The sequence below is a fragment of the Rattus rattus genome, chromosome 8 (genome assembly GCF_011064425.1).
Source record: "Rattus rattus isolate New Zealand chromosome 8, Rrattus_CSIRO_v1, whole genome shotgun sequence".
In the NCBI taxonomy this organism is placed as follows: domain Eukaryota; kingdom Metazoa; phylum Chordata; class Mammalia; order Rodentia; family Muridae; genus Rattus; species Rattus rattus.
In genome coordinates, this window is record NC_046161.1 from 81014968 (window position 1) to 81159146 (window position 144179).

At 42.5% G+C, this 144179-nt stretch overlaps 3 protein-coding genes and 1 pseudogene across 4 annotated transcripts in view; 3 read left to right on the forward strand and 1 right to left on the reverse strand.

The window, feature by feature from the left end:
* Positions 1–34131: 34131 nt before the first annotated feature.
* Ripply2 (ripply transcriptional repressor 2) lies at positions 34132–38635 on the forward strand. Its single transcript, XM_032909722.1, has 4 exons — positions 34132–34527; positions 34765–34843; positions 35162–35226; positions 38360–38635. The coding sequence occupies exons 1-4, from the start codon at positions 34442–34444 to the stop codon at positions 38514–38516; spliced, it is 387 nt and encodes a 128-aa protein (XP_032765613.1). The 5' UTR covers positions 34132–34441; the 3' UTR covers positions 38517–38635.
* A 2096-nt stretch (positions 38636–40731) lies between these two features.
* LOC116906836 (cytochrome b5 reductase 4) lies at positions 40732–92615 on the forward strand. Of its 2 annotated transcripts, XM_032909723.1 has the most exons (16): positions 40732–40956; positions 45235–45388; positions 53818–53918; positions 56633–56714; positions 64106–64135; positions 65814–65874; positions 67401–67458; positions 68736–68829; positions 69906–69938; positions 70999–71121; positions 76821–76961; positions 78125–78277; positions 79871–80021; positions 80325–80411; positions 88639–88803; positions 92033–92615. In XM_032909723.1, the coding sequence occupies exons 1-16, from the start codon at positions 40882–40884 to the stop codon at positions 92085–92087; spliced, it is 1563 nt and encodes a 520-aa protein (XP_032765614.1). In that variant the 5' UTR covers positions 40732–40881; the 3' UTR covers positions 92088–92615. The 2 variants fall into 2 exon arrangements, with proteins under 2 accessions (XP_032765614.1, XP_032765615.1); XM_032909724.1 differs by lacking the exon at positions 64106–64135.
* A 25484-nt stretch (positions 92616–118099) lies between these two features.
* On the reverse strand, positions 118100–118906 carry LOC116907247 (annotated as a pseudogene).
* Positions 118907–130990: 12084 nt separating this feature from the next.
* The window catches only part of Mrap2 (melanocortin 2 receptor accessory protein 2), a 56830-nt gene continuing 43641 nt past the window's right edge, over positions 130991–144179 (forward strand). The window contains exon 1 of the mRNA XM_032910083.1: positions 130991–131054. The gene's annotated coding sequence lies outside the window, so the exon portion shown is untranslated. The remainder of the gene's footprint in view (positions 131055–144179) is intronic.

The following is a 144179-nucleotide window of genomic DNA, read 5'->3' on the forward strand; positions in this document are numbered from 1 at the left end:
TATTTACACTTCAAGGAGTATTTACGCTTCAAGGAGTACTCTTGGTTCTGTGCTTCTGTGCCATGGGTTTCAGTCCTTGGCAACATCTGTGATCCAAGGCAGAGAGGGGTGGGGGGAAAAGATGAAGCCTGAGGAGCTCTGAAGTCCTGTAGGAATAAGCTCTGCCCTTCCAGGCCCTTCTGATCCATGGCTGACCCAGCTCTGGACACTGATGTAATTGACCAGAGTTTCTTCCCACAGAAAGAACCCACGAACTAGAAACAGTTATGCGATGACCGACTTCACAGCTGAGACACCAAGGCCCACGGAGGCTAAATAATTTACCCAAGGTTTAAACAATTTGAAAAACTAAGGCCCAGGGTCTGAAGCCAGGCAGTCTGCTTTCAGACTTCCTGCTGTAGAGAAACCATCTTCATCCTCGTTCTGTAATGTAGTGTGGTCTGTTGTACGCTTTAGTCCATTTAGTTAGCTAAGAGGCATAACGTGAGCCAGTTTTACTGTTAAATATCCAGAAAACCGAAGGTTTGGAGAAAGTGGACGCAGCTGTCACATAGTTGCCCCCCCTCTCCGTGAGTGTGTGTGTGTATGTATGTGTGTGTGTGTGTGTGTGTGTGTGTGTGTGCATGCGTGTGAGCGATTCCTGTGTGTCATATATCTGACTGTTTACCTCCGCAGGTGCTAGAACAGGCCAGAGGACCAGAATGTCTTCCTCAGTTCCCTCTTTATACCGTTTTTGAGACAGAATCTCTCATCGAATTCAGCAATGGCTGTTTTGGTTAGACTGGCTGGCTGGCCAGTGAGTCCCCCTGACTCACCTCTCTCTGGCCCCCCACCCCAGCTTTTATGTGGGTGCTGGGGATCTGAACTCAAGTCCCCATGTTTGCAAAGCAAACTCTTTACCACTGAGCTATTTCCCCACCCATACCCCCCACTTCGGGGGTTACAAAATATTAACTATAGCTGAAGGTTTGTGTAAAATATTAGCAGACTTAAATATTAATCATTTTAATCTCCCAAGTCATCTCAAATTTCATGGAATTTTACAGTTAATTTGAAAATCTTAGCACGTACTTACAGGTTTTTTGTTGTTGTTGTTGTTTTTTTTTTATTTTAATGCTTTGTTGAAGGCGAAAACGATACTCTGCTCCTGAAGAGAATTAAAATAGGCAAATTTCATTTAGCCCTGACCTCAGAGGGTTTGGAAAGGATTTTTGAGATGTACGTGGTTGAGAGTACCTGGCACCAACCACATTTAAAAGATTTCTTTTCAAATGGAATGTAATAAGCCAAATTTCTAATAAAGCCTGATCTCGTGGGACCACCCACAGACAACCCGCCTTCCACGATGATTCAAGTCCAGAAGTGGGAGACGATCATGAACAGAAGAAAGGAGAAAGCGGGGAGGGGAGAACATCCAAGAGGGATGCTATGGAACCACAGCCCCAAGTCCTGTGAGCCAGGACGACCAGCCAGGCGGGAAGGAGGGGCGGCTTCCACATCTACCGTTCCCTCCTCTAGGTCATCTGTCCCATGGCTGTTCTGTGAGGGATAACGAGCCTGCCCCCTGTCATACCTGTCATGATGGGGTTGGAAGAGCTCGACAACCAAAGAGTAGGCACTGTTACCAGAAGCCCAACCACATCAGGGAGCGAGCCAGCAAGGCCTTCCCCCATCCCTTTCAAGCCAGGTTCTGTTTGCCTAAATGTTTCCATACGAACAGCATGTATTCTCGGAAAAGGAAAAAAAAATCAAGGTATGCAGTGATTAGAACCCCTCAGCTAATGGCTTCGATGCCTTTTCACCTCTATATGGACTCCGACCCTCTAAAGCTGTCAGCTAGGTTGAATGCTTGCTTTAATAAGTTGCCTTGGCTGTGGTGTTTGGTCACAGAGACAGAAAAGCAGCTAATATATCACCTACGTTTAATTCCAGAGCCCATGGCGAAAGGAGAGAACAAATTGTCAAACACTGTTCTATGTCATGCGACACACGTGCACCCTGCCCCCACATCATATATACAGCAATAATAAAATAAAAATTAAAAGTCAAAGAGAAAGTGGAGAACAATAAAGGAAGATATCTGATGCTAATCCCTGCCTCCACATTGTCTATGCATGTGCATAAACATGGAACCCTCTCCATACACATATGTGCAAACATACAAACATATGTAACACCACACACATAAAGAATTTATTTTTTATTTGTCCTAAAATGTTCCCAACTCCTTGTTGGGAGCAAATATTCTCCCCATATTGGGAGCAAAAGCATCATTCAAGAAAGTAATGCCATGATTTCTACTCTTCTCCTCCTCAAAAAGGACTAAAGGTAGGAAATCATTTTTCAACTGAATGTGACTTTTTAACCCTTCTTCGGTGCTGACGAGATCTCTTGGAAGAAGGGGTCAGTTAAGCATTTGATTTATATCTCTGTACTTTGAAATTGTTCCCTAGCCTGAAATTAGATCTCTGTGTTCATGCAGACAGGAGAAAGGGTCATAGTACTCACAGGAGACACTGGATATTCTTAAAAAATAAACAATAAGTATGGTGTCCACCTTCTGGGTATCCTGAAACACTGGGTGCTAAGGGGAAGGTGCAAAATGCCTTCCTTATGTTCCTCTTGAAGGCAGAAATGCTGACCAAACACTGAAAGGTTGAAAGGAGGGTGTTACCGCTTTCCATGAGCCTCACCTTCAGGTTGGTTGTGCCTGTGCGCATGCGTGGATCTTCGAGAGAGAAGACCACCACAACGGTATTAGAGAGTTGTAAATAGATTCGTGTTTATTTCTCTTTTATATCTTTAGAGAGGGAACCCACAAAGGTATGACGAATATGAACAGAAATGACGTGGAACAGAAGAGCAAAACACAGTAACCCAAGGATTCCGTTAAACCATCCCTTTTTCAGATAGCGTACAAACTTTCCCGGGGCACCATTGATGTGTACTGCTGTGTTTTACATGACGAGAGCATGGGTGTCAGTGAGCACTGATTTAGGATTGCCGAGAGCATCCTGCTAGTCTTGGGCTTGTTTACTTTTGCTTGGTTGAAAAAGTATTTCGTTTATTTATTTAACGGTCTTTGAAATTTGCACTGCAACACATGTCTGTGTTTATTCTCGAGTGCCAACACTGCCTTGGAGGCATGTATTTAGGACAGAAACTTTATTCATATCTATGCAACATGCTGTCTGCATAATAGACATAAATGCTTAAGGTAAGCAAACAAAACAAATGCCAAGGCTCGCTTTCCCCAGAACTACGCCTGGCTTTCTTTCGTATCATAAGCAGGCACTTGGGATTTGAGGGATCTAGATCCTTAAATATGAATAAAATATTATGAAAAGATAATAGCACATTTATAGACATTTATAATTGTCAGAAACATCTGAGAATAGTGGTGAATTACCATAGCTATTTCCAGCAATAATTAACGGAGGTGAAAATTTGAACAGGAACAAAAGAATCAAGGTGTAAGATTATTTAGGCATTCCAGAGAGTCACTACAATCAGCAGGCAGAAGACTTCTGCACACAGTTTCTGTTCTGTGAAAACATACCCCAAATCTGCAGAGCTGAAGGCTCCATTTGCTGTGACCTTCACACACAGTAGCCTTTGGCCTCATGCGGCCTGTGGAATGCAGGCAGTGCAAAAGAGAAACAAATCTTTAAACTTTGACTCATCCTAGGAAACTTAAAACATCCTCATGCAGTTACCATGGCTACCATATTGGGCACTATAATTCTCCGCCCCCTCAAAAAGCTACAATGGTGTGGTAGAAGGGATATAAAAATCAGAGAGTTGAAAACCAATGAGTATGGTCTGGAAATATATATTAAATTTAAGTCAGGAGCAAATGTCAAAAGTTCGGAGATTCTATTGTTGAGAAAATACGAGGGTGTTTTTTTGTTTGTTCGTTGGTTTGTTTTGTTTTGTTTGAGCTTCTGTTTTTAGGAAAATAAACATTCTCACACCCCCTTGTCTCTTCCACAAACTTGGAAAACATTCTCTTAGGATTTCTTGCCGTCTGGCTTTTACTCGGGTTCAGGTGGTTCAAACTCAGACCCTAATGCTTGCACAGCAAGTGATCTTACCCACTGAAGCATCTCTTCAGTGCCAAGGAAGGACTCTTGAGTAGGGATCTCAGGTAGTGTCTGCCCATCTTCTGTGTTCTTTCTCTGAAACTGTGGCTTCCTTGAAGAGAAAAACCACATCGGGGTACAGCAGAGCTCGCAGTAGTCTGAAGGACAGCAGCCATTCAGTGAGAACTCATTTGATGCGTGCACCTGATGCGTGCATCCTTACCCCTGGCGTGGGCATTCCCATAACCTCCTCTGCGTCTTTATTGCGGGTCCGTTTCAGAGTCAGAACAAGCTACTGTTTTGTACGTGAGAAAGCTCAGAGCACACTGTGAAGTAGAAAGATACGATTGTAACAGACTTTGCTTGGATTCCCACAAAAGCCTGGATACAAATTTTTGAGAAGTGGATTTGTTTTTCGTGACTTTCCTGCCCAATGTAAACATTGTGCGCTAAAGGGAGAGTTCCTTAATTATCTTTTCAGGAATCCTTGATGAATGGGTAGATTCTAAAGTTACCAACCCGAGCAGCCCCCTGACAGCCCATGCATCTTCTAAACACAAGTTAACTGCAAATCACAGGTCTCCTCCCTATACATAATACTTTTCTCAACACAAAGTAATTAATGTCTCCATCAAGTAAAATCTCCAGTTGTATCATATGGTCCACCTTACTCTCAGGCCACTCACCCATCTGGCTCCATTATTCCTGCCATTTGCCAGCATGTGGGTCTGTATGTGCCTGAGGGGTGAGGGGCGACAGAGGCAGCTGGGTGTCTGGAGTGACACGTTGCCACATGTGCATGGTCAGGTTTTAACTTGTAGCCAGTCACGCTGTCCTTCTAATGAAGCAGGGCAGCTAGCCTTGATCACAGTACTCTGGGATTTCCACTCTGATCCACGCCCTGCTCAGTGTCTCTGGAGGACATCACAGTGTGGAAGAAATAAATGTTTGTGATTAACTAGGTGGCAAGTTAGAGCCTGGAATTTTCTCAACTGTGAACGTAAATTCTACAGATCAAGGAACTCTTGGTGATTCTGGACGAAAGACAGAAGTTTTTAAGCCATTGAAGAAAAACATATATAGAAAACTAAATGTGAAATAGTCTTAATTTATGTGTCTTCCAAATACATATGAGGTTAACTTGTACATAGTCAATATAGTTAGGTCAATGTACTACTCAATATAATTAGGTCAATGTAGTACTCAATATAGTTAGGTCAATGTACTACTCAATATACTTAGGCCAAAGGTTGAACTCTACCCTGACCTCTCAAGGTGATTTAGTCCTATGGCATTCTACATATAGGTATTTCTACCTAACTTTTCATTTTTCTTTAAATTGCTTTGGAAGTGCATAAATATAATGAAGAGAAAAGAAAAGCTGTAAGGAGAAAGAGTTGAATTTATGCACCACTTGGCACTGTATCTAGGGAATATTAAACCTAGAGTCCTGATTATCTATAGTTACTATTTATCAAGATGTCCATAGAAGTCACTGGAGAATGCCAGGAGCATAGCACAGTTACTGTGATTTGTGAACAACCATTATTATGTACTGAAAGAAAGAAAGGAGGAAGAAAGAAAGAGAGAGAGAGAAAGAAAGAAAGAAAGAAAGAAAGAAAAAGATAGGTAGCCATTCTAATGCATGCTAATTATAACACTTTTGATGGATATCAGTCAGCCCCAGCAAGGGCCTTCCTGGTTACACATTCTACATGTTCTTGTTTCAATGTACCACTTACATTATTTTTCATTAAGGGAAAAATAAGAACCCAAACTGAAGTAAACATTGGATATAGTCTCCTCATGGAGTCCAGTGACCTTGTGAACTGTCAGTTATGGCTGCTGAGTTGGGGTGGGAGGTGCTGTGACGAGAGGCCTAAAGGAGAATGGTCAGTGGGCCCTAACACAACATGGAGCTCAGCTCACCATGTGCTGCTGTTGGCTCTGACTCATTTGGTCCCATCTAACCAGACATCTGTTCACTGAGAGAGATGTGGGACATTAGAACAGGCTGTGAAGGCAATATGGTGACTCCACTAATGGAATCCGGTCCATCAGTCTGGGTAGCTTGACCACATCATTTAATCCCTTGTTTTTTCTTATCTTTTATTTGCAAATTGTGAACAATAATTGAAAGTGTCTGACAGGCTCGTGGGCACATTGAACACAATCATCATAGGACATACTGGGCCCGTAAGTGTGTTGGCAGGAGATAGAGGAATGGGAACGGAATTGCTGAGCCTACAGAGGACACCAGCAACCATTCATCTCTTCACTGATTGCCACACCCCTGAGTGCCTGTTCCCTTAGATGCACATAACTGCTTTGGGCAATTGTAAAATTCTCAGGCAGGTGAAACTGGCCTTGGTTTTTTTCACTTCCTGTTCAGCTGGCCTTGTCTAGTTTATTTCTCTTCTGCTGCTCTCGTGGGTCAGGGCCACTTAAGTCCACAGATACAGCCTAAGCTGTTACTTCAACTAATTCATCAAAAATCTGCTGTGGGAGGTCCTATCCACTGAGAAAGAATGACAGGAGTGGTAGGGGGAGACAGAGAGAGACAGAGAGAGAGAGAGAGAGACAGAGACAGAGGGAGACAGAGACAGAGGGAGACAGAGGGAGACAGAGAGACAGAGGGAGACAGAGAGACAGAGAGACAGAGAGAGACAGAGGGAGACAGAGAGAGACAGAGGGAGACAGAGGGAGACAGAGAGACAGAGACAGAGGGAGACAGAGAGACAGAGGGAGACAGAGAGAGACAGAGGAGAGGGAGAGAGAGACAGAGGGAGACAGAGGGAGAGAGACAGAGACAGAGGGAGACAGAGAGACAGAGAGACAGAGAGAGACAGAGGGAGACAGAGAGAGACAGAGGGAGACAGAGAGACAGAGACAGAGAGACAGAGAGACAGAGGGAGACAGAGAGACAGAAGGAGACAGAGAGAGACAGAGAGACAGAGAGAGACAGAGAGAGAGAGAGACAGAGGGAGACAGAGACAGAGGGAGACAAAAGCAGAGAGAGACAGAGGGAGACAGAGGGAGACAGAGGCAGACAGAGACAGAAGGAGACAGAGGCAGAGATAATGAGCAACAGCTAGAGAGAGAGAGAGACCGAGAGAGACAGAGGGAGACAGAGGGAGACAGAGAGAGACAGAGAGACAGAGAGACAGAGAGACAGAAGCAGAGAGAATGCATGGTATTACTGAATGAATTCAAATTGCTCTGGTAGCACACCGCATTAATACCATAAGCCTGAAGTTCTAAAGAGCTCCTTTGGAGACCCTGTGCCTGGTGCAAAGGAACTTTTCAATAAAAGAATATCAGACAAAAAGTAGGTTCACTGGGTAAAGAAAGACCTGGGACAGACCAGGTATCTGGCACGGTCCAGCCACTCCCTATAGGCAGTTCTAGCTACGTATAGGGAAGGTCCTGTGTAGGGATCCAATGCTGTGAGTGGTTTAGCTGGAGGGACAGATGCATCCATAATGACAGATAATGACAGTATGTAGCCAATGCTTAATGATGTTCTGAGAGCACATAAAAAGGCCACAAATCATTTATTAAGAATAATTGACAGTTGCTGAATGCATATGATGTGGCAGAGTATCTTGTTGTGATTAAATATAAACACTGTAAGACAGCATTAGCATCATTGAGTGTACTTGTCATGTCACAATTACAACTATTTAGAATCTTTACATCAAACCCAAAGGAATCGCCATTATAGTCCCCATTCTTCCCTCTACTTTAGCACCTGGGAACTACTCTCTCAATAGAAACTGACTTGTACAATATGTTCTTTAGCCAACACCTTTTGTTTAGAATAGAATTTGTAAGGGCCATGGGGATTTTATTGGTTTATTCTGGCTTTTTGTTTTGTTTGTTTTGTTTGTTTATTGTTGTTCTTGCTGTTGCGAAAAGTGTTTCTCTGAACACGAGTACCTGTTTTTGCTTCTTTGGGCTGTACATTCAGAACTAGAATTGCTGGATCAGGTACAGTTATTTAACTTAACTGAACCACCAAGGGTTAAGTTTCCATTGGCTAATCATTACCAATGTACGAGGACTTTAATTTATCTAGTTCCCCTCCAAACTGGCTCCTTTTCATTTTTTCAAGAACATTCTAGCCCTCGTAGGTGGTATGGAGTGATGTCTGATTATCATTTTCATTTTTCAAATGACATGGGACATCAAACGTCTTTTCATGTGTTTGTTGGTCAAATGTATGGTCTTGTGCTACAGTTTTGGTTTTTTGTTTGTTTTTTTGTTTGTTTGTTTTTTGGTTTTTTTTTTTTCAGAACTGGGGACTGAACCCAGGGCCTTGCGCTTGCCTAGCTAAATCCCCAACCCTATAGTTAAATCCCCAACCCTATAGTTTTTAAAGATCTTTATCACTTAATTCGTATCATAGACTTGGTGAGTGTTTTATAGATAAGTGACCAGAGGCTTTGTATGTAAGATTGAATGTCAGGGACCATGACAGAATCAGGGTCACACTCCAAAAATAGGGAAGCTTGCCTGGAAAGTGAGGAAGTGGGGACAGAAGAATATTTGAACCTCTCAGGTAAAGACAGACCTCCAGGGGCCATAATGTAAGTCTAACGATGAATGACTGCGGGAGGTGCCTTCCCTATAGTCAGGCCCTAGCCACAGAAGCCAAGAGCTGGGCACTGCATCCCTACTTAAATAGGTTGGCCTGAGACATTCAGCTTTCATAGGGAGGCTTTTGAAAACCTCTATGGGACAGAAACCTCTATCTTTATTTGTAAAAGGAACTAGCTTGTCCTAATTACACTCTCTCTGTCCAAGATCTACTCTCTTTCGGAGAAATGCCTTTTTATTTGATTAGCTAGCGCTCTGTGATCAGAAATATAAAAAGATGAAGTTAGACATGAATAACCTAACAGGAACAGAATCCAAGGAGTTTCAAAGAGCTTCTACCCCGGTATGAATAGACCATTGAGATAAAGCAGGTGAACAGAGACCACAGGCTCGAGAGCTTTTCTATCCATTACCTGGTCCAGCAGCCCATGAGAAAGGTGCGTGAGCACACACCCATGTCACCTGAATTACGTATGTGCATATTATACTGTGGCACATCATGGCCATATTACACTCATCATTAACCACTAAGACACTGCATGTACCTTGAGATTATTTTCCCGTTGACCATCACTGGGGAAATCAACAAGACAGAGAAACAAGAGCTCCCATGGAGAGTCTGAGAATTCCAGAGAATTTCCCATAAAAGGTGCTCGAAGTTACACGTGCGCTGGGTAAAATCTGAGTTTGTTTTCAGCTTCAAAACTCTTTTATCCCCCAACACTGCATGATCTTTGGTGGATGGAGGACACTGTAAGTCAGGAGTAAAGAGAGTCAGTGCTCAGTGGGATCAGACAAGGAAAGCAAAAGTTAAGATTTAGGTTAAAGTGTTTGGGGAAGCCAGTTTCCTGGTCTGTAGCTTGTTGCCTCTGCTTTGCATTTTCTTGGGGACCCTGCGAGTAACACTGGCCTGTCACATTGCCCTGGGCCTGGTGGGTGTTTTCCTTAGCACACAGTGGCAAACCTCCAGCAACCCTGGGCCTTTCTGTTTACTTTAAAGGAAGTGCAAAGTACAAAGTGCAAATGTACCTTGCCTCTGCTTTCAGTCGTGTACTTAAATGTGTTTCCCTACGAATTAAACAATTGGGAGCAGAACTGCCTGAGGATCCCTCCCCCCACAACCCCCCACCCCCCAGGATCTCCAAGTCCCTAAGAATAAAGAAATCGGTGAGAAATGTTCAACCAGACACGGCGACGGTAAGATGACCTGTCTGTAGTGTAGACTGGTGCTCTTAAGAAATATATTTCAAAGAACATGGGCTTTTTGCTGTCCTTTACTTTTTTTCAGACAACTGTGTTTTTAAAAAACATTTGCTCCAAGAATCTTCTTTCCTCTTATTTAAAAAAAAATAAAGCCTCACAGCAAAAGCCACATCTGCACAGAGACAGGCCCTGGTGGAGACAACTGGGCAGCATTTGCTGAAGTCCTGACTGTATCTGTAGCATTTGTTTCCTGGAGAGCAGCGTGAGATAAGGTGAGATCTTCCAGACACGGCTAAACCCTGCCCAGGGCTCTGCCAGACATGGGGCTGAATCCCAAGGGCACAAGCATTTCAGAACACGATCTTTTTATTTAAGACTGATTGGGATGTAAGAAGTGACAGATGACCCCACCTGAACTGTGGAGTGTGTGTGTGTGTGTGTGTGTGTGTGTGTGTGTGTGTACAAATCCAAGTTCAAAGGAAGAGGCAAGCTACCCCACACAAGTGCACAGAGGAAGTTATGAAATGTGGACATTACTGACTTATCTGCATCTTCTTTCCCCTAAAGCACTTAGGAGAGCAGCACACAGGGGAAATGAGCCAAGTGCTTGGCTGCCTGAGGTCAGATGCTGAGTTTTTCACTTTTTGGGTTTTTTTTTTTGTGATGAGGATTGGTCTCAGGTTCTCACCCACACAATGCAGGACTTCCCCCAGACTTATGCCCTCAGGATCTGGCTTTTTATATTTTAGTTTAACTTCATTACTGTTTTTGTTCTTGAGAGAAAATACTATTGTTGAAAAATAGACAATTTTAAATTAAAAAAAAACTATTGGCAATTGCAACCCTGGCCACAGCAAAGTTTTAATATTTTGTCCTTTAAAAATAATCTCTTGTCTACGGTTGTATAAATGCATGTGCATCATATCTAGATATTGATTTATGTACAGAACTGAATTCATACCATACCACATATATTTCTTGTTTCTATTTTCATTAAATGTTATAAAATGAAATCTCTCACTCAATATTCTTTGAGCCTATGACCTACTTTTTTGTTTGTTTCCCGTTTGGGTTTTGGTTGCACTTGTGCAATACGATCATGTGTGAGCGTGAGTAGGGTTGTGTTTACCTGAGCGTGCACATATGGATACTAGGGGTCAACTTTTAGCATCTCCCTGTATCACATTTCATTGTACTTTTTGAGATAGGGTGGCTTTCTTAAGCCAATTTGGCTGGACTGGGTAGCTGCCAGGAAGTTCCAGAGATTCATGTACCCACCGTCGCTTCTGTGATTTCAGATGTGCACTGCCACGTCTGACTTTTACATGGACACTTGGGATCTGAACTCAGGTCATCATGCTTGCTTGGTAGCTATTAGCCAACTCCCCAACCCCTGACCACGGAGCTTTAAATGACTTGGGAGCATTGGGTGAGCATTGGTTATATGGCTACTGAGTATTTTAATGCATACCCTTTGCCATAGGTCTTTGATTATTGTCTTTATATAGTTACTGGAATAAGAAATGATGAATAAAATATAAATGTACAACTCATAAAGGTTGGCAGTAAATTCTGCCCTTACTGCTCTGAGTGAACCTGCCATTGACATCTGTGAAGAGTCCTATCACGTTCTCCTGTGCTTCATACCTGTGCAGTCTTTTAGCACCCTAAATGGTCTCCAAAGGTATGTGCAAAAATAAGAGAGCAATTCAATATCCCTTTAATTTGCTCTTTTCATGTCTAAGTAATTACACTGTAGAATTGGTTTTTTTTTTTCTTTATCTGTAATGGAACTGTAAATAAGTCAACTGAGATGTTCCAGTGTTCATGAGACTGCCAAAAACAAAAGAACAAACCAAAAAGTACACTCTTTATTCGTTTGTCATCTCCTTGATGATCCTCACTCATAAGCCCTCAGTTCTGAAACTGATGTGGTTCATTTCACTGTTTATCTGTGCACGCCCTTGTCTACGTATGTTATGCTTGCCATGCATGAGGCTTTGATCCATTCCTGTGAATCTGATTCAATGTAGAATATGGATATAAAATTTACTCTTCTTCTGAGGGCAAGACCTTCTGCACTGCAGCCTGGGAACATAGTTCTCACCAATTAGAAGAGCTAAGGGTACAGTTGTCCTACTCTCTACATTTTTGCCATGATATCAAGATTCCTAAAAAAACATGTGTGTGTACACAACTTCTAGTGTTGGGAGGAAGAGATGGGAGGGAAGAGGAGGGGGAGAGAGAAAGAGAGAAAGAGGAGTGACTTTTTTGGTCTCTTCCCACCAGAGCCATAAGTAGTGTTGCCACAGAGCAGGGGTAAGAGAGCTGAGGCTGTATGCTGCAGCCTGTCCACTGCTGAGTTCAGAGGGCTGTTACAGACTGTGTGGTGACACATGGGGCCCCTTTCTTGCATAAGAAAGCCTAAAACTCAACATAACTAGTAGGCTCTTGGTTTCTGCTTCCAGGAAATATCTCCACACCAAAAATCCTCCAGAGCCCAGAGGAGGCAGAAGCTGCTAGGCCAGTCCTATAACATCTCCTACTCTGTACACACCAGTTAGGTCTGCCTCCAGGGAGAGAGATACATGAACACATGCACGAATACACCTACTCATTCATAACTTCCGATGGAATGAGCATTAAAATAGCACTAACTCATCTGGAGATGGGCGCCTCTGAGTGTAAAAATAGGGGAGGTAGAGGGCCTTCAAGGAGGGACCAAAAGTCCCTAAACATTTTGGTAGTCAGGTCTGTATACTGTAAACAAATGAAGGGTTTAAGAAAATCCACCAAAAAATTCTAATTTGAAATGTAAGTTTGACAAAATACATACCACAGATTCAACTACAAGACGGTGCACAGATGCTTGTGGAATTATTATATTCCTGTGGATAGACATAATGACTTTCTATCAAATCTCAAGAAACTTAGAGTATTCAAAAACCTCTCTGTAGCAGTTACTTGGAGAGACAGAGCATGTGAGCAAGAGAGGGGGTGGGGAACAAACATGTAGGTTGAGAGGCTCTGACAGGAGTTGGGGGAGAGGAAAGAATATGATTAAGATATTTTGTATCAAAAACATTTCATTGAAAAATTTAAAAATAAGTAGAAGAAACGAAACAGCTAACTCCATACTCATCTCTGTGGCATGCCCACTCCACATAAACAAGCCTGGAGGTCTGAAGCCGGGATGTGGTGGGGTAGAGAGGGTATCTACAGTGTAGACTTTTGACCCTTTGTGAATAGAGGCAGAGGTAGTGAGAGAAAAAGGGAGGAAGAGGGAAAAGAAGCAAGAGAGAGAGAGAAAGAATGAGAGATGATTTTTAATTTTTTTTAAAGATTTATTTTATTTCTTATATATATGAGTGTTTTACTCAGTCTAAGTAACAGGATGAATTCATAATCTATTGATAGAAGAAAATGGTAAGCCTTTGTCTTAACTCTAGGCATTTTTTTTTAGTTACAAAGTATGCTTGCTCAATATTCATACCCAGGTATGTCATGATATACTAATTCAGTGTGCATATGAGTGTTTATGTATATGAGATTTTAATTCTTTTTTTTTCCTTTTCTTTTTTTCGGAGCTGGGGACTGAACCCAGGGCCTTGCGCTTGCTAGGCAAGCGCTCTACCACTGAGTTAAATCCCCAACCCCTTAATTCTTTTTTTAAAGATTTATTTATTCTATTTTTATGTATATGAGTGTTTTGCCTTCACCTATCGATGTGTACCACCGACAGGTAGTGCCTAAGGAAGTCAGAGAAGGGCATCGAATCCCCTAGAACTGCTGTCTTAAAATTTCCACCATTTCCTGATAGTTCCACTCTAGGGTACTTTAGTGCACAGGCCTGTGGGTAGGAGGATCATATAACAGTTTTTTCCAAGTTGGAAACTTTCATCAAGGAGGGAAGCTCATTAAGATGCAGAATGTTAGGACGGGGGTGGGGGGTTAAGGGTGTGGGGTGTGGGGGAAACAATAGGATGTGCTGAGAGGAAGCAAAATATCCCATCCGACAGGGAAGCTCATTAACACAGGAAGTGAACAACTCAAAGGCTTCAGGAAATCCCTGAAACTAACAAAATTCACTAGCTTCCTCCCTTTTACAAGCATAAGGATTGAAGCTGCCTAGAAGAGGCTCTGATAAACTAAGTTACCTGAAAGAAGCAGAAACCAGTCAAATTGCCTGGAAGAATCAGAGACCAGTTGAATTCCCTGGAAGAGTCTCAGACCAACTGAGTTATCTAGAAAGGACACCTTCCAACCTGTAAAGCTATCTGGTAGATTGTGCAGTAGCTCAGAGTTTACAGATTTCATGAGCTATCAGCTGTACTGAGGTGGGTTTACGAGATGCAGCTGTCCTTGAGACATTTCTACTCCTATAAGTAACTCTGTCAGTCATTGGTTCACCAAATTGAACTTTGCTGTCATCCATGCTTTGCTGTGTAATCACTTCCATGCCTGGGGTCAGTAGACATTTGTTCAAGTATCCCCAAATGTCATACAACAGAGGGGCATGCAAAAAGTCCAAACTATAACTCCTCCAACGAAAATGTTAATAATCTCTAACATGAAAAACATTATTGATAACTTTTTATAGACTTTTGTTAGAATTTACACCTGTATGAGAAAAATTTCTCTTGGTTTCATTTATCTTTTTATAAAATTTCATATGCATTGGTGTTTTTGATTTCATGTATATTTGTATGAGGGTGGCATATCCCACAGAACAAGAGTTATAGATAGCTGTGATCTGCCATATGGGTGCTGGGAATTGAACCCCGGTCCCCTGGATGAACAGCTAGTATTCTTAACTACTGAACCATCTCTCCAGCCCCTCCCCTTATGATTTTAGTAATAGATAATTTCTGGAAAAATGAGAACAAAATAAGTATATATCGACATGCCGTTGTCTAAAGTTTAAATGGAGTAGCTTTACTTTAGTTTATGACTCCTTCCACACTTCACTACAGCACTTATTTCTATTATCACATCTCCTACTTTCAGCCTCCTGCTTATCTCTTTCAAGAATCTCTAATTATTAACCTGTCCTGATGACCCAGAGTAAACTTCCAGCTGGACACTCTTCATCACATCTGCACAGCCCGTTTGAGCATGTATGTAAATACAGCCATAGGTTTTAGAGAATTTGGATTTGTATATTATTATTGCTAAGCATGGGTACCATGCTGGTGAGGATTCCTGGATTACAGATGAAGCACTTGGATCAGTTTTCTGTTTTAATCACATTACCCCTGCAGAATGAAAGACTAGACTTGGAATAGTCCAGACGAAGACGGTAGGGATCTTGGTCTGTTAGAAGACAATGGGGATGAGGAATAATGGCATTAAATTTTCAGCAGAATGTGGATAGTTGGTCATTTTGGCTATGAAATATTTTATTCTTTCTCCTTTCTTTGCTGACTTAGAGGACTGGAGTGTAATTATTTCCTCACTCTCTGGGAGTTTTCAAAGACTGAGCCCTCCATGCCCTTGAAGAAAGGGAACTGTCTATTCCTGCAGCTTTGATCTATGCTCCAGACTTAATGAGCCACTGAAGTCTGCTGGGAGGGTGCAAAGAGAGGGATAAAAAGGTTGTGGGGTGAAGGAAGACTAAGGAAAGAAAAAAAACCAAACAAGGACAATACCAGACAGGACCCGAGGTGCTGAGAAACTGATCTGGGTGAGTTCTAAGAGAGTGGGTCTGGGGAGCGGAGAGTGGATCTGGGGAGCGGCGTTCTCTTCTGTGATGGCTCCGTGATCACCTAGGGGAATCCTGACAGCACACAACACACTTATCCCTGGGCTCGCCCAGACATAGTGTTTTCCTTCTGTGCACACGGGAGCTTTCAGACCCAGAGCTCTCTGACGGTATGAATGACATTACCAACAGCCACAGGTTGAAGACATGTGAGCCACTTCCGGAGCAGGAACACGGAACACTGTTTGTCCCTGGTTTCGCTCTGGCGCTGCATTTGCCCCGAGTCAAATCGACTTGGGATACGTCAAGCTGCTGAAGCTGCGGATTTATTTGTGAGCGTGGCCCAGCTTAGCTCGTCATGACTAATACCCAGATGCCAAAACCAAAGCTGAAGGCAGAGCTCAGGCTGGGTGCTCGTGAGTCAGGGCCCTGCAGGTGTGGAATACACAGCCTCCCCCTGACAGCCGCCCGATCTCACCCAGAAGAATTCTTGGAGGTCAGAATTCCTAGCTCTGCTCTCCCCATCTCCCAGAAGCCAAAGCCTGAGGCTACAGATCTGCCTGACCTCAGCCCATCTGCTTGGTGAGTGGCTAATGCTGTATATACCTTTGAAGGCATACACAGGACAGGATAAAATCCAGTTTCCATGTGTGTTTCTCACCTTTGCAGTGTCTGTGATAAAATGATCTGGCAAAAGCAACCTTAGGAAGGAAAAGTCTGCTTTGGTTCACAGTTTGAGGGTACAGTCCACCATAGTGAAGAAGTCACAGCAGCAGGAGGAGGAGCCTGGTGGCCACCACAGGTAGAAAGCAAGAGCCATGAATAACAATGCTGAAGGGCTTTCTCCATTTTTACACAACCCAGTGTGTCCGCTCCAGGCGTATCCCATCGGCAGTTTCGATGTCTTCCAACACAATTAACCTAATTATGATAATTCCCAACATAGGTCTAGAAACACATCTCCCAGGTGATTCCAAATTTTACCAAGATGATAATTAGCAGTAACCATCACACCACCCAGGAGGACATGAATGCAGTTGCTCTTGGAGACCAGAGACATAGGAGTCCTGGTCTTAGAGGTAGAGGTATGGGTGGTTGTGAGCCACCTGATGTGGGTGTGTGGGACTGAATTTGGGTTCCCTAAAAGAACAGTATGTGCTCTAAACTGCTGAGCCGTCCTTCTTAGTCCCTGGATTTGGTAATAGAGCCTTTCAGTGGCTGAGTTGAGATGTAGGATAGCTACAGGTCTTAAATCTTGAGACTCTAGTGACAACAGGCCATCTGACAATGGGTCTTTCACAGCAGTGCCTTCAGCTGCAGCACTCTGACCTTCTGCGTAGACTGATATCCTTGCTCCAGCTTTTCAAGTCTCCTTGGGTCTCACCATTCCCTAACTAATGCTTTTCAGTCACCTTCAGTTTGTGCTTCTAGCAAATTCCCCTCTGGTAAGCAGTCACTAAACTTTGAAGGGGCAATTGGTGGCAAGATTGAAGAAAAAGCTAGAAGTGGGGCATGGAGAAGCAATGTCCCCACCCTATTAAAAGATATGGTTTTCAGGTGGCTGGGGATGGAGGAAGAGAACGGTGGGAGAGATGACTGGAATTGGGTGGGGGGTGAATTTCAGGAGCAATGGAAACTCTATGGAATCTAGAAGGGGTGACACCAGCAAAGTCTCCTAGTAATGGTAAGCATGGCGTCTGAACCAGCCATCCTCTGCAATTAGGTAAGACCTCCAGTGGAGGAATTGGGACACCAAAGCAGACACAAACTCTCCTACCTACAATTTATCTTGCCTGCATGATGTGCTGGGACCAGAGCCTAGCATAACCATCATTAAAGACACCAGACAGATTTCATCCAGCAGCTGCTGGGAGCAGATGTAAGGTCCCACAGCCAAATATTATGTGAAGCTCAGGGAGTCCTGGGGAAGAATGGGAGGGAGGACTGGAGGACCTGGGCAGATCAAGGACACCACAAGAACACAGCCCACAAAATAACTGACCAGGGCTGAACGTGGGATCACAGATCTCAGGGAGCTTGTATGGGTCTGATCTAGGTCCTCTGCATATTTGTTAATGGTTGTGTAGCTCTGTGTTCTTGTGGGACTCCTAACAGTGGAAACAGGACCTGTCTCTGACTCTTTGGCCTGCCTTTGGGATGTTTTCCCTATGAATGGGTCACCTTGTCCAGCCTTGATGTGAGAATATGTGCCTGGTCTCATTGAGGATTGTTATGCTGTATTTAGTTGATGTCCCTGGAAGGCCTGCTCTTTTCTGAGGGGAGGGGAAATGGATTGGATCTGGTAAGGGTGGGGAATAGGGAAAGGGGAAGTCTGGAGGAGAGACTAGGGGGAGGGGAGGGTGGGTAGAAAATATGAGAGAAGAATAAATAAAAATAAAAAAGGAAAATTCAGTTTTCATATCTACTTGTGATTCCTACCAATTTGTATAAGAACCTACTATACTCAACCCCCAGGAGGCATTGCGTGTGGCGGGTGCCTGCACATAGTAAACTTATTGTGATGTTCTTAAACAGACTTCTATATAAAAGTTGGCTCTTATGCCATCTTTACTAGAATTAACATTATTAAGGAGGAAAAAATATCCTCTCTAATTTCCTCTTTGGCAATATGATCAAATGATCAGATTAGAAAGAGCAACCAATTCTGATCTAAATGGACTGATCTAGAAATTCTCTTGATTCAGCTTTAACATAACTCGAGTTTAATGATATTTTGAAAAGGGAGTCTAGAAATGCAGACTGAACAGACATGCTTTTCCCAGTTCCCTAATAAATGCTGCTCAAAGGATGGTAAGGAAGCCAAAATAGGCCATGTGCACAGACACAAAGGGAAGAGGAGGGGATGGCGGGCCGTGACTGACTCATCACTGTGAGGAAAACTGACACCTGAGCCAGCAGTGGGAGACAGAAACAAGCTGACTCATGCTGCAGAACTCTGGGGAGACTCAAGAAGGGAGCTGTGGGGCTCCTGGGAGAATGAGAATTTGGGGAGACATTTAAACAGTGAGATGAAAGTGTATTTGCCACGGTTAGATACCTTTCCCCACAAAACAGGAAAATTCCCCCACTGTTCACCACAGCAGCACACTGAGAAGGTCAACACTGATAGCTCGCTGGGTCGGAGCACAGCAGGCACAGCTGAGGTACTGTCCTGAGATAATGGGGGCATTAGTTAACCCCCTATCTTGAAACGATGGGGGCACTAGTTAACCCATCCCAAGCAAGCATCGTACATTCAAATTCAGCTATACTGTGGACAATCAGTTATCATAAACATTTCAGAAATTTCAGAACCTAAATGCTACTATTGTTGAGGTCAAAGATATCCCCTGAGGATTCATACGTTGAAGCTTGGTCACCAGCTTTTGGTGCAAAGGGATGTGGTAGAATGTTAAGAGATGACGCCCAATGACAAGAAGTTAGGTCCTTAGGGGTATGCACTTAAAGGTGTCAAGATCTTAGTCCTCCTCCTCCTCCCCCCCTCCCCCTTCTCCTCCTCCTCCCCCTCCTCCTCCCCCTCCTCCTTGCTTTCTGGCTTCCATGCAATGTGTTTCTTCCCACATGCCCAGAAGTCACAGGACCTCCTGGACACTGAGTGAAACCTTTGGGATTATAAGCCAAAGCAACCTTCCTCCATATCAATTTATTATCTCAGTTTGTAATGACAATGAAGCCTGACAACAGGCACGTTATCTGCTCCAGTATCCTTGTCCTTAGATGACAGCTACAAATACAACTTCAGGGTCTCTAGAACCAAGAGCAACCCTTCTCTCTGAGACCTAGAAGAGTGCATGGCATAAGCCGTCGTCGGAAAGGAGCCAGGCTCTCTGCAGACCAGCCATCTGGAAGCTGGGTCTTCCAGGGCATATTACAGGGCTCCACACTGGCTGTTGGGTACTTATAACACAGCGGCTGTAAAACACAGTCCTGGAGTCATGTTGCTTGAGAGCCAACCTAGCTCTATCAGTTGTCTGCTAGGACAACCTACTTCCCTAGGTGTTGACTTCAGTGTATAAAACAAAGCTTTACAAGTCTCAGACATCTTTGGTGCAAATACCTAGAATGTACTTCATTTTTTTAAAAATCCATAAGCACCGTGTCTCTCTCTGTGGCCTCTAGTCACTCTTGAGTATCAACTTGGCAGGGGCTGGAATCACTGAGGAGACACTGCTCTCAGATATTCCTGTGAGGCTGTTTCTAGAAAGAATGAGCTGAGGGAAGAAGATCCTCCTTCAGAATGGGCAGCGCCTTCCAATGGGCGGGCTGGGTACTAACAGGTATGGAGAACTTTCTTTTGTCTGCCTTCACTTGTTCATGAGTGAGAATGTTTATGTCTGCTGCTGCTGCTGCTGGTGGTGGTGACGATAATGATGATGATGATGTTAGTTCCATCCTCTACAGGCTCGAGATACCAGCTTCTTCTGCCTTCCCGTGTGGAGCATCGTTGATTCTCAGGAACAAGGATTTCAGCATCCGCTTTAGACTGCTGAGGAACCCAGCTTCATGCACTGAGCAGCCACAGAGGTTTCTGACTCCCCAGCATATAGATGGCCATTTTTGGACGATCTAGTCCTTGTTACATAAAGACAATCTTTAGTGCATGTGCGTGCGTGCATGTGTGTGTGTGTGCGTGTGTGTGTGTGTGTGTTTGAATATGCTTGGCCCAGGGAGTGGCACTACTAGGAGGGTGTGCCCTTGTTGAAGTAGGTGTGGCCTTGTTGGAGGAAGTGTGTCACTGTGGGAGTGGGCTTTGAGACCCTCCTCCTACCCACACGGGAGTCAATCTTTTCTGAGCTGCCTTTGGAACAAGAGGTAGAACTATCAGCTCCTCCAATGCCATGCCTTCCTGGAGGCTGCCGTACTTTCTGCCATAATGATAATGGATGGAACCTATGAACTGTAAGCCAGCCTCAATTAAAAGTTGTACTTTATAAGACTTGCCATAGCCATAGTGTCTCTTCACAGAAACCATAAGACACACACACACACACACACACACACACATACACGTTGTACATATATATCAATTGAATACACACATATCAAATTTGCTTCTATGAGAACTCTATGATAGACCCCCAGGTAGAATTTCAAGGGATTAATTCAACTAATACCACCATGTTAATTACTTCTCTCATTGTCATGAGCAAAAGTGTCTGCCAAAACAACGACAACAACTTACAGTAGAAAAGATTTATTTTGGCTCATGGTCTCAGGGAAAACAGTCCCTTGCACTAGAGTGGCCCAGTCCAGACAAGAGGAACTTGGCTCAGCCCCTCATATCACGACAGGTAGGAAGCAGAGGTCAGTTGGAACTAGAGCTGTACTAGTTTCAAGGCCCGCTCCCAACTACTCACTTGCTGGCTAGGCCATGGACCTATCCTTCCCAAGCAACACCAACCAGGGCACTGGGTGGTCAAGAACATGAGTCTGCGGGGGACATTTCACCTTCAGGTTATAACACCTCAAACACAATGCTGTGACTCAGAAAACTGGGATTCTAGTCACTAGAATGTTTTTGAACCTAAACACTAGAGGCCCATAGTACCTTCTAATGTACTAGGGGGAATCATGGAGCTAGAAAGCATAATTTTGAAACCATGCTAATAGTATTGAACGTGGCCATCTCCACATGATCCCTTATTGATCGCTAGTGAAAAGCAAGTGAACCAGTTCATGGTTCCAGATCGATCCAAGAACAGGAAGAGAAGAGGTATAAAGACAGCATGTGACTGCTGGTGAATATTTGACTATTGGCTGAGAATTACGTAAGTCATTATTTTGTATGAAAGAGATTGTCCTTGATTTTAGAATACAGATTGTTTTAGTCAGGGTTCTCCAAAAGGACAGGACTCAGAGAGTGAATGAGTGTCTGAGTGTGTGTCTGAGGGTATATGTGTGTGTGTGTGTGTGTGTGTGTGTGTGTGTTTGTGATTAAACTGGTTTACAGAATGCAGTTCCTGTAGTCCATCTGTAGTTGTCTTACACTGAAGAGGCTGAGTATCCAATAATTGCTCAGCACACAGGCTGGACGTCTCAGCAATCCTGGTCTGGCATTGAAGGCCTGGAGAGCTGCTGGTCTTAAGTCTACACGAGAATACCAAAGACATTAGCTTCCATATCAGTGACAGAATACAACAGCAACAGGATAGAGGGACGTGCCTGTAGAGGGACTCTTTTGTGCAAAGTGTGGAAGCTTTACCTGTCCCTCCCCCGTACAAAAAAAGTGCCTATGGCCAATTAGATAAGGCAGGATTAGAAGGTAGGACATCTGGCAGTGTGTGTGTGTGTGTGTGTGTGTGTGTGTGTGTGTGTGTGTGTGTGTGTGTGAGTTATGGATAGAGACAGGCATGGAAAAAGAGATTCCACTGAGTTATGCTGGAGGAGATGGTCACAGGTAACCTGCTACATGGCGGAACTTAGAATAAATAACAGATGGTTAAGTTATGAGCTCATCAGGGGACAGAGACAAGGCTTTTGACCTAAGCAGTTATTCATATATAAGAAGTCTCAGAGTCATTATTTCAGGAACCATGGCATAGGTGGCAAAACCAGGTGAGGGCAAGCAGGCAAAATCACTTCCTTTTATCTGGGCTGTCACCAGAGGTGCCATCTACATTTAGGGTAGGTCCCCCCCCCCCGCTTTGAATAATGTGATCAAGAATCTCTTATAGAAATGCCAGCCCTTGGAATTTTAGTTGATTCCAAATGTAGTCATTTAGTCTTGTGTTGACACACAAGATTAGCCCAGACAATGGAGTATTTAGAAATAAAGCAATATGAATTCTGTAACTTACTATCAAGTAGTTGAAGGGGAAAGTGAACATTAAGATAGAATTCATCTAGGCGTCAGGAATGTTTAAGAATGAATGAACCCAGGGAAAAGATAGAGTTTGTTGTGGTATTTTCACACATACATGTCTTACTTTGTTCTAATTCTTCTCCCTACCTGTCTCACGCTCCCTCTCTGCTCTGACTGGTCCCTATCCTTCCCCCGCTCTGTCCATTTTTCTTTTCTCCTCATCCCTTAAGACTTAAGATCTGTGCCTCCCCTTTCTGTCTCTCTCTCTCCCTCTCCCTCTCCCCCCGCCTCTCTCTCTCTCTCTCTCTCTCTCTCACACACATACATACACACACACACACACACACACACACACACTTGTGCAATATTAAATCTAGCTTCTACATTGTTGTCTTCCTGTGTCCAGTTCCCTGTGTGATGATTAATTTCTATAAGAGAAAAATAAACAACTTTTCTTAAGTCCCTCTAAGTTTCAGTTATACAGTTTGTCACCAAGTAACACTAAGGAAACCAGGCCCCAGCTAGCATCACAATGTCTCTGACATTCGGGGACTGGTTCTCTCCTAGACACAGGCGCCATCAGTGTGTCCTCCTGAACCTTACTGTCTTCACAGAGTTTCAATTGAGGAACATCTTTTTGGAACTAACAAGGATTCTTTTTTACAAAAATGACTTCAAGATGCTAACCTGTAACAGCTATGGAAGGTCAATCCAAAGTTGTGTTCATTGTTCTTTGCCTTTAGAAATATTACAGTAAATGTAACATTTGATATTTTTCTGGCCTTCCAGTTTGCTTAAATTGTAAACCCTCCCATTAAACTTTTACTTCCACAGTATGCTTAAGTAAAGGGTGATGACGTAACATGACTCAGCAGGTGATGACGTAACATGGCTCAGCAGGACGGGCTGAGCTGGTCCCAGATGTAAAAATCCCCACGTCCCACTGCCTCATAGAAGCAGAGATTTGTGGCAAGAGCGATGGCTCAGTTAATACAGTGCTTGCTGGGCAAGCATGATGGCCTGAGTGCACTCCCCAGCACCCACGTGAAAGGTGAGCACACTGTGACTCATGCCTGCTCAGCAGAGAAGAGGGAGAGCTAGGACGCTCCCTGGAGTTCTCTGGATAGATGCCTAGACCTGGTAGGTAAGCTCCAGATTCACCGAGGGACCCTGTCTCAGAAAATGAGGTGAATAATGCGAAGACACCTGACCTGGCATTGCCTACGAGGTTTATTCCAATTTAGTAGGGGCATCTGTTCCACATCATCTTTATTGAAACTGATACCATCTCCTCTATGCAGACAGGGAAGGAAACATGGCCAATTGCCCACTGTTGCCCTCCCCCTCCTTTCCCCTCCCTCTCTCCCTCCCTCCCTCCTTCCTTCCCTCCTTCTCTCTCCTTCTCTCTCTTTCTCTTTCTCTTTCTCTCTCTCTCTCTCTCTCTCTCTCTCTCTCTCTCTCTCTCTCTCTCTCTCTCTCTCTCTCTCTCTCTCTCTCTCTCTCTCTCTCTGCCGCCCCCATGTGTGCCTGTGCCCATGTGCGTGCGCATGCGCACATGTGGATGGCCGTCACTGAATCAGAAGCTCACTGTTCGACCTAGGCTGACTGAGTCACAGGCACACGTAGCTTTACCTACATTTTTACATGAGTGCTGATGATTCAGGTCCGGTGTCTTCTCAATCACTCCCCACCTCACATTTTTGAGAAAGGCTCTCTTAGTGCTCACTAAAACATTAAGTCCAACCCTTTATCACCTCCAGAAAAATGCTCGTCATCCTAGCCCGACAAGCACTCTCACCCAGTTACTATCTCTCTGGCCCCATGCCCGTGGGTTCTTAACACTTCTGGCCAGGAGTGAGACATCCCACTTCTGTTTATATTTTGTTAGCTATAATTAGACAGCCACATGCCTAACCCAGGAGGTCAAGAAGTAAAACCCCATCTTATACACAGAGTGAAGACGTCAGAATGTGGAGAACGCCTCTGACCTCCAGGTACAGATCTTCGTGAACTCGTGACTTTCCACATCAGCCTTCTTCTGGGTTTGCTCTCAGTTGTTTTTAAAGCTGCAGAATCACTGAGTAATAGAATTAGCCAGATGTGTTTTGTTATGGTTCTAGGAAGGGAATTTTTCTTGAGGTGATAGCAGATTGGACCAAAGGCTGCTGTTCAGCTACATTTGCTTGTGAATATTTGATGATAAAGTCAAGTCATCTTGATGCTTCAAAGTCTCACTGGTATAGTCTGATGTGATATCTTAGATCTGTGGGAGAAGTAGGCAGGACTCTTGGGGATTCTTCTGAACACAATTAAGGAGGCCACGCAAACCTTCCTTTCTCAGCCATACTCATTTGAGAACAGATTTTTCTCCATCCTTCAAGCAAGATGACATATTGTACACTGGTGTTTGTCTGCATGTATGTCTGGGTGAGGGTATCAGGTCCCCTGGAACTGGAGTTACAGATGGTTGTGAGCTGCCATGTGGGTGCTGGGGTTTGAACTCAGGACCTCTGGATGAGTAGTCAGTACTCTTAACCACTGAGCCATCTCTCCAGCCTTGCAAGATGACATATTGTAACAGGCCAAATACAAAGAAGTCATAAGAAACTAGGAGTCTTTTTTTAATCCAAAAGTTAAAGAGATTTGCAAAAGAAACTAGTTCTAAAAATATTTTTGTAATATATAAAACATTTAATGCCGATCTGTAAAAAATAATTATTATTTTGCAGAAATTAGAAAGTAAATATAATTTTAAACTCTTCTCTATTTTGATTAAATAATCTATATTAATCCTTGGAGTTTGGATATCTTTAGTAGATTATTTTTTAGGTTAGAAATAATTATTCTCAATATATTTTTTAAAGAATTTAAAAGGTTTGGAAACCATTTTCTCAGGTAATAACTTCTTTGGTCATTTCTGGCTTAATCTAGCAAAGGAGAAAATAGTGGATAACATTATCTCTGTGAAGATTACAAAGATAAGTGAGGGGGGAAAAAACCTTGTGTTTCTAAAGACAGGCTCATAGTGAAGACACACCCCATTGGTGGGAAAGACAGTTTGACCATCTGTGTTGCAATACCAAAATCAATTGCTTTGTTCTATTATAAGACGCATGTTCAGTTAATCTTCTGAATAACATTTGGCTAAAACTAACTGCTGACTGGGATATATAACACAACAAGTAGGAAATTCACTGAAGTTGAAAAATTAAAATAAGCAAGTTCGTATTTTCATCTACAGAGAAGCACCAGTACCAGATATGGCAAGTCCATGGGCTCAAGGGTGTCAAGAGTCTGGAGACTTTTACTTCCTCCCAATATATTACTTACAGTATGTCAGCCCTGGAAGCTGGCTTCTCCCCTGAGCCCTACTCCTGGTATCAAAAGTGTCCCAACCGCACCTCCTTTTCTGTAGCTGGGGAAGCAGCCCTCCCAAAGGCATTTGATTCCTTGACATTCACACAAAATTGGGGTTCATCTAGCAAGAATGAAGGTTGGGGGATATAAATTGGGTAGCTGAATAATATCTGATTCTACTGTTGCCGCAGATGAGATGTCTCATTGCAGTGACTAACACTACCACAAAACACTGGGCGAGATCCTCAGTGTTAGCAAGATGGACGCTCCCTGTGGCTCAGAAGTCCCTGAGAGCCCGAAGTGTGCCTCAGAGCATCGTAGCATGCAGTCATGTTTCCTTAAATAGCTCATTGACCGTCAATTCCTAACATATTGTTCAACAATAAAGCACAGTTCCATGTTAAATATAAATAAAAATAAAGCATAGTTAAGTCATCCTGTAGTTGTCACTGCTGAAACACCCCCTTCCTTTAAACATACCGCTTTCAACTAAAACCTGGGAGTCATTTACTAATTTAAGGAATAAAAATTGTATTCTATAACCCAAACAATTCCCTAGATTAGGTCACTAATAAAAGTCAGAAACAAACACAGACATATATTATTCAATACAGCCTTGTTTTTTTTTTTTTTTTTCTGCGACAACCCACACACCATCTGTCTTATCTACTAATATGAGCCAACCAGAAAAGGAATGTATTTTCTATGATGATTTTTGCAATAGTGTATAGATCATTTAGGAAATGGTCCTTGGTCAGTTTCCTTCAGGTCTCGGTTTAAATCTCTTTGGGAATCTTCCCTGATGACTCTGTATAGAATAAGGTATTATTCTCTGGTTACTTCCTACTAAATCTTGTCTAATTCTGTCCATAGAACTCTCGTGGATCTGTAATTGCTGGTGTGCAGTTGTAGACTTCCCATCTACTAGAGAAGTGATTGCATATCCTATATCTACATTACAATTCATAACAGCATCATAATTACAGTTATGAAATGGCAGCCAAATAGTTTTATGGTTGGGAGGGTCAAACACAGCATGAGGATCTGTTTTAAAGGGTCACAACAGTAGGAAGGTTGAGAACCACTGGACTAGAGGGACGTAAGGGCCGGATGACATGTTGGCTTTTCCCTTGGCCGTACATTCCACACTTACTTGGTGCCCACTCATCATGGCTGGTCAATAAGTATCTGGTAATTGGATCTACTTTTCTGAAACGTCTCTTAGTAAAATGTCTTATGTTGTGTGCTGAAAGCAAACTTTAAAATAAAAATATCCTGGTATGTATGCTATTTTGGTCAACGATACTTAGTGGCATTGGGTTTTAAATTTGTACCATTAATAAACATTTAATAGAAAAATATCAGGTATATCAAAACCAATAAAGCATAGTTTCATAGGGGAAAGACAAGTTTCTTTTAATGTCTGTGGGTAGATTTTCAAAGATACGGTGTTTTACATAAATAATTTATTATGTATGGAAAATTAATCTGAGACTAACAGAGAAGTTGAAAACTGTCTAGATGCAAAGCCTTCGAGAACCCACAGTTATATTTCTGTTCAAAACTGAACTTCTAAAAGTTGTTTTACGCTCATAAACTTTGGATTGTAACCCTGCTCGTGGATAGTCTCTTTGCCTTAGAGGTCTGGACAATACACACTTAATCGTAACTATAATATAAAGCATTAGATATTCCGTGTCTTCAAATATTACTCCTTCTTGTAGTTATTAGCTAAGTAAGAACTCCCACCCCCCAGAAGAGAGCCCAGGGAACTGTGGCTGTCTCTGGTGGAGGTGTTCCCATGCATGAGTGTGATTAACACAGACTTGCTAAATCTCTCTCTGAGCCATCTGTGAGAACCTTCTTGCTTTAAAACAACACACGCCAGCTCTGCTCAGTTCTAAGTCAGTTTCTGTCACAACTGCTATCTTCATCTTAAACCTGGGAACATTCTTCAGTGTCTAATGACTTGTAAATGATACCTTCGGTGAAGAAAATGGTCCCCACAAGTGAAAGAGGATTTTTTTTATTAAGTCGATTATCTCAAATGAAGTGTTATTGCCGTAAAATGCTGATCACGAAAACCCATCTCATTTGTGAAAGGGGAAGAGAAGGGAACGTTTTCATGTGTTTAACCCCTTGGCAGTCTAACCAGAAATCCCACATCACTTGGGCTTACTGCTTGCTCTTTAACTCCAGCTCTGATATAAATGCTTCTTTCACGAGGGTAGCCTTGGCGTGAGGTCCTGGCCTGGCGAGTTAGCAGTAATCAGACTTGATGGACAAGACTTGGCAGTGACTAATGGGCTGCTGGATTGGAGACCAAGTTCTTTGCTGCAGACCCAATGCCCTCAGCAGGAAGGACTTGCTCTGATTACCATGACAAACCAGGCCATTCATGTAGAGCCTCCAGACTTGCTACAGTGAAGGTACCTAGAACAGCCTGGAGACCAGCACAAACACAAATATACTTTGAAACAATTACTAATGTCATCACAGGTGTTATAGCCATGTTCTCTACCATAGATGTGGGTTTGAACTCTGATCTTTTTAAAAAAAAAAAAAGGTTATTTTAGCTTTTATTCATGTGTATATTTGTGGGTGTGCTCAGATGCTTAAAGAGGCCAGAAAGGGACCTGACTCCCTGGAGCTGGAGTTATAGGTGATTGTGAGCCATCAGTCATGGGTGTTGGGAACTGGTACTCAGGTCTTCTGGAAGAGCAGAAAGTACTCTAACCATTGGGATATCCCTCCAGCTCCCAAGATGTGTGTTTTTTTAAAAACTTGCAAATCTGCAATATTTAAAACAGGTTTAATAGTTTAGTTCGTCAGGCCCAACTTGAGAATAGCCAAGGAAGAATCTATCCTTTAAGGTTTATCATTTTGCATATAATTATATAATGATACAAGTTAACAACATTGAATTAATTCACAGAACTGTGCACCCCTCACTACAGTTCAGTTTTACAACATCCCACTCATCCCTCACACACATTACATTTAGGGTTTGGATTCAATTTCTCATAAGTCTTTTGGGGGCAAACAATAATTATGTAATTAAAACAGAATATCAAAAAATGTTAATAAATTTGCTCAATTAGCGTTCAGATAGAAATAAGTAATTTGCCTGGCAAGACACACATTTTCTATGTGCAGTGTTCAAACAACGTCGAGTTCTTTTAGACAGGTGTGCATTCGTGCTCAACTGTACAGTCTTCATGAAATCACTGAAGGGATGATATGAACTGACCTCTGACCCCAAGTGAAGCTGGCATTGTGTGGTGGCGCATGGTGGCAAGCAGCAGTGAGTCGTGGCGATTTCCCAGCCCTTCACATGTCTCTTTTCAGCTCCATTTCTAAGTGGGGAATCAGTCCCATCCTGTGAGGTCATCTTGTCCCTTGGGAAGTGTTGTGCCGCAGCAGGACATGATCAAAATGGCCAGTTAGTTCAGATTCCATTTTTATCTTTTTGTTTGTATTTTCCAGACACTCTTGATGCTCAATCTGTTTAAAGTGTGGTCTTGCTTTCTTCCTGACTTTCTCCTTGGGGACCATCACCCAGCACTTCGCCTCTGGGATATACTCTCTTTCTCATATTAGTCTTGCAATAATAAACAAGAAAACAGGTTTGGCACACATGCGTAAGGTAAATTTATAATTTTCCTCTAGCAGAATGTAGAGCTTGGTGGCTTGGACATATGCAAAAATATTGCTTCCTGAAGTATGGCCATGGTGACTTTTTGTTCACGAATGGAGCCCAAGGTGTGGGAGATGCATCTGATACACAGTGGGTGTCCAGGAAATGCTTGGAGAAGTGAACTTTTTAATATTTTAGTCCTAACGGTTTATGGAAGTTGGCCTCTAGATCGTGAGTATGTTTTGAAGAGTATGTTTAATATGCTATGGAAGGCATGTACTGCAGTTGTACTGCTGGGATCAACATGGAATTCTAAAACCTAACTGTAACATGTTTTGCTAGACCATAGACATTATTATAAATCTGTATTTCTTTCTAATTTATTTGAAATTTTATCACATTTAATTTTGTGTGTGTGTGTGTGTGTATATGTGTGTGTGTGTGTGTGTGTGTGTGTGTGTGTGTGTGTGTGTGTGTGTGTGTGTGTGTGTGTGTGTGTGTGTGGTGTGTGTGTGTGTGTGTGTGTGTGTGTGGTGTGTGGTGTGTGTGTGGTGTGTGTGTGGTGTGTGTGTGTGTGTGTGTGTGTGTGTGTGGTGTGTGTGTGTGTGTGTGTGTGTGTGTGTTTGTGTGTATGTGTGTGTGTGTGTGGTGTGTGTGTGTGTGTGTGTGGTGTGTGTGTGTGTGTGTGCACGTTTTCGTGCCTATGATTCATGCATCTGTGTGCCACAGTGCACCTTGTGAAGGGCAGAGGACAACTCCCTTGCGGAAGTGGGTTCTCCGCTTCTATCATGTGAGTCTCAGGGATCGAAGTCACTGATCACAGCCTCTACCTGTGCCTTCTCCGTCTGGCTGTTTTCTGAGACTCTTCATCCCCATGCCGAGTTTTGATGTGCTGGTAATCTATATTTTTACCTCTCAGTTTAAAATAAGCTTGATCAAATATTATTCTCACTATATTCTTTTTAGCCGGCTCTCACCTTTCCTTCTGAGGATGCAGCGTTCTGTCCGGGTTATATATGTCATTAGCACACGATGCCTCTCCTTCTCCATGCCAGATGGAGTCCCCTGGACTGCACCTCCCCGGGTATTTGATTGTGCTCAGCCGTACTTTCCCACTTCGTGAGGATCTCCCCCCAGAGTTTCTGAGCTCATGTCAACCTTCCTCCTTGGGACCAGACCATTGCCATCATGCAGTCCTTCCTCCCCAGAGGACCCTCCTCTCCTGAGCTGCATTCCCCTTTCACTCTTTCTTCTCAAGAGAGCATCCTTAACGTTCTGCTCCTCTGAGGCTATAAACCAACTTGCAGGGGAAAGCTTCTATCCGTATGTGTCCAAATGAAGATTTCTAAAGTCATGTAGAACCCTTTAGGTGCTGAATCCGATGAAAATCTGTCATATTTTGTTTGGCTCTCTTCTCCCTTACTGTGAGAAGTCCTTACCTCATCTTCCCGTGACACTTGCACTGATCACGTTTACCTGCCACAGGTCCTCCTCAGTGAGATTTCCTGTATCCTGCCTCATCTAAGAAATGTCCGCCTGCATAGCTCTGGCCTTGGTTTGCTCCCACCAGCTACAGCATTTCCTTAGGAAACTAATTAGTTCCTACTGTTGAACATGTTTTCTGGCTGATGCTCCCACATTTCAATTCATTTTAAGTTCTCTGCTGCACCCATGCACTCATATCTCCGGTTGCTCTCTGGTTATTTCCATCTGTGTTCATCAAGACTTCTCAGAAGCCACCAGATCCATCTGAGGTCTTGTCCTTAGTATCACCGTTTCCCCATGCTCCCAGGAAGGACGGTGAACTGAGTATCAGTTCAGCAGCAGCAGGGAGAGATGCTACTCCTACCCTCCGATGCTGTTTGTTTCTGTTTCTCCTCATTGGGAGAATACAATGGAAATGTATTTCCCTTCTCCTTTGAGATGAATGTGTTATCTCACTGGTGAAGAGAAATGTTTTGGAGGTGATGTTTGTCACTTTAGACACACGGTTTTACTTGTGTCTCCCTGTTGTAATAACTGGCAACAGTCCAGAGTTATCAAACGTCATCATCTCCTTCAAAGCCAAGCTTAAAAGCCAACCGTCCCCTAGACAAACCAGGGTGCATGCAGAGTGCCTGGGAAAATCACTTCTGCTATGTTAGCCCTGTGAAGCTTTGGAAAGATTTCTTACTGCCAATATTGCCCAGTCTCTCCTGATTGATTGACAAACTAATATAAAATTATTTTTTTCTTTTCTGGGTCATTTGAAAAACTGAATTATAGGAGTATCTCTTGTGCTCTGGCTTTGTTGTGACCTTGACTTTGCCTGACCCAGCACCACCCACCTCTGATACGTGGGTTCCGTATCTCAGCTCCACTTTCTCGAACACTTTGTCTTTATGACCCAGACAGTCCTGTGGATGCTAGTTCCTAACTATCCTTCAAACCCATCCTTTGTGAGTATATGCCTTGTCATGGCCTGCATAGACTATCATTGAGCCTTTCAGGGGATTTCCTGTTCTCACCGCCAGCTCCAGTGACTCTAATCTTACACCGTTGTGTCAAAAAGACTTTTTAAAAAATAAGATACAAACTGTAGTCATCCCACTCTCCTGCTTACCCTTGGTCTTCTGCCAGTACTTACAGAACGAAGTCAAAATGTCTGAGCACAGCATATTCCATGCAACCCAAGCCTGCCCCGTCTCTTTTGCCACATCTCTGTGTCAGCAATAACCTCACCCCATCTCCTCTTAGCCAGTTTCCACACAGAGACAATAGCATTCCTTAACCCACCCTCTAGAATCCCTGTGTAGGTTTCATTTACTCTAAGTGGGTTTTCCTCATTGTACCTAAAAGACACACCAAATCCTCCCTACCATCATTTCTAAATGTAAACTGCTCTTTAGCAATTTAATATGTTCTTTTTAAAGAATCATTGGTTTTGTGGTCACTGTAATGATCATAGATTGCAGTCTTCCTGGGTAAGGAGGGAACATTTATTTCATCATTTGTAAAAATTCAGGATTTAGTACACTGCAGATACATTAAAGATATTTATGCAATTAGAATAGGTCTCTTCAGCAAATAGGTCACATCTGTAAGGCCATAGTATTTTTATTATACTTATCTAGTAGTAGTAGTAGTAGTAGTAGTAGTAGTAGTAGTAGTAGTAGTAGGTGGTGGTGGTGTGGTGGTGGTGGTTGTGGTGTGTTGGTGTTGGTGTTGGTGGTGGTAGAGTGGTGGTGGTGGTGGTGGTGATGGTGGTGGTGGTGGTGGTGGTGGTGGTGGTGGTGGTGGTGGTGGTGGTGTGGTGGTGGTGGTGTGGTGGTGGTGGTGGTGGTGGTGGTGGTGGTGGGTGGTGGTGGTGGTGGTGGGTGGTGGTGGTGGTGGTGGTGGTGGTGGTGGTGGGTGGTGGTGGTTGTTGGTTGTGGTGGTGGGGGTGGGTGTTGTGGTTGTTGTGGTGGTGGTGGTGGTGGTTGTGGTGGTGGTTGTGGTGGTGGTGGTGGTGGTGGTGGTGGTGGTGGTGGTGGTGGTGGTGGTGGTGGTGATGGTGGTGGTGGTTGTGTGTGCTCGCACATGTGCATTCACAGTACCATGCTTGGGTGTGGATGTGGTGGGCTCTCATGCCCCTATTGTGTGTGGTCAGAGGACAACTTGTGGGAGTCAGGTTTTTCCTTCTACCATGCAGGCTCTGGGGATCAAACTCGGGTGGCCAGCCCTGGCAGCAGGCATCTTAACCTGCTGAGCCAGCTGGCCATGATATTCTTAAAATAATTTTTATCATCTGTCAGGGAAGGGCTTACTGGGTGCCAGACATGCTACACGCATTTAATAAACATTGTTACTCTGAGCCATCGAGAAAGGCACTAGGCATCTCTCTTCACTGATTTCATTATCTGAAGAAAATCATATCTCATCCTTCTGGTAGTTACATCATTGTAGCTCCCTGGGTAATAATTAAATGGATTCTTTTCTTATGAAGTAATAGAGTATTCACAGAAGAGGTATTAAGGCTTATGTTCAAGATTTTCAATCTGCGGTGTTTGAGGAAACTCGTTTCCATCTTTTAAAATATCTTGGAAAGAAATTATAACATTTACAGATCATATTTGCTTTGAAACAGAACATATTGTGGGGCAGGTTTAATGAACCTCTACAGGTAAACAAGGGGGTAACTCCCAAGAGAAGAAACTAGTACAGAAAGAATAAATAATTTATCTCATATCAAACCTTCCAAGATTCATTATCATCCTCATCTTCCCCCAACCACAAAAGTATTGTCTAACTATGATCTACTGATAAAATACCAAGTGATGGCGGAGTTGTAGAGACGATACGCCCACCCAGGGCTTACTGGAGAGACCAAATTTTGAGAGAAAATCTCGAGGCTGTGAGAAGGCACTGAGACCACAGGACAACGGTCTCAGTCCCGCTTGGCTGTCACAATCAGGTTTTCACGATTCATCTTCTTGCCCAGGATTTTCTATCCCTTTCAAATAACAGGGAGCTTGTGAACAGAACTTATCAATAAGTTTAAAAAACATACATTTATTATTGATCCATATTTCTACACATATTTCGTATGTGTCTTTGCTTGATGTTCGGGGGCGAGGAGGTGGATTAAGGCTATTCTTTTTTCTTCTCATTCCATATCCAGTTTGTAGGACACAGGCTGCAGCAGAACCAGCTGCATTTGCTGTTGGCCAAAAAGCCAAGCCAAGTGTCAGGCAATTACCAGCCCTGGGCATTTTTGCAGAAATACACAAAAACGTGTAGAATCGTTTAATTCTATCCCCTCCTAACCTCTTCACATGGAAATTGGCTGCTTTGGGCGCATGCTGTTTTTCTCCCAGGCCGTGTGTCAGGGGGCTATTAACACTTGCTCCTGCAGCCGGTCCCTGGGCCATTTGGAAGGTTGCACGCGTTCACACCGGCGCGCGGCCCGCGGCGCCTTCACGCGCTGCCGTTTTGTTTATGCGGAGCGAGGGCGGCTGGGGTGCGAAGGTCTGCAAGGGCTAGATAAAGCCGAGCTGCCACGCTGAAGCGGTCGTCCCGCCATGGATACCACGGAGAGCGCCGAGAGCGCGCACAGCCCAGCACGTTCGCCCTCGCGCAGCCGCTGCCCGCCGCCCGCGCAGCCCGGGTACCTATCAGCCTGGATCCATCCCCGCGCATTCTCCACCCTCGCCCCCTGCCTGCCGACCACGGAGCCCGAGGACCGCCTGGCCCCGGCTCGGCCCCGTGCACCCTCTACCTCCGCCCTCGCCCGGTACCCATCGCCCTTGCCTTTGCCCGTGCCCAATGCCCTGGCTAAGTTCGAGTTGAGTCCGGTGGCTCGGCTCACGTTCTTTGTGCGCGGCTTGCGCTTGCTATCCTGCAGGTCCGAGGGCTTCTGGAGACCGTGGGTTCGAACTCCTGGCGAGAAAGAGGAGCTGGCGGAACCTCGTGCTGCAGAGGTGGTGAGTGACAGTGTGGCCCGCTGTGGTTCAGGCTGCAGAGCACTCCCACTCCCGAACACCAATCCAGGCCTGGGGAGTGAGGGCCCAAGTGGCTTGTGCTCCCAATCTGCCCTGTGCCAGCCCCAGGCCCTGTGGGTATGAACACGGGCTGGGACATTCGCTTCAGTGCTGCAGCCATTTACTTGCAGTGGAAGAGTTGGGTTGTAGAGAGAGGCTCAGTGTCACAACTCCTACCTGAACCAGAAGCGCTGGGTCACACACCTTACCAATTTCTACAAAGAGATGCGTGGTGACTGCGATTACTCCTTTTCTTCCTAGTTGCCCAGCGGCCCGGGAATGACTGAAGCTTCCAGGAAGCTTTTGCAATACCAACACCCTGTCAGGTGAGTGACAGGCCTTAATGGAGGTCTCCTTCAACTCCAGCCCTAAGGAGGAAGGAGATGGGGCATGATCACACAGCTTGGTTTAATAGCTGGCACCCCAGCTTCTCTCTCTTGGAAAACCTGCCTTTAGTTATTATGTGTTCCCACCCTGAGGATTCTCTTACTCACAGAATGGGAAAATACAGGATTTACCACGTAAAAGACATCCAGTTGGTGGATGGTGAGTAAATGCTAACAGAATTGGCTAAAAAGAAAGAAAGCAGGCTGATTAGAAAAAAGAAACGTTGGGGCTGGGAATGTAGCTCCCTGGTAGGGCGTTTACCTGCCCCGAAGGAAGCTCTGGGTTGTAAGACCGGAGACCTCTTATGCCTGAAAAGTTGTTTTGCGTTTTTATTTTATTATTTTTAATCCTAAAGGGGCACTCTAAAACTGGCTTCACTGCATGCAGAGTGCACGTATTACTTTCTTGCAAACCAAAAGGAGACATGGGATGGACAATAACAGGTTTGTAGCAGAACATGCTTGACACTTAGAATACCCAGGGCTGGTCCAGCTGTTCACCTTTCTGGTTTGTTTTTACTGTTTTTTTTTTTTCAGCATTTCTATAAGATTCTTTGTAGCTTTTATTTGAGACAAAATGTTTCTGATTGTGCAGTGTTCTCGGGACTGTTAAAAGAAGCCCTGTGTGCCTGTGTTAAAGAAAGCCTGGCCTACGCCTGTGTTTCTAAGTGGTGTACAATAGTTGATATATGTTGGTTACCTACATATGCTAAAAGTAATTGAAGGACACAGGGAAAGCAAATCATAAGTGGAATTGAGTTTACTGTGGTCCCCTCTTGTTTTTATGTGTCTGAGTATTTTGCTCATGTATGTGTATTTGCACCATGTGCATGCCTTGTGTCCACAGAGGTCGGAAGAGGGAGTAGGATCCCCCAGAACTGGAGTTGCTAATGGTTATAAGCCGTTATGAGGATGCTGGGTCCAGAACCCAGGTCCCTGGATGAACAGCCAGTGCTTGTAACCACTAAGCCTTACTTCGATTAGTTTTGAAGTGAGGTCAGGGCATAAAATATGTAACTTTTGAAGGGTTGGGGAAAGCTCACATAGGGTGTGTTATAAGTTAGTTATGGTTACTACTGATGAGTCTCCAAGAATCAAATGAGTGGGCTTTTTTTTTTTTAATCCAAAAAAATGTTATCGGAAAAGAGATATCAGGTCTTGGAGCAGCGTGGTTCCTGCTGGAGCTCTAGGGACCAGGAACTTGGATATGTGTAACTGCAGTGGTGGCTGTAAGGTAGTAAAAGGCCAGATCTTGTATATCTCCATACTGAGTTTTGTCCAGAAACCCATGGGCTTTACTCTGTAGAATGTGTTGATGGTTATAGATTTTTTAGCCAGAATAGTGGTATGATAAGGTCAGAGTTTCAGAAAATCACTGAGGGACTGGAATAAAGACTCAAAGCAAAACTGGAAGAAGTTACAAGTGAGACACAAAGGAGAGGTTCAAAGACATCAGGAAGGGAGGTGGGACTTAGTGAATGTAGGAAGTATGTGGAAGACAAAGCAGGGCTTTATAATGTACTGGGCAGGTGGGTGCAGAATGGCTAAAAAGCCAGATGACTCCTAAATATGGGGCTGCTGACCAGGTGAGCGCTGTGCTGTGACGGTGCAGATGTGGGGAATGAAGAAATGGGTGAGGAAGTGCGGATGGAAGTGGCGAGAGTTCTCAAGGAGGGCAGAGAGGAAGAGCAAGCTAGCCTCCACCTGGTAATGGAGGAAGGAAAGGCCTCAGAGGAAACTAAAGAGTCACATCAGGGGGACCTCAGAGAACTGTCCAAGTGAGGCAGTCTGACCATTCGTGATGATACCAACCGATTGGGGGCATTGGCAGTTCCAACAACATATTAGAAAATACCTTGGTGACTTTGTAAAGAATTCCTTTCTCTGCTGAACCATTTAATTGTGGTTTCCTCAGTTCATTTTTATCAATTTCTATCTTGACTTGTATCCTGTGTCTTACACTTTTTGTTCAGAGGTCTCTTCTTTGAGGGTAGGATTAGTGATTTATTCTGTTTGATTGGTAGATTAGGTTGGTAGAACCTCACTATCACGTTTATTGCATGCATAATGGACAGCTACTTGCGTAAGTATCTAGATTATATGCTTTTAATGCTAATTATATGCTTTATGCTTTTTTAATGTGTTTTACTAGGAATATATGTAAAATCTGTTGCCTAACTTTCTGTCTGTTAAAATTGGGCACACTGAGCACAGTATAATCTATCTTTGGTTAGAGTGACTCAGTTATATGTAGACAGAGTTCTTTGACCTACACTGAAGTGACTTCATGATAGTCGTCAGCTCAGCCTCGTCTATTTTTGTTTGTGTGAGAAATAAAAGAAGGCCACCAGGCCAGATTAAATAATGGTGAAATTTTTAAATTATGAGATAAGGATGCTTACTTGTCAATTAACTGTATAAAACCTACGTCACTCTCAATACATTGATATGGTGTTCCCAGATTGGTTGGATGTGAGAGAAAGATGGATTGGGAAGAAAGATTGGTGTTGGAGCAGCTTTTCCACCTAGCAAGTTGTGAAGGTCTAGACCTTAAAACTATTATCCTTGTACATTTCTGATCAAGCATATTGGCTATATCTGTAACTAAGGGCTGCATTTCTGCTGGACAGTGGGTACTTGAAGCCTGTTCAGAGTCCAGACATCCTGCCCTCCTTGTGTAGTTGGCTATCATCCCCGTGTGTGATGGGAGTAGTGGGATTCATTTGCCTTCTGAGGAAATTTAGAGAGTGGAAGTCTAACCTTCCGAATTTTATAAGAATAAACACTTACATAACAAATGGAGAAAGATAAGCTTTGATCTTCCTCTTATAGAGCGCCAGCCAGTTCTTAAATCTAATTTTTATCGTGGATAAAGATGTCAGAGAATTGACCATTTCTTTGCACATTGGCAAGCAGGCTCCATGAAAGCCGTAACAGTGCAGCTCTCAACCCTGTCTCCAAAGTGTGAAAACTAATTATTAAGCAGAGAGAGCTAGTGGACATCGATTGTTTGGTGACAATTAGGATCCCGACTGTGAGGACATATGGAAAGTATGTTGTCTGCTTCTTTCAGACTATTCTGGCCCAAGTCCAAGTGTTACGACTACTTATACCAAGAAGCAGAAACTCTTCTGAAAAATTTCCCAATTCAAGCTACAATTTCGTTTTATGAAGACTCTGATAGTGAAGATGATGTAGAGGGGCTGGCCTGTGAAAACCAATCTAATTAGTTCCTTCTGTTGACAATTGAGCTGGGTAGAATCTGAATTTTGTACATAAATGTACCATAACCTTTTAAAACTAATTTATTTGTATATACATTATTAATAAAATATTTTGTAATAACTATGGTATTTGGGCTTCTCTTTGTCCCTACACTAGAATTAAATCTTAGGATTTAAGATAGACATCGTGTTCAAATGTCCCAATTGTGTTATAAATATTTGTGGTTCCCAAAGGATACTTTCGGTTTCTTTACTAAATTGCAAGTTTATCTTAAAATAGTTATAGTTTCTCAAGGAACAGTACTATATGGGTTTTTGAAAGGCTGACTCTTGTAATGTCTGGTGTTTTCTATTGATCACAGTTGGATGTTTAGTTACAGATGGCAGTTAGTGAAGAAAACTGGGTGTTGCTGCTACTCTCACATATATTAGAATCTGTTTGCTAGCTCAGAGTGAAGATGCTTTAAGTAATTATCTATAGTTGAGAGAGAAAAACAATCTTGGGTCTCTTAAATCTTAAGGTCTGTGATTAAGTATGGAGGGGTGTGACTCTCACTCTGATACTCTCCTGTTGTCTTTAATCTGGTGTCCAGTACTTTCTGTATATGTTGAGAGACCCAACATAATTGTAACTATAATTTAAAAAAAGGTTTAAATTTGAATTATTTGTATGGAGTCTAAAATCGTTGAGAACATGAAAATTATTTTTTTTGTCCTGGATAAAGCTAAGATTTGAAGGACGTAAAATCCAACGCTATCCACTGTCCTTTGCTCTAGTCCCCTTCTCACAATATTCTCACATAAAATTTTCTTATGGGGAGTAAAATAAATTCTTGGTGACTGTTTTTTCTTATGTAGCCATCACAAAAGAAAACTTAATCCATCCTTTAATGAGATGGACAATGGACAATTTGCATGGTTAGGGTGACACAGTAAAGTATGATCACGAAGTCCTTTTAGTTTATACTTAACCATCTGGTCAACAGTTCAATTGCAAACAAACATATTTTATTAACCTATAATCTGAGCTACTTGTGAGGATAAGGCAGGAGAACTGCAAGTCCAATATTTGTTTGGAAATATACTAAAAATATTTTTCCGCAGTATTTCAGAATAAAAATGGGCAGAGGTGGAGACGAGAGGCAATTAGGCAGCTAAGAAATGCCTTGGGCTTGAGTGACTTAGCATATCCACAGACTTTCCCTCGTAATATTAAACCACATTATCACAACTTTGACTCTAGGAACTCTGGAGCTAATTAAAATAAACAATGTGTCCAGAGTCAGGAAAAATTAGTATTCTGCAGGGAATGGATAGGTTATGTAGAACTGTTCTTTGGGGAAATGTTCTCTTTCTATTGGATTCTACTCTCTGCATTTGTGTATTCTCCTAGAGACATGTAAAAGAAAGTCCCATGTATCACCACCATGGGCCCACAACATTAGGTACTTCTCTTGTTAACAAATTAGGATAGTATAAGGTGGCCTGTCTTTTGTTATATGCCCATTAGTGTGTGTGGTATATGGTATATGGTAAACCACACAGTATATGGTTTAGTATGGTCATTTATTTCTTACAGAAATCCAAGCCTATTTAAACAGACAAAATGTTCCTTTAATGAACTAAAATGAACTTGCATAAACCATTAAGAACAAAGATGACACCAAAACCAAATCAGTTTAGAATTGAGCTCCTCGACGATTTCAGGGAAAGTGAAAAGCTATGGGAGGAGGAAGAGTGTGCGAGTGTGTGAATAGAGCAGGAGACTGGAAACGTCATTTACTCGTTTTCCAGATAGGTTCCCCAAAGGCGGAAGTTTTCTTCTTAACCCACAGCAGAGTCTGCTTGAGTTCAGCCTCTTAGCTCATGAAGCTGTGAAGTCCTCTTTCCTAGAGCTTAGTATTTTACAGGAGCATGGACGTTTTGATAGTGTTGTTTTCTTCCACATTTTAAGCAGTCCGATGGTGTTGTTTATCAAGAGACAGGCCCTGGCATTCTTGTTCTACCAGAAATGATTTTCGGATTTTCGGCCTCTATCAGCACTAGGCTGGGGAACAGCTTCACTCTCTGATCTTTCGGCAGAAAGCTGTCATTTCCTTGTGGTGCTGAAGTTTAGGACCAAACTGAGCATGCGCTACCTCCAATTCCCCACACAGCCACCCCTCCCATCCTCTGACTCCGCCCCCACCCCGTCTCCCGTGAGCGTGATTGCGTCACCACGCTCCTGACCCCTGGCGACCCCGGAAGTGGGTCGGGGGCTTGGCCTCGGCCAGGCCAAGGAGCCGGCACAGATAGTGGTTGCCGCTGGAGTCCGGCCAAGCGAGCCTGTCCGGTGGCGGAGGCCGGATGCGGCCCGAGCCGGGGGCCCAGGATGCTGAACGTCCCTTCCCAGGCTTTCCCGGCCCCCGGCTCCCAGCAGCGCGTTGCCTCCCAGGGGCGTAGCAAGGTAAGTGGCGACGGCCGTTCGCCTACTGACTCAAACGCCCCGAGTTTGTTCAAGCTGCTGAAGTTGTCCTCTGTAGGTCTACTCAGTACCCTGCTTCCGGCGTGGTTGCTTTTCTGCCTCAAGCTGTCCTCTGCAGTCTTTTGTTCTTTACGGTCAGAAGGAAATGGCTGAGCAGTGGCAGCCAGAGAAACTTATCTGAAAGACTGGTGGCTAGGGAAGACTGGAGTCTGCAAACCTCCCATCAAATTTGGTGCCACCTTTCCAAGTCACACTCCTCTGTGTATAAGAGAACCAATTGTTCCAGCTCTGCCTCATCTGTGGACACCCCTGGTTGACTCTAACCGGTACCGTGCTCTTGACTATTTGTTGAATATGGTTACTGTGCGCAGCAGATATAGAGTTACAAGATTCTACAAAAACTGTGCAGTGTATTCATTGCAAGGCCAATGCTGTTTGCTGAATGTTATTTTGGTAGTCCTTAATTTTGTGACCACATCTTGTGTTTTCTTTTGAAACTTCTGTCTTCTTGGGCTACTCGATTTCATTTTTGAGTTTTACTTTATATGACTTTAAGACTTTCACTGAATGTTTTACTTTTTCTCCACTTAGATCTGGGGTTTTGACCTTTGATCAGAAAAGGGGTTGAGGTTTTTCATTTGTTTTTTGAAAGTGTTTGTTCCAGCTTTATTCATACATAGTACTAGGATGTTTTGTGGGCTCACTTATGGCTGCGTGTATCTTGAGTCCTTTTCCTGTGTCCATTGAATCTTCACAGTTACCCTGAAGATGGGGGTGTTTACTATCTCCATTCTGGGTAAAAAGAAATAGGCTAATGAAAGTCTGCGTCAGTCACGTAAGCTTGTGATAGGATTACTACGTTTCCTTCAAGGCTGTGTGTGTGCGGCTGCTCACCCGCCATCGACTGTGAATCTTGCTCTCCTTAAGTTAAGTGCTTGGCTCCATAGTCAAAGCTTGCCCTTTGCAGAATGAGAAAGCCAATCTGCCTTTCTTCATTAAAATGGCTATGTTCTCAGCCTTCATTTAAAGGGGAAAACTTCTAGGCAAAGGTAACAAGTTCCTTAGATGTGGTAGCAGAAAAGAGGGCAAAGTAAGATCTTTGTGTAATTTACTAAGAACCTCAGGTGGGATTAATTTCTTTGTTATAAAATGAGACAATCTTGATCCCTCGAGAGGCTGAGTTAGGACTGGATGAAACAGTCTGATAAAGTTTTCGAAAATGGAACACAGACGGAGAGGTTGACAAATTGTTAAGAAAATAGACTTGAAGTAGGAGAGAGATGTCTTTCCAAAACCCACCACCTCATCGCATTCACTGTTTGGCTCAGGTGTAGTAGGGATGACCAGTTGTTGTTGTTGTTGTTGTTGTTGTTGATGTTGATGTCTTGTTCATAGGACTAAGTGAGATATTTTTCCATAGCACAGCATTGTTATGCACTCAGCAAATATTACTTACCCTACGCCTTTCAATTCAAGTCTCACCAATTTGAATCTTACAGGGAAACAGATTCCTTATGCAATAGCTGTTCAGTGTTTATTGAGAAACTGTATAATGCCCTACATAGGCTAAGGCATATGATCATGGGATTCCCATTTGATGGTGCTGTCTGGGAACATTATGAAACCTTCAGGAGGTTTGGCTTGGCGGGAAACAGTATTCACTTTGGGCAGGCTTTGAGGGTTGACAGCCTCACCCCACCTTCAGTGTGTTCTCTCTGATTCATCTCTGTGTGCAGTTTCTGTATGATTAATCAGCTTCCTGCTCTGGCTGCCTGGCACCACACCTTCCTTGCCATCTGGAATCCCCCTTCTGGAACCATAAGTCACAATCAACTCTCTCTTCTTTCTTTTTTTTTTTTTTTTCCCAGAGCTGGGGACTGAACCCAGGGCCTTGCGCTTGCTAGGCAAGCGCTCTACCACTGAGCTAAATCCCCAACCCTCAACTCTCTCTTCTATAGGTTGATTTTAGTCATAGTGTTTTATGATAGCAACAGAAGGAAATAAGACAGTGTGGTGTATTGAACAGTGGTCTCAGATTTCAAGGAACTTTGTCTCACAGGCAGCACAGATCAGAAAACAGACAATTATACTCTGTACTTTAGTACAGTGTTATCACCAAAAAAGGGTTGGAGTTAGATGGGAGGAAAATACTGTGAGCAAGTGCTTGACACCAGTGGGGAACCCGTTGACCACCCATTTGGTCAAAGCATTTGATAGAGAGTTGAGGCTAAAACATGGAGCTAGTAAACGGTGACCAGATTATGGAGAGTCTGACTACCAGTTGAGGGACAAGAGTGTTGAGTTAGATGATGGAGTGTACCCCAGAAGTACTGACCTATTTATTTTGGGGTAAATGAATGCCTAAATTAGATTTGACTCCAGAAAGTGAGTTATGCAAGCTTCCTTGAGTGCCGTGTGTTTGCAGTACCATTCTCCCGGCACTTTGTAATGAGCTGGTTTGACAAGTGAAGAGTGGCCCTGTGCAATACAGGTGCTTGAATTTCCCACTAGATCATCCTAACTAATTAAAATACTAATATACCTGTGTTAATACACTTGGGATCACTGTAAGAGAATATTTGAGAGTGGATAATGGATAAAGGACAGATTTATTTATTAGACGGGGACTGTTCATATCTAGCCAAGGCCTTATTGCTTTGTTAGGATGTGATGGAAGGCATCACAGGGCAATAGAGAACACAGGAGAACTTGTAGCTTCAAAGCCATTTTTTATTTAAATACCTCCCAGTGTGCCCCACCTTGCATAACAGGTTTATTATGTATGGTTTTTTTTGGGAGGGGGGGAGGGCATTCTGACCATTCAATCTTTCACGTTAAAACCTTGAAAATGTGTTTTGTAAAAGAAAACAGAACTCTGAGTGTTGTGTTACTAAATCATGTAGGCAGGGGTTGATAGATATTTTCTGCAAAGGGCACCGTTATAAACACAACAATCTTCCCCAGTTCATGACTCCATGTCCTATCTTTTCTGCTATCTATAGTCAATAGCATGAGTAGTCTTGTTGTCCTGTGTCTAAGGTTCATGTACTGCCCATCTCTCAGTCACCTGGTAGCCATCTTGTTTATTACCAGATAGATAGTTGAAAATAGAAGTGCATATCTTTAAGTCACCATTAATTTACTTAGTAATGGCCCAAGTGTCAGACTAACAATAGTGGAGATTCTTCTATGCCAAAGAGAAGCCATGAAATGTGTCCTGTGAGTGGAAATGTGAGAGTTCTTAGTAAGAAAAAAAAATCATGCCGAGGTCAGTGGTACCCATGGTAAAAACAAGTTTCCGTGAATTGCGAAGGAAAAAAGAGAATGTATGGGGAAAACAGGTATCCATAGGGTGTTGGTGCTGTCCTTGGTTTCAGGCAATCTCTGAGAGATGTTTAGCTTATCTTAGTGAAAGGTCTCTGTAGGCGAGCAGTCATCCAGAGGAGGATGCTATGGTTAATAGTTTCTACATACACTGTCAACATTCACACTCAAGACTGTGCCAATCCCCTTGTATCTAGTCATGGAAGTCCTTGACATGGCTGAGCCGTGCCTATATCGATGACACACATTCATTGAGGGCTTCCTCTCCTCCCCATCTCCTTCCTTACAGTATTTTCCTGTGCTTGACATACTTTGTCAGTGGGTTTGTAGAACACACTATTGCACAGTAATTTTTTTGATTTTTCTGTTTAAAGGTCCACTTCAGCTAGTCTTTTGTATATCTTTTGTGATTGTTAAGGTCACACATTTTAGTTCAAAATGGCAACAATAACATAATTAGTAACAGAGCTAGGACCTGGACATTCTGAATTTCTCACTTTAGATTCAATACTGTGTCTATTATACTTTACTGCCATTATGAAGAAAATTTGTGAGACAGAATTTCTAAGTCCTATCTCATAGTCAGTACTTAAGATAAAGTAATATTTTGTTTAAAATTCTAGGCATCTGAATTTTCTGAGCATCTTGAACTAGACAAAAGGGCTCCCTTTGTGATAAAAAAAAACAAAAATAAATCAATTATTTTTATTAGTTTTATTAGAATTGTTTTTAGTTTTTTCATTTTACTCATTTTTTTTTTTAGATGGGATCTTATTTTGTAGTCCAGGATGTCCTCAAACTTGCCATGCTTCCCAGAATTTCTTTTAAAAGGCTAATAAACAGACAGAAGCAGTCCAAAGGCAGATGGAGGAGGAGGAGAGGAAGCAGCCAACTTCGCCCCAGAACCAGATGTAACTTTTGTCTTCCATTCCTTAGGTACCTTTAAAACAAGGCAGGAGTCTTATGGATTGGATCCGACTGACCAAAAGTGGAAAGGACTTAACAGGATTGAAGGGCGGGTTAATTGAAGTAACAGAAGAAGAGCTTAAGAAGCACAACACGAAAGACGACTGTTGGATATGCATAAGAGGTAGGCAGGCTTCCTAAACATTTCAGAAACTCGCCTGGGCTTTCAGACTTGGTAACACAAATTGCCTTACTGGACCGTAACAATGTTGTTCTCACTTTGGACAGCATTTTCCCTTCTATGACCTTTACATTTCGATGCAGGGATAGAACTAATAGGATGGAGTCTTTTGTAGATCCTTATGTTGTTCCCTTTGAAAGGAACTATGAGTTCACCAGGAAATTTAACACCAAGGTGATACAGTTAAAACTTTCAGGGCACCCAGTATATGCAGTAACTGCCCATCCCAGAGCCTAGTGAGTAAATGCTGTTAGAAGAAAAGGTCTCTGAGACTCTAAAGAAAACCATATATATGTATATATATATAGGTGTCGTATGTGTTTATCCATGTGCTTGTACACACATGCATACACACACACACACACACACACACACTCATGAGAACACTGGAGACCAGAGGTTGATGGGCTTTAGATTCAATGAGAGACTGTCTTAAAGCATAATGAGGAGACAGCTGAAGTTAACTTCCAGCTTCCACATACATGTGCAGACATGTACATGTACATACGTGTACATGCTCCTATGTACACACTCACACTTACACATACATAATCAGCTCTTCATTACAACCATATTGATGTGTGGTAACAAAGCTTCAAAGCATATAACAGACATTAGAAGAACCGGGGAGTAGAATTAAAATTTCCATTCAGAGTTGTAGATTTTAATCCCTTTCAGCAGTTAGAAGTAGATAAGCATCTGTCTGTAGACATGATAATGAAATTGGTGGTGCAGTTTCTTTATTGAACACAAGAGGGCAAAGTCATCACAGTCCTTAGACTAAGGCTTAGAGAAACTCCTGTATAGTTGAAAAATGGTGAATTACTCCATGTTTTTACTTTATGAACATATCTTTTACTAATATCTATTTGAGGGTTAACATTATTAACAATGGTAAAAATTTTAAGTAAAAATGCTGTTTCATAATGGCATATAATACTTTCTCCATACATGATAGACATTAAATTCATTTATTAAATGTAGTCTAGAACTTTAATATTTGTTTGAATGTTAAAACCAAAAATTCATTTTTAATATGTTTACTTTAATTACCTGAATGCTTTCAGACTTTTTTTGGGATCTTGACATAACCCCTAATCTTTTAACAATTATTGAGAATATTAAAAGGTTTTTGTTTGCATGATGTCTCTTAACATTACCATTAATTAAAATTAAGAAATGTAAACAATATTTAAAATTAATTTAATAAAACTGCTATATGTTATACATAGTACCTACTTTATGAAAATAACTTTCTAAATGGAAAAATACAGGAGTACATAATTTTTGATTTTGATAAATCTCTCTAGAGTATAGCTTAATAGATGACAACTCATGTGTATTGCTGTGTTACTGTCTCTAGTCTCATATCACATGTCCATGTAGCTTCTAGAAAAAACCCACATATGTGAAAGAACAAGAATTTTAAACAAACATAGCATTTTAGTTTTATTGGAAAAAAATTTTTACTTCGCACCACCAGAAGTGTCTTTCGTGAGCATCCTTGGGCTCTACTGAGCGACTCCGTAACTTACAGAAGAGAATAAAAAAGAAATGAAAACTTCTCAGTCAGTGAACATGTGGCCCAAAGCGTGGGGATCCCTTTAATTCTGGTGGTGAGCCATGGTGGTTCTCATACATAGTTACCTTGCCAGGGGTACTGTGGTACCTTCACCTGGGAGATAGACAGACAGATATAGGTCTTCAGCACCAGCCCATGGTCACCATCTCAGATGGGACTGTCTGGAGGCACCGTCACAAAGATCTGGGCTTGAGATTACAGTGGCGTGTGCTGCAGGTCTGAATCAAGTCATTTTTAGATGGGGTGGCCTGATTCAGGTCCTGCAGGTGGTAAAGGCTTTTCTTGTCTCTAGAACAAGATATAACTAAAAAACAAGCTTTCAACAATTAGGATATTCAAAATTACCATTGAGAGGGGAAAATTGGCATAATTCTTGGTACATATGATAGACAGTAAATATTGATGAATATAATTTATTTGAATATGAAAACCAAAATTCAATTGTTAATATATGTTTCCTTTTATTTATGTGAGTGCTGCCAGACTTTTGGGTCTTGAAGTTCTCCTATTCTTCAAATCACCAAGCCTAGAAAACTGCGAATGAATAACTTCTTTCATGAACAAAATACCCCAAATAAACAACTTTTACAAAGGTTTTATTTGGCTAATGCTTTCAAAGATGTCAGTCCATGGTCATCTGGCTGCAAGGCTTTGGTGCCAGTGACAAGGTGTTACATGATGGTGAAAATACATGGCAGAGGAAACTGCTAGGCTCATGGCCAAGAGCTAGAAAGACCGACAGGAGAGGCTGGATCTTCCTTAATGAGCTAGTTCCTTCCCCTAGGCCCAACCAACCGGAAGAGCACCTAAAATGTCCGTAGCACCATGGCTAGTATCCAAACATCAACACAGATCTTTAAGGGACAACACCATCTGACTGTTTATTATATTTCCTCCTAGATGTGTATACCGATGATTAGTGAAATCACGTGTGTCCATACAACTCATACATAAGAACACAACATAAAAGCCCATATAGTGAAGAGTGAATGAACTTATCCACATGGCATATTACCTAGCCATAAAACCAGAACATCCTTAGGGCTGCAAAAGACTGTGTTTTGTATGATTGCATTTAGATGAAATGTTTAGAATAAGTGAACCTATCCAGACAGAATGGTTTCTTGTGTCTGTGGAGAAAAGGGGAATGCTACTGAGAGGATGTTTCTGTATGCTGTTAAATTATGACTCCCATTATGTAGACAGCGCCGTCTTTCGAAGGTTCCTGATTCTTGACAGAATCAAAAGAGCTTCTTCCTTTTAAAGAATTATGCCTCCTAGTTTTAGTTTATCTCTTTTTAATTGAAAATATTGTTTTCCATGCAATATATTAATCCTTCCTTCCCTAACTTCTCTCAGATTCTCCCTATTTCCCCACCCACCTAAATGTACACTCTTTCTCTCATTAGAATGCAGATAGGCATCTAACATCATCATCATAGTAATAATAATTTTAGTGTAGTAAAAGATAAAATAAAAGCAGAATAGGACAAAAAAAACACACACACACACACACACACACACACACACACACACACAGAGAGAGAGAGAGAGAGAGAAAGAGAGAGAGAGAGAGAGAGAGAGAGAGAGAGAGAGAAGAGCCAAAGGAAAGCATTAAGAAACACATATAAACCCCGAGACACACACATCCCCACATTCCCACATAAACAAATTGTAAACCATAATATATAAGCAAAAGATTGTAAAGTTTAAAAACATGCCCAGACAAAACTCCAAAAATCCTATTGAGTTCATTTTTTATTGGCTGTCTGCTGCTGACCATGGGCTTGCCCATAAGCATGGTCTGTAAACCCACTGAGTTGCTATTGGAGAAAACGAATTTTTTCTTTGTGAGCAGTTGTCAATTGGAAGTAGCCTGAGGATTAGGGTGGAGGGTTTAGTGTTAACTTCCTTCAGCATTGAGACCCCATTTAGCTTAGTCCTATGCAGGTCCTGTGGGTGCTGTCACATCTCTGTGAGTTCACATGTGTGTCAGTGCTGTTGTGTCTAGAAGGCCTTTTTCCTTGGTGTCTTCTACCCACTGGCTCTTATATCAATCATTTTGCCTCCTTTTCTACTGTGTTCCGTAAGCCGTGAGAGGAGGGATTTGATGGAGACATCCCATTTGAAGCCAAGTGTCCCAAGACCTATTATTCTCTGCACATTGTCTAGTTGTGGGTCTATTTGTGAGTTTATTTCCCCTGCAGGAGAAAGCTTCTCTGATGATGGTTGAACAAGATCTGTGAGTATAACAGAATGTCATTAGGAGTCACTTTATTGCTGTGTTCCTTTAGCAGAACAATAGTATTTGGTTTTCTGCTAGATCCATGGCCTATCTGGTCTCGGTTCTTGGTTACCTGGGCAGTGTTAAGGATGGTTTGCTTCTCTGAACCTGGGTCCCCTACAAGAGCACCGTGGGCTCTTAACTGATAAGTCATCTTTCCAGCCTCTTGATGGTTTTGATTGTTGACACAATATAGAATTCCTGGGAAGGGAGTCTCAATGATGACTTGTCTTGATTAGGTGTGTGTGTGTGTGTGTGTGTGTGTGTGTGTGTGTGTGTGTGTCTTAATTGGGTTACTTGAGTTGAGAACAACTGTCCTGAATGTGGGAAATGTCATTTCATGGACTGAGCTCTGAACTGAATCTACACAGAGAGCAAGCTGAGCACACGTGTCCATGCATTAACTCATTGCTCTGCTCTGTTGACTGTGTTGTGATTTGACCGGTTGCATCAGGTTCCTGCTTCCTTGACTTCCAGCAGTGATGGGCTGTAACTTGGAACTGTGAGCCAAATCCAACTGTTTGTCTTGAGTCGCCTTTGTCAGGACATTTTATCACAGCAACAGGGAAGGAGACTCTGGCTGTCCACAAAGAGCATTTAATTCTGGGCACTGGGCAGTGCGGTCCAGACCTGCTGCTGACCTCTCACGGCACAGTCAAGGGCGTTTGTTCTGTTTTGTTTTGTTTTTGTTAGGAAATGCTTTTCTAAAGAACTCAAGACAGGTTGGGTATAAGTGTCTATATCAAAGGGAATCAACTGGTTTTCTTCATGATGAGTGACAGCCTTCTCTTCCCTCCAAGCTTATTACAGCAAATGAACATTTTAGGTTATTTGGGGTTAAAGGTTTGAAAGTCTTCCTAAATGAGGAATCAGTTTACATATTAAAAAAAAACAAAACAACAACAAAAGCCAATGCTGGCCACACCTTTGAGTTGTTTTCACAGAAAGTGTGAAAGTGTGTTCCCTTGATGAAGGAAGCCTCCAGCCAGTGCTTCCTGCTTTTGTCCTTGGTCTTCTTTTTAAAAGATAAAATGTAGTTGATTGCATGAACAGATTAAATAAATGTCTGGGGAAGCCCAAACAATGAAGTTCTGGAAACCTCTATTCCTTGTGTAAGTGCAGAGATGAGGCGGGCCTTCTATAGAGCCTGCCTGGGTGCTCATCCTTGCTTACTTACTGGAGGTCTGATGCAGGAAGAAGGAATTCATCTTTTTCAGAAGATTTTTATCAGGGTAATAGACTGCAGTGGAATGACATTTATTTTTCATCTTTATGCGTGTGCATGTGCACACACATTCAGGCACATATATGTATATATTTTATTATATAAATTTCTTCATGTTGGAAGGCAAGTCGTGTGGTCTTTTGCATTTCTTTATGTTTTATGAGCAGAGACACTGTTCTCAACAATAAGTTTACTCCTGGGTCAGCTTAATAAAGAGCATGACTCCCCGCAGCAGAGAGCTGGCACTTTCACTGGCCTTTGGGACAGACCTGAGTTTCTCTCTTTCTTTCTTTTTTTATAATTAGATGTTTTTTAAATTTACATTTCAAATGTTATCCCCTGTCCTGGTTTCCTAACCATAAAACCCCTAACCCATTCCCTCCCCTTCTTCTATAAGGGTGTTCCCCCTCCACAACCATTCCCTCTTCCCGCCCAACCTCACATTCCCCTACACTGTGGGGGGTTAGGGGGATTGTCAAGCCTTGGCAGGACCAAAGGCTTCTCCTCCCATTGGTGCCCAACAAGGCTATCCTTTGCTACATATGCAGCTGGAGCCATGGATCAGTCCATGTATAGTCTTTGGATGGTGGTTTAGTCCCTGGGAACTCTGGTTGGTTGATATTGTTGTTCTTATGGGATTGCAAACCCCTTCAGCTCCTTCAATCCTTTCTTTTAACTCCTCCAATGGAAACCCTGTTCTCAGTTCAATGGTTGGCTGCTAGCATTTGCCTCTGTATTTGTCATGCTCTGACAGAGCCTCTCAGGAGACAGCTATATCAGGCTCCTGTCAGCATGCACTTCTTAGCATTAGCAATATTGTCTGGGTTTGGTGGCCTTATGTGTATGGGCTAGATCCCCAGGTGGGGCAGTCTCTGGATGGCCTTTCCTTCAGTCTCTGCTCCAAATGTTGTCTCCATATTTCCTCCTTTTAATATTTTTGTTCCTCCTTCTAAGAAGGAATGAAGCATCCATACTTTGGTCATCCTTCTTGAGCTTCATGGGTCTGTGGATTGTGTCTTGGGTAATTCGAGCTTTTGGGCTAATACCTACTTATCAGTGACTGCATACCATGTGTGCTTTTCTGTAATTGGGTTACCTCACTCAGGATGATATTTTCTAGTTCCATCATTTGCCTATGAATTTCATGAAGTCATTATTTTTAATAGCTGAGTAGTATCCCATTGTGTAGATGTACCATATTATCTGTATCCATTCCTCTGTTGAGGGACATCTGGGTTCTTTCCAGCTTCTGGCTATTATAAACAAGGCTGCTGTGAACATAGTGGAGTACGTGTCCTTGTTATATGTTGGAGCATCCTTTGAGTATATGCCCAGGAGTGGTACAGCTGGGTTCTCAAGTAGTACTATGTTCAATTTTCTGAGGAACCTCCAGACTGATTTCCACAGATTTCTGGGTTGTACTGGCTTGCAATCCCACCAGCAGTGGAGGAGTGTTCCTCTTTCTCCACATCCTCACCACTATCTGTTGTCACCTGAGTTTTTGATCTTAGTCATTCTGACTGGTGTGAGGTAGAATCTCAGGATTGTTTTGATTTGCATTGTTCTGATAACTAGGGATGTTGGACATTTCTTTAGGTACTTCTCAGCCATTCGATATTCCTCAGTTGAGAATTGTTGCTTGAAGCAATCCCACTAAAATCAGGGACTAGACAAGACTGCCCACTCTCTCCCTACCTATTCAATATAGTACTTGAAGTTCTAGCCAGAGCAATTAGACAACAAAAGAAGGTCAAAGGGATACAAATTGGAAAGGAAGAACTCACAATATCATTATTTGCAGATGATGTGATAGTGTACTTAAGTGACTCCAAAAGTTCCACCAGAGAACTACTAAACCTGGTAAACAACTTCAGCAAGTGGATGGGTATAAAATCAACTCAAATCAGTAGCCTTCCTCTACTCAAAAAATAAACAGGCTGAGAAAGAACATAGAGAAACAATACCCTTCACAATAGTAACAAATAATACTATTTGTGACTCTAACCAAGCAAGATCTGTATGATAAGAACTTCAAGTCTCTGAAGAAAGAAATTGAAGAAGACTCCAGAAGATGGAAAGATCTTCCATGCTTATGGATTGGCAAGATTAATATAGGAAAGATGGCCATCTGGCCAAAAGTAATGTACAGATTCAATGCAATCCCCATCAAAATTCCTATTCAATGTTTCATAGACTTAGAAAGAGCAATTTGCAAATTCATTTGGAATAACGAAAAACCCAGGATAGCGAAAAGTAACCTCAACAATAAAAGAAATTCTGGGGGAATCCCAATCCCTGACCTCAAGCTGTATTACAGAGCAATTGTGATAAAAACTGTATGGTATTGGTACAGAGACAGGCAGGTAGATCAATGGAATAGACTCGAAGACCCAGAAATGAACCCATACACCTATGGTCACTTGATCTTTGACCAAGGAGCTAAAACCATCCAGTGGAAAAAAGATAGCATTTTCAACAAATGCGTTGGTTCAACTGGAGGTCAGCATGTAGAAGAATGCAGATCGATCCATTCTTATCACCCTGTACAAACCTCAAGTCCAAGTGGATCAAGGACCTCCACATCAAACCAGATACACTCAAACTAACAGAAGAAAAAGTGGTTAAAGCCTCGAACATGTGGACACTGGGGATAATTTCCTGAACAGAATACCAATGGCTTATGCTCTAAGATCAAGAATCGACAAATGGGACTTCATAAAATTGCAAAGCTTCTGTAAGGCAAAGTACACTGTCATTAGGACCAAATGGCAACCAACAGATTGGGAAAAGATCTTTACCAATCCTACATCTGATAGAGAGCTAATATCCACTGTATACAAAGAACTCAAGAAGTTAGATTCCAGAGAATCAAATAACCCTATTAAAAATGGGGTACAGTACTTGAGTTTCTTAATCCAGTTTCCTCTCCTGGGGGAATAGGAGTGTGCAGGTCTCATTGGCCCCCCTTCACATAGCTCTGTGGGAAGTAGGAAAAGGAGCTGATGCCAGTGTTGCTTTTCTAGTTGCAGGTATTGATATAAGTATTAAACTTTCTTTCCTTAACCAACAAGTCCCATGTTATTTAAGAGAAGCATGACATAGGTTAATTAGCTAGCTCATAAGATCATTTACAGCTCATTTTAGACTTTACAGCTCTTACTACTTTGGAAAAAATTAATTCCTAAATGAAATGTTGGGAGAGAGTTATTGGAACGTATATTTATAGGCCTTACCATTTGTAAGAAGCTCATTTGACATGATTTCTCCTTGCTTTGATGCAGGGTTTGTTTACAATGTCAGCCCATATATGGAGTATCATCCTGGTGGGGAGGATGAGCTTATGAGAGCCGCAGGAGCAGATGGAACGGATCTTTTTAATGAGGTGAGTTGCTTCAGATAATCAGGACGTTGTGTGCATGGATACACTCAAACTAGGAAGAAAATGTTTGCATTCATTTTAGGTGGGTGGGCTTGAACTCTGAAATGTAGGCAGGTGTTCACAGGTGACAGCTGTTCATGAGATTTCACAAGTCACTTTATTAAAATTCTAGAGACGGTTTCAAGTACCTGGCGTGAACTTTATCTCCACTACTGGCAAGACTTGCACTCACCTTGATTTCTTTTAGTAATGATGATAATTGGTTTATAGAAAACATCATCAATGGGAGAAAAGACAGGTGGATCTGCTGTTACAAATTACCGTAGATTTTTAATTTAATTAAATTATTTTAGTTAGCATGCAGCATTCTTATTTTCTTCATAGGGAGATAGTTGTACATCCAATCTGTTACTATGTGTTCCCCATACATCTTGGAGAAAGTTAGATAATGTTGATTAATGATGGGAAACTTAATTTTCCTAAATTAATAGGAGAGAATCTACATGCATTTCAAAAGTCATTTACATCAGTATCCTTTCCTCCAAATTTACAATCAAATATTAGTTCCCTTGCTATTTAAAAGATCCACAGAATGTGTTAATTACTATCAATTTTGTTAATAGTTATTCTGACATCATAGTCATTAGAAGTTTAGTAATTTGTCTTTGCTTCATATTTCATTTTGTATTTTAATGATAACTGACCGTGTTACATAATACTAGGTTTTTACTATTTAAGATACCTGAATCACATTGGGGTATTTTATGGTTGTTTTGATCAAATGTAATTTGATTTCTGCTTCTCCTGTTTTCTGTTATGCTGGTTTTTTTTTTTTTCTTAATACTTTTCTTTATTTCTGAGATTATAGGTGGTTATTTTTTGATCAAGTGGTCAGAAATGTAGTTTGTTTTATGTTTAAAAATACTTAGGTACATCTGCTTTAATAGTGCAACATGTTTGCTCTGATGCAAAGTCCCACTGGCTAATTGGTTGCATTAGCCTTCTCTTGGTAGAGTCTTCTTGCTTCTTTAAGACATGCTCCTTTTGTTGTTTGTTCATTTTTAGCAATGTAAACCAAGCCACTTGTCTACTGTAGATTCTCTTGGATCTCCCTGTGTGCTCAGGTTGAATGTGCCTAGTCATCAGAAGGTTTCTCAATTTAAAACTAAAACCTCGTAGTTTATGTTCCTCAGCACCAGCTTTCTATGGGTTGTGTGCGAGGAAGGCGATGCTGTGCTTGACACATTGCTGTAGCCCATAACTTTGATGAGTCAGCAAAGCCTGTTGTTTGTGACTATTACTTACTGTGGAAATAAACAGTTTTGTGTTTTAGAAGCTTCTGGTGTATTCTAGAAACTTCATTCTAGAAACTGTCTTTCACTACGAAGCTTTCCCTATGCCCCGTATTTGAGTTGCACAAAGTATGTATTGGTTCATGTCTTTATTGTCTTTGTTTCCAGTTTTGATTGCACTGCTGACCCCTTATTTTATCATTCCACATAACTGGTGGGCTGAGATGGTCTGTTTGTATTTCAGCTCAGTCTCCTGTGATCATACTGCCTTACCTCCTCTCTGTGTTTCCTGTGCCAGTTTCCAGAGAAAGGGACTGAGCTGCTAAGTAGTCTCTGTCTTTTCCCTTCATGCCCAGATAGTTTTCAGTTCAGGTGTAGTTTGGGTAACACAGCAACTATATTCACCTTCTTAAGGATGATTGTCTAAGCAGCATCCTGCTATTCAGCTCTAAGTTGTCATTAGCAACAGTGAAATGAATTTAGTCATCTGACTGGTCTTTTGAGACCCTGTCAGAGTAAATATTCTCCTTTGAACATACTTAAGGGCCTCCTGTTTAGAGTTCTGTAATTCGCACAGCCTGTACCCTGGACTCCTTGAATCTCTGTCTTTTTTATCTGTTTGCTTAAATTACCCGAATTCTTACACTCCAAAGGCAGGTTTTACACAGTAGTAGATGCGTTGCGAGTAATTGCAAATAAAATTTCACTTTCTATTAAGTGCATGCCCATTTTGTAATGTTTGCTATTTAATATTATTCATTTCTTCAGGATTATTAGAATCCTGTTAGCAATATTGCTTGACTGTTTTTTTAAATGTTTGAACAATGGATTCTGACTGATGCTGAATAATGAAAATGATTTTTCTTTACTGATGTTTTTGAATGTTGTGTTCTTTCTAATTTTTTCACAATTGAACATTTAATTCTTAGGATTTTGTTAATTTAAACAGTGTTATGCTTCTAGCACAGTAACGGACACCTGTAATCCTAATACTCAGGAGGTTGAGACAGGAGGATGTCTGTGAGTTAGAGGGTAGCTTGGGTTACATAGTTTGTTCCAGACCAGCCCAAGTTCAACTTTTCTGTTTTACCATACAAGAGGAATATGACAGTAATTTTCCTACATCATGAAGGATATTCTTAAACACTAGTGCCTACCCCCAGCCTGTTGCACTGCAAATGGCAAAGAGATAAAAAGGATAAAGAGTGTTCTTTTGAGACTGTTGGGACCTCACTGACGCTTGACAGTGCCAGAGGTCTGTGGACAACGAGTTGAGATCCTGTTCGAAGCAGTCCGTGTCTGTTGCTGGCTGATTGAATCTGCTTCAGGGCAGCGGGTGCAGGTTTAGCTCTGTTCATGGTGAAGTAAGGACATCCTGTGGAGGTGGAGTCACATTGCCTATCGGCCATTCATTTCCCGTGCTAGGTACATCGTTGGGTCAATTATGAATCCATGCTGAAAGAGTGCCTGGTTGGCAGGATGGCTGTGAAGCCCGCTGTTCCGAAAGGTAAGTAAAAAGGACAGTGGTTTTTGAAAATAAAATAGGATTTCAATGAATAGGAATAAATAAGTCACAGTACTTTCCCCAGTTTTACTGTCCTTCTACTGTATCTGCTCTAAAGGCTGTGCTCAACCTTGGGCCTCCACATGCATGCACATACACATGCCCTACCCACAGATGTAAGAACACGCATACATACACACACTGTATGTCTTTCTCTTTTAAAAAAAAAAGTGTTGTATTTTGTAGAAAGTTGTGAGGAGTAAAGAGCATAGAAAGGAAACCTTTGTTTGCTTCCTGGATGTCAGTAATCTCACATGCAGTCACTAACTAAGTACATGAGTGACCATTAATAAGCACATAAGTGATGGCACTGGTTGCAGATGTTGGCTGAGATTTTTTACTCTCGAGGTTGTACATTTAATTTTTTAAAATTAATTTTTGAGTTGGCATCTTACTTTGCTAGTCCAGGCAAACACATGATCCTTTTTTCCTTAACTTCTGAAAAGTTTGGATTGCACGTGTGGTAGGCGTGTGGCCCCATTCGCAGCTTATAATGTAACTGTTTTGATTGCTTGACTCAAAAACAAACAAACAAACAAACAAACAAACAAACAAACAAACTGTAAGAAGTGCTGCAGTCCCATGCCGTCTGCTTTTATTTTGACTCTTCCTTCTCTCCTCGCCTATGTGGACTCATTCTAGGTTAAGCTTCTTTTAGAGTGTAACTGCCTCTGAGCTGGAGCTCTCCTATCTGACAGCTGCTTCTGAACGTCCTTTATAAGAGCGCCCTTTTGGAGTCTGGATGGAATTGCAGTTCATAGAACCCCTTTCTGTGAAGGGATATACCATTTCCGATCAGTCACTCATGACTCTGGCTCTCACTCAGAACGAATCAGTTCAGACAGAATCTTTGACTGCTTAGTCTGTGAGTTTTGTAGTTCAAGGCTTTATTGCTGGAAGCTTCTCTCAGTACACCTCTATGTAGGGATTTTAGATCTGCAGAAGAATGTCCATAGTCACATAGAGGTAGAGAACAGGGGCTTGGATCTATAAAAGGCAGGAAGTTGGAACCAAGTCCCCGTTTATGGCCTTGATGTGGTAGAACTATCTATTTAATGGAAAAAGTACATAAGAGTTATGGGAGATACTGGACTTTGATGTCTGTCTCAACCTTTTTTATAAGGTGATGAAGGAGAAGAAAGGATTTCGTGTGAGAGTCTTGACACAGTGCTCATAGTAGAGAGGGTGTGCTTCCTGGTGTAGTTGAAGGTAATACTGTGGAGCTTGGTTTTCATTAACTTCATTGTACTTCCAGCTCAGCAAGGAGGCCAAGAGCTCCTCAACTCAGATTCGTCTCCCACTTAAGTGGTAGTGGGGGATTCATAGGAAGAGAAGGGAAAAGCAAGCTGTTGATTGGTCAGAAAGGAGAGTTTGGGGGTTCTCAGTATAAGTGTAGAAGAGCCAATGCACCGCTTCACGGAGAACATAGGTCTTTTGTTCCTTCTTTTCTTTTTATTTTTGAGACCAGCTTCCATGTAGGCCAGGCTTACCTCAGATTTACTGCTATCCTTTAGACTCTGCTTCCTAAGTGCTGGGATTGCAAGTGTGCACCACCACGAGTGCCTATGCAGACTACCTTGAATTTTACTGCAGTGATGGGGATTGAACCCGGGGCCTTTTGTATGCTAGACAAGCATTCTCCTACCACTCTGCAGCACTTGTGTGGTTATATTTGCAGGTAGTTAGTATATTATCCATTGGGGATTATGCGCTCATTAAAAGAGCATTGACTGGTGGGACCTGCTGCTTCTATGCATGTTCACTCTTGGAAGCCAGCCTCAGACCATGTTTGCATGGGTGCCGATAGCAACTTTTCCTGGAACAGCTTGGGTTCTCTCAACTGAATAACATATTTAGTTATGGATCAGTGCTGCCTTTCCTAACCAACTTCGGTCTGACCTACCTGGGAATTTGGATAGGCCACACATCAGTTTGAAGCAAGGTTGAAATTTAAGCATATCACCTATGTGATCCCAGAAACCTCAGAGCTAGTCTCTCACTACTGATTTCCCAGTGTACCTAGCAACTGCCCATGAGGATTTGTATCAGAGGAACATGGATTCAGCCGGACACCCTCTTCCCACAGACACAGGTCAGTAGTTAGAACACAAGGAAGTAAGTCAGGTACAGGGCACTCGTGCTGTTGAGCCTTGTTATGCCCGTTCTTAAGTTGTGATAATTGTGCCTTAAATTTTTAGGGGAGTGAAATTGAATTGATAACCTAAGTTTAAAGCGAGACTATTAAAAGCAGCCATTCAGAACTGAGGATGAACCGGGGAGAACTGCATTTTAGAAAGGAAAAGATGAAACATGCAAAATTAAAAGCTCGTCCTGTAAAGACACAGTGAGAAGCTGCAGGGAACCGAAAGTGGAGGAGCAGACCTTCACAGAGTAAACGTGGTGCTGGGGATGAGAAGACGGGAAGACGTGCAGGGGACATGGGGTCTGCTCGGCCTCAGGCTTGCAGTCAGGCTTTTAGAAGGAGGTCACAGTGAGAACGAGAAGAGGCAATGCATGAAGGGGACACAGGCTGGAATTTTTCCGAATGAAAGTCAGGTATCTAAAGTTTAGCAGTCCCCAGAGGAGCCCAGTCAGCAGCATAGCATGGGGTAGTGGGCAGTGTGTACAAGCAGAGGCCAGAGGCGGGAAGGTGAAGGAAGCCAGAGGAAGACCCACCGACACAGCAGGGACTCACACAGCAGCTGCCTTGGTGCTGGCTACTACAGCTGAATTCCCAAACCACAGCAGAGGCTCAAAGCAGAACGGATAGTGCTTTGAAAATGTTAAGGAAAAACAACTGACCACTTAAATCGCTCTGTAGAAAAGTTAAAACAGATGTACATTAGACCATCACAAAACCAAAGCCCCTCCCCATGAGGGTGGAACCTGGGGCATAAGGAAATGGAGATTTCAGGCTAAGCCCTAATCATAAAGAACTAAACTGTGAACTCTGCTCTTTCTCTCTGCTGTTTCAGGGAAGGGCAGAATCTTTCTCAGGAAAAGAAGGTATGAGCTTTTAAAAACAAAATAAAAGCCCCCTTTACTAGTCCATCTTTATTCCTGACGCCAGTGACTGAGGCAGCATGACCTTTGGAAAGAGCAGTTTCATAGACAGATTTGGGTCCGAGTCTCATCTCTGCTATTTAGACCTTGTTTTCTTAGGTGCCAGTCATAGATGGTACCTAATGGTAATGTTTTTTTCATTAATTAAATGAAGTATGAGAAGAAGATGGGAAAATAGCTCCATGAATAAATGTGCTTGCCACACAAGGTCAGACTTCCAGAACTCAAGTAAAAGCTGCACATGGTAGAACAGCATCTGAAATCCCAGTATCCCTAATAACTGTGCTGATGCTACAGAGAGATGGGAGGCAGGGACAAGAACGAGGCTCACGAGTCTGCGCCCAGACATGCTGGCTTTACAGTAAGACCAATGCCCGAAGGCTGTCCTCTGTCCTCTACCTTTGTGCCATGACCACAGGTCAACAAGCACACACATGTGTCAACAAGCACACACGTGGAGACTTTAATTTTCATGCATTTACACACATGGATGAGCATTTTAAAGCAATTGAGGAATTAACTGAAGCAAAATTTGCCAGCCAACTGGAATCTAAGCAATGCGTGTGTGTGTGTGTGTGTGTGTGTGTGTGTGTGTGTGTGTGTGTGTGTGTGTTGGGGGAGAGTGGCTAGAAAAGCCATGGGTGTTTCTGTGCTTCACTACTTATAACACTGAGGCTATCTTTTTTTTTTTTTCCAGTTTATGTCTACAGTTATTAGGTATAAACCAGCATGTGATGCTAAGTTCACCATGAAAAGATGGTTCTGTTCCAGGAAAAGAGAACATTCTTGTTAATTGACAGGACCTGTGAGAGTTTGGACAGAGTCAACCAGTTTGGGTCATGAGTATTTTGTGGATTAGCGGCAGTGATTTCAAATGACTTGAGAGGCATTAGGAAGCAGAACAAGAGTTTTACAAAGCAAAAAAGCAATGTTTGCAAGCAACAGGACCTTTTCCTTATAAAAATATTTTTATACAACATATTTTGATCATGTTTTTTCCTCTTCCCAACATTCATCCCACAACCTGCCCACTCATTTTTGTGTGTTCTTCCATTTCTCTTTCTCTTAAGTAAAACAAACCTCAAACAAACAAAAACACAATAAAACAAAAATATGTATAAGAGAAAAAAGTCAGCAAAACAAATAAACAAAACATGAAGATCGTCTTGTGTTGGCCAAATACTCCTGGGCATGGGGCCTGGCCTGGAGTGTGATTGATAAACCCAGTGACACTGCATTGGAGAAAACTGGTTTTTCCTTAGTCTGTGTCCGTCAGTTGCAAATCGTTTGTTGGTAAGGGGTAGGATCCTGTGTCTCCTTCTCCCTCAGTGCTGATGCCCAGTCTGAACTTGTACAGGTCCTTTGTGTTCTGCCACAGTCTCTGTGAGTTCATGTGTACCTGTCCCATCGTGTCAGGAAGAGTTGTCCTAGGAGTCATCAATCACCTTCCGTTCTTACGATCTATTCTCTTCTTCTGCATAGGTCATGAGCCCTTAGGGGAGGGGCTTTACATTAAGACATCCATTTAGGACCGAGTACTCCTAAGTCCCTCACTCTCTGCACATTGACTGGTTGTGGGTCTCTGGGTCATTTCTTATCCACCCAAGAAGCTTCTCAGGTGACTGTTCTGTAGGGATGGTAATATATCACTAGGGGGCCATTTTATTGCTATGTTCTTTTAACAGAATACTAGCAGTGGGTTTTTGTTTAGTCTTGTGTCAGATTCTTGGTCACTTTAGCTGGGGCAAGTGTGAGCCTTAATTTCTTTAAAAAAAAAAGTGGCTGGTTACGTTTGTGACACTTGTGCAGTTATTGTAGCTGTGCATCTTACAGGCAGGTCACTGTTGTAGACTGCAGGGCTTGTGGCTGGGAGATACTGATAAGTTCCTTTTCCTGCTGTGGTAGGCACAGTACTTCTCAGTACCATAAATGTCAGTCAGCGAGGGTGAAACTTTTAGTGGACACCATCTTACCTTTTTGAATTTAATGATGTAAGTTAGTGTTGTATTCATCAATAAGACCTTACCATCAGATTGTGGAGAGTAACCAATAATACTGGCAATAGCCTGCAGTATTTGGTGGATTCCATGGGACCCTGTTGGCGTGTGCGTGTGTGTGTGTGTTATATGTATGCATGTGTGTGCCACAAGTTTGAGGAATTCTTAGGCTAGTGGAAAGGGGAACCCTACCTTGTGACATCTTTCAGTTTGGAAATTTGGATGTTATTTTAGTTTATTATTCTTTAAAAATCTCCTAGCAACTTGCCGAGGGGGTTATTTTGATCATAACTGTGTAGCATTGTGTGGTTATTAAAATATATTAGACGTTTGTGAATTGGCTGCTGTCATTGCAACCTAGACTTAAGATCCGCTCTACTTCCCCCACCCCACCCCACCCCTGCAGAACTGAGTGCAGCTGAGCAGCAGGGCAGTCTCTGACTGCTGAGCTTTCCCAGAGGAGAGGCCTTAGCAAGGCAGAATATTCATATTTACCCAATATTAGGAAAAGATATCAGTTTGGTTTTTCATAGAGTCTTTTAAATGATGCTATCCACAAAGAATACTGGATTTTTTCTTAGGGAAAAAGTTTCTCTTGCAAATGTGAATGCGTTTAACTTGGAATTATTTATATGACTCAGTTTTTTAAAACTTAGACTGCTATAATTGTGAAGATAATTTAAATAATTTAAGGAGAAGTTTTCTTCATACTGGAATTTCTTATATTAAAAAAATGGGCAGCAGGGGGTTACTTTTGAAAAATCCAGTAAGTTCTGGCAGATTGAAGTCGGTGCACATTAGGCAAAATAGTCCTCTGATGTAATATATTTTCCTAGAAACAAATTACCTAGAGTAATTTTTCAAAATCTATGAGTGCCTTGGGTAAAACAGATTTTTTTTCATGACACATGAAATTTATTAGCCTGCGACTCTAAAATACACTGAGGTGGCTTTAATTTGCAGTACTGTGAACTCACTGTTTCTTTTCAGGTGTGGTAGCTATAGCAGGTGACACTGGTGGAGGACAGTTAGGACCAGGCCGTGGACATCAGTGCTCCCTTACAAATGGCAGTGGTGTTCTTTGGCAGTGATAAGCAATAGCTGTTTGAGGTTCAGCTTTTATCAGGTTTTAAGTCCTGTACGTTTTTTACGAAGTATTAAGCAACAGCATGTCAAGAAAAGTAGGGTCTCAGGGGAGACAGATTAAGTCTTGACTTTGTCAAGCCGTGGATCAGTTTAGGCCTTGGCCTCTTATTTTTCTTCTTGCGGAAGAGAAAGGCAATAGTTTGTTGCATATTGTATGAGTTCTTTCAGTTATAGAATTATTTTGATTAAAAAGGGGAAAAGATGGCAATCTGGTTTTGTTTTTTAGTTATGCTCACTTTGTTGGATGAGTGAATTAGAGATATTTATGGGAATTTGGATTATTAGAAATTAGAAGACAGAAAGTTTGAAAGCAGAACATGGCCTACACCTGTAACTCCATTGGGAGGTAAAGAAAGAAGGACCATGTGTTAAGGGATCCTGGGCTAGTGGGAAGGGGAATACCACTTGTGACATCTTTGACATTTTGATATGTTATTTTAGTTATTATTCTTTAAAACTTTTTAAAGCTACTAACAACTTGCTGAGGGGATTATTTTGACTGTAATCGTATGGCACTTGTGTGGTTATTAAAATATATTAAACTTTTATGAGTTGCCTGCTATCCTGAAAAATATAACTGAAAAGATTTTTCTGAGTTTTAACTAATAATTATATTATATGTACATATGAAAATAACGTATTTGACTCATTTTGGTGAGTTTATGCTTATTAAATAGACTGACAGACTCATAATAGAAAATAGAATCTAGTTGGAGTGCTAATATTTGTATTTTATCGAATATAATTAGTAAATTATGTTTTCTTTATACTAATTAAAATATGACATCTCAGACAAAACTTGGGCTATAAGTGCTCTTAGGATGTGTATGAGTCAGTGGTAGAACCTGTGCTATGCATTCTCAGAGTTCACAGACTGATTGCCAACACTTGGGAGTAGGGGGCAAGAAATAAATATAACAAACACCCCCCACCCACATACACGCACACGCACACACGCACCCTATCTAGAGAAATAGGCTGATGGCCTCCACTAAATGACTGTGAAGGAAAGGCCTTCCGTGTCGTAGCCCGGTTTCTACTCTTGGGCATAGTGTAACTAATAAAGATGACTTCATGTTCCCTTTCATGTTACGCGATTCTTATCTGACTTTTCCTCTCCAAATACAGACGGTCATGAAGGAAAGAGAGTCTTAAATGGTAAGTCAAATAAGTTAGTAATACAAATTATTCATACTTGTGTGTGATATTGCTACATACAATTGTCTGGGGATTCAGATTTTTTTTTTAATGCAAAAGCTGCTCTTGCTTAGCCAAACTTAAGGGATTTACTAGAACTTTATAGGCCCCTAATTTTAACTATTCCTCTTAAAATAATTGCTTCCATGAAATCTCTTAGCCCAGAGTGTAAATGCTTATAGTGATTAAAACAGGACTGAGGTAGTCAGTCTCTTAGGCATGTGAGTTCACCTGTGGGGTGAGGCAGGTTCCAGTAGCTTACTACTCTAGGCTGCTCCTGACTGGTCAGTAAAGACATCCTCATGGTTGGTATTGCCCCATTAGCACCCAAGTGTGGTGTGGTGGTCAATAATTATCATGAAATGCATGCAGCTCCTCTGAGTTATATGATTGTACCTGTAGATTCAGATATTTTCCCCTCCCTGTTTACAAAACAAACTTATAAAAATAAGAGTTAGCGGTCTAGGTTTTCAGTAGAACTGCCTTCTTCTTAAGTGAGAAATAGTCTGTAATTTGCCATTTATGATGTGTGCGGTTGTTATGGGATAGCACTGCAGTACAGTCAGGGCTGATCTGGGGCTTCATCTGATGGCTGACTCTTCTGTGATGCTCTAGAAACAATCATCCCTCTTGCCTCCCACATGTGGCTCTCAGCATCTTCACTCTGGGAGCACTGTATTTAATGTTTCAATTAAAGATGGCCTTAAATGTGAAACATAGCATGTTCCATTGCAGAGCCATTCCCTGTGTATATATGTTTCTGTGTACATATCTATGTATATGTTTATATTTTTGTATTTTGTATTTTTGTATTTTGTAACTGTTTCTACATTTTGTTTCTACATTTGACCCAGCTAAGTCTATATGGTAATTCTATATTTGCAAATGTAATATGCCTGCTTTTTGTGTCATTATTCCAACAGCTGATTAAAATCCTGAGTAGGATAGATGAGTTTTGCTGTGCAGTAGGGCCCAGATCCCTTAAGCTGATGCCATTTTGTCAGCTAGCACTGTTGAGAGGGATGGTATTCTTTTGGACCACCTTACTTATTTACTGATCTAACTCGGGCTTACCCCGTGTTCCCAGAAGTATAGCATGTAAGATTGTTTTATGGTTTCTTTTTGCACATGTTGAACTCAGGATAGATTCTGTTAGTTTAGCATTGCTCTCTTCTCATAAGCTGTATCCCTGTGCTGCTGTCTTGATTTTATCTGGAATTGATCTCCTTTGTGCTGTGGCAGGTCTGACTCATTAGAACTGGGATGTGTATAAGGGTAGACAAAGAAGCCTGACCAAAGGACACCGTGTCTTAGGGTCCCTTCTCTGTATAGTAAATAGTGCCATTGATACATGTCCATCAATGTAAAACTAGTCTGGTGTCATAAGTCGCAGGAGTGGCTACCATTGGGAGAGGGCAAGCTTTTAGAAAGCACATTAAAGAACATGCTAGTGACAAGGGACTCTCTGCTTTAGGAAAATGCATTTAGTTGCACATTTGTTACTTATATCCTGTATGTATGTATGTATGTATGTATGTATGTATGTATGTATGTGTGTATGTATGTTTGTATGTATGTATGTATGTAAAGAGTCAAGTGTGATGTAGATAAATTACTGTTTTGTTTTGGTTTTGTGAAGGCATGCTTCCCAAGAGCCAAGTGACAGACACACTGCCCAGGGAAGGCCCCAGTTCTCCAAGGTACGCACTCTTTTTACATTTCAGAGTGAGAGCAGTTCTACACAAGCCCACAAGGATAGGAAGATAACCAAAGGGCCGGTTTACTGCTCACTGCCAGTCAGTCTTGCTGAGCGAGCACTGCACCTCATAGATGTCATAGATGCAGGGGCAGAGGGAGCTGCTCCATAAACAGATTTTAGGTAGCCAAAGTTGGATCCATTTTAACCACTTTAAAACACTATCTTAATTGTTTTTTTCTGATGATAAAATATATATTCAGAGTAGAAAGTTTAGAAAACATAGAAACAGGAAAAGCAGTTGTAACCCCACTAGCCTTAGACATAGATGCCTAACATTGCGCTTTACTGATTTATGCACTACCTTTCCACACTGTATTTGAATTACTGTTATGGTCTTGCCTATGAGCAGTATCTGTTGTCAGTATTCTGTGAAAGCATTTTTTTCTTTTTTTGTATTTGATTACATAACCATGCCACCATTTATCTTAGTATTCAAACCTATTTTGGAGTTTTTTAAAAAATAAATTTTAATGGAAATACTTTAAAATGTTTTAAACACTAATTTTCCTGACCGATTGATACCAAATGTTTGTTCATGGTGCCTAGAGGCACTCAAGCTTCTCTTTTGTTATCCTTTTCCCCTCCACTGTCTTTGTTGCTCCAACAGAAGCACCCTGCTGTCCATGGTGTTAAATAAGTTTGTGGACAGTTTTGTTCAGGGACTAAGAATGCCTCCACGTGGCTCTGTACCTAGGTAATCAGTATTGACTGGGTCAGCTTTACCCTAACTTTCAGTACTGACCCATTGCAGTGACGAAGGATTTCTTTTTAAAAATTGTGTGTGTACACATGTGCCATGGTGTATGTGTGAAGGTTTTGACAGCCTTGACGTGGGTCCCCACCTTCTACCTTGTTTGAAACAGGATCTTTTTCCCGGTCCTTTGCTGCCACATATGCCAAAGGCACCTGGCGGTGAGCTTTCAGGGATTCTTCTGCCTCTGTCTTGCTTTGCCACAGGAACACTGGGATTACAGATGTGCAGTCCTGCATCAGGCTTTATGGGGCTGTTTCGATTTGAACTCATGTCCTCACGTTTATTCAGCAAGCATTTTTTACTACTGAGCCATCTTCCCAGCTCAAGAATGAATTTCTTTCTTTTTGTTCTTTTAAAGAATGAATTTCTTTAGTAGTGATATTTTCTTTATAGAGAAGAACGGTGATAAGTATGCAGATTTCTTCATGCTCCTTAACAACACATGTATGTATTCTGTTAATTACTCTGAAAGATTTTAGTAGAAAAATATATAACCTTTTATTTTGCCCATTATTCAGATATGCGGACATATAGATATTTAAAGTTGGAAGTAGATATCAGCTATATTGTGATAACTGCAACATGTTAAGAGCACCATTTAGACAAGAGTTTTACCTGGAGAAATACATCTCTCAGTGTGGACTTTAAACATTGATTGACTTCATGTGTTCTTGCACATCATTCTGAGTATTTTCCTTCCTGCTGTCTTACAGCTATGATTGGTTCCAAACAGAGTCTTCAGTGACCATTGTTATATACACCAAACAGAAGGTAAGTAGTAAGAATTAGTTGGGTTTATTTATATGAGCTCCTTTTCTACGATCTTTTCTTATATTAACCTATTTATTCTCCACAACAACCCCATGGTAGAAAGCACTGTTCTCCCCATTTTACAAAGAAGGATTAATGTGCGTTTGGAACTTAGGCTCCTGCCAGCGGATATGCTGTGTAGCCTTTAAACCTATTTAGCATTGTTTATGCATTCTAGTTAACTTTGCCCTAAGATTACATCTTGTGAGAGTAGAGAGATTATACCGCTGAGACCTGCTATGTTCGAACTGTTTGTGGCCTTCAGGAGCCCCTGTGTAACAAAGGTTAGGAGCTCATTCATTTATGGGGTCTTCGAGTGGCACCTCTTCATACAAGGCACTGTTAGATGTTTTCAGCCACATAGTCCAATGCCTGCCGAGCTTCCACATTTGAGCCTTGTGGATCTAAAGGCAATCTAAAGAAAATCCCTGGGATTTTCAAGAGTTCAGACTACTTTTATAGACATGCAGAGCCTCATCTGAGCAGGGGCCTCCTCTCTCCTGAAGTGGTGATTTGGACACTGTTCTGGAGTGACCAACCTCTGCCTGATAACAGCCGAGTTGGCCCAGTACACCACTAGTCCTGCCTGCTCTTACCTCTAGCTCTTGTTTCCTCATCCCACAGTCTAAAACCAAGAGAGTAGGCCCAGAGAAGCTGGGATCTACTCTGTATTCCATGGGGTTTAAAGTGCAGTGACCAAGGAAAGGGGAGACTACTTCAGGACAGTGTAGTCAATGCATGGGATAAGTAGTAAGTGCCACACACTTTACTAACTCTACGTAGATACTAAAGATGTCTAAGACGCTCCCTGAGTAACCCATAGCTGAGGTTAGTGGGTTATGCACTTCTACAGCATCACACAGTGGAAAACTAAAATGAAGATAACTAAAGATTTTGATTTCTGGGTCATATTTTTATTTTTTACTGCATTATTTTTCAAAAAATATTCTTGAGCAACTAATAGATGTTGTACATGTAGTCTCAGGGTTCATGACTTCAAGAGAAGTGCCGTGGTAGATACTGAACAGAGGACATGTACCTTTGTAGATTTACAGTGATGTTCATAGAAGGGTAGGAATTGCCTTGGATGAGAGAAATGAGAACCAGGAGTAATAGTTATGTTGCTTGGAGATCTGTAAAGCAGTACATGAAAACATCACTCACCACCCCACAAATGGGGTTGTGCAAGGTCAGTTCTCATGCTTTAATTAAACTTCCTGTTTTTACTTCCTTTTAAGAATATCAATTTAGACTCAGTAGTCGTTGACCTCCAGGATGACTCCTTGAGAGCAGAAGCGGTCATCAAGGATCACTCTTACCTTATACATATTGGTGAGGACCTCATGCTCATGAATGGGAACAGCTTGCTTCCTTTCATTAAGGCAACAGCATGCTCTGCAGTTGAGAATGCTGTAATATTTTATCTGTTACTGTTGCTTTGGGGTGTCATTTCTGGTTCTTTTATAGATACTGCTTTTCTTTGTGCTAATAAAAATTGCAGCATGATCCCTTTTCCAAGTTTAAGCAATTAGAAGTCTACTGTGCTGTCCATTGCATGACAGAGCCCTGACTTTAAGCAATCAGATGTGGTCAGAATGAATCATAGTCAGAATGAATCATAAAACGTTAGCCTGCCTTTATAAGATTCTCATACTTGATATCTATAAACCTCTGGTCACCATCTGAGCATTCCTTACTGGGATGCCCCATCCTTACCAGCTCTGCCACAGGAGGTCAAAGGCAGAGACCAAAGAACCTGGGCTACAAGTTCATCTTGTGTCCCTCAGTTGCCCATCTCCTCACAGCCCAGAGATGAGCCCTGTTGATTTCGGTCTGTCAGAACTCAGCACTGAAGTCTGGAACCAAAGATATGAAATGTTGAATCTGCTTCTCAGTTACAACGAGTTTGAGTCTAGGATTTCATTGTTTCTCCGCTTCTGACTGTGACCTATTTGTAGTTAGAAAATAGACACGACACACAGATATCCCCAAACAATAGCAAACACATATTAATGTTTTAAAACAAATTGTTGTGTATGTGCCTGATATGTGTGTGTAAGTGCTATGACATAGCATGTATGGAAGTTAGAGTGTTGCTGATCCCGTCCTCTCCTTTCTACCCTTACCTGTATGGATTCCAGAGGAGGAGCTTGGGGTGTCGGGTTGCAGGGCAAGCACTAGTGCAGGCTGCAGACTTGCGATGTTGATTTTCTCAGTTAACAGGAAGAGATAGGGAAAATGGAAGAACTTTTAAGTAATTTAGAGCATTCATTTTCTTTTAGTCTCTCATTTTTCTAGTCTTGCGCATTTTGGAATAGTACATTTAAAATGTTCTTACAGGTGTAGACTGATTTTTGTGAATTGAATTTTAGTGGTAATGATAAACTTTTTTTTGTCAATAATCTTAGGGTTAAGCCATGAAGTTCAAGAAAATTTTTCTGGTAAGTACTAAGAACCAGAAACAAATTATGCATATGTAGATGCATAGATACACACACACACACACACACACACACACACACACACACACACACACACACACACACACACTCATAGGAAGAAAGAAGAAAGAAAATCCAGGCCTTTATGTGATTTTTCTTACTATTTTCATGTCAGAAAATACATTAATTTTAAAGGACACTCTGGTTTCTGTTTTTTCCTGTTCTTTTTCCTTGCTCTTCTTATCTCTTTATTTTTCTCTTTTTTCTCCTCAGAAGTATTCCTTCTTTCTATGATTCCTCTCTGCCCTGCTCCTCACATGCAACTCATAGGCACACAGTCAGGAACACTCTTCATAGAGTCATAGTCCAGTGGATGCTGGGTTCACAGTGTGGAAGAATACACACCGAGTGGCTGAGCAAAAGTACTTTGTGTGTTACAACTTTAAAAGCACAGTCACCTCGACAGACTTAAGTTAGGGCCCAGAAGTCCACGTTTTAGTATTGGCCCCACACATGGAGCTGCTCTAGTCACTGAGAAAGGAAGAAAAACATCTAGAAGGTTGTCAGCTCTCAGAGATTCCCATGGACTCTCATGTCCCTCCTAGGTGCTGACTCTGCTGAGTCTGCTCTTCTGTTTTTAGGCTCAGCGTTGTTCTAAATTCATGTATATAGACTTCTGAGCATTAACTAAAGATAGGAGAAGGGAATACATCAAATTTGGCTTCATGGGTTTATTCAGTGTGACATGTGTTTCAAGCTGTTGGCTAGATCTGTGTCCATGACTGTATCTATGTTCCTTTGAAAGCTACACATACAGTATCTGGCCTTGATAAGTTGGTTTGAAAGAAACCAATCTGAATCTAAAACAAACTGATTTAACATCAAATAAAATAAAAGCCAATTTTACTAAGTAAACAAAATCTTATTTTTCTACTAATTATCAGCATCATTATGTAATAGTACTAAATTATACAGTGTGACTGTATGAAAATGGTTGGTTTTAAAATAAAATCTCACATTTAAATGTTTATGAAACAAATGGAATTTCTCTTCATTTCAGTACGGGTTATTGAGAATGTTGGAAAAATAGAGATTGTCCTACAAAAGAAAGAAACTGTTTCTTGGAAATGTCTTGGTGATCCCCTGGAGAAACATGATTCTTTTATTCCAAAGAAAGATACAGGTATGCAGTACTCTCATTCCTCGTGTTTTCTTTTAAAGGTGTGTGAGTTTGTGTGAGTGTGTGTTGTGAGTGTGTGTTGTGAGTATGTGTTGTGTGTGTGAGTGTGTGTGTGTGTGTGTGTGTGTTGTGAGTGTGTGTTGTGAGGTGTGTGTGTGTGTGTGTGTGTGTGTATGTGTATGTGTGTGTGTGAGTGTGTGTGTGTGTGTGTGTGTGTGTGTTTGAGTGTGTGTGTGGAGTGTGTGTGTGAGTGTGTGTGTTTGTGTGACTGTGTGTGTGAGTGTGTTTGTGTGTTTGTGTGTGTGTGTGTGTGTGTGTGTGTGTGTGTGTGTGTGTGTGTGTGTGTGTGTTGTGGAGATTCATACACAGTGGCCTGCATGTGGACGTCAGGGGACAGTTTGCAGGAGCTGGTTCTCTTCTACCATTAAGTCCTGGGGATCAAATACAGGTTGTCAGGTTTGACTGCAAGTGCCTTTAACCACTGAGCTATCCCACCAGTCCATCTTTGTAAAGAGTAACGTATGGCGTTCCAGTGGTTTCTTTTTGCCCCTCTGTGACCTGTCCGTCTCACAGTCTTGTTTGTCCTTTGGGTTGATGTTTCATACCAGATGCTGTCTTTGATATTTCTGATTCTCAAGGGTCTGATTAACAGCTGTATGTGAAGGGCTGGGCTTGCTCCAGTGTGTTCCCTGTACAGCTGAGTTTTTCTCTGAGGGTAAGTCTGATGCCAGGATTTGTGAGCCACTGGAGGGAACAGTATTCTCTCTTACACACTGTCTTCTGGAAGCTTTGTGTGCAAAGAAAGCTGCAATTCTCTAATTGTGCCTTAGCCTCATCCCTTTCTTTCCCCTGTTTTTGTTTTTTGTTTTCTGTTTTCTATTTCTTTTCTTTTCCTAGAATACTATTTTAGTTACTTAAGATACTGTAATGACTGCTCACCATGTGGCTTAAGATCAGAAATTCGTTTTCTCTTAGTTGTGGGATTTTTTTTTAAGTCAGTTCACACTTCCCCAGAATGAAGATTATGAATGAATAGTAGTATGTATGGGCATGTACATGTATATAAACATTCATCTAATCTCAAATTTTATTTATTTGCTTAGATAATGTAGAGACTTTGATCACCAGATAAGGGAAGATTTAAAGATCTGTCAATAAGTAACCCAGAAAATTGGTATTAGGCAAAAATATTTTTAATCATGTCATAATTTTGATATGTCAACAGCAGTGTGAGAGCCTTTAGATTAACCTGTGCATGTATACACAAACATACACACCTTAAATTCCGGTTGAACTATATGAAATTGCTGATATTTTGTGCTAGTTTCACTGGGGCTTCTTAGCGGCTGAAATGTATGTACCATGGAGTGTACACTTGTCAAGATGCTTGTTAGAACATGGTGAGCAGACATTTCTCTCAGGCATGGGCCCTGCAGCCCCCAGCCCGGGCCTGTTCATCCATGTTTTTCTGCCACCTTGAAAACATTCATAGTTACTGGAAATGAGTAAATTCTGTGATACATTTCCCGTGTTTTCATCTCTTAGCTGGTGAAAGCTGTTCTTTGTAAGGTAAGTTGGCTATGTTTTGTATCTTGCTAGTCTGTTTCCCTTTCTATGAGAATTGCCTGAATATGAAATCAGCACAATACAAGTTGATGAGACAATGTGTAAGTTAGGAACTCCTGCTGTGTTACAGTGTGAAACAAGACTGACTTTCAGTCAGGACTTTTGAAAGGACTTAAGCACTTTAGCACAGAGCTGTTAACATGGGAGGGCACAGACGGACTCAGATTAGTGACAGTCTTGTTACAGAGTTCTGTTTCTGAGGTTCTGTTAAATCGAGCCTTCAAGAAAGCCTCCCCCACCATAGCTTAAGGCCAGTATTTAAATATAAAGCCATAACTGAAGGAATCAGTTCTCGTTTACTATTTGCAATAGTAAAACGTTTAGTAGGCTTTGGGAGTATTTTTTTAAGACCCAGTTTGTCACTGCCATTTAGAAAACCAGACAGGTATATATTTTTAAACAATACTAGTTAAAGAGGAATCAATTTAATAGTGCTAATTTTTAAATCATATATGAAAATTTTCACTCTTGAACATTCTTTTTCATCATGTTTTACCCCAATGTGTTAATTGGTATGTGCCAATAACACTTGTATTCTTTGTGTTTAAAGATTCATTGTGATTATATTCCTGTTATGTGTGAAAGACTTGATGTAATGTACTGACACTATACTACTATGAGAAGTTAAATGAAGCCTTTTCAAAATTAACGGAAAAGCTGAATAATTAGCAGCAGAATATATTCGGTAACTGAATTCTTGTTAAAGTGTACATAAAGACTTTATCCTTTGTTTCTTCAGTATGCAATAATGTGCTGATGACCTTGTAAATGAGTTATTTTATCAGTCTCCAAATTCTAATAAGCATTTATGACGTGAATAATTTGTTCTCATCTGTTCAGGACATTGTGCCCTGCAGTCAGGCTCACTTCTCATGGTCACTTCCTCAGACACAGACATAGAAGGTGAAGCTGGCCTGACCACTGCTATAGGACAGGTCAAGTTCTGACAGCAGTGTCTTGTGCTGCATACTTTAGGATATGGCATGGGCATGGGCTTTAGGTATTTCTATATTTTAAATAGTTTGTGTTAGTATATTTTGAGTTATTTTCTATAAACTTCATTTTTAAATGTGTAACAATTGGAAGTCCTACATTGGTTCAAGATGTTATTGTTAGGAATGAATGATCAAAGATTATAAATTAGGAGATGAGAAGATATTTAGGTAACTGGATAAAGAATGCTTTGGGACTGTGTGGTCAGAGTAGGATGAAGTCACAGACTGGAGGACAATCTGTAAACCTTTACCTTTTCACACTTGGGAAGGCACTAAACCATGTGCTCTGGTCACACACGTCTGGCGAAGGCCTGTCACGGTCGGACAGCTAATAATGTCACGTCCATCTCGTGTCTCCCATCTCGGCCAACTGCCTTGTGACTTTAGGCATCTTTTAAACTTACGTTGGGCTCTGTTCCCACCAGGGAAAATAAGATTGACTTAGCGGTTTAAAAGTTTGTTAAGGGTAAGAAGTAGCCTTGACTGAGGTAGTACAGACCCTTAATACAGAGTTGCTTCTGTTTGCCCTCTCTTGGAGACTTGCTGGTGTTTTCTGTTTTAGCTTTGTGAAATCCTACTTTTAAGAATGAAAAATATAACTTATTTTTAATGTTAGGTGAAAAAATCATTAGTTATCATTTAATTTTTGTACTTTAGTATAACCTTGAATATGCCAACATTATATATACTTTATAAAAAAGGTTAGGTACGTGGATCAGAAGTTTTGGTTTTACTATCTTATATTAGTCTCACCTGCACATTTCCTTCAGTCATCATCAATTCTTAGGAAGCCAAGAGCTTGACAGGTGAGACACACTGTTGTCCACAGAAGTAGTCTGTACCATCGGCTCTGCCCTGCAGCTCGCTGCTCCAGACTCCGTACACTTCATCCTATCTGCCCGACCCCACAGGACTACTGCAAGATGAAGTCTTAGTTTCCTTTATAAGTTGTAGGACCTATATTGAAGAAGTACATGTGAAACTGTTCCTGCTGTTTATAAGTTTAATGATGAAATTATTTCAGTAGGGTTGAATGGCAAGAACACTGTCTCCATACTCTTCACATGAAAGTCTGGAAGTCACAGTAACCACATTCCCTAGTGCGTTTCATAGTTGAAGAGAGGTACACTTACTATGGTAAATCCACGTGGCCAGTGTAGAAATTGGCAAGTAAGTGATGAACAGTTTTCATCAAACTGTCCCTTAGGCCTGGGCAAGAAGGCACCTCACTTGGAAGGGAAGAAAGGAAGGGTTTCTCACTTGGGGAGCACATAAGGCTGGTCTTCCATTTAGTCATACCATTCCCTCACAGCAGGAATAGACATGGCTAAGAAGTAGATGCCTGGCCTTTGCCTTCTGTTCTTCAACACCATCCTCCTAGGATCTGAAACCTCAAGATTCCCTGCCGAGAGGTCCCACATCCAGTTATAGCCCAAGCGTACCCAGGACTGCTGATGGAAGAACTTGGGTGAACTTGAACACCTAGGTTCATATATATATATCTGTGTAAACCTACTTGGTGACAGGTGACAATGAAGAAAGAAAAGAGGGCAGACTAGGGCTGTAGGCTTCAGCTATCTCACTGTGTCATGCTCTAAGAAAAAGTCATGTGTTTTCAAGGTGCAACACAGAACATATTACATGTGGCAGTTTTTGTCTGCTGTATAATTGTTGACTATTTAGGCATTCAGCATCTGAGCCTTTCATTGCATTCTCTATTTGGGGTCCAAGAAAGGTATAGAGCAGCGGTATGAAGAAAGGATCTTTCGAATCCCAAAAGGGTTGATACCCATAGGTTGAGAGCCACTGGTTTAGAGAAAGGGATAAAGAGACAGTTTGAACTTTCACTTCACCTGTTGGGAGCTTTGTCATTTGAACCTGTCATTGGTTCAGAACGAGTTAGGCCTTCCAGGATGATTTTAGAATGATATTCCTAGCTGTAACCAGATCTCAGCATTAGTGAGGATCAGTGAGGAGACCGTATGCATGCACACTCCTGAGTTACCAGGGTAACCGGTGGAAGGATTGGATGACAGGGTCTTTGGGAGCCACAGGAAAATGAGAATTGATTTAATTTTGGCCAAAATTATTTCTGAAAGTTGTTTATGAATTCTAGTTTTCTATTAAACATTGATTGCTAGATTTGGTGGCTTTTGCTTCCTATGATCTGGAGTAAATCTTTCCATACCTAGTTAAATACTGAGATGAGAGAGAGGGAGAGAAAGGAGATAATGAGTAGGATGACTGTGTTACTGATCAGTTCTTTCTGTATGAACTGTTTTCTGAGAAAGGAAATAGATGATGATCAATCTTTGGGGGTAAACTATAATCAAAAGAGAATTTATAAATGACAGTGCTTTTAGAGTTCCTATAGCCAAGTCTTTAATGTTAATTGTTTTGTGTAGTATAAAGTATTTTAGAAGCATGGCTATTAAAGTATTTCCAGTATTTATAGAAATACTTGATTTCTTTTACCTGAAGTCAGTGTATGGCATAAATCTATTGCCTTCATCTATTTTTGTTTAATAATTTAGACAGGTAAGATGTTTTATTATTCATATGTAAATACGATTCATGTATACAAGCATAGACGTAATACACATTTTCTTTCTTTTATCAGAGTGTGTCACTAACCCTGTTGAACAGTGATAATCCTGTTAAATCCAAATACTCAGCTTTCCAAACTTCTTCACTGGAAAGGAAAAAGCTTTAGAATGTAGAGATCTGTATCGGATATTTTTCACATGTAAAACTGCCATCATTGTAAATATAAAGCCTAAAATAGAGTTACTTACAAACTAAGTTTAAGAAGAAGTTAGATATTAGTGTCTTCAGACATGTTTTTAAACGGGTATGAAGAAAAGTAATACTCATTTTAGTATTAAATTATGATAGTATTCTTTTTTCAAATTATAGGTGTGTTTATATGTTTATAAAATATCTTAGAAAATGAAATAGAAAGTAGCCGTGTAATGTTAATGGGTTTTAGAACTGTTGGGCATTTTAGTGAGGTTGGAGTTCTCAAAGAGCAGAGACGGAGTGTGGGCTTTCCCTTAGTGACCTTCTTGCACTGCTTTGCAGGCTTGTACTACAGACAGTGCCAGTTAATTTCCAAGGAAGACGTTACTCATGACACAAGGCTCTTCTGTCTGATGCTGCCTCCCAGTACTCACCTTCAGGTGCCAGTTGGGCAACACGTTTACCTCAAGCTCAGTGTCACAGGTAAGGAAATGGAGGCTCAGGCGGGGCTGGGCTGTTACTGGCTTTCTGGCACCAGGCTCTAATGTCGGGAAACTTCCGGGTTTGTGGATGGAGCAAATGTCTAACTGTGTCTGTGCTGCTGAGCAGCGGGTGCAGCCTGCTCCAGTGGGAAGGAGGGAGTCCACTAGAAACAGGCATGTGCCATCGGTAGCTCCCGGGTTGCCACCATTTGTGAGATTGAACCGATACAATTCAGAACAAGGGGGTGATGGTACTTAGTTTCCTTATGTGCTACTAGTACATGAAGCTCACAACTGCACTCCTCGTTGTGTGAATGGGTTTTCACTGTTAATTCATCCTAAATTTCATTTACTTGTCCAAATTGCCCCTAATCTTACTGATAGCCACCACTTTCTTGGCCTCTTGAAGCTGCAGAATCCTTCCTTGAGCCTGTGTTTGCAGTGCTCCATCTTGCAGATTCCCTTCAGAGATTTGCAGAGGTGGTGTTCTGCGATGGCTCTGTTAGCTATTTCTCTTCTTCACTGATAGCAGATCGCTGTGCATGAGTACTGTCTTCCTTGGCATGGTTTTTAACCAATAGTTTTAGGTTCCATATGAGCCAATTGGAGACAAGTATAAATTTCCTCTGGAATCTGGTAAAATCTGTATCATGTACTTTCATTTTGCTTTTAAAAAGTAATACATCCTATGAGATAATAGGATTATTGTTCCTTTCATTTAGCTGCCAAAATAATAATTTTAGAACATTAAAACAATTCAAAATATATAAAATTAAGGTGAAATGTTTCCTTTCTTTTCCTAGTGATCTTGTTGGTGACCACTTACTGTTACTAAATATGTGGCTTATATTGGAATTTTCTGTCTTTATTATTTCCATGGAAAAATTTGATGCCACTTTATTGTAGCCCATTACAAAGCTCATACACTTATCTAGATTCATTATTATAGACTCTACTTAGTAAACAATAAGAGACTTTATATAAGGGTTAACCACTGGCTTGTTAATTATGGCCTTGAGATTGTGTAAATGTAAGTATGGAACATCTCATTAGAGGTGTGTGTACGTTACTTTTGTGCACATGCTGATAGCATCCTAGGATTGTATTTTTATCTTCATTAAGAGCTTTAAATATTATGCTTTTCTTTGTTTTGATTTTTTCCAGGTGCAGAAATAGTAAAGCCATATACACCTGTGTCTGAGTCCTTACTCTCAGATTTTAAAGAACCAGTTCTTTCCCCAAATAAATACATCTACTTTTTGATCAAAATCTATCCTGCTGGACTCTTCACGCCAGAGCTTGATCGTCTTCAGATTGGTTAGTAATGCTGCCTCTGTAGCCTTGTGCTGTGGACTGGATGGAGACCCTGCGGTCTCATGTGGGGTCTGTTAAGTATGTCAGCAGTGGAAGTCGTCCTCTCTGTGTCCTGTGTCCATGTCCTCCTTCTTTATTATTTGCAGCATCTCTGTTCATCTCTGACCTTCTCTTGAGACTTGCTCATTCTCTCCATCCAGTCAGCCACATTTGATGTCACCTTTCCTCCCCGCTTCTGAAAGCAAGCCTTCATCCTTTCTGTTTTGCCTCTAACCAAGCTCTCACACGTGGCTTTAACTGGTGTCTTTCTCTTCATCTGCATTTTCCTGTAACTTCTCCAAGCTCCTCTGAAAATAGACTGACTTTTGTTGTTCCCCAGTTTTGAAGCCTCTGGTGGATCAGCTTTAGTTGTGCTGCCCATTCTCCTACAAGGCTGACAAGGATGTCCTTGAAACCCCAGTTTGTTATCCTCCTTCTTAGGTTCCTATTGGAGCCTCATCTGGATGCCTAACAGCCCTTCCTTTGCTCTTTCCTTCCTTTAAAGACACAACAAAGTGGCCCTTCAACTACGAAGCCACCCTTCTCCTCTGAATCAGTAACAGTTACTCGTGCTCTGTGATAAGGGTTGTAAGCACGCACCTTGTTTGTATGATTGACACTTACAGATAGAAGCCGTCCCAGGACCTAGCATGACAGTTGGCACACACTAGGCTGCCAGGAAATGGACCGTGAAAGACTGGGTAACACATTGTAATGTCTCTGGAGAGTCAAAATCTTTCCTTCTTGTTTCTAATCCTTTCTCTGTGTTTTATCATTTTCTCCATTCATTTTGATTTTTTTCCTCCCTCAATGGCAGAAATCTCCTTTCTCTCTGCGTCAGCTCACATGGGGCAACAGGGCAGCCTGTCACTGAGGTCTTTATGTTACTTCTGAAAGTCGACTTAGAAATCCACCTATAGTATGGTTGCCCCTTAAACTATTGTTACTATCCTGTGGTGGAAATTAAAAGCACCCAAACATTTTAAAATACAGTATTTAAAATAAGTCAAAATAATGAACAGGTTTGGTTATTTTTATTTGTCAAATTACATTGGAGATTTCTGAATGGCAGTGTTTTTATGAGAGAGGTATGTATGAACCGTCTGTCAGCCAGTCACCACAGAGACTGGACACTCAGTTTACCACTGCCCACACACAGTTGGTTTCTGATCTTGCTGTTTTCCTAGGAATTAAACTCATAATGGCTCATCTTGTTTCAGTTGGTCCATCTGTCCAAAGCTTACTAGAGAGATTCACGACACTTTGATGTAAGGCCTTAGAATACATTTACTTCGAATTTCTCTCCTGCTAAGCTTGATCCTATGGTTCTAACCAGTGTGTATAGCAAATATCTATACTCTGTCAACCTTGTATTAATTACTCCTTAATCTGACGGAGTTGGGTATCTGGTGACTGCCTCTGCAGCTCCTCTCCTTCAGTAGAGGAAGATGTGGCAGTCACAGGTCAACCCTGTCACTTCCAGTGCTCTGTCCCTGTTTCCCTTCCAGGTTTCTTGTTTCTTTTTTCTGATTTTGTTTATTTTGTTGATTTCTTTAGGAGATTTTGTTTCTGTAAGTGGTCCTGAGGGCAATTTTAAAGTTTCCAAACTCCAGGAAGTGGAAGATCTCTTTTTATTGGCAGCCGGAACAGGCTTCACACCAATGGTTACTGTACTGAATCACGCTTTAACTCACATATCCAGTCTCAGGTATGTTCCCTTACTGTTATTGTTACTGTTATTTGGGAGGTTTTGAGGGCAGGACATCCATCGTATGTACATGGGCAGTTCACTGAGGTTGGCAGTTAGTAGAATGGCCCGAGTGATCGATCATCTGCCATTCTCCTCCTCCTCGCCTACTCAGTACATTAGTGCTTCACCCTCATTTCATGGTTTTATAATGTGCATTACCTAAAACATTCGCCAGGTTCACTTCGAATGTTCCTACTTGTACATTTCTTAAATGTCATAGTGATTTATGTAATATGAGCTTTCCTTTTTCTCCCTTTTAAGGAAGGTGAAGTTAATGTTCTTCAATAAAACAGAGGACGACATAATTTGGAGATGCCAGCTAGAGAAATTGGCATTAAAAGATAAAAGGTATTGCACCTGTTAACTCCAGTTTAAGTGTTTGTGTGTAATGCAATGCGATGGCTGAAGCACTGTTGGGGCTTCTCAGGTCCTCTAGTACCCGAGTGCTGATCAGGAGAGGCGTGTCTCACATTGTCAGCAGACTGACTTCAGTTTGAGTTGATTGAGTTAGTGCGTATTAATAGCCTTATTGCTGGTTTTCTTCTTACGCTGGTATTATCATAGAAAACAAATCTTGTCAACATGAACTCAGGGAGAAAGAATAGCACAGCAGGACCTTATGTCATTGAAAGAACAACAGCGTAGCAGACAACTGAAAGCAGTACAGATTCAAGAATATTGAGCTAGATGGGCTACCGTACTTTCTAGAACATTTCGATGTTGTCTGTTTCTAAGATTACCAGGACTTTCTAAGTTGCATAGAATATCTGAGGTGATTACTTATGTTCATATAGTCTCATCAAAATAAAATTTCCAGTCCTTGAAAAGCCTGAACACTCTTAGATGCCGCCATCCCTAAGGGCTCACTCATGGTCCTGGGCTGTCAGTAATAAAAGGGGTCTTTGCTCTGCTCTCTGTTACTTCCTACATCCTGTCTCCTTCAGTGAGTGGCTCATAAGTCAAGGCTGTGACCTGAGCATGCTTACCCTTGGAGCACTACTGTTTTTAACCTGGCTAAAGCCTTCACGTGGGCATATTTATTCTGCTGAGGCAGCTGAGAATGAGTTCAAGAAATACAGATGGCCTAGTTCCAAGCTCTTGCACTGGGAAACATTGGCCAATAGTAGTGTAGAACAAACACTAGTTCCATGTCCTCGGCTTTAAACCGTACTGCTTCAGGGGCAGGAGAGATGATTCAGTGAGTAAGAGTCTTGTGGCTGCTGCAGAGATTAACATGGTGGCTTGCAGCCATCCATAATTCTGGTTCCAGGGTATCCAGTGTCCTCTACTGATCTTCACAGGCACCACACGTGCATATGATAGATAGATGTGCACACAGGTAAAACACTCATTTATAGAAAATAAAAATATTAATTTTCTTAATTAAAAAAAAAGGCTATCACTTGAACTCTTCTTTAAAAATTGCTCACCTTCATGGTTTGGTGTTTATATTCAGAGTCAAACAAGAGGTGCTTATTCTGCTTGCTTTGCTAAACAGCTGGGAGGTTTGGGGAAGACCATGTAAATGCTTTGGGAACTGGGAAGCCGTCTCTGGTGTGTTTAGAATGGGTTAGAGCCCCACCCCCAGAAGGAGAGAATGATTTGTCTTATTAGAACTCATGTTTTACAAACATTTAAAAGACTTTAAACAGATACAGGTAGGTATAGTGACAATTTGGAGTTTTGGTGTCTTTAAAACAGAAATAAAAGAATGTGGTTTCATTTTAATCCCAGGTATGAAGTACGGGGCTGCCTCAGGCTGTCCCCAGCAGCTGATTATGACGTACGTCTCGCTCTAGCAGGGGTGTGATTTTTGCCAGCTACAGATAGTTTCTGCAATTGTATGATATTTGGAATTCTGGAGACTTTTCAGAGGGTATATAACTTCTATGGCCACAAAAGTGGGGTGGGTTTTTGGTTGTGGTTGTTAAGTAGCCGTTCTTAAAGAGAAAACAAGAAATTAGATATCCTGATGGTGAAGACTAAATTTGTCTCAAGGGAACTCAATGCCCCTAATCAGCAGGAAATAGTCTAATGATACTGTCACCCCCATCTCTGACCCCTGACTTTATTCAGGGACTCTTTCCTTTCTTCTCCTCTCTACCCTCTTTTCTCTCTTCTCTAGTGTTAAGGGGTTAAATGGGTGGAAGTCAGAAAACCCAAAAAGTAGCAAAAGACTGGCTACAGGTAGGTGTTAACATTAATAAATGTTTCTAGTAAATTTTTGGCAGAAGTATTAAATCCTTAAAGAGAAGTTTTATAAAATTTAAGAGACTTCAACAGTTAAGCACTAACTTTGTTACAGGAGTTAATTTTGATCAACTGCTATTAGGAAGGAACATTGTACCTGTGCACATGAAGTGCCTTGCCTTTTAGTTTGGCCTTCCTGACTGGGTTGTTGGTTGTTTAGACTACAGTACTGAGGATTTGGGTTTTTCCTGCCATAGCTACTCAGCAGCTGAGTGATCCTCGAAATGCGCTCAGAACAGTGTTGGTGTGGCAGGTGCCGCTTTGACCCCCTCTGTCCCTTTTCTGCCTCTCTGCACCCCTTTTGCCAAGGTGCTTATTTCTCTACGGCTTCAGCTTCCTCTGATAGTTGGCCTTCTCTGCCTCTGTGCCATCTCATTCTCCCCACCCTCTGTCCCCTCCCCATGTGTGTGTGTGTGTGTGTGTGTGTGTGTGTCTGTGTGTGTGTGTGTGTGTGTCTGTGTGTGGGTGTCTGTGTCTGTGTGTGTGTCTGTGTGTGTGTGTGTGTGTGTGTGTGTGTGTGTCTGTGTATTGACTTCTAACGGTGTTTTAGGATGGTCTTTTATACACATGTGCTCAGGTCGGAGCCCTCCCTATGATCACAGTCTGTAGTTGGATATGGAATGTTTGTCAGCATTTTCCCTTTAGTCTGAGACTTTCCAGAAAAGAAGACCCCTCACCCTCAGGGCTTCTGGGTGGCCTGGGTGATAATGTCCTATATAGAAAATGGGAGCTCAGATGCAGTGTAGTGGATGTCTGTTATTTCCTCCCACAGTACTTCCTTGGGTCACCTGTATTAGTCATGGTTTTGGAGGCTGAATGTATTCCCTTTGCTTAAATTGTTACAATTTGAAAAACTTTAAATTTCTGAAATCATGTAGTTCAGAGTTAAACATCCTATAGAATTAGGTTGTAGATTTCCATTCAGTCTTCTGTGGAACAAGAAAGGATGGGAAGGCTGGACACCAGGGCTGGCATGGGATCTAATAGTGTCACCTTCAGGGGTCATGCTGTTGTGCTCAGGGTTTCTCTAGATGGTATCACTAATGAAGAAATGAACATGTTCACCTTGTGACCTCTGCATGTTCCTCAGTCCACCAAGGCTTCTGCTTTCTATCTGCAGAATAGAAAAGGTGGTTTATTCTCCACAGAGTAGGTGCAGCCTTGAATTGAGGTGCCTTCCCCAGAATGATCGTGTTTGCTCAATGTGTATATGTGAGCATCTTATCTGCTGCGTGCCTACACCAGGCCACACCACAACAAGGCCTTGTCTGAGCAGTCTAGAAAATAAGCCTCTTTAATTTCCATCACTTAGAATTTCTCTTTTCTATTTCAATCCAGTTTTCATGCTAAGAATGAGATTTGAACAAAAATTATGTCTTCTTACTTGGGTGCTACCCAGATGTGTGATTGCACCTAATTACAAACTCCAAGAAATAGGGATTTAATTAGTAACATTCTGAATCTTGCACCTCTCTCTCTGCCTCTGCCTCTGTCTCTGTCTCTGTCTCTCTGTCTGTGTGTGTGTGTGTGTGTGTGTGTCTTGTGGAGGGGCTGGAAAAAAGGAGAACAACAGTGGGCAAATGACAGAGGTGAATTAGCTGATTGCTGTGTAGAACTGAAATCTGAGTAGAATCTTACTGTTTCCCTAGTGTGTATCGTTGTGAACTGTGTGCCTCTGCTGTAGCACAGCCCCACCCTCCCCATCAGTAGCAGAATGCAGTGGCTCTGGGTGCTTCCATAGTATGAGGTTATCAGGAGTGGGGCAGTCCTGGTGACAGGTTCAAAGCACTCATTTTTCATGTCAATACTCTTCTTTAGAACAGTAGTTCTTAACCTCTTTGGAAGTCATACCATCCTGCATATCATTTATTTACATTATGATTCATAACAGTAGCAAAATTACAGATATGAGGTAGCAATGAAAATAATTTCATGGTTGGGGGTCACCAACTGCTGCTTTAGATAGAAGGGTAAGTGGTACATTCTTTCCATGAGCACCACTTGTTGGTGTGATTTTTTTTCCTTATACTTATGAAGTTGGTACATGCTTACATAGAAAATGTAGCAGAGAATAACAAAAAAAAAATTGCTGAAGTTTCTACTTCTCAAAGAGCAATAAATTTTATAACCTATATCTTTATACTCTGTCATATGTATATGTATGTACACACACACACACACTTTTTTTACTTTTATTTTGAAGGCACTATAGTCATACTGACTGTACGTTTGGCAACTTCTGCTTAGTGTATCTGATCATAGAATATATTCTATCAACCTGGCTCTCCCCCATCAATTGTCTTCAAGGACACTTCTGTTTGGAGATGGATTTTGTTACATTTTTAAAGATTTATTTATTTTTATTTTATATGTATAAGTGCTTTTCTTTTATATATGTAAGTGTACCACATATTGCCTGGTGCCCAAAGAGGCCAGAGGCATTAGATTCCCTAGGATTGAAGTAACAGATGGTTGTGAACCGCTGTGTAGGTACTGGGAAAAGAATGGGGTCCTCTGTAAAAGCAGGAAGCAGTTCTTAACTGCTGAGCCATTTCTCTAGCCCCTGGAGGGTTCGTTTGCTTGATTTTTGGTTGTTGTTGTTGTTGTTGTTGTTGTTGTTGTTGTTTGGGTTTTTTGTTTGGTTGGTTTTTTGGTGGTTACAATTGGAGGAGTGACTACTGACATGTAGTTATTAAAGGCCAGGAATGGCTTAAAATGCCAGAAGTGTGGGCTGGAAAGCCATGTATTTTGCCATGGTTTTTAATAATAATAGCACTGTGTTCATGTGAATATACCATGGTTTATTTAACCAGCCCGTGTGGTATGGCATGGTGAGAATTTCTTCTCTACTCCACTAAGTACTCAGGAAAAAAGAGCTGAAGAGTCAGGTGGGGAAAGTGTTCTTGGGCTGTGAAGACTTTTTGACAAAAGTACCTAGCCCAGAGTGTGTCCCAGCCAGCAACATCATTCGATATTGATACTGCCCTTAGTCTGTAGTAGAGAAAAAAAAGTATAATAGAAAAAAAAAGAATCCAGCAGCTCAGAACTGGGTTGCAGGTGAAGGAGAACATCTGCCTCACTGCACTGCTGTGCTGTCTGAAAATTGCTCCAGCACTCTGGGCTAGTGAGCCCATTTTTATGAGAAGGGAAGCCAGGGCTTCCTAGAACAAAGGATTATGACCTGGATTTTAGGAAACAAATTAGTGAACAGGAAAAGAAACTCTTATAGTTAGATTCTTCAAGGCCAGAATGTTCTGGTACTTCAATGAAGAAGCATATTTTTCTGTATGACACATACAGAAAAACCAAATACCTGGGACACCAATGACTTTGAATTGCTAATCTATAGGCAATAGAGACCCTCCCGGGTTTTAGGAGAGTTAATATGACTGTGATGTATCAGACAGATCTAAGATCTGAGGGTCCCAGCTGAGGCTATGTTTTAGAATAGGGAAGTGTCGTGGACAAGTGTGAGAAATGGGAAGGAAGAGGTATGTTTTGAAAGCAAGAGGGAGAAATTAGTTGCTAGATAGACAGACTGTATATGTTAGAGTGAACACTGACTACTTTAAATTTTTTCAATAGATTTATTTATTCTTAGTGACTTTTTAGTCCACTGTTAATCCTACTGACTGAGAATAAGACTGCTACTACAATCTTAAGCCAAGTTTGAAGCAAGCTTTATTTAATACTGGGAGGATGGATCTCTGGGTTCTGAAAAAATGGCCACAAGTTAGTTTTTGCAGGAACTTATAAAGGCAAAACTGACAATTCACCACATTTCCCGGGTCCAGTCTGGAGCAGGCATACAGCCTGACGTATTTCCTGCCTGTGTACCTCCAGCCCATATGTCATCAAGCACATCCAGAACATCTGGGTCGAACAGCACAAGCAGGAACTTACTCCAAACTGCAAACAGAAATCAACCTGTAAGGGATGGTCTTCCTATTTTGGTCTCACACCACATGGTATACATTCTTAAGGAGCAAGTCCAGGTCCCTACCCCATCCTTTTCTTTCCTTGTCACTTTGCATTTTGTGGGTTGTCTGAACTTGTCTTCAGGTAAACCTTTCAAGAATCCTAATTTTTTTTTCTAGCTCCTTGGATATAAGGGTTTAAAGACAACCTCTTAGGTCTCCAGTGGCTTAGTGCTGTAATTATGTGAAACAGAAGATTCCCAGAGAAGACACTACAGTGTTTTGAGACATGACATCATTCATCCTGTCTTAACGTGGACTTGCTCCACTGTGGCTAAAACACTTTTCTCATCCAGGAGGGCAGCATCTTCACAGTAACCTTAAATGATCTGGGCTGCCTTTTCAGTGTATCCATTGAGTACCAGACTGTAGGCGAGGAACCATTGTGTAACTGAGTACAAAAGGCATGAAAGTGCTGTTTCCGTCTCGAGCTCAGTGTCTCATTGTTCTCTAAGTAGATGCTTGTGGAAATGGTTAGCCTTCTTTAAAAACCATACTCGTAAAGGAAGGTTAAGAACAGGTATCCACTGCAGCTTATGGAGAATTTACTCCGACTTTCTATCTTAGCAGTTTTATTGTAGAGAAAGGTTCATGGAAATAGAGCCATTAAGGCCATCTTTGGCTTTTGATTCACCATAATAGAAAAGCATTTGGATAAAAGATAGTAACAGTGATTTAGTGAGACAAGGTGCAGGTTGAGTGTCCCTCGAATACCTGGAACCTGAAGTCCTTCTAGTGTCGGCGTTTGAGAGTTTCCCAGCGTTTGCATAGACGTCACCAGCTGACTCTCTGATCTGAAATCCTAAGTGCTCCAGAGTCCAGGAGAATGATTAGTGTAGTATGGGCACTCAAAATGTTTATGGTGTTTGAATGTTTTGAGTTGCAGTTTTCAGGTTTTCATGCTTACCCCCCTGCATTTGGGTTAGAATTGCTCTGTGGACTAAGTGAGAACCTTGATGGGAAAAACTACCCGATTGATTCTCAGGTATTTTGGGAATTCTGATTGGTCTGGAAGTTTCCTCACCAAATCTAATGAATGCCCTAGGAAACCTGTGAGGCAGGCCCTGTGTGCACAGCGGGGCTAGCTGTCTGTCCGCTGACTGGTGCTCTTACTTGGTCTGCAGCTGCACCTGGCCTGTCAGTTCTTGGAAATGTCAGCCAGCCAACACAGACACTTGCAGCACAGGCTGTAGCCTATTCTCACACTCAATTTCTTCACCTCTCACCCAAGAATCCTCTCAGAGCATCTCCCATGCCAGGTTTAGGCTGATGTGTGAGCAGGGCCTGTTGCTGTTCAGAAAGGCATTGGCTGTATAAACGTCCAGTGACCTAGTGCTGTCCAGGTGGCAGTGTGGCAGGTGAAAGGACTTTGGACAGCAGCTCACTAGTAGTTCATTAAATTCTGTACTCTTTCCTTAGTTTCTGTTTCCATAATGTTTTAGTGCTCCTGTGTTTTGGCCACTAGGGATACAGTAGCCAAGCCTTGCATCATCCCTGCTTTCATGGAGTTTAGAGTTTGAAGGGGAAATGCACAGTGAAATAGTTCCCTTGGTGACTACATGCTTGCAACCTGAAGCAAGGCCTATGAAGAAAAGGCAAAGGCCACCATTTTTACAGCCACAGAGTAAAGGAGCCAAGACCAGTGGTGCTGGTCATAGAATTTGCTGATGGACATGAAGCTTGAGCTAAGGTCAGAAGAGTGGGGCCCCTAGAGCATCATGGAAGGAAGACTCAGTAGCCAGTGTCATGTCGTGGAGACTGAAGGTTGGAGCCAGGGCTGTTCATAGGCTGTATATGAAGGGTGGAAGGAGAGGCATCCAAGAGGAATGCTAAGTAAGGTTCTGACTCATACAACCAAGTGGACCTGTGTCATTCCCAGGGTTAGTACTAGGCCCTGGCCATAGAGACTACAGATCTCCCTGATTTGGAACTACAGGGGTAAGAAGTCACGTAGGCTTCTTAACCATATTGTCCCAGAGTCCCAGAAATTTGTGGTGCAGATTTGAGCATTCTGAGACTCACTCCCACACACTGTTATTAATGCCAGTGTGACAGCCTCTGAGATCCCATGGAGGTCTCTTGCTGATGAGTTCAAGAAAACGAAACAAAAACACAAAACAATCACATCACTGTCCTATTCATAGAAGGCTAATCCTTATGTTGCCCTTCCCCACAGCAAATCCAATCCTTAGGGAATTCACATTCATGTGTGTGTCTTTGTTAAGTGTTTACCTAGACCCTATCCAGTTTTCATAAGCTGTCCTTTAGGAAAGGAGTCTTACTGACTTTGAGATGTGACAATAGTGGGTTTGAAATGACAGACTTTGATAACTCTTTTCTTGTCCTAGATTTCATGTTGAATATGTTCTCTCGGCACCTTCCCCAGAATGGAATGGCAAACAGGGACACGTGTCACGAGCTCTTCTCTCTGAATTTTTGCAACGAAGTTTAGAAAATTCTAAAGTCTTCCTTTGCATCTGTGGACCAACACCATTTACAGATGAGGGGATAAGGTGAGTGGCAGGGGAGAGCTGGAACCCTGGAATGGAAGCTCACATAGAGAGAGCTCTTGGCCAGCCTTTGGCCCTTCCTGCCATGTCATCACACACTTAGATCTGTGGTTGCTATGGAAGTAGTGAAGCTGCTGGTCTCCATCTAGGGGCAGAGGTTGGGGCCTGTGTTGTGCTTAGCATTGGATGCAGCAGTCGATGTCATCTGCCTGTGGCTGTCAAGCACAGTTACACGATCAGTGCTGCATCTTTTTTGGGATGTTGGGCTCTGGATCTCATCTTCACCACCTTCAATGTGAACGATTATGAACAAGCCACTTTCCTTTTAGTACGGCTCTACCTTTATTCTCTGCAGCTGTATAGGAGTCGGTAAATAAAGCATTGATCCCAAGTCAGGCAGCAAGTCAAAGGAGGATGCAGGATTGCACTGCATAAGTAAGCAAGACCCATGGCCAGACGACACGATGAAAACCACTTTATGTGATACCTTAAAGTATTTGGTTAGATGTAGCCAGTACAGGATTTCTAGGTTAGAAACTCCTTAAGTTTGTTTGTATAAACCTAACATTTTCTAAATAATTTGAGTTGAATTTTATTGTAAAACTTATTTACAAAAAGCCCTGACTCCAAGTTTTAAAGAAGCATTCACTTTTATTGGGAATCAAGGCTAAGTGGTGTACTGCTTTACGCTGCTGGCCACGTGTCTCAGAGCCTCTTTAGGCTGCAGTGATACTGTTAGGCAGTGGAAACTTCGAACCTTCAGCATGGAAAGACGGGCTACAGAGGGATCTGCACACTGACCCTAGCAGAGCTCCGCTCCCCGTGACTGGTGGTCTGCTGGAGCCGGGGCCATGTCTCTTTCATTCATTTGGCTCTGCACATCTCAGCACCTTCGACGCAGACAGAGGCACTCGATACGCTCATTAAATAGTAGGCTGTCATGACTGTAGGATTTTCACATGCTGTAAAGCAACCGTAATCTCTACAGCTTTTTCTCAATTTTGCCTCAAAACTAATCTTCTGATACTGAGCTGGCTTGGCTAGGAAGCTCAGTGGGGCTATTAACCATTCCCCATGGCTCCTGAGATTACCTCCCCTCAACAAGCTGATGGAGCTGCCTGTCATGGTGGCTTGACCCAGATCAGTATTTGCACTTAGTAGCTTCTCCCTATGGCTTTAGTTCACATTCATTTCCCTGACTTCTCGTCATTACCGTCTTAATGGAATGGTCTTTCTTTCTGTTTGAGACCAGGTCTCAGTATGTATCCCTGGCTGACCTCAGACTTAGAGCTCTGCCTGCCTCTGCCTGCTGGGTGCTGTGGTTAGGGTGTGCATCTTCATGCCCAGTAATGTGCCTTTCGTATCAAGGGTGACAAGAGGTTCTTATGTATCATAGTTTTGTTCTGTAAAATAAAGGCCGTTGGCATCCTTGTTACTAAGACCTCAATGGTTAACCTCATGTCTGCTGCATGTCTCATTCATTTTCAAATCAAGTTGTGGATCAAGAATGCGCTAAGACATTTCCCTGACACTGAACATTCGCACACTTGCTGTCATCACTTCCCAGGCATCACCGCATAACCAGACGGCAGTTCTGTTGTTTGATGTACTGCAACTAGTCTAGAGGTAATTCAGAGTGTCTTAGGAGATGTCCATACATAGGACACATATGCACTGCCACTCTATGAGGGTCACAGGGGTCTGCAGACTTTGTAAGCCTAGATCCACGCCCTCTCAGTAGAAGCTAGATAGCTAGCTGTATTCCAGGCATACCTCCTAGGCCATGTCAGGAGCACTTGCCAATTTGTATAGTAAAGGTTTACAAGCCTGTACTTTAAAAACAAACGACCAATAGTAATACTTTGATCCACTCACTACCTTACACCAAGGATAAGTAGGCTTTGCCTCAGAGGTTCACACTGTCCTGTGATGACACAAATGTAACTGAAATATAGCTTGGAACGCCATAGATAGTCAGGTACTGTCACCTAGGGTTGTGTTTGGAGGAGACCAGAACTCTGTGATCATAAAGGACTATGAAGTTATGAATGCAGACTGCCATGGTTCCAGAGCTTTTTGTGATGTGCACACCAGGATTCTGGAGGCAGAGGCAGGAAGATGGGGAGTTCCAGGACAGCCTGAGCTATGTACAAACAGAAGCAGGGGTAGGGATTTGGCTCAGTGTTAGAATGTCTACCTCTTGTATATATCAACCCTGGGTTCACTCAAAGCAACACACACAGTCCAGTCAGAGTAAGACAAGGGCAGAGAGGAAATAGGTGTGTTAAAGGTGAGTAGACTGAGGTTACAGTGAAGCCCTTCTCAGGGGGAGACAGTGTACATGTCTACAAAAGTAGGATAGGCCCCGAGTAAGAGGCTTGCCTGCTGCGTCCTAACACTGCCATGTTTCTGCTCTGGACAGACAGTGCGGAATGATTATTTTCAGCAGCCAACTCTGTGGTCTCAGGCTCTGTTTGTATGATTTGCCAGCAGAAGTGTATTTCAGCAGTGTGTTCTCCTACCCCTCACTTTGAAAGCTGGTGAATAAAGGTGGGAAAATAAAGCATTTATTCTGCATTTTTTTCTATATGAGCTAGTTGCTGGATAGCCACATAACCACAGAGCAGGTTTTCTTTGTAGAACCCTTCAGTTATTCAGTGAAGAAGGAATGATGGAAGTAGAATCTTAGATTTCATAGGTTGCCAATGGTTGTGAGCATCTAAGAGAGGCAGCCATGTATAATCTTACAGTAGTAGCATTCTGTATGAAGTAGACAGAATTAAATCTACATGTAATACAGGTCCTAGAAATAGAGGTCACGGGGCCATGCCGTTGAGGGATGTCGTAAGAGTGCAGCAGAGAAAACTGGAATAGTCCACAGGAAAAACATGATTTTCAGCAGATAAACTGCAGAACATGGCAGAGGTGGGAGCAAAAGGGAAAGAAGGACCTTAGAGATCAAAAGTATCCAAGAGTGTCTGCCGTCTACAAGGAGTGAATTATAATTGGATCTTGACTCATCATTTAAAATTAATGGCATTTGTGAAACTGTTAAAAAAAAGTTGAACACTGATTACATAAGTGATGCTGTTCAGTAAGTTTCTGGTGTGATCTTTGCGTTCTTATAAAACAAGCATGACTTGAGAAAATGGAGGGTATGTCGGCAAGCTTTGAACTCATGACTTCATTTGTAAACTCTTTCCCTAAAAGTCATACGTGTTTTGTTTTTCAGGTTGCTGCATGATCTTAACTTTTCCGATGATGAGATTCATGGTTTTACAGCATAATAAAAAGCTGCCAGTGTCTTTTATTCCACTAGTTTATACTTGTGATTGCCTAGAGTTTTTTAAAAGAATTTTTGTATGTACGAAAGGTTAATCAGAATCCAGGCTTCCGTTTCTGCAGTGAAGTCATGTGTCTTCAGTACAGGTAACTTCTTGGTTTAATGTTTGTACCATGACTTACTTTTTTGCTGATGCCTGACCTGAAACATCAGTCATGACAGCAGGTGCATACAAGAGCCTTTGTTATGAGCTGCAAGTTTCCTTATCACTGAAATTGTGTCACTGTTCTGCAGTAAACACTTGTATTTTATGACATGATAAACTAAGCAATCATTTTGGTCACTTTTTATGCTGCAAGGTATCTTCTGAGCAATACAGATTAAGTTTTCCACTGCACTGTTCACTCAGGAATCGATGGTGTATATCCTTATTAGTCTTAACACACAGAATGCTGTAACTATTTGTGGTCAGGTTTTGTGGATGTCCATGGCATTGTTACAGATAGAATAAAACCATACTTCATACTTTTTACTCCTTGTGGTGGATGTGTGGCTGAGAGTAACAAGTACTTGAGAGTGGCTGTCTTAAAGGGAATTTTATTTATGTACAAATTATTTTCTGAGACTCACTTTATAGCTTTGGTTGGACTGAAATTAGCTATGTATAGCAGGTTGGCCTAAAACTCCTGCTTCCGATTCCGGGTGCTGGATTACAGGTGTGCACTACCACACCTGAGCTTAAAGGGAATTTAAAGACACCAGTAGAGTTCAGTTCCAATCCCCAGATGGTGGAAGAAGAGAACCGACTGCAAGATATTCACCAACACACAAACATGGGCGCTGCATAAATATAACCTCTAAAACTTTTAAGGTACCAATAAAAATTATTAGAAGTTCTTCACACTTGCAGTTTGGGACTAGGCGTGTTTAAAAAGTTTACAAGAACACCTACAACCATCAGCCCAGAACACAGGTATTAGCAAAGGTTGAAATGTGGCATCCAGCCCATGGCCTGAGACCATTAATCCTTCTGCAGAACTTCCCACACCAGCTGGGAAGAGGAACATTCTGTCCTGATGGTTTCTTCCCAGACTGCTGCCCCAGAAGCAGATCAGAGGGGAGCTCTGCTGTAGGCAGCCTTCAAATCCCTTTAAACCTAGAACTCAGCAGAGCTGTCAAGAGCTTTTCTGAAGGATATGTTAATTGTGTAGATTGCTCAAGGAATTACTCTGTCCTAATCCATCCAGCAGCAGGGTTTGCACAGAGTGGGGAGGGGTCCCTGGTTGTCTATGAATGGTTTCGTAAACAGCTACCATGTCTGAATGAATGGCCCGACTAACAACAGTGAACCATTAGCACCTCCCAGAGGACCAGCTGCCTGCAAATGGCTGGATGAGCACCCAGTATTCTGTGTGTCCCTTTTCTCAGGTAGGAAAGCAGCCCTGCTGCTCACAGGGACTTCAGCTCCATGCTCCTCCGCCATCCTGTCCTACTGGGAGAGGTGTGTGCATCTTTTTAATTATTTTCAGTAATTCATTGATTAACGCACATGAATAGCTTTAGTTTTCATCTTTTGAAGCTGTTTCCTTTCTCCTCCAATCCTGTTCTGGTTACTTCAAGCAAACAGTTACCCTATGTTCTTATCTCTCTTCTTTGCTCCTCCTCTTCTGTATTTGAGAGCAAAAGGAAGCCCAGAAGCACCCTTTGGATAATTTCCACACCCATCTTAGTTTACATCTTAGTTCCCAAGTTGCAGTCTAATTTGAAAATCAGTCCAGTGTCAGATTTTGATGACTATTAGAGATTTTGCCTACTTGGTGACTGGATAATTTGTTCTTCAGGTGCTTTTTAAAAAAAATTCTTTGTGCTAGACATTCATTCCCTGTCATTTAAGTAGCTGGCAAAAATTCTGTAGGGTACGCTGTTGAAGAATGATTCCCCAGATTCAAATAGTACGCAAAAGCCGCCATGCTTCCCTGCCATGATGGACTCCAGCTGTCTGGACCACGAGCCTAAATAGCCCTTCCTTCCTTCCTCCAGCGGCCTCTGGGGTGGCGTCGTCACAGCAACTGAAAAGTAGCCAATACTTTGGGTACCTGTTGTGGTACCTTATGGATTTAGGGTTGTTTTCTCTACATCTGTGAAAAATATCACTGAATGCCTGATTTCTTTTTAAAAACACATTTTTGTTTTTATTTCTGTTGCTGTCAGAAAAAAAAAAAGTCACCACAGGCTTGATGACTTTAAACAGCATGCTTGTGTTGTTTCCTGCCCTCTGCAGAAGCCCAAGTAAGGATTGAGTCAGACTGGGCTGTCCTGTGGAGGCTCTGGGACACTTGTCCCAGCCTTCCTCAGGTGTCAACATGAGATCAGAGCATCTGTCCCCTGGCCTCCAGGGGACCTGTTCCTTTCAGTTGCGGTAGGACTGCCCTCCTCTCCCGTCGCCAGTCTGCTTCCAGAAGTTGCATACATTCCTCCTGCTTTCTACACAGCCTGCTTCCAGCACTGCTGGACTATGTCCTTATCAGACACTGAAGCTCGAAGTTCTTCCTGCCACAGCTTCCTTGTCCCAGCCAGAGAAAGCCCATTGCATTGAACAAGCGCTCATATTTAGAACAGACCCACTGTTCTCCTGCCATGTGGCACAGTATAACCAAAGGTTGCAGTTGCAAAGGTAGGTGTTGAAAGCTTTTGGAGCCATCCGGTCCATCTATTTATGAAGAAGCATATTTGTCTACAGTAATATCTGTGTAGCTATCACTACAGACTGTCACATGCATGCATGAGTTCTTATGCTTATACAGACTGACTGCCATCGTCTGTGGCCTGCCCTCACATTCCCAGAACAACTTGGCACCCAGACTATTGATGGCTACCAACCACTCTGAGCAGATGAACCAGACCCTGTGTGGTTCATCACACAGACATTGTTGATAGTTTATAAAAAGTTAGAAAGTGACGTCTCAACCAGTCCAGTCTTGTGTTGTCTTTTAGATCTCCAAACAAAATGTGAGACTGATTATTTAAAATGCAAAAATGTCTTGGTTAAAATTCCTTTACACTTTTGAACTTGGCATGGGCCATGTGTTGTACATGTGTGTGTCAGCACTGCTTATAGGTAGGGACATTTACAAGTGCGTGTGGTGGCCAGAAGTTGACTTTGCCTGACTTTCTCCATCACTCACCACCTCAGTTTTGTTTTTGTTGAGCCAAAGTCCTTGAGTGAACCTGGAGCTCAGTGTTTTGGCCTCACTGACTGGCTAGCGACCCTGCAGATACATCTGCCTCTGCTTTTCCACCCAGCACTGAGGTTCCAAACATGCCCCCACGTCCAGATTATATATGTGTGCTGGCAATCTGAACTTAGACCCCCTTGCTTGCACTACAAGTACTTCATTGGCTGAGGCATCTCTCCAAACCCCTTGAAATTCCTTTCTGATGTTCATTCCCCATCATGGAGTGGAGCCTCTAGCTTGAGTCCAGCATTGTTCATAAAGACAAATGGTAGAGACAACCCAAATATTCATCTGCGGTTATATTGATAAGCAAAAAGATAATATACATATAATGAAACATATTCAGCCATGAAAAGGAATAAAGTATTGGATGAGCCTTAAAACATGCTGAGTGCAGGGTAAGAAAACAGCTTTTACAACTTGCCACATTTATGATTCTTTCATATGAAACTCGAGGAAGGCATATCTATAGAAATGGAAGGGTATTATGACTTATGGGGTACAAGAGCAGAAGATGAAAGATATAAAGTTTTCTAAAGTTGACGTATTAGTAGATATGTGCTCAAATTTAAGTAGACAAGTTGGTATAAGAACTATATCTCAAAAGGGAACGCTTCTAGTAGACTAAACTAGAAAAGAGTGGGCAAAGTTTAAGCTTTCTTAAGGAGAAAATGAAGAAAGTCTTTAAGATCTAAAAGGTCAAAGACACTGAAGGCAGTGAAAAATGTCTCCCAGAGAGAAACAGTCATCATTTAAAGACAATAAGTACTAAAAACTGTATACTGCAAGAAAAAAACTTCCTTAAATTACCAACCAAAATAATGAAATGAAGGTTGAAGGAGCAACACCAAGGTAACCTCAGTAGAATGACAAAAACTGGAAAAGCTTTACTCATCTAGGAAATAAAAATAAGCCTAAAGCTCATTACTTGAGGCAAAAGAAATGGGATCACGGCCGGGCTTTTCAGTAGCTGGAGCTCTGCAGAGAGTATTCACGTAGCATGGACAAGGCATTGCTTGGGTTGACCCCCAGCACCACATAGCCACACAGGAAGACAGCAACAGAAAACAGTTTTTGAAAAAGGAAATGTACCCATCAGAACCACAGGAAAACACTTTTTGCTGGAAAAGCTGATGTGAGGGAAACATGAATTAACCCCCATGTCTTAGGGTTTTACTGCTGTGAACAGACACCGTGACCAAGGCAACTCTTATAAAAACAACATTTAATCGGGGCTGACTTACAGGTTCAGAGATTCAGTCCATTATCATCAAGGCAGGAGCATGGCAGCATCCAGACAGCCATGGTGCAGGAGGAGTTGAGAGTTCTGCATCTTCATCTGAAGACTGCTGGTGGAAGACTGACTTCCAGGCAGCTAGGGTGAGGGTCTTAAAACCCACTCCCATGGTGACACATCTACTCCAACAGGGCAACACCTCCACATAGTGCCACTCCCTGGGCCAAGCATTTATAAACCATTACACCCTGTTTCCAGAAGCCTCCCCTAACGCATTTACAAAAGGACAGGATTAGATAAAGACTAAGGCATTCATACACAGGTTGTGGTGCATTAACTCTGTGGAACTGAGACTAGACAGTGGTTCTAGATGTGGAGTTAGGGATATAGCTCAGTTGGTAAAATGGCAGCCTAGCATATACAGGGCCTGGGTTCTCTCCTCAGCAGCACAGAAACTGCATGCATGGAGACACATGCCCATTGTCTCAGCACACAGGAGCTGAGAACTTAAGCTCATTATTAACTCCACAGAGAGCTCAAGGCCAATCTGGACTAGACATTCAGTCAAACAAGGAAGGAATAATACCTTCAAAAAACCTCAGCAATCCCTGTGGAAGTTGTTTTGATACTGTGATTTTGAACATGTGGAATCAAGCAAATTAGGTTTTGAAAATATCATTTAGTCTTAGCCTCTATTTCCCATAATACCTTTGTATTGCAGTAGATTAAAACTAATTCTGCTCATTAAATTACTGTTCAACTGAGGGTTTTTATTAAAATCTGAGAAGACTATAATCAAGGGCCCACATTATTGCTTCATTCAAACTGTGTGTGTATGTGAGCGCGCGCGCGCGCGCGCGGTGCAGGTAGATGCATGCATGGAGCTAAGAGGATAACTCGCAGGAGTCTGTATCACCTTTCAACATGTGGGGCTGGGGTTTGAACTCAGGCTTGGTGGCAAGTGCTTTACTCACTGGGATATCTCCCTAGCCTGACACTGGCTCTTGGGGGCAATCACTTCTTCACCTAAGAATTGTTAACTCTCAGAACAGTATGTATGGACCAAGAGGAGATAATCAGGGCAAAGGACATCTGTATGCAGGGGTCCCTGAGAGAGGCTCTGGAGGGCAGGAGCAGTGTCATGGCTTCCAGTGTATATGCCTTCATCTTTAACCAGTGTCAGAGGCCTGAGGGGAAATGTTCAAAAATAAGCATTTTTTGAACTAAGTGGGACAGGACTATAATTCTAGCTGTGGGAGGCCTCTGAGTACAAGGCCATCTTGGAATGCATAGTGAGTTTCAGGCCAGCCTGGGCTACACAGACCTTGCCTAAGGTGCAGCCACTGCTGCTTCTGCTGATGGTGAGTGAGGATGATGGTGGTGATCTGCGCTAAACTAAAGAAAGCCAAAGCATTACAGTTGGTTTTAATGCCACCTTGCTACAAATTAGAATCTCCTGAGTTGGCCCCTCACCAGAAGACCTATCCTGATTACATCAGCTCTTGCCCAAGGCCCTCGGAGTGGGTGGCACCTTTCCACAGTCCCTCATGTTGAATTGATTTGCCCTGATGCTGCAGTGAGCATCAGAATAATGTCAGAACCAGCCTGCCGAAACTCAAGGTTAGTGGCTCTCCAGGAAACTCCCAGGTTTTTAGTGCGAGACTGAGACTGTTGAGACACCCAGCCTTGTGGGTCTTGGCCTTCTCTGCTGTGACAGACGGCTGCTGTGGGACAGCTCCAGTGCTGGGGACCAGCTCCAAGGACCAAGCAGCTACTGGCCTCTCGGGTATAACTCAGCTGTTACTGTTACTTAAACTGACTTAGTAAGCTCTTTATTATCCTGTGTGTGTGTGTGTGTGTGTGTGTGTGTGTGTGTGTGTGTGTGTTCATGTATGTTCATGTGCGTGTTTGTGTGCTGGTGCATGCGTGTGTGTCCCATTGGTTCTGTTCCTTTAAAGAACCTCGATTAATATATCGAGTAAGTTCTGGAAGTGGGATCAGGAGGCATGAGTATGAGTCTCCAGGTGTTACTCTGAGAAAGCATTTGACCAATTTTCAAATAAAGAACAGGCACAGTAGCAGTTCAGGTACTGCATCTGTTCCTAAGGACCAGTCTGGGCTAGCTGTTCCTCTTTCAAAACTAAGTAAACTTAAAAATATAGGACTTACCCAAAATCTTCTTCAAGACAGAGTCCTCTATTCCCCAGTTGAAGCCTGCTCTGCTAAATTAGTTCATAAATCACCTGTGTAAGTGCCTGACAGGAAAAGTATCAGCTCGGGACTCCCAAGACCCAAGATCTCAGCACAAAAAAGATTTATTTGCCCCAGAGGGACAAGGAGGAAGTGGCCAAATAAGGGAGTAGACTTTAGGGGCTAGCTTTAGGAATGTAATTTAAAGGTTTTTAGAAAGGCAAGGGGAATGGGAGAGAAGGCAATGTAGGTTGATGCCTGCCAGAGCCTTGCTCACCACGTTTGACCAGGCCAGTCTCTTCATTAGTCAGTCTTCCCCCTCGTCCTCCCCCCCTCCTCTCCCTCCTCCTCTTCCTCTTCCTCTTACTACTCCTCCTCCTTTTCTTCCTCCTCCTCCTCTTTTTCCTCCTCCTCCGCCTCCTCTTCCTCTTCCTCTTCCTCTTCCTCTTCCTCCTCCTCCTCTTCTTCCTCCTCCTCCTCCTTCCCTTTTTTTTATTGTATGTTTTTTATTTATATTTCAAATGTTATACCCTGTCCTGGTTTCTCATCTATAAACCTCCTATCCCATTCCCCCTCCCCCTGCTTCTCTGAGGGTGTTTCCCCACCCCCCCCTTCCCACCTCCCTGCCCCGACATTCTCCTACACTGGGGGGTTCCAACCTTGGCAGGACCAAGAGCTTCTCCTCCCATTGGTGCCCAACAAGGCCATCCTCTGCTACATATGCAGCTGGAGCCATGTGTCTGTCCGTGTGTAGTCTTTGGATGGTGGTTTAGTCCTTGTGAGCTCTGGTTGGTTGGTACTGTTGTTCTTATGGGATTGCAAACTCCTTCAGCTCCTTCAATCCTTTCTCTAACTCCTCCATTGGGGACCCCATTCTCAGTTCAATGGTTGGCTTCAAGCATCCACCTTTGTATTTGTCATGCTCTGGAAGAGCCACTTAGGAGACAGATACATCAGGCAGCCTTATGTATAATAGACAGAAGCTGGAAAGAACCCAGATGTCCCTCAACAGAGGAATGGATACAGAAAACGTGGTGCATTTACACAATGGAGTACTACTCAGCTATTAAAAACGATGATTTCATGAAATTTGTAGGCAAATGGATGGAACTAGAAAATGTCATCCTGAGTGAGGTAACCCAATCACAGAAAAGCACACATGGCTCGTTGTCTTCTAAAGGTGTGTCTTGAGGACTACATGTAGTGTCCTCAGAGGTCCTTCTCCTGCCCTTCCTCAACATCACTGGGACGGATGAGAACTGGGTACTTGCCAAGCATGGGTGAGTCACACACCCTCACCCCTGCTTCCTAATAAGATGATTGACTTCAACCCGTGTGTACCCTGTGTCCATGACACTTACCACCAGCCAATGCTCACACAATGGCAATAAGCTCTGGAGAGGACTGGACTTGTTTCTTACTCCAGTGTCCCAACTCTGACTTGGGTCACCAGTAGAAACGAAGTGTTCTTTCTCTGTTAGTTTAACCATACGACAGAGAAGCCAACTGGGGTGTGTGGCAGGGAGAAGGGCCACCGGTTAGCAGAGGTGTACCTTAAACAGCTACACTTACAGAGGGCTGCCCTGAAAGTGAGTCGTCTCTTCGATGGCAGGCAGACTGCATGCTCCACCCTTTTAATCACAATCTTGCTCTGAAAAACTGCAGTCACTTGTGGATTTGGTTTAATGCTTGCATTGTGTTAGTTGGGTCCCCCCAAATCGCTTGAGAATCTGTATGTAAGGTTACACTGAGGGTCTCTGCACCCAGTTGGTTCTGATTGGTAAATAAAGTTGCTGATGGCCAATATCTAGACAGGGAGACAGAGGTGGGACTTCAGGATCCTCCGGTAAGGAGGCTGAGGAAGGAGAATCACCATGTAAGGAAAGTAATAAGATCCAGGCTTGAGAGCTGCAGAAGAGAGAGATGCCAATCATGTAAGAGCTGGGGAACAGTGGCCCCAAAGGGGGAGGGTGCCCCTGACTGGGTCTAGGGTAGCAAAGATGTAATATAGATTTTGGTAAGTAATAACTCAGGAGTATCAGAGGGTAGGCGTTAACAACATGGAAGTTTGGGAGTGGCCCAGCAATTGAGCTGTTTAAGGCATATTTAAATATAAGTGTGTGTGTGTGTGTGTGTGTGTGTGTGTGTGTGTGTGTGTGTGAGAGAGAGAGAGAGAGAGAGAGAGAGAGAGAGAGAGAGAGAGACTTTCACTGGGGAATCCAGAACATTGGGATGGTTAACAAGAAACTCTTGCTGTCACCGACAGGGAAATTAGAGCAGATTGATCAACTCACTCGTTGTTAAGGGTTTATCTTAAAGATGGCATTATAAACCCATACTTGAACTGTCCAGCAGAATACATGAGAACCTTTGCAGAAACAGTTACTTAGAGAAAGATAGAAGCCAAAACCACAGATGTCCCCAGCTCAGAGGATGGGAGATAAGACTCAAAAACAAGGACTTCTACAAATTAAACAACAAAATAATACACAGGTGTAAAAAGAGCATGCATGCATGCACAGAGGGACGACGGCATGTTTCACTCCCTTCCTTCATAGCCCAGGCTGCATTCAAACACTGCATCATCACGCCCTGTGTCCAGAGGGCTGAGATTGCAGGCGTGTACCACACTAGGAAAGTGTATCTTCTCACAAAGCAGAGCTTCCTAACAACTCCATTTTGATTATCTATGCCCTAAAGTAAATTTGCTAACATGGCTCCTGGTAGATTTGTGGCTTTAATACAATTTTCTAGCATTCAAGTAGAACAAAATATGGCTGTGAACATTCAAATCCATAGTTTTGATCATTAAGCTAGCTGCCTGTGCCTGTCCCTACTTCTGTTACAGCAGACAGTATACCTAGCATAGCTCATGCTCATACCCATGAAGTCATAAACAAACTCAGAAAATAGCAGGCCATAAAGTCTAACCACCTGAACTCTTATATGAACCAAAATAGCAAACTGTGACTTTATACACCATGTATTCCTCATCCTTTTCATCACGATGTTTTAGAGTGGTTAAGCAGGTGCTAATGACACAAACAGGGTTATGAAAGCGTAGACGCTTTCATGTGTTTTAGTGAAATACAGGCAAAGTAGTAGAAGTTATCGTTCTCAGCATGAAAGCAAATTAAAACCCCACGGTTTTGTGAGTGCTTGGCTCTGAAGGAGGAACAGACCACGTCAACACTGTACTTTCTGTCCGTTATTTTGGAATAGCTGGGGACTTGGAGGCAAGCCTGAGAAAGAGATAGCACTTTTGTCCCTATCGTGGAGTTGTGCTCTGACTCTAGATGCTGTCACTGGCTGTGTTAGTCCATGGGGACTAGACAGTGAGGGAGTGTGTTCGCTCTCCTGTCTCTATTGTGTCTTCAGAGGCGGCCTACGTGGACCCCTTGCAAGTCTGTTTCCTCCCATTTAGAACATGCTGTGAAGAGCAGCTCTTTGTGTTTCACAGTGGCTGTTTAAATGAGTCTGCAGGAAAGGTCTTCTGAATTTTTCAGTGAAGCACATTCAGGTGCTTGCTATGATAAAGGCTCCCCCACGTTCTGAGCAAGTTAATATTTTATTGTACAAAGCCTTCAACAGGCAATTTGAAGACTAGCCTTGAGAAACAAATCAGAAAATCCCAGCAGAGCACCGAGGCTTGTTTGCACTGTTACATTTCATGTTTTATTAATACGGACACTTACGTTTTAAAACCTAGAATTTATTATTCCAAGCTTCATGTGAGGTGGGGGCCTCTGTACACAATTCATCAGAAGAAGCTGCAATGGCTCACGGCCAGGCCAGAGGGAACAAAGAATCCCACAGCCGGGGCTCCTAGCACTCATGGGGGTCTGGGGAAGCACACTGAAGGGCACTAGCCCACTTGAACTAGCCCTCTGGCAGGCCTTCCCTTTTCCCCCTTCCCTCTCTCTGCCTTGATAAAAACCCTTAGATTCCATTCCTGAAGCTAGCCACCAAGGTCTAGTCCCTCATTTGGCCACTGAGTTTCTGGGGGGGGGGTTTGCTGTAGCTCAGTGGGTAGAGTGGCCCTCCGCCCCAAGCAAACAACAATGACAGGAAAGGCACAAGGTCTTCCAGAGATGCAGTGTAGCATTCTTGTGGGACCAGGGTTCAGACTAAACATTCCAGTCATGTTCCTCTTGTCTGTGGAATATTTAATAATAACGGCTATTGTTTATGTAAGGCTTTTTGATTAGGAAAACAGTTTTCAACAGCCCTTCAGCAGGTGGGGAGATGGACAGGCCTTGGCAAGCAACTGTTTAACAGCACAGACAGGCACACAAGTGCTCTACTAACCATACAACATCTCCAACCTAGCAAGGAGGGTTTTAGTGTGTGTGTGTGTGTGTGTGTGTGTGTGTGTGTGTGTGTGTGTGTAATATACATTGGGTTGTTTTCAGCATTTGAGCCTTAATGTACATAAAATTTGCCTGCATACTATTTTCTTTCTTTTATCACCCTAATCTGATTTTGATTCCAAAGTCATATCAGCCACACGACATGTATTTTGAGGTAACTGTGTATTTCTATTTATGATATAGTTCCTCCACCAGAGATCTACTTGTTCCTCAGGAGCTAGTGGATATCACCTAAATAACTACTTTATCAAAGTTTTCCTGATGTTAAGGGCAGATTCTTTAAACCTTGGTTCGTTTTCTTTAAAATTTTGAAGTCCATCTGGCTTAATGTTTTCCACCTTTGAGTTAATTTTGCTAATGTATTATTTATTTTAAAATGGTTTGCTTCTTCTAAACTTTCTAGTGAACTGAGAGTATTTTCTTATTTTTAAGGGCCAAGAATGTAACTCAGTAGTAGAGTTCTTGACTACAAGGCAAAAGACCCTGGATTCAGCCCCCAGAGTGACAGAAACACATGTGTGTACACAGACACACACACACACACACAAACACACACACAGACACACACAAACACAAACACACAGACACACACACAGACACAAACACACACACAGACACAAACACACAGAGACACACAGACACAAACACACACACACACACAGACACACACACACAGATCACACACACAGACACTCACAGACATACACAGACATAGACACACACAGACACACACACGCACACACACACACACACACACACACGGAGACACAGACACAGAGATACACACAGACACAGACACACACACAGACACACAGACACACACGCAGAGACGGACAAATAGTGAACAGCTGTGTTGTTGCTACTGTTGTGCCTGGCCGCTGATGTTTTAGCTCTAGTATGGCCTCCACACAGCTGAGGCCATTTTGACCCGCCCTCTTTCTCGTCTGTACTGATCTCTTTCAAGTTTTAGCTATTTTAGTGGTTTCTGAGGACCGAATCTCTGGCTTTGTCAGTACGTCTCAGTTTTACTCTCTTTCTGTTGCTTTTATTCTCTATTAACTGTGGCCGCTCAATGGACTCCTGTTCTCCCGGAGAAGGGTGGGGGGGAGGAAGAATGTGTAATATTTTCAAATGAAGATTAAGCCAAGGAAAACAGAGGCTGCTGTTTCCTCTGAGAAGGGCTAGACTCAAACTGTTTTGTTACTGTTTTGTTCTTTTCTATTTTTTTTTCTCATTTTAGTTTATTTTCTGTGTGTGGGCATTTTTGTGTATTTCAGTGTGCTGTGTCCTTATGGTATCCACAGAGGCCAGAAGAGGGTGTCAGATCCGCTGGGACTGGAGTTAGGTGGGTGCTGGGGATCAAACCCTGTCCTCTGGAAGAGCATCCAGTGCTCTTAACCTCTGACCTGTCTCTCCTACCCCTCAAGAAAAGGTTTTTAATTGTCTTTTGTGCTGTGTGGAAAACCTTACAACCTGTGCTCTAGGGAATGTCTTAAGGGAGATTCCTTTTTTATTGCACAGCGATTTCTGTGCAACATCATGGACAAGAGGAAAAGGATTTTCTGTTTGCTTTAAATGCCCTGACTTACCGAAAAGCTTATAGATGCTACGTCACGGCATAGCAGGTGAGGGAGAAGGAAGGGACTGAGTCGATTCTGTATACCTCACTTTTGGAAGGTCATTTTTCATCTACCGTGCTCCCTGTTTCCTAACTAACAAGCTGCTACGTGCTGTTGCCACACCTCACACAGTGAGAGCAGGGTTTCCCTGTCTCCAGCGTCTGCGAGCACAAACAGACCGGAAGGATTTAGGAGACCGCTTTGTCTTTACCATCACCCACCAACTTGGCCCCTTTAGTGACCAGACTGAGCTGATGTCGCTATCCCTGGGGAATGGAGCTTCTCTGTTTTAATCAAGACTGTGGTTAACATACGTGATAAGCCAGTATGAAGATGTCCTTGTGAAAGCCATCCCCATGTACAATGTCAATTCTGTTTTAAAAGAAGCTCCTGGGCCAACCAGGCACATAAGTAGAGCGGCAGCTTGAATGCACGATAACAAATATTAAATTAGATCCACAGCGAGAGGGCCGCGGAGGTGGAGCAGAGCCTGCACGCGGCATGTCTGCCGAGACCACTGGAGGAGCACCTGAAGCTTGGATGATGAGGCAAATGGAAAACTTTCAGAATGTGCCAGAATGGGTAAGTGAAGCTTAGCCGGAGGGGAAGGACGCTGGTTCCGGTTCTGTGAAGGCAGTGAGGCCGGCCCACGCACGAGCCTGAGTTCTCATTTGTAGAACACTCTGGTGCAGGAGAGGACGGGAAGGAACGCCGTGGTGAGTATTTTAATTGGATGTCAGTGGTGCTCTCCAGCTTAGAGATGCTCAGCCAGCTCTTAGCTCTTACCTCCAGGCAAAATCCCATAGCCTCCCTCAGTCAGACCTGTAGCAAGCGTTAGCACCTGCTCTCTCCCCTGCCTGGCCTCCTGCCCACCTGCGCTCACAAAGCACTGATTTTGATTTCTCTCCACATTCAAACCGTTCCCTTGGCTGACCTCTTCTCTTCATCATTTTTTGACGGGAACCCAACTGGGATAGAGCAGGAGGTTGCAGATGGACCCGGGCTGAATGAGTCAGAAAAGGACCGTCTCTAGGGCAGTGGTTCTCAACCTTCTTAACACTGCAACTCTTTAGTGCAGTTCCTTATGTTGTGGTGACCTCCAAACACAAAATGATTTTCATTGCTACTTTATAACTGTACTTGTGTTAGTTATGAATCTTAGTGGTTGAGAACCATAACTCTAAGGCATGAAAGCCATGGTAGCTGATTAGCTAGATGCTGGGGAACTTCAAAGAAGGAAACCTACACGTTCTACTGAAAGAACGTTCTATTTCAAAAGTAGCTCCTACTCTAGGAAAAGAAAAACCCTATGTATGTGGTGAGACCAACTCCTTCATCCTGCGTGACTCTGAGGCATTTTGGCTGCAGTGGCAGACAGGTGACATAGTCTCAAAAGCCCCTGAGAGCTAAACGAAGCCTCAGCTGCAAAACAATCATGACCTATCACCCACTAACGCCTACTGTGTTAGCAGTATGTTAGCAATTCACACTCTGAGCAGGTGAACAGATGCTTCGAGAGGCCGCAGGGAAGTTTTGGGGCTCACATGGTGTTGGCAGTCAGAACTCACAGCAGATCTTTGGATGTGAGAGTCCACACTGCTTTCTTCCCCTACCCCTTACCCACAGCAGTGCCCCCTGAGTTACTGAGGGAAACCACCCCTTTATTTTGCAGTATAGGAGTGAGAGGGAAAGTTGGCCCTCTAAGGTCTGCCCCACTTACTAAGGGCTCTGTCAGGGACAAATGCTTTTTAAATAAGATTTATTCTCCAAGCTGTTTAATGGCTCTGAGAACGCCTGCTTTTCAGTTCCCCGGCTGTGACATTAGGAAGTCTTTGGCCTGCACTGAGGATGTCCTAACTGTGTTCTCATCTGGAAGGCAGAGAGTACCGGTGAGAGCCGTCTGTCAGGAGTTTTAAAGGTAGTGAAAATAGACTTGGGGGTGGGGTAGACGGAGTTCATTTTAGGTTATGAGCATTGAAAAATATTTCTAGTGGGTTTAATATTTGGGACGATCTTTGTCAGAATGGTTTGATGGTCAGAGCTGCAGGGAAGCCACAGAGCCCAGAGGAGTTGGGTGAACAGTTTGGTGTGTGAATGAAGAATGTCTCTCTGTCTGTCTCTGTCCTCCCTCTCTCTCTCTCTCTCTCTCTCCTCCCTCCTCCCTCCCTCCCTCCCTCCTCCCTCCTTCCCTCCCTCCCTCCTCTCTCCATACCTTTCATCCTCCCTGTCATACATGCAGTCCTCCACTAACTACATTTTGGATAAACCTAATTCAGACCCCAGCTGTTTCCAAGAGCTGTGGCTACATTTTGTAGACTTAAGCAATTATTTAATTTTGGAGCAGGATGGGGCAACAAATAGAACTAAGAGTATCTATGTTCATTTCTTTCCAATGGTGAACTTTACAGCGAGGACATCAAGAGACTAGAAGTACAGTTGGGATGTAGCTCAGTGGACACAGTGCCTCCTGGCACGCACAATGTCCTGAGCTCAACCTTGGTACACGTGCATGATCCTGGCACTTGTGATGTGAAAGCAGGAAGAGCGGAATTTAAAGGTCATCTTCAGTGACACAGCCAGCTGCATGCAGAGAATCTGTTTCAGAAAAGAAAGGATTCAACAACAGATCAGCAGTGACTGTACACAAGAATCTGGAAATGAGATTCCCCCCCTGAAATGGACACTAATAAGCACAGGCACAGACGAACCTCTGCCCCGAGACTTAGATGTCACGTGTCATGGAAGAATGAGATGGCATTGCAGAAGGAAGCAGGGACCTTACCTCGCCTGGGTAAGAGCAGGCTGGATCCTGTGGTGAGATGCTCACAGCAGGGTTTGGTGAGATGATAGGGACAGGTGGAGAGTAAGAGATGGCCATTGTCATCTGCCAAGGTCAGGTCTCTTAAAAGTTCAACCTCATTCTATGTCTCCCAGAGGGCTCTCAGCATACACACACACACACACACACACACACACACACACACACACACACACACACACACACAAGGGGACAGGTATGAATACATAACACATACCCACACATACTCTCTCTCTGTCTGTCTGAATCTCTCTCTCTCTCTCTCTCTCTCTCTCTCTCTCTCTCTCTCTCTCTCTCACACACACACACACACACGCACGCACACACACACTCTCACAGTTTTTAGTTTCCACATGACCTATGAGACAAACCTCCTCACAGGCCTGGAGTCGATTTTTCCGTCTACGTGACAGGGCTGAGCCAGTATAATCTTTATACTTGCTTCAGCTCTGGCCTTCTATTCATCGGTAATTGCTTTACTCAAATTGTCTCTGTGATTTGCAAGAGGATTCGATGATATTCCAGTGGACTATTATGGTTCCTGCAGAAGATTAAATTGAAATAGCCGTGCTTGGGCATTCATATCTGTCTTTGCAAGTTCTGATTAGTAAGTTCTCCCTCCCCAAAGACTTGCAGACAAGTTTATCCCATCTGCCTGGTCCTGCCCTCCCTCACTATATCACACCACAGTGCCACTTGCCTTTGTGTGGAAATGACATTCCCTGGTAGGGGAGGAGAGTTTGCACACATGCTGACCCTCAGGAATAGGTTCTGCTCCTGCTATAAACAAAAAAAAGCTTTTAAATCCTATCAACAATATATGATAAGAGTCACACAAAACACAAAAGTATAAAAACAAAAGTAGAAATGGATACAAAATTTTTCACACAGAGATGACCATGTCAGTGATACGGGGGTTGGGGATTTAGCTCAGTGGTAGAGCTCTTGCCTAGCAAGTACAAGGCCCTGGGTTCGGTCCCCAGCTCCGAAAAAAAAGAAAAAAAAAGATGTCAGTGATAATTTCTAACATATTTCCTGTATTAGATACTCATGTACATTTAATTTTGTGAGGTAATATTACAAGATTTACTCCATGTAGCATTACAACATATAAGATAATTCTATAATTTATAAAATATCTATTTTAAGTTTTTATTTAAATTTATTTTAGAGAATTTTAATGTGAAATAATTTTTTAACATTTATTGATTCTTTGTGAATTTCACGTCATGCACCACACCGAATCCCACTCATCTCCCCCTCCCTTCATATCCTCCCTTTCCTCTTGCAACCTCCATCCCCCCAAAAAGAAAAATGAAATCTCAGTGTGGAAGCTGTAGTGTGTCACAGTGTGTCTTATAGTATGTCCTTGCGTATACTCCTCTTTAGTTGCAAATGTTCATTGCGATGAGTCATTGGTCTCTTCTTACATTTAAGAATTATTGTCATAAAAAGGTAGATTGGAAGATAAACTTTCTATTTTTAAAGTTGTATTTGGAGGGGAGGAGGTATCTCAGTTGGCATTTGCAAGGGCCCAAGTTCAATCCCCAGAATCCACTTTTAAGAAGCCATTCACAATGGTATGCTCTTGTAAGCCCAGCACTGGGAAATGGAAACACAGATACCTGAGGCCTGCTAGCAGCTAGACTAGCCTGGGTAGTGTTCCAAGCTCTAAGACCTGCCTCTCTCTTAAAAACATAAGTGGATAATACCCAAGGAACAAATACCCAATGTTCTCCTCCAGTCTCTATATGCAGAGTCGAATATGCGAAATTCACCACAGATATACACAGAATATGAAATTATTTGAAGGGGAGAATTTTAGTATATATGAATAAGGAGAAGATGATGTCATATTTATTAATAAGAAATAATTAAATCAAATGAGCTAATATATATACACCTTACCTATTTACCATTTTTTGTTCTGAAAACAGTTGAAACTTACTCTCAATAATTTCCATATTTGCGGGTATGTCGGGGTGTGTGTGTATGTGTACACGCAGGCATGTGCGTATGTCCACATAGACTCTTGGAAAGGCCAAAGGTTGTCAGTGGGTGTGGTTCTCTATTGCTCTTCACCTCAATCATTCAGCGTCCCCCACTCAACCTCTTAACCTCTGATTTGGAGTCAATTGGTTACTTTCCTCAGCAGAGAAACCTATCAACAAACAACAGCAGAAGGGAAAAAATAATAATAATTGCCCGGACCAATGTCACATAATTTCTCTTTATGTTTTCTTATAGTAATGATGGTTCCCAGTCTGGGAACCCTTTAGTCCATTTTGAGTTAATGTTTTTGATACAGTGATGATAGTAAGGTAGCAGTTTCATTCCCAATGTATGTTTCCCAACTCTACTTATTGAAGGAACTGTGCTTTTGTTGTGAGTGTTTTGGGCACCCTTGTCAAAAGTCAATAGACCACACATCTGTATGTGTTGGTTCATTTCTGATTTCTGGTTTTAGTTTTGACATCATGAACTTGTGTGTGTGTGTGTGTGTGTGTGTGTGTGTGTGTGTGTGTGTGTGTGTGTAAGTAAAGTTTATGTGTAGTAGAGTTTGAAGTTAGAGAATACCTCCATTTGTTTTCCTTGTGATTTTTGCTTGTTTTGTTTTGTTGGGGTTTTTTTGCCATGTGGATAGGGTCAAGGTAGGGAGTTGTGAATGTCTCCATGTGAATTTTAGAATTTTGTGTGTGTGTGTGTGTGTGTGTGTGTGTGTGTATGTGTGTGTGTGTGCGCACTGTGTTTTGAATCCAGAGCTTCCCATTCCAGTCACTGCCTTCTGTTTTCTATGAAATGTGACACCGGGATTTTGAAAGGGATTGTATGGAATCTGTAGATCCCAATGGATCCTATGAACATTTTAACAACATTAATTCTTCCAGACCATGATCACAGAACATCTTTTATTTGTTCTTCAGTGCATTTTATAGTTTTTAGTATTTAAGTCTTTCAACTCTGTGGTTAATGTATTCCTAATTATATTCTTATATTTAGAGTTCTTGTAAAAAAAATTCTTCTTCAGAGAGACATCCATTCACTTCTGTGGATCACACGATGTGATGGGTAATCTTGGCTGTCAACATGACTAGATCTGGAATCAACTAAAACCTAAGAAGTTAGGTACACCCTTGATGACTTTTTTCTTAATTGGATCATTTGAGGTGGGAAGATCTCCCTAAATCTAAACCACGCCTTCTGAGGGCAGGCTATATAAAAAGATGGAGAAGAAGGACATCTTGGCTTTTTGCCTGTTGCCCTCATTCTCACTGGCCAGGTTATCAATCCTTCAGCTGATATATCCTTTCACTGGCATTAGAGCCTACTTCTTTGGGATTCTAACATATACTGAAGACCAGCTAAGACAACTAGATTTGTGAACTGAACCTCTAGTGGATTCTTGGATGTTCCACTGGGAGACAGGAATTTTGGGGCTAGCCATGCCATAGCCGGCAAGCTACACTAACAAATCCCCAATATATAGAGTCATTCTATATGTTTTGTTCCACTGGAGAACCATGACTGATATACATTGGCATCTCAGCCTTGTTCCTAAGTATGGGATCTTCAAAAAATAATCCAACATGTGGCTAGTAGCTAGGTAAACCTTGAGTTGGGAATAGAGTCTGAGATTTCCCATCCTGGTATCTTACTTACATTCATTTTCCTTGTTGTAACAAAGTAACTTCAGAAAAGTTTAACAGCTGAAAAAATAGCTCAACTGTTAAGACCAGAGTCGGGTTCCTAACATCCACTACAGGTGACATAACTGCCTGTGACTCCAGCTTCAGGGAAGTCAACATACTCTTCTAGCTTCTGTGGGCCCCTGCAGTCCTGTGCACATATCTACACACATAATTAAAATAAGTCTTTTCAAACCCAGTTTAAAGGAAGGAAGTGTTTGTTTGACTTACAGTTTAAGGACAGGAGCATACTGGTATGGCAGGAGCATTAGGCTGCTGGTCACACTGTACTTGCAGTCAGGATGTAGAACAATGAACTCCAATGCTTTCCATCTCCCTTCTGTACAGTCCCTGTTGAATGGTACTTGCCATGGACCACTCAGATCACAACAGGACAGCCAGCTGTAAGGAATCTTTAGTCTTTTACTCTCTCTTAGCCAAAATTCATGTAAATTTCAAAAGAGGCAAGATCCATAAAGACCAAATCAGGTCTCCGTGTTCCTCTTAGTGGAGAAAGAAACAAAAGAGCCAGTACGTAGCTTTTTAAAGATAGGATAGTTCCTTTTGATAATAGGCAAGCACAGGGACGTGATCTGGCCAAGCGTTCTATAAAATTTAAAGACTAATATAATACTCTCTTTCCATCAATATTAACCCATCTGTCACCTTCTTCATCACATGTCCCTGTGTAGGGCAATGGCTCTGCAGTAGTCCTGTATCTACTCATGCTGTTTCTACCTAAAGGAGCGGCCCGCCACCTTCCTCTAATTAAATAATGTTTTCTTCCATGTAACTACTTCATAGGAATTCCTAAGTGTTTGGATTTTTTATAACTGACGGGACTTTCCCCTCTACTAGCTAGCGCCTTAATTCTTTCACTATCTACGAGGTCTGGATTTTCCACAGTTAATTCTTCTGTTGTTATGTTATTGATCACAACTCTTAGAGTTTCATTCTGTTTCTACTTAATTTTTGCTAGTGCTTTCAAAAGAGGCAAGATCCATAAAGACCAAATCAGGTCTCCGTGTTCCTGTTAGTGGAGAAAGAAACAAAAGAGCCAGTACGTAGCTCCCGATGGTACCTATTTGAATCAACCAGGCAGAAAGTCTATTCGAGTCAGTTAAGCAGAAAGTGGAGGAGGAAGTGGTCAAATGTCTCCAGGAGACCAAGTTCCGAGGAGCACATATCTCTGGCCTGCTGACCACGATGGTCTCCTGTCAGACAGGCTCCACTGGAGCTGGCGCAGCAGGTACTCCCCACACTTAAGTGGGTCTTCCTACCTCAACTCATGTAATCTAGGACATTCCTCACAGGGACGCTTGGAGGCTTATGTCCTAGGTGACTCTAGATCTTGTTGACAGTATTGACTGTTGGGGGCCATGCAAGAGGAACAGCAAAACAGCTTTAGAACTCATGGGATGTGGCCAGTTAGCAAAATCATGACAGCCCCAAGGACTATGTGTTTTGAGGACTGCATGCAGTTATGGAGTTTTGCTCTGTTTCTTGTCCTCACAGTCATCGCATCCCTCCTAATCTATGGGCTGTCTGAAAGCTCTAAGGGGGTTTTCACCCCTCCCTGGGCAGTGTCACTGGCACTAACAACAATAGGGATTGGTCTTTTTCAAGCATCGCTTCTGGAGCAAAGGAATGGTTCAACCACAATGCTCAGAAAGAACTTAGAGATGGAGATTGTTAAAAACTTAGACTAGGATTCTTTTTTAATGGCTTTGATGTAGAAAAGCTTGGGGAGCAATTTAAAATTCAGAAAGGCACGCTTTTGATAACTGAGTGAGGGGGTTTTTGAGGTCAGGGAGCAAGAACAATGGCAGCCGACTAGTATAAGCTGTGTGCCTTTCCTGCTTAAGCTGGGCTGGGGGTCAAGTGACAATTTATTGTGCCTATTTTTGCCCTCGGCTTCCTGATATGATTTAATAAAAAGTTGTTAAAGAGTAAATGTGCACTCTGAGACTTTAAAGCAAAAATAACTGTTTTTTGCGTGAAAGTTTAGACTTGTGACTTCCTTAAGACTGGATTGTTTATAATATTACATTTAAGATAAATAATAAGATAAGTGATCCTTCTTTGCAACTGCAAATAGCAGCCTGCTAGTAAGAGAAGTGGCTGAGAAAGAATACCTTGCTTTCTTACACTTTTAAATCAACAGCAAGTTACGTAAACATGAAGTTCATAGGTTCTTGGGAATAATTTGTTTTTCAGTTGTGATATGTAAAATGTTTAATCATGTAAGGGTATTGAGAACATGCAAATATATATATGTATATATATATATATGTATATATATGTTTGTGATTATTCACTTAAAGAAAAATGGAATGTAACCACATTGTAGTTTTTAAATTGCTTAAAAGATTTTGGTGGGATATGTTAGCTACAGGAGAAAAAATAAAGTTGTTAGGGCTTGTTGGAGCCTTGCTTCATCCACCAAATGTGTGTGCATGTATGTGTATACATATGTTTTGTGTGTGGATGTATGTGTGTGTATATATGAGTGTGTATGTATGTGTGTATATGTGTATATGCATATGTATATGTGTGTATGTATGTGTGTATATGTGTATATATGTGTGTATGTGTGCATATGTATGTATGTGTGTATATATTGTGTATGTATGTGTGTATGTATGTGTATGTGTGTGTGTATATGTGTATGTTTATGTGTGCATATGTATTTATGTGTGTATGTATATGTGTATGTGTATATGTATGTATGTATGTATGCATGCATGTATGTATATGTGCTTTCTCCTTTTTCAATGGTCCCAGAGAATTAAGTTTTACTCCTTCAGGGAAAGTCTGCTGAGTTGATGAATGGCTGTCTCGATGCCCCTCCTCAGTTTACCAGTGGAAGGTGGCTTCAACAACTGACCATCATAATTCCACACAGTTTCATTTCTCATGAATGCTGAAGTGCATGATAGCTGGCTAAATAGCATTTTCTAACTTAAAAGAACAAAAAAGTCCCCACCAAAATGCAAACGAGATGAAGTGGTAGAAGCCATGTTCCCACTTTTAAAGTTATAAACAATGTTAAGGGCTGATGCAGTCTGCCATGTTGGGTCTTATGTACATGAACATTTTCAAATAATCTTTAATATGTTGTGGCCAATTATTATTATTATTATTGTTATTATTGTTATTATTATTATTATTGAAAACATGGCGAAACTGAATTATATAAAATTAATTTAAAAAGGTATGAATGTTGAACAACTAACTGACAGTATGCATGAAGAATAAGCAAGAATTGAATTCTTTACTTAAAAGAGCAAATTTTGCTGTATACTTATTAAATGATAAGTAAAAAATAAAGACACTTCTAGCATGTACCGTGTCAGGAGCCACGTCTGGTTCGGTACATCGTTCCTGATGTGACACCTGGTTGCCTGCAGCCTAATCTTGGTCCCCTCCCATGTACTCTTTCTTCTGCCCATCTTGACCTTCTGCGTCTAATCTTCCCAGACTCTGCAATACAGTCCATGGTATGGTCCATCACGCCTTGAGGACTTGTCCTGGGAGCAGCATGAGGTAGGAGAAAGAGAAGAGGCTCATGGCTACGGCCTCCTACGTGGGTGAACTTAAGGAAGGTTCTGAAGCTGTCTGTACAAACAGGTTATTAGAGAACTACGCCAGGGAATCGTAGGAAAGTGACTAGAATGGTACCTGCACATAGCAATGTCCTTATTAACGTCCATTAAATCCATAGATAAATTAGCACAGCGTGGCTGGCTGACCTTTAGAGGCCTTTCGGACCCACGGTAGGTGGGAGTCTAAGGCTGTAGCCTCTCTGTAAGGAATTGACTGTGCCATGAGTAGCCCTGGAACTGGATGCTCACCTGTCGGCCTCATCCCTCCCTACGGAGTCTCATCTGCCTGCATCTTGACACAGACAGCCGACCTAGAAAACAATGTCTTCCACATCTGTATAAACAAAACAGCTACCTTACAAACAACTATTTGGCATTCTCCCAAGGACAGTATTTACAAAAACAAAACTGAGAAAGGAAAAAAAAGTTAATACTGGGAATAAGCATCTCTGAATTACACTGTAAAGCATGTACTCCTGGGTAATTTTTATCCTGTCTAAAATGACCAACTAATCCTTTTTGCAGCCTCACACATACTCTCTCAGCACTGTGAAGGCTGTGCGACTGGGCTGTCTGTTACCGGTCTATAATCTTTGGCTAACATCTGTGCACGAGATACAGGTGATCATTACACATTTGAGGTAGTCAAATTATCTCGGCAGACATGTCAAATCATTCCTAATTTGGTTACTTGAAAACCCTTTCCCCCTTGAAGCTACAGAACCTGGAGTACAGATGTGCTTAATTTCTTGGGGGATGCTAATGAGAACAATGTTCTTCAGAGCAGGGAATATGGAACAATCATCTTCTGTAAGCATCGGAGGCCTAGGAAATGTCCAGGATTATTATGCCCTACAGATAGGGCCCAGCCACTGTGGGGAAAAAAAATCAATAAGTTTCCTATGTGTTTTTCATCATATTTAATGCGCCACTGCCTCAAAGTCACTAGGAATGGGCAATCCTTAGCAAGACTGGGAAAGGATTTCTACTTTTGCCAATAAATGGTGTACTGAGCAGTCTGAGCATCCAAGCAACTGGCCCTGTCGCTCTTCCTGGTGTAGTAGCTACACAGAAGCACTGGCAATGTGTATACAGAGGGGCACGCCGCTGAGAGGAGTCTCTGTGGAGAGCAAAGAGCCAACGAATTTACCAACGGGAGCCTGGGTGGTCGGCTTCTGGCAAGCTCTGTTAGACGCTCATCCGGTGTCCAACATCTTTACTTATTAGCAAGCATGCTTGGGGTGTTAGGACACGTCATTAGAGGGAACAATCATGGCACGGTTGGGATCCCATGAACACGAGTCGTAGAAAGGTTGGCAGCACTGACAACTCTACTTTGTATGACATCATCCTGGCAGAGTATTCTTCCGAGGAGCGTGCTGTGTAATACAGAAAGGACACACACGCACTGAACACATGAAGAAGCCAGTAGCTATTAGCAGCGCTCCGCAGCGAAACTGCACTGAAGGCCTTTACTTAGCTTCTACTTTTGATGCAAAAAAAAGTGAGTCTTTGACTCAGCCTAACAATGAATCTACTGCACTGAGAAACAAGTACAACCGTAGCCCTCTTGCAAAGCTATGGTGCCAGTTACCATAAAGAGACTCGTTTCCGAACACAAGTACACCTCGTGTGCACAATAACAAGACACGGTCTTCAATCGCAGTGACTAGACAGAGCAGGGTTTCACCCAGCGGGGCTGCCCACACACCAGGCTTCTCATCTGAATGATGAATGACGCTGATTACAGACAGCAGAAAAAATGTCAAGAGAATTTCCTTGGCCGTTTTATATGTCAAGAGTCCTGGGTTTTATATGTCAAGCATATTGGGTCGAAGAGACCTCTTTGGGTTACTTTGCATGTGTTGAAATCACATGCCTTTAGCTCTACAACTTTTGCATAATATGTAAAATTTAGACACACACACACACACACACACACACACACACACACACACTTGAAACCACAATAGAAGTTTAAGTGTTCTAAAATGTATCTTACAATGTTGTTTACAAAGACTCTGACGTAGGCAGAGGTATGTAAAGAACCTTGAGTTAAAACAATTTTCCAAATAAACAAAGGTGTGACAAAAATTAGAAGAAAACAAACAACCCCCCTCCTGCTTCTACCACATGCTTTGCACTGATACCAGCTTACTGTAACTAGACCCAGCATTCCAAGAAGTACCTAATCCAGAGAGGCATCAGGTCATAGAAAACATGGCTGACCACCTGAGCAGAGGCTGAAGCTGGGCTCCAGGACAAACTGCCTTTAACCTCTGAAGAGCCTGATGGTTGGGGAGATGAGAGGGAAGGCTGTACTTTTGTCGCTGTCTTGTATTTTAGACGCCTTCTGTAATTGGCTGCTCTCGCTTTAACACCTTGATGATACAACCCCGTGTCCCTTGCTGAGTTTGTGGTACAAGCAGCGTGAGCCCGAGCTTTCCAGATCTGCGTCTGCCCTTTCTTAGAAGCCATGTCAGGCATCGGCTTCCATAGAGTTCCAGTGCGAAGCCCTGTAGCTCTCCAAATGCTCCTCCAATGAGAATCCGGCAAACGCTCATCTCTGCAACTGCTCCTTTTAACACGTGAGACAGACAACAGGTAGCCTGGCCTCACCTCCCGAGCATGCTCCCTGGGAGCTAAGGTAAAGGACGAGGATTTAGATGCACTGTAGGTTTGCCTCTTCCCAGTTCTCACTGGGAGCGTCCCAGCGAGCGATGTTCACACCAGTCACTACCCGTGTGCCCCTGTGATCCAGAGCCAGACAGTGGGTGGGTCGTGTTCACACAGCTCTTGTTGGAAATAGAGATCGATTTGCCTTTCCATGGCTCCGTGGGGATACTACTTACTAAATAACAAAAGAGGGAAGGTCATTTACATGTTCAGTAGTAGGCAATACTGGAGATATTCAGAGCAAGTGTCTTCCTGCAGAAGTGGTAGGAGCCATTGTTCACCAAATTAAGGTGCTATTCGGCTGCTGTTTATTTCCTTCAATCACCTTGGTAGACAGCAGTAAAGAAGAAATCTCATTAGAATCCTCTCCTCTCCCCTCAGTCCTTCTCCCAGTAGCTTGGAAGCCAAGGAGAGGTTCATTTCCTCTGTTTCACCAGAAGGGAGCTAGCCGGAAGTTGAAACTGACTCGATCTGACAAAAGACACCATCAGACTGACGACATCATTAGTTATCATCAGATACTATGTTCTTTTTTTTTTAATTTTGTAATTATACTTATGTACAGAAAAAAGTGTACATTTAACCCAGCTTAGCTGCGAGTTCTTTAGCCTTTGCCTTTTCTAGCTTGGCAATGCAAGCCACAGACTTAGGACCCAGGACGTTGCCTCCCCAGTGGCGGTGGATCTCGTCGTATCTGTCATTATAATTGGTCCTAACAGCTTCCACCAGCTTAGCCAGAGCACCCTCGTCTTCCGAGTTAACCTGTGTGATGGCAACAGCAGCACACGTCTTCCTGTGGACCAGGCGCCCCAGCCTGGCCTTTCCCTTGTTGATGCAGTAGGGCACCCCCATCTTTCAACACAGGGCAGGCAGGAAAACCACCAGCTCAGTGGGGTCTGCATCATAGGCAGTCACCACCAGGAGAGCCTTCTTGTTGTCCACCCAGGTGGTGACTGTATTGACCCCTGCTCGGAGGACAGGTGGTCTCTTAGTTGGGATGTCCCCTTTGCCAGCAGCTTTCTTCTCAGCAAGGGCCAGGAGCCTTTGCTTCTTCCCCTGCTTTGTCTCTGGCCTGTACTTGTGGGCAAGCTTAAGCAGCTGAGTAGCTTTTTGCCTGTCCAGGGCCTGGGAGAACTGCTTAATGGCAGGAGATACTATGAGCTGCTTATAAACGATGGCTCTTTGCCGCTGCAGCCTGATGTAGCTGGGCCATTTGACGAAGCGTGTGAGATCTCTTTTGGGCTGGATGTCCTGCCCAATGCCAAAGTTCTTAGGCCTCTTCTCAAACAAAAGATTGACCACCCTTTTGGCCTCCTGTTTCTAGATAACAGTGGGGGCCGGAGCCACCTTCTTCCCCTTGGCCTTCTTTCCTTTGGGCATCTTGCTTGACTGAAGGAGAGAGAGATTCTATGTTCTTATTTTACACAGCCACTGTATCTTATAAATCTCCAGCTAATTCATCTACTTCGTGGGATGCGTCCTTCCCAGTCTTCCATGTCCCTGGACCTCCCATTATGCCCATCAGCAGCATTGGTGGCCTCCAGTCCAAGGCTCAAGTACGAGGCTTAACTCAGGAAGGTACTTAGTGCTGACTTATCAAGGAGTCATATCCGTTATCATATCCTCTTCCTTACAGGCTCGGTCTGTCATCTTCTAGGTTGTCATGATAAGTTCGTGACACTTAGATCCCTGCATCCCGTCCTTAGGTGACTTCCAATGCCAGCACGCAGGAGTACAAGGGCTGGTGCTGGGGTAGGAGAAGGTTGGACACAGGACGTGAAGAAACAGTCCAGCTCTTCAGAGAGGAGCATGGTAGGAAATGAGGTGAAAACAAAGACCAGCAATACCACTGAGTGCTTCGTGACACACAAGCTCTGTTACTGAGTACTTTGTGACAATTGCTAGTGCTTTCTACTGTCCCATTTAATCTTCACAACAGCGCTGTGAAGTTAGAAACCCCATTTTATAGAAATAAAAAGATGTAGCAAGATTAGAAGTGTTTTTAAACAGGTTTTGGATGACACTGTATCCTGTTATTCTGTAAGTCTCATTTGCATATTTATCTGCGATATGGACACACGTGACTTAGCTATCTTCAAGAAAGGACCTGTGGCCTCAGCGACAGGAGCCTTGTCAGGTTTACCACTAGAGGGCAGCCCCTGCCAGAGGGCAGCTGGCTCCTCTCCCTCTGTGGCTGCAGCCAGGGCCTGACTGACCTGCTTAACATTACTGTCCACGTGTTCCAGCCCCATAGGGAATGACCTGTGTGGCCCTTATTTCTCTTCCTCCCAACCAGGGGTGTTACCTGGCCGTCTGACACCACTCTCTTGGAGTATGCTTCCTACTTGAATCACACTATGGTCATTTTGGCTCACCTGGTGGGCCTAAAACTTACGATGTGGACCAGGCTGGCCTGGAACTCACAGAGATACTCTTGACTCTGCCTCTAAAGGGCTGGAATCAAAGATGTGTACCATATCTGGTGACATTTCTATTTTATATTATTGCAGACCCATAAAAGTATTACTTTTACTCTAGCTTTTTGAGTGTTACATGAACAGCTCTTCTCGTTAATAAATAACCTTTAAAAATCACCTTTTTAAAATTTTTTAACTAGGCTGGTAGAATAAAGCTTTGCACGTGCAAAGTCCTGTGTTCAAATCACATTATTATAAATAAATAAAATTGAAAGTAAAACTAATGTGACCACATTATACGATGTTTTCAAAAATAATAGAAAGTTACACGTAATTCTCTACAAAAGAGTTGATTTGTGTGTGTGTGTGTGTGTATGTGGTGTGTGTGTGTGTTGTCTTCAGGTAATTTTTTTCCTGTTGAATATTTTTATCACAATGTTTGAGGGGTGTCCTTTTCGACATTCCTTAACAATTATTTATTTTTTATGTTCTCACTTGGGGCAGAGAGGATTAAAGATGTCCTGATAAATGATATAAATCCAATAAAACATAAGCTGGACAACAGCTGGGGCCTCCTGCTCCTCCCTGATTTATGTAGACCTGTGTCAAACATTTGAACATGTGGGAAATGAGGCTCCAGAGGTGTCTAAGATTGGGAGCAATTCTACCAGATGTAACTTACTCAGTCTTCCCCTCCCAGCTCCTTTGTGTCAGGCTGGAAACAAGCGCATCACTTCCTGAGCTTGCCAAAGATGAGTACACATAAAACCCACAAAATCCATAAAAGAAAAAAATGACCCTCTTAATTGCAGTCTTTTGTGATCCCCCCGCTCCCTGCAGTAGTGTTCTGGAGACCTGGTCCTTCAGCCTCCCAACTTCCCCTCTTCCGACGAGGACAGACAAATTCTTCCCCTCCCATCATGCAATAACAGTTCCACACATGCTCAGGCCTCTGGGTGAGTCCATTCTATTATGTCTATATATCTATCTGTCTCTGTATACAATATTACACATATATACTATACATATACATGTATATAACACATATGTTAATATGTATATATGTGTATTTTATACAGCTATATATGGTTTATGTATAACACATAAGTGTATATGCATGTATATGTATAATATATATGAATATTTTCTGGACAAGAACAGGTTACATTCTATAAGGGACACTGTTTTCAGTGTTTGGGAAAAGAAAAAAATATTTTTATTCAGACATTAAAATAAAAGGGTATAGAAACTAGCTGGAGGGTGGGTGCTAGGAGGGAGGCCAGCACAGAATGTGTATCATGGTGCTCTCTACTTTAAGCACTGCTATGGAGTGAGAGGAGATGAGACCTACAAGATTACAGAAGATGAGAACTACAGTTCCCATGGTGTACTTCCCACACTCATGCTGAAGATTCAGGAGTGACTGATTAGACGTTCGTTGGTGTGGATGTTATATATTTATAACCAAAGTCTCTTGGGCTCTCTTTAGCTCCCTTAATACCCAGGCACTGTCCACTTCTGTGTCAGACCTAACATCCTTATGATCATCACGAGGAACCTTTTAGAGAGTTTTAGTGCATCACTAATTTCCACTGCCCAAAAAGCTAAGGATGTCGTAAGATAGCATCCGAATCCTATAGCAGTGACATCAGGTCTTCGCTACAGCTCCACCAATGTACTTCCAGTTCCTAATACGTATGATGCTCCTTTTGTTCTGTAACTATAAAAACTTGATGAATCAGTTGCTGTATTAGAACATAGAATTTGGGACAAATATTTAAGTCCATATTTCTCACCATAGCCACTCATATTTGGCTCCAGAGTGCACGATTTCTTATTCCCTTTGAGGTGAGAACAACAATCAGGGTACCTTAATAATTTAGGAACTGCTGGAACAGCAGAACAGACAAGGAAGAGAAACGGGTCCTTTGGAGAGTGCATCAAATTGAAAAGTTTCTCTGTGACAGAGGTCATAACAGACCCAGTGAACTGACACCTATTGGGCAGGATCTTTGCCAGCTACACATCTAACAAAAGATAACTATTCAAAATATGTAAGGAACCTAAAAGATCAACTACCGAGAAACCAACCAACCAACCAACCAACCAACCATCCAACCAACCAGTCAACCAACCAACCAACCAACCATCCAACCAACCAATCAATCAACAAACCAACTGACCAACCAACCAACCAGTCAATCAACCAACTGAACAACCAACCAACCAACCAACCGACCAACCAACCAACCAACCAACCAACCAACCAACCAACCAACCAACCAACCAACCAGTCAACCCATGGGCTAGTGAGATAAACCGTTCTCAAAAGATGAGCTACAAATGGCCAATAAGCATAGGAAGAAACTGTCAGCATCCTTAGCTCTTAGGGAAATGGAACATAGAACAACACTGATAATCCATCTCACCCCGGGCATAGTGGCTACACATCTGGGTGAAGGTGTGTGGTAAGGGGAGCCCTCATACACTGCTGGTGGGATGTATGTTAGCCCAGGCACTATAAAACCAGTGCACCTCAAAAACTAAACGTGAGATTACCATATGACCCAGCTCTAACATCCTGAATACTCACCTGAAGACTCCCCATTGAGATCTATCAGAAATACTTGCACATCTGTGTTCACTGTGGAACTGTTTAAAACAGCTGGGTTGTAGAATTAGCCAGTCTGCCATCCGATGCCTAGTGACAATGCAGTACAGTCAGAGTGGAGCTACACTCAGTCATAAAGCAGGACAAAAGTCTCTTGTTTGTAGGAAGGCAGATACAAGGGGAGATCGTTCTAGAAGTAAACTGACTCAGTTGCAGAACGGTAAATATTGCATTTTTCTCATTTGCAGGTTTTAGATTCATATAGATGAATAAAATTGTATATTCCAATACAACACATAGGCACATAAGCCAGAGTGTGTCAAGGAGAGAAAATAAGGGAGCTGGGGAGAAGGGAAAGATGAGAGCTGGTGGATATGGCCAAAATACAAGGTGCACTTGTATGAAAATGTTTCATGAACCCATGACTATTGATGAGAAGTGGGGCTTCACGGGGAGATGATTCATACCTCGGCGCTCCGAGCCTTCCACCTCCATCCCACATGGGCACTCTTACATCATATCTGACAGTGCAACCATGGTCCAGTCCCCTACCCCACGTCTCTATTTAAATCACTGTGTACAAGTAAACACCAATACAAATATTTTTAAGAGTCCCCAGATTTATGAATCCAGAACTTTTAGGAAAAGAGGACTTGTGAAATGAAATCAGCAGCGTGGGAACGAGAGCAGGTTCGAACCGGAAGTCAGCGTGGTCAGTTTCTAGCCGGAGGAATCCCACCGAGGTTGTTTGCAACTGGAGTTGGAGAGTGTATGAACAAATCGTAAGGATGATTATCCAAGCTGACCTGACCATTGGTTACCTGTGAACATCCATGAAGAACCGGAGAAGACAACATCACTGTCAAAATCAGTTCAAAGAGAAGGGGCGGTGGATGCAGTTGGGTGCAGAGGAGGAGTGGGGAGATCGATTTGTAAAGAAAGAATCTGTGGATTCAAGGGTGTCCGTGGTTAGGGCTTTTGTGTTATTTTGCCTGACTGAATGTAGGGAGAAGGCATCTTGCTGAGGATGAAAAATGATTTTCTGCCGCTTGCTGCTGCGAAATCTGTTACCATAACAACCGACTTCTTCAGCCAGGAGGGAGGATTTGACTGAGCGATCTACATGGGACTGTTGTGATTTCCAAGGGCAATCTTGACAGCCTTGTCAGCAGAGCTCCTGTCGTTGTGATTGTGCTTGCCTGACAGGTTACATTCTAGCTTAAGATTTCTAACGGCCTTCTCCATTACTGACTCCAAGTAACCATACCATTTCTGACCCATTATGGACAGCAAAGATCTTCAGGGTGTTTATGGTGGCTGTGGTTGGTTCATCTTTTCCTTTGAGTTCTGTTTATGGTAAAAGTTAATGGCTCTCTTTAGGGTTTAAATCAAACCCAAGAGTCTAACTGTCCTGTGGCCAGCTTTTATTGCTCTGTATGGTGCTCCAAGGGTCTCCATATTCTTCCAGTGAAAATCTCTCCGGCAATCACTGATGAGAAGCAGACATAGAGGCTAAGGTTGTGGGTAAGGTGGTTCAGAGCTCAGAGCTAAGCACCTTTCACCTCCACTCCATGAGGACATAGTTACCCCAAATGACTCGTTGGATCGACGACTGCGTCTTCTTTCTCCTCCACTCCAACTTCCTTCCTTCTGCCCTTACTCCCTCCAAGTCTCCATCTTGGAAGACAGAATTACAGGCCATGGTGCAGACCCCTCTATCTGGGGCTCCCTACAGCACCCATCTTTTTAAAGTCCCTGTAAAGACAAGGCAGAGGTCATCATGTTGCAGGTGTTGTGCTGTTCAAACAAAATAGTTGCTAGAAGATTCCCTTCTGAGATGATAGAGGTTATGTGTATATGTGTGTACATGTGTGTATTTAATGAGTTACTTCAGGCCTCTGTGTGTCTTTGGTTTAAAGCCAGGTTCTCTTGGTCTTTAATGTGGAGCACCTCTCCAGATTCCTGGCATGAAAAACCAGAGTTCAGTTTCCACACCAGTATCCTAAGTGTCATGAAGGTGAGAGTCTTCCAGGGCTTTATTCTCATCTTGTGTAAGGTTGGCCTTTGCTGGGAGCAGCTCTCACTACTCTACCATCTGCCATTAAGATGATCATTTGGCTTAGTCCTTCCTCCATCCCACAGCGGCATTCAGACTTGAAAGATGATCTTCCTAACTAAATTAACCATTATTGGAGAAACATTTGCATGAAGAGGGATTTTAGAGGAGGAAATAAGTAGGAAAAACTGATGTATCCCCCAGTAGGATACATCTTCAGTCTTATATATCTCCCACTGGACCAGTGGATCTCAACACGCAGGCTGTGATCCCTGGCAAACATCTGTCTCCAAAGAGTATTTACATTACGATTCATAGCAGCAGTGAAGTTACAGTTATGAAGTAGCAATGAAATAATTTGTATGGCTGGGGGTCATCACATCAGAAAGTATATTAAAGGGTCACAGCATTGGGAAGGTTGAGAAAAGCTGCACCAGATCTTTTGTCCTGAAAACTATACCACCATCCAACAGGATCACAGATCGAGAACCAATCCTGCAACCTGTGGCCTCTGTAGGTGTTGAGCATCCAAGTGACAGACCCCAGTATTTATGTTTGGATGTGCCTCTGGCAGGGTCATACTTTGGTGCATTTCTGTGAAAACTGAGACAATCATTAGACTCAGTATGAGAGTGTTTAGGCTAAAGGAACCCTTCCACTCCTCTTACTGTTTTTAAAAGGACTTTCATTTTAAAATATTTTGATGTAATAAGAATTTTCCTCCCAAATTGTTTATCTTGAGCTGTGATTAGCTTTCAAAAAGGCCTACATGTGTGATATTTACAACTCGATGAGTTTAGAGATAATTATATGCCTCCCATAAATCTGCTTGCTACTTCCAAGGGTTTTCACATATTATTTAAAATGTCCTTATTATTTTTGTGCATGTGACATGAAAAATTAAGACCTGGCCATTTAGCAGAATTTTAAATATAGAAAGGAGTACTATTAGCTGTAGGCACTTCAGTGCACAGAAAAACCTCTGGGACTAATTCATCTTGTGGGACTGAAGCTTTGCCCCTGTAGCTGTCGTCTCCCCATTTCTCCATCCTGTTTACAGCCATCACTTTACTTCGTGAGTCAATTTAAACTTGTTCTAAACATCCCATCATAAAGTTCTTGTTTTCTGCATCTTATTTTATTCTGCATAAGGTTCTCCAGTTTCATTTGTACTATATTTAACAAGTACATTTTTTTGTATTTAGCAAATGGTGGGACCTGTTTCCTTCTTTGAAATGTGTATATGTTCTCTTTACCTGTCACCTGTCAATGGACGTTCAGGTTGCTTCTGTGCTATCTTAGTCTGTGTGAGCTGCTATATCAAAATACCACACACTGGGTAATTTATAAACGATAGAAGTTCTGAAGTGGGGGGCAGTAAGGTAGACTTAGCAGATCTGACATCTGGTGAGGACTGCTCTTTGCCTCCAAGATTGTGCCCAAAGGTTGTGTCCTCTAGGGGAGAAGTGAGACAGACAGCTGGATACTTTGGTGTCATGAACTGGAAGAGGCAGAAGATAAAGGAGAGGAAGACATCTCCCCCATGTTGCTTTTATAAAATCATTGATCCCATTTGAGGGAGTCTCATTCTCACGGCTTAATGAACTCTTAAAGACTCTGTCTCTTAATACCGTCTCCTCGACTGACTTCCCACATCTGCATTTTAGAGCAGACCTGCACACTGGATAACGACACTCTTAGCTTCTGTGCACAATGCTATATAAGCAGAGCCCCCTTTCTGAAGAAGGGCAATGAACAAATCAGAACATCTTTAAAATATTTGGCACAATCGTAAAAGAAGGAACCTATTTCATTTCCTTTGGATGTGTGCCCAGAACAGGATTCTCTCCATGTTCTCAATCAGATGCCATTAACAGGTAGAGTTTTAGTTCATTCGAGCTGACATGGGAGCTTACACACTGGTGAACCAGGGAGAAAGCAGCATGACGTCATCTAATAAGGGTGAGGGTGACCGGACCTCAGAACGTTAAGGGGAAAGCTCTGTGTGTGTGTGTGTGTGTGTGTGTGTGTGTGTGTGTGTGTGCGTGTGTGTGTGTGTGTGTGTGAGAGAGAGAGAGAGAGAGAGAGAGAGAGAGAGAGACAGGCAGACAGACAGACACACATGGGGGGGAGAGGGAGACAGAGACAGAGACAGACACACAGAGGGGGAGAGAGAGAGACAGAGAGAGACACACACAGAGGGGGGAGAGAGAGAGAGAGAGAGAGAGAGAGAGAGAGAGAGAGAGAGAGAGAGAGAGAGAGCAAGCTGGGCTTGGGAAGATAGAGGGAAACAGGAAGGACCACGTACCTAGTTAGGGTAGGGAATGTAGCAATAGGTCAGTGCAATCCAAAGCAAGAAAGCAGACAGCAATGAAAGGAAGAGAATATTGAGTAGCAGATGGACCATCGACTAAAGTAGCCTTTTGAGACTCTATATCCTCTAGACACAGTGCGTTAACAAATTTCTTATTGAGATCTTAAAACTTGCCTCTTCTGTGAGTGAGGAGCGAGGCTTGAGTTCTTTGCTCTGTTGCCACAGTTATGAACGAATGGCAGGTGCAGCCCAGATGATGTCTCCTCCCTCATGCAGGTGCAGACTCCACTGCACTAAAAGAGGCACAGGTGTTTCTAGGTGATTCACTGTCCCAATAAATCACAATTAAAGCAGATGAAATGATAGCACAAGAGATTTAGGTGTTCAAACAAGGCTTTGGAGATAAAATAAGAACCCAAAATTGAATTTTATGGGTGCAAATGGCAAATAAAGCATGAATCAAAATACCTTTTTTCCTGACATGTGAGGAACTCAGTTTCCTAAATGAAGGCTTCATACAGAGAGGCCACTTACATTTAGTTTATGATTGGAGATGCATAGGTTGGTTTTGGTGAGGAGGAGGTAGGGACATTTCTAATATTCTCTTGTTCCTTTTACTTCTTAATGACATAAGCCAAAGTGCGAAGATAAACGAGTCATGAAGCCAGTTTGGAAGCTATGAATATGAACGTAATCAGAAAACAGCCCCTCCCCCATCACCTTCAAGGGAGCGTGTCAGACAGCGAGGGAGCCATACTGTCAAAGCTGCTTTTGCTATCTAGGCCCACAGAAGGGCTGTGTTGGCAGCAAGGCCACTGTCTTCTGAAATAGATGGGTTCTGTGAATTCAGGACCTAGTCAGCCCACTCCAAGGCTCGCAGTGGATTCTGTTCCTGAAGAAGTACACGCAGTAGAGCAGCGGGAAAATCAAGGCGGAAGTCGATCATGACCAGATAACCCCTAGACTCCACAGTGTGGGAGACTCCCTTTGTTAGAGGGGCTCCTCCTTCTCTGACCCTGTCTGGGGAATTCTAAGCCCCCATACACTCCTTTATCTGAGAAATGTCACATAGCCTCAATTAGTTTATAGGACCAATGTCCTTTCTCCTGAGAAAACCTGTTCAGCCAGCACCTGAGATTCCTGAAATGCTTCCCCATGCTAACGAGGCGTTCGAGGTACTGCAAGCCCCCAGCCAATGGCCTTTGCCCAGCCTGGATGTCCCTACCCTCAGTCTCCAAACTTTCTAAGCCTTCAATCCTCTAAGTTGATCTGCCTACTGATTGCTGGTCCCGGTGTGGTTCATTCACTGTGGTACTCACGGAGCTTTGGAACGCCCCCCTCCCCTCCATCCCCGCCCCCTTGCTGTCTCTGCTCCCACTGTCCTCATGGGTTACATAAGCCTATGATTCACGAGAGCAGGGAGACTCATAGAGTAGACCTTTTTTTTTTTTTTTTTAAGGTTTATGTATTTTATGTGTATGACTGTTTTGCGGCATGCATGTGCGATTTGTTAGATTCCCTAGAACTGGTGTTACAGATCGTTATAAACCACCATGCGGGTGCTAGGCATCGAACCTGGGTCTTCTGCAAGCGTCATGAGTGCTCTTAATGGCTGAGCCATCTCTCCAGCTCCCGGGTTGAGCAGACTCTTACTTGTTCTGCTTCCTCGCTGTGTTTGGAATAGAGACAGAAGGAGCACCTGGAGCACCTCACTCCCCACTGTGTATGTATACTCCCCGTGAAGCGGACGTAGCTGGAGACCAGGCGCTGCTCTAGTTATGGGTCACCTCACACATAAAAAGACAACATCGGCAGCTGCCAGAATGGAAGGTACCAAACCTGCGTCGCAGTAGTACAGAGACACAGCCAGATGACAGGAGAAGGCTCAGACAGGCACAGCAATTTAGCTATATTCCAGGAGGCTCTTAAGGTCTCTTGAAGAGGTTATGACCTGCTGGGTTTCAGGAGGGAAGGGAAGGCTTTCTAGAGAAACAAGCCAAGGGATGTTCCAGGAAGTGAGACCAGTATCTGCTCAGAGGCATGAAACAAGTTTACATGAAACTTCTTCTTGAAAACGAAGAAGTCACAGCAGGCCGAGCTCTAGGTCCACTGTGTGGAAGAAGGCAGACACTGTGTTTGCTTAATCCACAGCAATGTAATTCAGATGAGTTAGCAGAAAACAACTTGTATTTCTGTCACCTGTCACCCCATCTTCTTCTGAGTTATATAAAGGAACTGCTCCTCTCTCCTCTCAGGGCTTATCCTCGGCCTTTTGGTGCTGGCTTTGTTGCATTCTACTGAGGTTCTGATAACTTTGTTTACCCACAATCCCATATTCTTTTTAAATAAAATCTCTTCTTCTTCTCTAAGCAACACATGTATAATTCAAGCATAAAACCCAATGTATCAACTCTACCCTGCCTGCCACTGGGCCTTGTCATAATGTGCCTTTTGTGAGTTTCCTACTTGCTACTACAGAAGTTTTTGCATATGAAAGCCAATTCAGAGGGCGAGGAGATGACTCCCAGGATAAGACCTGAGTTGGGACCCCCAGCTCCACCTAAAAGCCGACTGTGGCAGCGCATGCTAGAACCTCAACACTAGGAAAGCAGAGACAGGCAGTTCCCAGGGGCTCCCTGGCCAAACAGCCTAGCCAAAATGGCAACTTCTAGGTTGAGACAGGGGCACTGAGGTACAAAATGGAGATGAATAGCAATAGAGAAATATATCCATTGTTGACCTTTGGCCTTTACAAGAGTATGTATGGACAAACTCATATGCCTGTGTGTACACATACACCCTACACACACACAAGGCACTTTTAAACTTGTGTTCTTTTTATTTTTTCCTCTTCCTCCTCCTTCTCCTCCTCTTCCTCCTCCTCTTCTACACCCCCCCCCTCTCTCTCTCTCTCTGACCTGGAACATGCTATGTAGATCAGGTTGGCCTCAATCCTGCCTCTATATCCTGAGTGCTGGGATTACAGGCATGTGCCAAGACACTTGGCTTTTGTTTTGGGTATAATGTCCTTAACCAGCAAGCTCTCTCTGTAGGCCATAGTATTCCTCTGTGTAGGACCATACAATCATGTGTTTGCTCACCCTCCCAGCCTCCCACCTCTGCTGCTGAGCGCTTGAGAGTGTGCACAGGTGTTCGCGGTTACAATTCTCACACAGGCATGTATCTTGAAGCTAAATTGTTGGAAGAGGCATTTCTGCTTCAAGTGGTAGACGCAATTGTAGCTTTGGTAGATGATGCCAGATGCAGTCTCCACTCCAATGCTTTGAGAACTCCTCTGTTTTCTCACACGCTCACCAGCAGAATGGGATAACAATGTATGATGTTTCCAGTCACACGATGCACGCAGTTGCACGCAGGCAAACTTTCAGTCTGCACTTCTACCTCCGTGTGTGAAGGTGAACACTTGTTCATATATTCAAGAGACCATAAACGCACAAAGGCATCCTGCTTACTGCCTTCTTACTTGTATGTGCACCTACTTTTCTATGAAATATTTATAACCTCTGTCCAATCTCATGTGTCTTTCTGACATCTAATGAGCTTCATATAGGTTTTATATTTATGCTGCATATGTCTTTTGGCAATCAGCGTTCATTCTTACCTTGCTTTTTGCCTTTTCCTCTACTGTGGGAGTTGGAAGCTGGAAATAATTGTTTACAAGTTTTCCTTCCCTCCAGATCCATCTTACGTTGTGTGAGTTAAACAAGTGCATGTGAGGCAAAAACAAACAATGAACTCTCCCACTCTCCTCCAACATACGGAAGCAGATGAATGGGTTCAACTCTGAGTCTGCAATCTCTGCGGGATCCCCCAGGTTCTCCTGTCAACTCCATCCCTCAGGATCAGTACCACATCCCTCAGGTACTATAACAGTCATAGCGATTTCCTGGTAGGCAACAATGATAAACTCCCCTGAAATGGGTCTGCAGTTCCTGTAAGGCAATGTAAGAGTCAGATGCATGCGAATACAAGCGAAGTTCCTCTCTGTAGCATTGGCATAACAAAATGGAAGAAAAGGAGCCTATTTATAAGATAAAGTACCAAGAGATAAGCACAATTATGCAAAACCTGAATGATGCTAAACCCCTGCCGAAGGGAAGGCAAGCCTCAGACAGGTAGGAAGCCATCTTCTGTACTTTTGGTTTTTATTTTATGTTTGTTTATTTATCACATGCATACGCTCATGAATGTGCCATGGGTGCTTCTCTGGAGATCAGAGGGCAACTTCTGGGAATCAATACATGCTTTCTACCCTGTGGGCTCATGAAGACTATATTCAGGTCATCGGACTTGGCAGCAAGTACCACCGCCCCCTGAGCCATCTATTTTCTTTAGTTTGTTTTACATTATAGACAACTCATCTGATATTTATAGGTTTACTGGGTTTCATGGTTATTTTTATAAATAGATGGACGATGCCCTCTGCACATCATGTCTTTAGAGTCAGACCTATTGCTTCCTTCCATGAGTAATAATAAACAGGCTATTTATGTATCCTTTTCTAATTCCTTCTCCCACAACTCTCAGGGTTGTCTGGCAATGTGTTTTGTACTTTTCTTTGTACCATTTCCACTTTCCAGTCTTTAACTGTATCCTTGCTGTGGAAACAGTGGAGTTATTGTCCTTGCACCTTTCATCTTTCCCAGCTTCCTTCTTCAAATCTCAGATAATTAAACCAATAGCTTATTTCCGGGCACATAACATTCTCAATTTCTTCACTGCCTGGGCTTGCAATCACCACTGTTTCCTTTCTGACGTGTGTAGTGAGTCGTTTTCTTTGTTGCCTACTGAGTAATGACAGCTTTGTGCTGGATTCACTCCATGCATCTCTTTATTGTTATTGTTTATTTTAGCATGTTTTGTTTTGTTTTTGGTAGAGGGTCCATGTACAGAGTCTCGTGTACACCAGATGGGACTCAAGCTCTCTCTGCTGTGCAGGACTGCTGTGAGCCATTGGTCTTTGTGTTTTAGGCTCCTGGGTGCCTGGACTCCAAGCACGTAGCACCACAATGTCAGCTTTACCTTTTCTTCCTTCAGATTCATGGCTGGTTCCTACTAGCCACTGCTTCATTTCCTTCAGTCACCTTGCCATCTTTTCCTTAGATTACCCTAGCTTTATGAATTTCCTTTTAAAAGTGTACAGCCTGAGTATGAAATGTCCCGCATAGACTCACACATTGAGTAGTTGGTCCCTTCAAGTGATTGAGTGAAACCACCGAACTAGACCATGGGTCTAGGAAGGAAAGGTTTATTTTGGAAAATTCACAACTGCTGTTGCTATCTCTCAGAAGGCAGAGAGAGAGAGAGAGAGAGAGAGAGAGAGAGAGAGAGAGAGAGAGAGAGAGAGAGACCTACTTCACAAGTCTCTGAGCAATGCTGATTTTAGTCTCTTGTTTATCTGCCAGCCATCCTCAGTTCACCCTGTCTAGAGTCCAACCTGAGAAGAGTCCAGACTGCCATTTTGGGGTTTGAGCACCCACTTTTGGGAGGTGGTAGAAAGTTTATAAAATGGGAGCTGACCAATTAGACAATAGGTCACTGGGAGGAGGGGGGGGCACTTTAAGGTTATATGTATTCTCTGGTCCCTGGCCCCTTTCTAGTCATCAGTCTGCCATGAGATAAATGACATCTGCCTCCTGCCTCACTGCTGTGCTCTTTCTCAGCACAGAATCGGGATTAGTGGAGCCAGGGATGCTGGCCTGAGCCCTCTGAAAACATGAGCCCGAACCAGCCCTTTCCCCTTTTTAAGTTGTTTTTGCCAGGGAATTTTGTATTTTGTCAAAGGGAAGCAAAATCTGGCTAATAGAGTTGGGGAATTCTTTGGCTACTTTTTACATTTTGTGAATGGTTCATATCTTCTCTAATTCTCTATATTTAATAAGTTAAGTTCCACGTTACCTAAACCTTTCCCTAGAACACTAATATAAAAACACAGATGAAGAATAACTGGCAGGCATGGGAACTAATGTAGACCTGGCAAGGCATTCTGGGTAGGAGTTTGGTTTTGTTGAGAAGATGCTTAGAGTTCCCATGGTAAGTCTGTCTGTCCTCTCTGTGCTACTTCTTACAAGTGCAAAAGCTGGTAGGGGACCACAGCAATAAAACAGACAGAATTTACACCTGTTCTAGCTTTTTTTTTTTTTTTTTTTCGAGCTGGGGACCGAACAGGGCCTTGCGCTTGCTAGGCAAGCACTCTACCACTGAGCTAAATCCCCCAACCCCGCTTCTGGCTTATTTTTAATGAGTTTTGATTTTTTTCTATTTTTGTTCTCCACCCAGCTCACATTATCCCAGTCTTGAGCTTAGAGTGGGAGTATCGAACACATACAAATTCATGTTATTTCAGAAGTAAAGCATGGGATTTTTTTGTAATCATTGGGAACCTGGAACAGAGTTTTGTTCAATTCGTGGTGATTTCTGTGGTAGGATCTTTATAATCTACCCTGGCAAAAGAGGAAATCGAAAGAATAAAGCTCCCCAGAAGTGAGTCTTGCATTGCATTTCCTTCCTTCTGAGATGTGCAGATCAGGAAACTGGTATTTCGGGGGTATCTGTAATGAGATGGTGGTCTTTGATCTTTCTGAGACTTTTGGGGTCACTTGCTATTCATCAGGTTAAGTCAAATCACCAACCAGCTAGAAGGAAATAATTGGTATGACCTGACATTGTAAGACTGTGTGGCTCAGGACAATCAGGGTCATTCTGATCAATAACAGAGGCAGAAATTGCCACCGCCAAGAACATTGCAATAGTCCCAGTTTCCAAGTTTCTATAATTGCTGTAAAATGTTTTCCTCTGTTGCCCAGTAGAAACATCTCTACTTATCTACTCTTTGTATATTTGTGGCTCTCTGAAAAGATATACAAGTCCTTTGAATCACAGCATCAAAACTCCTGATGGCATTTTTGGCCTCCTTTTTTGTTCTGAGAGTCCTCACATTCCAATCTAATGGAACATGTGGAGCCCTAGAGCTTAGAAGCAGTAGTTTAAAAAAATCCCTGCATATGCCCATAAACTAAAATTTCTGGTAGGATGGGAAAATGCCACTGTTATTTGCCCAAGGGAACTCTGATGACCACATTCGGTAACAACAGAACTACAGACACTTTTCATCTGTAGTCTCCATGAGCTATTAATATAAGGCCTTTTAGATCATAAATGCATAGTTAAAGGCTACATAATCCATTGTAGTATGATGATTAACCTCAAGAGTCAACTGATGAGCTCTAGAACCACCTGGGAGCCAAGCCTCTGGGTATGCTTGTGAGGGGTTATCTTGGTTACATTGTTTGATGCAGGAAGACTAGCCCACTGTGGGCAGCAGCATTCCCTAGGCTGAGACCCTGGCTTGTACACAGCTACTCATTGCTCTTCTTCCTGTCTGCAGATGCCATGAGGCTAACTGCTTTAATCTCCTGCTGCCTTGACTAGGCTGCCACAATGGACTGCACTCTTGACCAGTGAACCAAAACACACTGTTTCCCTCTAAAGTAGCCTTTGTCACAGCAACAGAAAAAGTAACAAAGGCACATAGTTTTATGTTTTTCTTTCCTAGATCTTTATCCTGGATGATTATTGGAGTTGAAAAAAGTATTGGCTCAAATATTTACCCAAACTTCTGATTTCGTGCACTTTTGAATGAAAGCCATCCTTTGTCCATTAGAATAGACATCAAAACTAAATTTTCCTCAGCTTATGCTTATCAGCAAAACAAAGCAAAAAGACAATTTCTGGTCCTATAGTGATAACATTTTTCCTCTTTCAGGGTCTTTCTTTTTCCTGAACAACATTCTTTACTAACCCATTGAACCAGATACTGTTATGAGCAGCTGATTTTTTTTTGTGGGTGTGTGGTAGTGGGGACAAGTTGGTCCATTTAGAAAGCAAACTGGCTAATTTCATCAACAAGAAGACTAATGCTTTAAAAACCAAACCAAAACAAAGTGTGTAAGGCTCTTGTGCCCCGGGTTGTATCTGAACAGTTTTGCTCATTTCTCCTCACAACAGCATCTCAAAATGCTGCCCTTGGCACAGTTGACAACTCCCCAGTGATTACTTCAGAACTCTGTTCAGACCGTTCCTCCGTCCATTGCTCTGGCACATAAGCAGCAAACTTAACATCTCACCCTGCTCTGTTTAATTGAAAACCTCCCCAGGCGGGCTTCTCCTCAAGCCTTTTCTTTTCTTTTTTTTTTTTAAGTTACTATTTATTTTATGTATATAAGTACACTGTAGCTATCATCAGACACACCAGAAGAGGGCATCAGATCCCATTACAGATGGTTGTGAGCCACCATGTGGTGACTGGGAATTGAACTCAGAACCACTGGAAAACCAGTCAGTGCTCTTAACCACTGAGCCATTTCTCCATCCCTTAAGCATTTACTTAATCAGACCCTGTGTTCCTTAGCTTGTAGCTGTGTCAGATGGTCTTTCTATTCTATGTAGGATACCGGGATCCTCCACAGCATAGATCTTTAAGGCACCCAGCATGCCAGTTGGCACACGTATCATACACAGGTGAACACATCCAGTATGAGTTGTCTTATAAACGGCGTTATGGTTTTATCTAGAGAATATGAAAACGAAGTGCAGACTTTAAGAAATACTTGGAGCTATCATAACAACCATTTTTCATGGAGCCAAGGTGTTCTTCTGAAAGAATCACAGAGCTGAACATAAAAGGAAAGATGTTCTTGCTGAGATCGGTTCTCTCCAAAGCACTACCTTGCTGCTGAGTGAAGTAAAGCACACAGAACTCAGGTCTAATTAAACAGGTATAAATGTCTCCTAGCAGCTCTACCTGTCTAGTTTGACTAATCCTGGTGAGGAAGAGACCACCTTCCTCAGCTATGTATATAGAGGTACATGAAGTGACAGAAATAAATGATAGCCCCTTCTCCCCAAGAAGAACACGCTGCTCCAGTAAGCCTAAGTAATGCAATCTTCAAAGACTATTGGGTTGGGCATGAGTACAAGCTACTGCCTTCTTCTCACTGAAAGATAATGCTAACTTACATAGAACAGCCAGGAGTGACATGTGTGTTCCAGTGACTCTTTTCTTCACCCTTTGCCCTCAATTAACTTCTGCCTCTGGCTCTCTGGTACGTCCCTCTGCGACAAATTGTAGAACTACCAAATCCCTCCTGGAAATTGTCTGGAAATTACAATTCAATTTCCTAGTGTCCAGTGTTGTGTGTCTTTATAAACTCCTACAATGAGGAATAATCAGAATGGATAAGGAACTCCTGTGAAAGGTACGGCTGAACCAGGGCATGGTGGTGTTCAATGTCATCCAGCCTAGAAGTACAGTATATAATAGTAGGTCATTTGTAATTGTACCTGTAATTACCTTTTCGTTGGCAGCTTTCCTGTAATAGCTTGGTGAGGTGGATATTGAACTTATCTAGTTTACATATACATAAAACAAGCCAGGGACATAAGGACAGTGATATTCATTATGACGAATGCTGCCACCATGTAGTATAGATGCTCAATACATATGGGATGCATCCCTCTTCTCGGATCTGCCCGAGGTACTCGGGATTGACATTAACTTCAGGGTTTCCACTCCCCGCTTGATCATATTCTAGTTCTATTCTTCACTTGCAGGAAGAGCTCCAGTGGTCTTCATGCCAGTGTAAGCCCGGCACGCAGAAGGAGCTCATGAGGTGGATTAATTAACAAACCATCTCAGGAAGATTGTTCAGTACTCAGTGGGTAACATGAATTCATGAACGTAAGCACAGGGAAAAGAACAAGGAAACAGATGGGAACCTCCAGTCAGACCCAGCCCAGGAAGGGAGGACAGAGATGGGGGAACTTTGCAAGCCTTTGCAGGATAGTGGACTCCAAGCAGCGGTTGCCCACATACTCCCCACTGTCTTGTCTTGTGCACATATCTCTGCCCATTTTCTTCTGCAGAGTCCCCCCCCACCGAAAAATACATGGAGGATGTAATATGCGCATATTTTGTTGTTACAGAAATAGCATTTTAAAACACTGAAGGAATTGAATGCATTTATATCTTGTGAGTAAGGGAGACGACTCAGTGGGTTAAAGCACATATAAATGTGAGGACCAGAATTTGGATCCCCAGAACAAATGTAAATGCCAGGTGTGTCGGATGTCAGGCCTGCAGTTCCAGCACTGGGAAGGTGGAGAAAGGGGGGCCAAGGACAAGCTCGGGGCTATATCAACAAGCTCTAGATTCAGCTGAAAGCCCTCTCATCCATGAATGAGGTGGGTAGCTGAAGAAGACTGCCAACGTTAGTGCTGGGTCTCCACGTGCACACTTGTACGCACACGTGACTGCACACATCCAAGCACCCATTCACACACAGGTACACCGCACATACATATACAGGAGGGAAAGGTGGTAGGGTGGCAGAGTGAATCGGCATGCAGGGACTGCTGGAGTTGAATCAGGTAGGATGACTTTAGGCAAGTCCCAACTCTCTGGGCTCAGTTTCCTGTAAAGTGCAGATGAAGTCAACCACAGTACCTGACTAATTTCAAATGGTGATCCTTGTGAGGCCCTTGTAGCAAATACCACATAGAGGTGCATCAGCTCTAGGCAACTGTCTTCAGGGGAAGGAGAGCAAAGATGCCATGATGTGTGTCAGCCACCAAGGCCTCTTATTTTGTTGCAAACAAGCATGCTATATTTTATAACTTTAGGGGAGTGGTATGCAGAAGTCTACTGCTTCCATCTGGGATTTACAGAAGTCTGACTTATTTGTCTGATCGAGAACCTTCTCTCAACCAGTGAGACATCCGAAAAGAAGCCTGCAGTTGATTACGTAGATGGCTAATTTTATCACAGCATTGGTGGAATATTCATTGGGAATTGAAGAATCTATTCTCTAAACAGCGTGGCCCACCGTTTGTTGGCCTCTGAAGCTGGGGGTTGGAGGGATGGGACTGGTTTTCCATCTATCTAATTGCTACCCATTGGCACAAAGGGCTCCGTTTGATTTATGAGTGTTACGTTTTCACCTGCTCCAGGGAGGGAAATGGCAGCTCATTCCTTCCCTTTCTCCACTCTACAAACGACTGTTCCTGGTGGGCCCAGCATCTGTGTGTACATTTGTATTCTGGAATTAACAGACCCCATGCTTCTTATGGGCTCATTTGAGTTGTGCAGGAGAATACACAAGAGATCAGTGGGGGCCAACCTTCCTTTTGTCACAAGGATATATTTTGAGAACTTTGGTTTCTTCTTCTTCTTCTTCTTCTTCTTGTTCTTCTACTTGTTCTCCTCTTGTTCTTCTTCTGTTGTTCCTCTTCCTTCTCCTTCTCCTTCTCCTTCCCATCCTCCTCCTTCTTCCTCTTCCTCTTCTCTTCCTCCTCCTCCTCTTTTTCTTCTTCTTCTTCTTCTTCTTCTTCTTCTTCTTCCTCTTCCTCTTCCTCTTCCTCTTCCTCTTCCTCTTCTTCTTCTTCTTCTTCTTCTTCTTCTTCTTCTTCTTCTTCTTCTTCTTCTTCTTCTTCTTCAGTAGAGGATACCTTGCTGATGTCGAACTAGGAAGGAATTAAAGTAACACGAGAGGAAATGAGCAGAAAAACAAAGTGATTGGCGTCTGAGGATAAAAATAGACTCTATTAGCCAAGTGGTGAGGTTGGTGAAAGTCAGAGCTGGAGTGAGCTCCTGACCCACACACCACCCAGAAGGCAGATTTCTGGCTGGAAGTCCTGCTCGGTTACGGCTTCCTGGAGCCTCGCATCCTGTTATTATCAGAGACACTCCTGCTCAGATGTTCTCCGATGAAACCAGCTTTGCGGCCTTTGAAGAGTCTGGGAGAAGCGTTTGCAGTGAAGTGCTTTGTGTTGAATTTGAGGGAATTCTAAGTAGAATGTCACTAGACAGGTTTCATTCCTTTGTCCTCTTAATAATTATCTAGACTACCTCATCTTTGAGAACCAAGCTCTAAGTCCTCCCACACTTACGGCAGATATGGGACTTATGGGACATCGGTGGGGAACCTGTCTTTAGTTATGGACCTCCCTGCCTGGTGTTTTCACTTGAGTGCTCACCCCTGTGCTTCATCAGACTCCTGCAGTCTGGTGAGCACAGCTCAAGCTTTCTGGCAATCTCCCAACAGTAATGCCATTTGTCCTTCAGCTGGAGATCGGTTACCAGCGCCGTGACACAGAGATTAATGCAGGTTTTCCTATCTTAGTTATATCTCTGTTTCTGTGATAAAATGTCATGACCAAGGCGACTTATGAAATGAAGTGTTTAATTTGGGACTTACTGTTCCAAGGGTTAAAGTCCATAACCATCATGGTGGGGCACATGGCAGTAGGCAGGCAAACATGATGGTGGAGTAATAGCTAAAGGCTCACATCTTGAGACACAACTGCTCATGAGTCCAAGAAAGAGACACTAAAATGGTGTCTTTTGAAACCTCAAATAGAAACCCCAGTGATATACTTCCCTCCAACAAGGCCACACCTCCTAATCCTTTCCAAACAGTTCCACCAACTAAGGACCAAGTATTCAGATATCTGAGCCCATAAGGTCAATCTCATCCAAACCGCCACATCATGTTTTGCTTGATTTCTCTTCAAACAAGGCTCTGAGGTCTCCAAATAGCCAGGATGTCTTGTGAGAAGACATATTCCTTCTGCTTCAAGTAGTATGTGGCTTTCTCAACCGATGAGCACTTGAAGACAGTATGCTGTCATCTTTTCATTATCTTCTCTCTTTGAACAGAAACATGCCAGAAAGCCATCACAAAACCATGTATCACATCTCCCTTCCTTAACTTCCAAGTGCTGAGAGTGTCCTTAATGTTGTAAGATGACTCATTGGCATAACACAAGCTGGTGATTGTTATGAAGGCCTTGTGAGGTTCGGGAAAACTAAGGAACAGAATTTAATTAAGCAGAAAAAAACTGAAATGTATTGGAAAAAAAACAACAACAAAAACAAATTTCTCAAATGTTTTGGAAAGAAGATGAAACGAGACCCTTGCTTTCCTAAGGTATCAGGTCTGCACAATTTACCTAACATTTCTGTAACCAATACACACGTCCTCGTCTAACTTGTCTTGAGCCTTTGGTGGCACAATAATGACCATGGCTTCCCATTTCTGTTGTGCAGTACTTTTGAGAATAGCTTCCTTTAAAAACACAATATGAGAGTAGTATCTTACCAATTAACAAACACATAAAACATCCATTATCAGACATGCATTATGCACCAGACATGATGTTTTTAAGAATGAATAGGATACAGAGCCTTTAAGAACCTCATGACTTAGTAATTAAAACACATTAGGCATGTAGCCAGCATGATGTCTGAGGTTTAAGTTATTTGCAACATTTTTAAAAAGTAGTGATCTTTAGGAAAAACAGGACTTGTTTCCCACTCTACAAGTCTGAGTTTGGGCTACGGGGATAATGACCTCCCACATGCAGGGGCTGCTGGTCAAGCCCGGGGCAGGCTGGAGCTGGAAGTTTTTCTCTTCCCTCCCACACTCCTTGTGCGATCTCACGAAGTTTCCACTTCTTCATCCACAGCATGGACAGCCTGCTCATCTCACACAGTCATCATGGGATCAAATGAGGCAAACCCTGGAATGTCTGAAGAACATGCCAGACGCTAGTTGACTCCACAAAGAAGGGGATCTGGTTTGTTTAGCTTAGTTCCCCATCATCTAAAGGGATGCCTGGATCTTAATACACATATGATACATAGTTACTGAATGACGGTTACACAGGGTAACAGAAGGAATTGCCCTTTCACTTTAAAACAACCCAAAATGATTGCAAATCGATTCTTTGCTATTTTACAAAAGAACAGCTCCTTCTCCATCTACATTATCTCCATCTCCCTATTTCTTCTAGCATCACTGGGCTGAAAGTAATCTGCAAAAGCATGATGTCCGTCCTTGCAGGGTGACTTTAATGCCCTTGACTTTGTCCTTACCATGTGCTTGTGTATCCAGCTTGTTCCAGATCACAGCCACTGAGGAGGTGCTGTTTGGGCCAGCAGAATGTTTCTCTCACTCATGTGAACCCTCCTGCTACCTAAAGCCACCAAACAATTCTCCCCAAGTCCTCAGCCTTCACGTGTTTAATGCAGTCACCACCTTTCCCTGCCCGCAGATTTCTTGTGTCTAGACTGAATGGAGTGGTTTCTCATTCATAAACTTAGGACACTAACTATATTTCCGGTTAATAAGATAGGAAAGCATTGTTAAATGAACAAAAACTTTTACTAGTATTGGCTTCTGCCATGCTGGCCGCAGGCTGAAAATGCTGACAGGTGTAAGACAAACATGAAGGGACAGAGGGATAACTACTTTGTCAGTTTCTCTGCTGAGATGACTCAACTGAAACCAAATCAAAAGTCTAAAGGCAGGTTTACTGGGAGGCAGCTCCCGGGCGAGTCCATGATCTCACAGGTGGAGGGCAGTGAAGTCACGTGTCTAAAGTAAGTGGGGAATTTAGAGGTTTGGGGCTCGGGTGATGACAGGTGAGCTAGGCAACCATTAAATTTATCCCGTATAAGGTAAAAATGTTAATCCCCCGGGCGGTCATTTGTGAGTGAATAGCCAGAAATGCCTAGACAGGGAGAGATAATGCGTTAGCCTAAATTTTCTCCCTGTAGGCAGGGTTGGGGCAGAAGAGCAAACAGGTTTCTTAGCTTGTAGAGGAGAAGGGCAGGAGTTCCAGCCAAACGCTTTGCATTTTGTCATGTCTGGCATTACACAAGACAGCTGCCATTTTAGCAGTGCTTATGGTAGAAGAATCTGGCATCTACCGAAAGCTCCTCCAAGAATGAGTTAAGTAAATCATGGAACACACTCGGTGAAATATTAGCACTACTAAAAGGTTCTGTTTGCCTGGCATTGACCGTGCACACCTATAATCCCTGAGGCAGGAGAGTTGGCAGTTTGAGTCCAGCTTTAGCTGCATAGCATGACTCTGTCAAAAAAAAAATAAAGTTGTGGGGTTGGGGATTTAGCTCAGTGGTAGAGCGCTTGCCTAGCAAGCGCAAGGCCCTGGGTTTGGTCCCCAGCTCTGAAAAAAAGAAAAGAAAAAAAAAGTTGTTTATAGACATTATATAATAATAAGATACAATAAAGTAAATTACATGAAAAAATCAATAGTCTGATTGATGGCTACCACCACTCTCTAGGCACTGTGGAAGTGGCCTTGCCTCACACTTGCCTAAGCTTTGTAGAATGCTGCCCGTCATTGGTGGTGATGTAGAGTGAAGGACAGACGCCATTTTCTTCCACTGCATGTTGATGCTATCTTTAAAGTAGTTAGCAATCTTGATGTCTCTATATTTAATATTTCTGAGATTTTATACACTATTTACACACATATGTATCTATCTATATCTATCTATCTCTATGTCTACAATCTATATCTATAGGGAGACAATGTGTCTTCTCACCGTGATCCATCTTCACATTTGGCTCCACAGAACAAAGACCTGCATTCTCCTGGAGCCGGACGTGTGAAGAACCATCCTCGAGATCATCTGGGAAGAGGTGACTGCTTTCCCACATTCTCCATGTTTCTGTGCTTGTGAACATTAGTCTCTCCTTTGCTTATAGGGGAGACAATGATCACAGTTCTTGGAAATGAGTATTACTTGCTTGCCATTATTCAGCATAGCGTGGAGCAGTTCAGGATGTTATGGTCTTCTTTTCAAAGTTAATTGTAAAACTGCACTGTATTAAAATGTAATGTGTGTGTATATGTGGATACTTGGATGTGTGTATACACATGTGTATGTGTGTGTGTATATACATTAAATGTATTGTACTTGCCATTTCAAAGCTCCCAAAGCTCATGACTGAATGCCACACATGAATCGAAAAGTGTTAGCTGTTTTGTCTGCCTGGTGTCACACTCCGTGGGTGGATGTCTGTGAGGATGTCTAGTGGAGGGACAATAGGACTAGAGACAAAGAAGATAGTTTGAGTCAATGCTCAAGCATCGGACAGGAAAGACTGGGATTCACAGGGACTGTGTGTGAGATTCTGCTAGGTTATATGTTGTCCTGCTGGGTGAACCATAGAATAAAAAGGAGCAGCTTACAAGGAAAAGCTAAGAATACAGACTTGGCAATGATTGTGCTAATTTGAAAAGATCCACAGAAAACCGAGGCAGAAAACCAATTTTGGACAAAAAATATAAGAAAAATACTATAGTAAGCAGTAACCCGCAAACTCGATTGGGAAAACTGGGGACCACTGCAGGAAGTGGGGGAGGGGCTGATTGACAGGAGGGCACCGAGCATGTGTGTCTCACAGTCTAGCTTGGGCTTTTCGAATGTTCATCCTCTTGCTTGGCTTCTGAAAGTCCATAGACAGCAGGAGGAAACTGTTCTTGAGGATTTTACTTTATTCCCTTGGGTAACTTTTGCTGGCACCTTATGCAGAAGTGTGTTTCTGCCTTTGGTTTACCTAGATGACAGATTATCCTAGACTAAAAAAGAAAACCGCCAAGTAGCAGTAGTAAATGTATCATTTTATGCATTCTGAGATCTGAGAGGCATAGCCGTTTTTCCATCTCACTACTTCCTTTCGTTGGCTCTAGCCTTGCTGTTGAACACAGTGGAATGTAGCCAGGTTTCCAGGGCCAGACACATTAAGTGTTCGTGGTGTATCCTCAGAGACTGGTCTTGGTTTACTGCTTCCTCCTGTGCTGGCTGACATGGGTCCTAATCAACTGGAAAACAAAGCGTGCCACCTCGAGTCTCCAGCCAACAATGAGTCTGCTTCTGGCATCCTAAGAGCTGTGAGCTGTCCCCCTCAGCAGCAGGGACCAGAGCCCATCCATCCCATTTTCTCTCTACTTCCCTTCCTTATCTTCTCTCTACCTCTGCAGTGAGGCCTCTGGGTCTTCTCCAGGTTCATTCTGTCTCCAAACCGTTCTTGTTTACTTGGATGCTTGGGTACATCCCTGATGGGCTTCATTGCTGGTTTTCATTCTTATTTCTTCATGAAAAAACTTCTTAATAGATGGTATCATCCTAAGCAAATGGAAGGGAGCAAGCTGGATGCTTTCTTTCATATCTGCCTCATCTCTGAGAAAAAGCTCCTTATCTCCAGAAGGGCACTACATAAGAATGCTTTGGATGAGTAAGTGGATGTTCAGTTCTTCCCACAGTATTTTCTTGATTTGTTTTCTTACTCTTTTATCCAGTATCTTGTTTCAGCAAATATTTTCTCCCTCAACTCTGTCTTCAAGTTTCTTCTTTCTTGGAAAGAGAT

What these genes read in the sequence shown, in the direction of transcription:
- Ripply2 (XM_032909722.1), top strand. Translation starts at nt 34,442, where the DNA reads ATGGATACCACGGAGAGCGCCGAGAGCGCGCACAGCCCAGCACGTTCG. An exon ending in AACCTCGTGCTGCAGAGGTG is followed by an intron (nt 34,844 to 35,161) that starts GTGAGTGACAGT and finishes TTTTCTTCCTAG; the next exon opens with TTGCCCAGCGGCCCGGGAAT. An exon ending in CAATACCAACACCCTGTCAG is followed by an intron (nt 35,227 to 38,359) that starts GTGAGTGACAGG and finishes TGCTTCTTTCAG; the next exon opens with ACTATTCTGGCCCAAGTCCA.
- LOC116906836 (XM_032909723.1), top strand. Translation starts at nt 40,882, where the DNA reads ATGCTGAACGTCCCTTCCCAGGCTTTCCCGGCCCCCGGCTCCCAGCAG. An exon ending in GAAGCCCGCTGTTCCGAAAG is followed by an intron (nt 56,715 to 64,105) that starts GTAAGTAAAAAG and finishes CTCCAAATACAG; the next exon opens with ACGGTCATGAAGGAAAGAGA. An exon ending in TATTCCAAAGAAAGATACAG is followed by an intron (nt 71,122 to 76,820) that starts GTATGCAGTACT and finishes ACTGCTTTGCAG; the next exon opens with GCTTGTACTACAGACAGTGC.